Source organism: Tetrao urogallus, assembly GCF_951394365.1.
Source record: "Tetrao urogallus genome assembly, chromosome: 3".
NCBI lineage: Eukaryota > Metazoa > Chordata > Aves > Galliformes > Phasianidae > Tetrao > Tetrao urogallus.
The window spans coordinates 75488681-75632859 of NC_136815.1; the positions used below are offsets into that span (position 1 = coordinate 75488681).

Consider the following 144179-nt stretch of genomic DNA (forward strand, 5'->3'; position numbering starts at 1 on the left):
GCACAATATGGCAGGCAAATCTTACAGTGAAGTGTGACATTTATGAAGAATTAGCTATGACACAACATTTTACTGTTCATGAAATTTTACAAACTAATTTGCAATGTCGAAACTAGTAATTTTAGTATATCAACTTTGTGATAAGTAACAGGCATAGTACTCTTCAAAGGGTAACTGCAAAACTATTAGGGCATTACTTATATAAACAATGAGAATAACTCAAATCCCCTCAAATCAGTAGGAGCCTTCTGATTAATTTCAGTGTTTTTTTAATCAGGCCCATATTGTAGAAGATATAATTTTTGCTTCAATATTAGTTCACGAAGCTGCTTTTTTAATTCACAGAAACTAGTTTTAATCCATGATAAACTGTACCTTGAACTACTGATTTTCATATTATAATTTTACTTTTTAAATTTTATCTCTTTTGTACAAGTGACTGTGTTTAAAACTGATAACTTTTTGACTTTTCACACATCAAAACAATGTTCAAAAATTTCTTACTGGAAATAAGAGTGATTTGCAATGTTATGAACTCTTGGATTCAAGTTACATTCATGTTCTTATCAGTAACATTATAAAGATTTCTGGGTTCAAATCAGATCAGAATATATAAACAAAAATACATTCTCATTGTTCAAGTCAAGTATAGATTTAAGCTTTTATTTATTCTCTTGCCCCAAGTGCTGTAATGAGGAAACTACGAGAAGATATGTATCCTCCTAGAAGCTATGTTAAGGCACATACAAGACAAAGAGGTTATTTGAGACAGCCAGCATGGCTTCACCAAAGGCAGATCTTGCCTGACCAATCTGGTGGCCTTCTATGATAGAGCAACGGCTTTGGTGGATGTGGGAAGGGTGATGGATGTTATGTACCTGGAGCTCTGCAAAGTCTTTGATATGGTCCCTCACCACATTCTTCTCTCTGAATTGGAAAGGCATGGATTTGAAAGACGGACTGTTCAATGGATTAGGAATTGGTTGGCTGGATGCAGCCAAAGAGGAGGTTTAGGTTAGATATTAGGAGGAGGTTTTTCACACAGAGGGTGGTGATGCACTGGAACAGGTTATCCAAGGAGGTTGTGGATCCTCCATCCCTGGAGGCATTCAAGGCCAGGCTGGATGTGGCTCTGGGCAGCCTGGTATGGTTGTTGGTGACCCTGCCCATGGCAGGGGGGCTGAAACTAGATGATCATTGTGTCCCTTTCAACCTAGGCCATTTTATGATTCTATGAAACTAGGGAAGTATTCACGTGCTAGAATACAGGGCAAAAGTTAGGATGTGTGCTATCATAGTAATGCAAGATTTTGGTACACCTACCTATATATGAGATCAGAACAGACCACAGCCTGTACTAATATCACATATGCATTTTCCTTGCCAGAAAATATAATAAATAAAACCTTAGTGCCATGTCTCCCCTTCTTGTCTTTCTCCCTGTGAATAACCTTACACTGTTCCCTCCCTCTCTGTTCTATATTCCGCATTGTTGATAGTGCTTCAGATTTGCCTTGATTTTAGCTCAGCAGTTTTTTTTGGTTCCTGACTTCTGGGTGTTGGCTTTATTTGAAGACAGAGTATTTGAGTTAGGGATCAGCTTTTGCCATGCGTATATATCTAGTACAGTACAAGACATTTAATAACATGGTTCTTCCATGCCTTTTACATAAATTAAAATATAAATCTAAGGAACCATGAGGTGCTAGTTATATAGCTTGCAGTTTCCTTTATGGACAGAACAACTTTCTTGTGTGATGCACAATTCCAGAATTTACTTTAGCTCTCCCTTCTTTTGACCAGAGCATAATACACTTATTTTTACATCATGACAAATATACTCTGATATGTAGCCATGTAGTGACAATCTGGTAAAACAATGTTTATTTTAAAAGATGTTATCTTTTAGCTTGAACCTGAACAGATAAAAACAGTTGGCTTTTTTTTTTTTTTTTTACCTTATCATGCATATAATGTAGAAAAATATATACGTAATTTAAAAGATGTATGGGTTACTGCCTAAAAGAGACTTTATGTGGGCATTTCTAACCCAGCAGAGGACGGCACAGCTGAGAAATCTCTGCCAAAAACCTGCATGTCTAAAGAAATCTGCTAGAGTATGTACTGCTAGAGTATGGCATGGATTATTTAGATAAAGGTCATATTGTTTTTTTATTTGAAAGTATTTCTCTGAATGCTTTCCAGTCACTGTTGGTTTTGCTCAATCTGAAAAAAGACTTATTTTGTTCAATGCAGTCTGCAGAACAGCTCCGTATACATTGTTGATTCCTGTAAAGAAACATCACTGCTGTCAATAACATTTGGTTAGGTCATTGGCGCATACTATAATTCAGAGCCTCAACCTTTGTCGGTAAGGAAGAAACGTGAACAAGAATCTGTATTACAGTGAAACAATTAATAACCTTTACAGACAAAAGCAATATATTATTAAGAATTTGCAGTTCATTCTATATTTTTTTTTATATTAGGATTGAGGACATATATGAGAGCTAGGGTGGGAAAAAAAAAAAGAAGCTTGCATAGATTATTAGGTTACTTTGGAGATTTGTGAAATGCTTTTAACATTCTAGATTGTGGTTGTAAGTATGTATATATATATATACTTATATTGTATATATATTATACATGTATGTATAAGATCCTGTTTGGTTTTAGCAATGCTGAACATCCCATATATTATTTTTCCTATTAGGCTGGAGAAGACATTATGTTAAGGGAAGGTATAGGAAAAAGTTTTTTGTCCTTGTCTAATTTTAAACTGAATTGCATTTAGGATATCAAATGTATTTGGATTTTAGAATAAGATTATATTAATTATTATTTTATATTATAATATTATAGTTTTATACTCTACATCATTCCTGAAATTAAAATGTCTGTAGTGGTTTCTTTTTATTGTAAATCATCAAATCATTTCAAAGTTGGCTAATGAAACTGAGTAAATGAATGTTCTGAAATTTTAAAGGTAGCCATTTTGCTGAAAAATAAATGTTCAGCAGTACCAGCACTAATCACAGGCATGGAAAATATTACTGCACAATGTTGTTGAAGAAAAAAAAATTTCTTCTCCATGCTTTGATCTTTCCAACAAACTGATAATTCTTTGATATTTTACCCTTTCTACATAAAGACTCAGAAATTTGCCTTCTTAGGGAATCTGAGTGCATAACCTCTGCTTTCCAGGAAAAGTTTACTAAGCTCATATGACAAGGTATTCAGGATGAGGTATTCATGCCTACTTTGTTTCTTTTGCATGAATTGATATTGCTTCACAATCTGCAATGCAATATTCTATCCTCAAAATATTTTCTTAATTCTGAGGCTACAATTCCCTATCCTCACTCGAATGAAAGCACTGTAGGTAATACAGCTCCAGGTGAAGAGACTGATGGAGAATCCATTTTGAATACTCAAAGTCTATAAGATACCCTCATTGAAAATATTTTATTTGGGAAGAAAGTAGATTTTAAATATGGATAATCCATCATTGTTTCAGCTTGCAAACAAATTATAGAAAAAAGAAGTAGAAAATTGAAATTAAATTTGGCTTTGATTAATATTATTTTCACTGTTTGTAGATGCAGCAGCTAGACCAAAAACAGTAAGTCTATTACTTATGTAATTTTGAAGAAAACAAACAAACAAAACAAAACAACAGCTTCTCTTCTCTAGCTTTAGGCATTGTCTCCTTTTCTCTTCCTAAGAACTATCTAAAAATACTGAAGTGTGAAATGCTGCCTCCTTTTACCCATGATACAAATTCTTCCCTCATCCTGTTTTTACTCTCTGTATGAAAGATATATTATACAGTAATGTAGAGAAATATATATATATAATACTAATAAAATGGGATCGTGAATAGATACTATTTTCACTGAAGCACCTCTTCTTCATAAAAAAGCACTCTTGAACTTTATTATAATAAAAACCTAAACCATTATAGGAGCTAAATAACCTACTCCATTAGATGTTGTTGTGAAATAAATGCTTAAAACTCTTCAAATAATATAACACTGTAATAGAAAGGGGAAACTCTCAGGCATTTCAGGTGATGACCACCTTCATGTAAGCCTCAGAAGATAGTCAGAAAGAAGACACTGTCCTTCACCCTTTAGACAAAAGCTTTTCGGCACTATGGTATTGATAATGTCTCTAAAAACCATTACATGAAATAAATGAAAGCCTTGTCATCTACCAAAAAGCACAGAATTCAATATGCCAAACACACGACAAACTGAGTTTGACATTAGAAAAAATTGAGTGTGACAGCTGCAACAGTTACATCTCTTACAAAGATATGTGTGCTTGCAAAGACTTTACATCAGGTCTTGGTTGGTAGCTGGCATTTTCAAAGGTCATGAGGCTCCTTAGCACCATTCAATTACTGCACAAAGGGTACCACTGACAGTTTTAACACCGTGGTTAAATTAGCTGAGCACTAGTTGAGGTAAACTTTTGACAGGAATACATAGATACAATCCAGATATAACCAACATTTTCATATATAATAACTGTGTTGTCTCCTCATGATGTTATCTCCCCAGAATCATTATTTTTGAAAGACAAGGAAAATTACAAATATTTTGTAGCTTACAAAGTTATCAACATTTGTGTGACCACACTGAGCTTGGCAATTTTTGTTATTAATTTGCTCAGATATAAATATTGAGCGAGGGACAAAACAAAATCTTTGACATAACTGTACTGCTCAAAATACAAAAGGACCAACATTGTTCTAGTGCTTACAAATGTACCAATTTTGTTGTATCTTGTCCTGTAATTAGTTTAGATCAAATTATGATTCATCTGTAGTCTTTATAAGTATGATATTAGACTTAAAAGTAATTGAGTTATGACTTTGAAGAACCAATTATTAAGTTCCTTGCTCTGAAAGCCATCCTAGAATATTATAGATTTCAATAGGAATTGTATTAGAATTCCATAAACATGGTCAGGTAGAATATCTTAAAAATAAAAGTAAAAAATAAATGTATGGAACTGATGTAAAAAGCAAACAAAAAAAAAGTGATTTCTACTATATTTTATGATTTTATGAAGTGTGACACACAGGAATGTTCCCATTTGTAACAGATCTCTTGTGATGATATTTCATTGGTGTTGATATTACACTGTGCTCAGAGGATTTTTCTTAAAGAGCCTTTTCAAATTCATTTCTGTCTGTATACAGGTCTGTATTTTGTGGGTAAGAATACATCACTTTTACTGACATAAATGATAGTTCTTGTGCACATTTTCATTTTGGTCTTAAGCATTCTTTGTATGCATATCCATTCTTGCACCAAGCAATGAGGGAGGCCTAGATTAATCTTTTAAAGTAGATAATAAACATAAAAACTCTGATGTAATTACTGCTTCTGAGTATTCACACAATCACATATAGTCTAAAGTATATAATCTTTGGACAGTTCATTCTTACCAGAGTTAAATAATCTTACAAGTAACTAATATTTTAGGAGCTTTCTCGTAGTTCCTAGTTTCAACATGTATGTACATTCCCAACTGGATTAGGTATTACTTATCTTGGGCAGCAGAGAGAATTGTTGTTTTTAATTGTTGAAAACGAAGCAAACTTATGTTAAGAATTTTGGGTGTCCTGGGCCTAGCATTGAGACTGCTGTTCTCTGTACTGGATGTGAAAGGTGTACATATGTGAAAGGTGAAAAAGTACAATCAGTTTCCCTGTGTATTCAGCAAATGCTCAACACTGATATGAAAATATGCACTTGTACTCAGTAGTTGTTTTCCTGGAAGTCTGAAAATCCACTCTGCTAAACATTTGGAAAATTGCCTAGTTAGGAAAAAAAAAAAAAAAAGTCCAATAAGACTGTCTTTAGGGATGTGGAATTTGGTGATATATAAGAAATCTCATTATATGTGAAAAATGACAAGAGTAATGTTGGTCAAGGAGTCTTGAAGGACCTTCCACTTGGTGGGGGATTGGAGCTGATTCTATAAGCCACATTGTTTGGAGTATTTTAAGGTTTTTTTTACAGAGTTTCAGAGAGTTTCTTGGTTTTCACAGGATGTTTCTTCCCTATCCTTACCCCAACTTCTCAAAAAACAAACAAACAAACAAACAACAACAACAAAAAAGCAAAAACAAAAAAACCGCTGTGATTTATAGGAAAAAAAATTATATATATAATGACAAAACCATCAAAAATTACAGATATCAAAGATATTTTGTATGTTACCATAAACCATGTCACCACCTCAGTTTCACACTCACATGCTGTACATTCACCCTCAGCTCATCATCTCTGTTCTCAGAGAATCAAGTAGCCACAGACTAGTGATAACAGTTAAAAAGCATCTGTAACATGAAATCTCTACAGAAATTTAGGTAGTCTGAGGAATATAAATATTGCTCTGAAAGTAATGCCTCCTCTTTGTTTCCATGGAAACTACAACAGACAGCAAAGACAATAAGACAATTTGATAGAGCTAATTCTCAGCTACAAAACACACTATTTTTCACCACATTGCATTTTTGCCAGCAGCAAACAAAAGTCTGCACATTGCGCTTGTAAAAAATCTGCACCAGTGGAGGTTACCAGCTGTTGCTGTTGTCACTGCTGAAATACCACCCGCAGCCTCACTGTGCTCACATCCACTGCTTGGTATTTGTAAGCACTCAGCAAGTGTCAGTGAAAGTAAGTTGATGCCATTTTTTCTGCAAGGTGGAATTCAGTTACACACCTTTGCTTCATACACACTTCCATGTCAGACACCATGCTGTCCGTCTGCCCCTCTGCTGCCATCTGTCACAGGCAACAACATGTAACAGAATATTGTCTTGAAGGTTCACCTCTACTGCCATATCACGACCATCCACCTCTCATGATGTAGGCCTACACATAATAAAATAGGAGGTATTGTAAAATTTGAAAAGGTGTGTAGTATTTGTCATTCCCATATGTTATAAATAAATATAAACCAGATCTCAGTTAAAATAAACTGACAGATGCTTTTGGTTTTGGTGTTATATTTTTCTCCGTCACTCATTTTATTTCATTAAAAAAATAAAATACTGAATTTATATGATTTTTTTCATAAAACAATCACATTAAAATATTGATAAAATGAGCATGAACTGTTCTGTACTCTGTAAGGTTGAAGATCAAATATTTGTAATCAGATGTATTTGAAATTTCTTTGTAAGAAAAGTTGTTGATGACTAAATAGGCAGAAATCTCGTGTTATGTTCTGAGGTGATAAAAATAGTACTCTTCCAGATTTGGTCCTATGATGCAAATAACTACTGTAGTGTGTTCTAACTTCAAGCCATTGCCACATATTAAGTTTGGGAAACAAAAAGTATTAGAGTGCCTTGCAATGGGAGTGCCTCCTCCACTGGGACAACATGAGGGCTGCTTCAAAAGTAATGACCTCCTATTTTACCATGTTGGCCTACAACCTCAGAGGTGGTGGTTGGTGGTATGGCAGTAGAGGTTAAACATTTCCCCTGATATTTCACTAAATCTTGTTGTCATGTGACAAATGGCAGCAGAGGGAAAATCTGATAGGATGGCATCTGACATGGAAGTGAATATGAAGCAAAGGTGTGGAATTGAATTTCTTCCTTCTGTTCTTAATGCTTGCTGAATATCATCAGTAGTGATGACAGTGATCTGAAAGACAAGCCACATTTTGGATAGCCGTGTCAACTTTTACGAGTGTGGCATGCAGACTTTTGTTCACCACTGATGAAAATGCCTAGGAAACAATGGTGACTGTGTTAAAAAATGTTTTGTAGTTACGAATTTGCTCTATCAAATGATGTTATTGTTCCCTTCATGTCTATGGTAATTTCCATAGAAACAAATAGGAGGCATTATTTTCAGAGCAACTTATGCATTTGGGGATTGTATTTTTTTGCTGAAAATTTCCAAAGAAAATTGTTAATTATCGCTTAACATACTGTCCCTGCTAACAGTACTTTTTTCCCTGCTTCCAAATAGGTAGACTGAAGAAAAGAACAGCAAAACTATCACAATGTAACAAATGAATAAATAAATTATTCACTATTATCACAGAATCACAGAATCACAGAAACACGAAGGTTGAAAAAGACCTTCAAGATCATCTAGTCCAACCGTTCACCTATCACCAGTAATTCTCATTAAACCATGTCCTCCAACAACACATATAAATGTTCCTTGAACACCTCCGGAGACAGTGACTCTACCACCTTCCTGGGCAGCTCATTCCAGTGCCTGACCACTCTTTCAGAGAAGTAATATTTCCTAATGTCCAGACTCAATCTCCCCTGGCACAGCTTGAAGCCATTTCCTCTAGTCCTATCACAAATTACACAAAAGAAGAGGCCAACCCCCAGCTCACTACAAACTCCCTTCAGGTAGTTATAGAGAGCAATAAGGTCTCCTTTGAGCTTCCTCTTCTCCAGACTGAACAATCCCAGCTCCTTCAGCCACTCCTCTTATGACCTGTGTTCCAATCCCCTCACCAGCTTTGTTGCCCTTCTTTGAACCCATTCCATGGCCTCAATGTCTTTCTTGCAGTGAGGGACCCAAAACTGGATACAGTACTCGAGGTGCAGCCTCACCAATGTTGAGTACAGAGGGACAATCACTTCTCTGTTCCTGCTGGCAACACCATTCCTTATGGAAGCCAGGATGCCATTGTCCTTCTTGGCCACCTGGGCACATTGCTGGCTCATATTCAGCCAAGCATCAATCAATACCCCCAGATCCATTTCTTCTATACAGTCTTCCAGCCATTCTGCACCAAGCCTGTAGCATTTCCTGGGGTTGTTGTGGGCAAAGTATAGGAGTGCAGGACCCAGCATTCTGGGTCTTGTTGAACCTCATTGCGTTGGCTTCAGCTCAGCTATCCAGCCTGTCTGGATGCCTCAGTAGGGCCTCGCTACCCCCAGGCAGATCCACACTTCCAGCCAGCTTGGTGACATCTGCAAACTTACTGAGGGTGCACTCAATGCCCTCATCCAGGTCATCAATAAAGATATTGAAGAGGACAGGCCCCAGCACTGACCCCAGGGGAATACCACTCATGACAGGTCACCAGCTGGTTTTAACTCTATTCACTAAAACTCTCTGGACCCAGCCTTATCCAGACAAGAGTGCATCTGTCAAGCCATGGGCTGCCAGCTTCTGCAGGAGAGTACTGTGGGAGACAGTGTCAAAGGCTTTGATGAAGTCTAGATAAACAGCATCAACAGCCTTTCTTTTGTCTACCAGACGGGTCAGTAGATCGCAGAAGGAGATCAGGTTGGTCAAGCAGAACCTGCCCTTCATGAACCCATGCTGGCTAGGCCTGATCCCCTGGTTGTCCCACACATTCTGTGTGATCTACCTCAAGACAATCTACTCCATAATCTTCCCTGGCACTGAGGTCAGGCTAACAGGCCTGTAGTTCCCCAGATCCTCCTTACGACCCTTCTTGTAGATAGGAGTCACATTGGCAAGCCTCCAATCTTCTGGGACCTTGTCAGTCAACAAGGAGCACTGATAGATAATGGCAAGTGGCTCGGCTATCACCTCCTCCAGTTCCCTCAGCTCTCAGGTGAATCTCATCCAGCCCCATGGACTATCTTCTTTTCATTTCCCTTTTTATTTTTTCTCCAACATTTTGATTACATGTGCAGTCAGTAAAGGGGTAAAAAATTCCAGAAATGATTGACATCAAACATAACTCGGTGTTCAGTCAGTGGTATACCATGCATATTGTGTTAACATAGTTTGTAATTACTTTCCCACCAAATGCTATGCCAGATCTTTTCACTGAATAAATATGTGCTTGTGATGTGACATTATTCTATCACTGCCAATTTAACAGACATCTCCTTTAGAGAGAAGAAAAGGGAATGTATTTAACTAATTTCTTTGAACAGCTTTGTATTGTACAGCTCTGTTTGCTATGGAACACAACTTTTTCATTTAAAAATTGTGCAGAATTAACATCTAGATGATGTTGAATAGGAAGCAGAGAACAAGAATGAAAAACATGGCCCTGGGCTTCTCTGAGTGTACTGGGACATTCAAGTTCCTTCACTAGGAACAAAGAAGAAAAAAAGATCAACACAGTTGTGATGAGCTGTTTTTGTTCTCAACCTCAACCTATCCTTTTATTTGAAAAACAACAACAACAGTTTTTTGTCTCCACTCAGTAATCAATTTTTGCTATAGACCATTGCATATCCATTTTGTCTGGAGTCTGTACTCGGATGAGTATGCTATTTCACTGTATGCTCTTCCACTGTATGCTCTTCTTGTGAAATGATGTCCAGAAACTTGTAGATAAAATAATACTCTGATATTTGTTTGTATAAGCCCAGAGTTGACACAACACTGGTGTGCACTACTGCACATTAAAATATGTTGCATACACAGGTATTTAAAATGAACTGTATGATATGATAAGTGTGACTGTATGACAGAGCAGTAAGGGAGTGAAAACGAGCAAAGGCAGAATCATGTTAAGCCTGTTGATAATGTAGTATTAACTGGAAAAGAACACTACCAAGCCACAGTAGAGATCAAGAACTGTAGTAGGCTGTAAACTTTCTCAGTTTGACAGTTTTGAACCGCTAAAAAACCACACTCAGTTCTGATCCTTCTAACTAAGATTATGGGATAAATATAAGTTTTCTATGTTTGTGAGCTCACAAGTAAAGAATTCTGGGCAGGACAGGAATGTTCCAACTGAAAAGAAAGAAAATTAAATTAGCATTTTATGGAAAATAGTTTTTATTTAGCATGAAACAAGGCTAGCATAATTTATTTCAAGCCCTTTCAGGGCTTGAAGGAAAAGCAATGGATATGAAGAGTTCATCTGCATGAGAGCAGTGTCTGGATTTTACTTATTACTCTAGTATCTGGGAAACATGTTCAGGCTGTAGAAGGCATTTTTCATATCCATTCTCTTGGCTTAAATTAGAATGCCTTTGGATATTTTGGAGTTAAGATGTTTTCCATTTATTTTGTTGAAATTCTTTACTTACAAGAACACTTTACTGACTCTTTAAAGAAGGACAGTTAGATCTCCAGACAGGTAAATAGCTTATTCATTAGAATATAGAGCTTGATATTTGACAGAAATGTTTGTGTATTCCATAGAAATTGTAGAACTGTAATGAAAAAAAGGGAATGATAATGTCCCATACACCAAAATTCATTTGAGATTTACAATTTTGGGAAGAGGGAACTTGGATTCAGATCTTTGACAAATCCAATAATTTGAAGTAACTGCTTATTCACAACTGCTTACTTTGAGAAATAGTGCAATTAAAGAATCAAATTAGCAACTGGATAAGATTCATTCTTTGAGTGCATGTTAGTTTGCCCAGGGATCTTTTCTGCACTAAGTACTCCTTGAATGAAGCCAAAAAGAAAATTCTCAGAGAAATGTAAAACACGCAACACACAATATATAACAGCAATATATTAAAAAAAAAAAAAGAAAAAAATCCTAAAATAAACTTGTGATTAAGCTTAGAAGTTACTCCCCAATACTAAAATATCTTTTAGTAAGTCCTGAATGATTTGGTGTAATCATAAAATTTACATTGAGACCAAAGGTTCTTTTAGATCTCTGCTTTGTCTTGATGCTCAGCTATCAACTCAGATCTTCAGTATTTACTCAGATTGTCAATGGCTTTTTATTTATTTACTTACTTATTTTTGTCTGTGAAAGCCTTTAAGATTTCTGAACTCCTGGTAATTGATACAATTACAATCATTTCTATGCAAATGACTACAACATGTAAAAACTTAGGAAGAATTGTGAAGCTTGAGTAATTTTTCTTTTTGTGCTTCATATCAGTAAATGCCAATGGAAAAAAATTAAACTGCAGAACTGAGCAGTGTGACATTCAGGATTAAGGTTCAGCTATATCTAGAGAAAAAATGTGACTTTGAACATCCTTCTTTCCTTTGATGCAGCCTGGTATGTGAGAGAAAATAATCTGCAAAGCCTTTTACAGTTTTAAGTCAAAGTGAGGAAGATTTGTTTACTTCTGATGAAGAAGGATGAACTACAAGATTTTATTCTTGCTTCTTAATATTATTTTATTTTATTGCTGCTTCACTTGATTGTATTATGCAGTAAAATAGGATGTCAGTATTCCTCTCATACAGATGTCAGCCCACTCTTAAATTTGCTCTTGGTGTCCCTTCGCTGTTTCTTTATTTTGAGGGGTTTATTTAGTTTCATTGGATTCATTGTTTGAGTCCTATTTTTTTCAGAGGTATGAGAAGCTGAGTTTCCTATGTCTACATGGGACAGTTACACAGGCATAATAAAATGACACATCTGTTTTGGAGATTAGGGCTTTTTTAGATTCAGAGTAAAAGAAAATGTTTCTCAGGGATAGGTAAAAGAAGATGCATCTTGCTACTCATTTGGCACAAATTGAAAGAGTTGACTTTCAGTTCTTTCAAAAAATAGATTAATACATTAAGAATAAAAGAGCAGCTCATCAGGATATCACAGAAAGCAATACAATCTAATTTTGTAGTAAGCAAAGGCAACTGAAAGTTCAAACAGAAATAAACATGGCCTTGGGTTGTATCTCCCTGGTGTGCTTACCTCTGTAACATCAATCCACCAAAACTGGTTTCATGTGATAACTGTTTCAGAGCAAACACACAGCAGGTGAATACCAGTAAGGTTTGGAGTTGACTCTTAAACTGCCTCCCAAAGGAGAAACAAATCATGGCTTTGCTCTCTGTAGGTTTCTGGGATATGAGGAAGAAAGCACAAGATGTTTGTCTCAATTTCAGTTGTCTTAAGTAAGGTATATCCCTGAGTGCAATAACCTTTTCAGATACTGTGCATGCAAGATCTTTGGGGCATTAGCATTATCTAAGAGGAGATGGAAGCTGATATATAGGCTAAAACAACAACCTATAGATTAAGGGCGCTTCTTTAGTTCCTCAATAAAGTGCATTTTTTTCCTCCTTATCTGTCTTTCAAACTTATCCTTTGCCCTGTTAGTTTGTGCCTTTCTAGAATTAAATGCAATGAATTCAGAATAGAGATATCTTAATGTGCTTTGTTATGTTGAATGAATGTATACCTCAAATGAGTTATGCTGGACAGAAAGCTATATCACGTTCTCAGCCTTTTTCAGAATAAGCATCACTGATACCAAAGTAAAAAATCATGCTTAATCATAAAGATTTAAGTCTTTAGCACATGGTAGCATTCATATAAAATAGATGAGACAATACCAAAATTTTCATACAGATCTTTTCTCTGAGAAGAAATTTGAATTTTCTACTAAATTGTTTCCAGCAGAAAACATTTATTTTGTTAAAAGCTCTGGACGTTTTTGCAAAAAGAACTTGCTAAATGGGGAGAAGTTTTTGTTTTGTTTTGTTTTGTTTCTTACTTTTCAGATGCATTAATTATCTGTCTCAGTATCTTGCTGAAGAGCTGAACAGAGTAAGTCTCTGAGTCTGTGTCTTAAAATAGAGGGATTACTACAACTTTTAGTAGCTACAAAACTGTAAATTACTGGTAAAAATCTAAACTTTATTTGTCACCCAGGGGAAAGACAGATTAGTGTCATGAAAAGAGCACTAAAATCATCATGTCTTACATAGGAAGATAAGTGAGGTGCTACGTTTTGAATAACTTGCAGCTTTTCTGTGCTGCACTTATTCTTGAAAACAAAGAGTTTCAACAGCCATATCATGGGCCTCTTGGTGACATGCAGGTAGACAATCTGTTGCTGATCCCATGCAGTATTGCAGGGTAGAATTTAAAAAGATTACCTAGGATTATGAACTGATGAACAAAAGACAGCCTCCACTAACTAATGTCATTTTCCAATTCTTTTGTTCCTTCATACTTTGAGAAAAACTTTACCATCTTTTTATTTTTATTTGATTCTGTGTCATTCAGCAGGGTTTTAGGGCTAAATAGCCCAGAGTAGTTCCTGTGATAATTGTTGGTGATTGATACCCACATACAAAATCTTTTTGGTCTGCTTTTAATATCTCAAAAATTTCCATCTTCCCTGTCTTTTCTGTATGTTCCATTTACAAACTGAGGACTAAGGAAAAGAACAGAGGTGTATGAAAGATATGTGTGGTAAAGTAGAAATTAGATCTTTGGCTTAAGTAATATGTTTACATACATTTTTCACAAGAGTTGTGGAGCCTTGCAGATAAAACATCTCTTCAGAAAACTTTTGTTACAAAGATAATGGTTATATGTGTGAAGTTTCATTTCTTGTTTGGCATTCCATGGGCTTTGCTTTAAGCTTCCACCTACCTCCTTGTTCTTGATATTGTGGTAAGGCAGATAACTACTTTGCTAGAGAAGGATGCTTTTCAGTGGATGTAAAGACTTGAATCCTCTCCTATTCTGTCCTCTCCTATTCTGTCATATGGAGTTTGTCTGTGCCCTACCTTCCAAGCTGCAAAATGCTTTATTTCAGATTGCTGCTGTAAAGACACACAGATTAAAATCTGTGAGGTATTTACATTTTAATAGTAGTGAGGGTTCAGAAACCTATGGAAAGCTAAAACAAACAAATATATCTCCTTTCAAAGGTATGTCCTTTTCCTTTTATGATTTTCTTTTAATTTGAAAATAATTAATTGAAATGAAAATATATGATTATTCTCTCTGAAAAAGTTAGCAACCCTCACAGACAGCTGTTTGAGTACACAGGCAAGTAGAAAAAGAGGATCATTAAATATTAACCTCAGGTTGTGTGAACCTAAATTAAAGCAATCTCATATGAACTCTGGGACTTACAGAGATATCTTAATGACATGACATTACTTGCCAGTAAAAGCCATTAGCATCATGACAGTACTATGAGCTCTTTTATTTTAGGAAAAGCAATTTTAAACTCTGAGTGATTCCAGAAGGAGCTGACTATACAAATCACAGTCCAGTCTTACTTCATTAAAGTCCATCTTATTCAACGTAGTTTTTTGTTATATCAAAGAAGTTCTTTGTTGCAAAAATGTACAACATACTACAGATAGTGTTTTACTAATACAGCAAGACAAATAAATTTTAACATGCTATGTAAGATACTTCTCTTCTGGAGATCCTAAACTATATTGCTTGAGATAACTAATGATGTGACATAAAACACATAACTGCCTTACCTAGATAAGGTATATGTTCAGGCAGTTATAGGAAATTATGCTTTCATGACCACTATAAAAAAAAATAAACTTCTTGCCTTGCATTTGGAACAACGAAGAAAGAGAAATGCAGAAGTTTTTTTAATTTTTTTTTTTTCTATCTTGGGATTAGTACATGAGCTTAAATTGAGCTTAAATACGTCATGTTCACAATGCACCAGGCTCAAGCTTTACCACAGTGGTGAAGAGCTGAAGACCAAATGAGTAGAATTACATTCTGCAACATTCCTGGGAAGAGTGCCTTTCCGAAGTGACAGAAATTCACAGTTACTGTTGAAGTTAATAATATATAGATTACTTAATATAAATAAATATGTGAATATATAGTCTTTTATCATTGAGATTTTATAGTACAAATGGGAGAGAGAACTTTTTTCACTGAATATTTTGATTCACTGCATTTACTTGAAGCAACATGAGCAATTCAGGACTTTCCAGTGAGTATGAAAAAGTGCCTAAAGAAGAAGGAAAATAATTTTTAGAATATTTTTCTTCATTTTATTCTTTCTGAATTTTGAGATAGAAAAAGCACATGGTTTCCCAAAGGGGATACTTCTTCAGTGCCAAACCATTCATTTTCGTCTACCCTTTGGTTGCCACCTTCTGCTTGCTCTGGGTTAATTCATTTTACTTTGTGGATAAAATGTGGTGTTATGAGCTCAGGAGTGTCACAGACAACTTCCAGCATTCTCTGCTCTCTTTCTCTAGTGGGAATGATCCACACCCTTACCGTTTCACCTAGAGCAAAGGGATTGAGAGCTAAGGCAACTACAGATTTATTTGGTATAATTTTGTGTGGGAGTTTTGTTTGTCTGGTGATGTGTGAAAAACTGCATCAGAATCATTTTTATATTGTGTATAAAAAAAATAAAATACAAAGACATGCACGCACATATCTATGTTATATTCACTCATGAAATTTGAATGTCATCACAAGGAGAGTGCTAACTTTTTTACATCAGGTAGCGGGAGCTTTCATTTTAGTCTTGCATTTAATTTCCGAATGATTTTCTCTGAAGAAAGGTATTGCTCTGTATTTGTGCATTCTTTCTCAATTTCTGTTAATGCTGCTGCTGCATTCCGTGAATCTGCCCATCAGGTTTTTTATATACTGACTTGTTTTCAGTAATTTTGTTTCTAGACAGTATGGAACTACATATATTAAAATAGACATGCCATATTTATAGAATAAATTTTCATTATCTATAGCATATTTTGAATAATTCAAGGTATGTATATTAATATAAAATGAAATTTAAATTTCTTTACAAAATGTTCATAAAATTAGATGATGCCTATCATCTATACATCTATACATGTTCAAGATCTGATTACATGAGAACATGTTTTATCTTCTATCTTTATCAAGATGCCTGCAGTCAGCAAAAACTTGTAAGCTGTGCTTCAAAATGTCAAATTAATTTTTGTAAGGGGTATCTTCACTGTGTTACAGGCTAGCACTTTGGAAACAGAACCTGTAGCCTTCCAATATTACTTGTTCAAATTTATTTCTTCAGGGTTTTTCCTAACAGACCTTTCAGATTTTCTTGCTTAGACCTTTCAGGTTACTTGTATGTGCCTCCTTTGTATTTTCTTGCTATTTGCAAATGGAGCCTTTTAAACGTATAGTGTGGTTTTGATTCTTACTCAGTTACCTCTACATTCATTTTGGAAATTTGTTCAACTCTGTATACATGTATATATGTAAATAAAGATTTTCCTTAAAAGCACTACAACGCTATTGAGCTTCAGAAATAGTTTTCATTAGGATGAAATCAAGAATTCTCTGTTAAGAAAATATGGATAAAGTTAAGGCAGTAGATTTCATGCTTCTAAATGAAACTTATCTCTTCAGTGGATTTTGGTACTGTTGTGATGGAATCTTGTTAATCAAAGGATCATAATAACCCTGGCAGTATGAGAAGTAATACATTTTACTGAGTTCGATGAACCTGATAAAATCTATCCAGTGAGACAAATACTTCTAAGTTGTAATTCCAAACTAGTTGAGGGTTAGACCACATAGAGAAGTTGTATGTTAATGGCAGAGGTCACAAGCTTCCTGGAGGACTTCTTATGCGCATTTGACTGCTTTTGGAGGTGGGTGAAAACCTTAGCCTTGTTTTTGTCAGTTTTCCACATGAACAAAAACATTAATTCTCTTTGAAGAAATTTACTGTTTATTGTTTTCTCATAGTAGAATGAATGGAGGTGAGAGGGGCAAAGAGAGCATGTCAATCATGGAAATGTTTGGTTCATCTCCTGTTGTTCTGATATCCATCTCTGAGACAGCCACTGCCTCCTCCCTTGCTGTTGTCAAATGCTACAATACTTGGACCATTCTGTCTGAAAAACGCAATGAAAAATAGTCAAGGATTAGTTCTGCTGTTTGATTTCTTGCTAGCAGATTGATAACAAGTCAATGGTTCTGCCTTTTGAAGAAACTATTTCAATATTATATCTTTAACACCGCTGGCTTAAGGCCAGCATTGTTCTTGTTTCTATACCAGATTTTAATGAGTCTCATATTAAATTAGGCTTTGTAAAACAATAATGTGAAATTTTGCGTGGAGCATCATACTTCATTAGGAGAATGTAGTGATTCCATTTGTTGTTCATTTTGATATCACGAGATAATTTTACAGTGTTTTTGGTCTGAATTTTGCTGGCTTACAGACGTCAGCTATGTAAAAGATCATGTTTTTTAGGGTAGTCCTAAATGTTGTAACAACAGCAAAAATACTTCCACATAATCTGAAAATAATATATTTTTTATCAGTTTTTGTTTTGGTTTGTTTGTTTTTTGTTTGTTTGTTTGTTTGTTTTCTTCTTATATTGCATGCTCTTTTTCTAGGACTGCTAAATCATTATTGTATTTTTCAGGCAGCTTGTAAATGGAGAAGGCCTTTATCATGGGGGGAGAGCACAAGTCTATCAGTGATGAAAAATATAGTGCGATTGCCTATAAAAAACTGTGTTATAGTTTCTTTCATTTCACATGTAAACAGATATTTTAAAATAAATTATAATTTTTGCCTTACATGAAGAACAACGCTGCAAATGTTTAATTTTAATTCAGTCATGGAAGCTTGAATGCCAGCTCAATGACTATGCAAAGAAGTTGCAAGCTCTGAATTACTGTCCTTTGTGCTTACAACTGACTTCAGAATTGTTGAATTCATTGTTTTCGCAATAAATTTCCATTAGCAAAGAGTCTACAAAAAGACTTGTCACTCAAAATGGCATGGGGCATTTTGTCTTGATTAAGATGAGGAGTCAAGAAAACTGACCCAGCAATGAATCTGTTACAACCTATCTTTACAGGTTCTGAAAGTCCTGCGCAGATTAAGTCCTGTTGTAATATAAGCACCTGATTCTATAAGATTTTAAATATCTTAATTCATATTGATTTCTACAGACTTCCAATTTTACAATAAATTCCCCCAAAGAGGAGGTGACCCATCAAATTGCTGTACTGCTCATTCTTTGTTCAGCCTCACAGAATGCACATTGTATTGTTAGAAATTTGTTGACTTTGGCTGACTAAATATATGGCATCTTTTTCTCCATATTTTGCAGTGTCATATTTCCATAACCAGAGAGTTCTCAGAGTATTGGTCATTCTCCACATGATAAATAAGATGTTAATCTGTGAAAAAGTAACAATATATATTATTTATTTCTTCCTCCAAAAAAACAATCAAACAAGCAAACAAGTGTGCATGCACCAAAATTATAAATGGCTGTTGAATGATACATGACAACTTTTAAACTCTTGTGTTGGGTCCTGACTTATTCACTGAAAACGCTGCAAACAACATTGATGATACCTCGGAGGAAACAATTCTGCTAAATGAAGAAATCCCTTTATCAAATATTTCTATTAGTCATTCTTAATGACTACTTCCATTACAGTAAATTTGAAAAGTAGTCTATTTCACTATTGACTTGGAAGTAAGAGGGATATGATAAAAATACATAAGTAGAAAAACAGTCACTCCCTTCTTCCTTCCAAAATATATATATATGTATATATGTATATGCATATATACAAAATGTTTTTAAATAACTTCTTTCCCTCTACTTCCTTATTTTAAGGCTTTATTGTAGATTCTAATCATGTTTTGAAGCTTTTCATCTACAAATATATTATCTAGAAGCTTATTTTGGTTTTAAATAAAACTCTCTTGCAAACTCTTTTTCCAGACAGTGAGATGAGTTTTTAGATAGAACACAAATATTTTGAGTACGGTTTTCAGAATTGTTGGTACTGTAGTCAGGCTCAAATGTGGCCCTAAGCTTATGTCAAGTATGCAGCAAATATACAGCATACTCAAAATCAAAGAAGATAATTTCTCAATGCTCTTTGGTACTGAAGAATGAGAAGTGTTTTCTGTAAGTAATAGCAACATTGTTTCAAAAGCCACTTTTGGTAAAATAGAGGTGTTCCTTCCTTAGTTTCTATTTACTCTCCTCACTTCAGACCTACAATAAATCTAAGAAAGCAGCACATGTCTTTTCTGCTTGTAATTGAAAAGACAGTATAAGAATTTAGCCCCCCAAAAAGAATTACGGTTGTGTGAAACAGAAAAGAAGACAGAATGAGAAATTGTGTTATGAGTATCAAAGTCATCGTCTTATGAAAGTAAGATACTACTATTCTCTCTCTCTCTCTCTCTTTTTTTTTTTATAATTAACTTGAGCACATTTCAAATGCCCTGAAACTTCTGTATGAGTTAACTTTTTGACTCTGTGCCAAACAATTGCCTTTTAACTCTAACATTATCAGTTTCCTAGTTAAAGATGATCATAAACAGAAATATCACCATCTGTGGCAATGTCATTTATGATGAAGATATTGTCAGAAGAAAAGTGGAAAAATGCACTCAGAGTAATCCAGTAATATGGGGGCTAAATCATATATTGGGGTGGAAGGAAGAAGTTCTGCTATATTCAAAGTTTTAATTTCTGTTTGCCAATTCCCTAATGTATTTTGGGATTTAGGGTAGAAATCAAAAGTTTTCTCTTTTTCACTCTTTGTTTCTTTCTCCTTTCTTCCCAATAAAAACAAAACAAAAACAAAACAAACAAACAAAAAAAGTGAATACTGAATGAATGTCTTTGGTGTGTAGGGATGTTTTTGGTTTTGTTTGTTTGTGTGGTTTTCTCCTTTGTTGCAAGGGGAAAGATGGGATTTCTACTTGCAGATTATCCTTGAGAATGACTTTTTTGTTTTCAAGCTATTTGTGTTTTTGGTGTTTTTTTGTTTGTTTGTTTGTTTGTTTGTTTTTTGTTTGTTTGTTTTGTCTTGTAGAGCTTGTAGGAATAAGGAAAAATTGTAAAATATTTCTCATTTGACACTGAGATTGGGACATTTATATTAGTTTATTTTAAGGTTTCATTCCCCCAGATCATTCAGGCATGCATGCGTCCATTTTTTTTTATATGGTTTGTGCATGACTGACTTACTCTGAGCTCGCAGTAAATGCCTTTATATAATTTGTGGTCAGGTTTCCTAATACTCTGTACATCTCCAGTTTCCCCTCTGAACTTGCAATTGGGGTTGAGCTGCCCGTGGTTCTCAGTGATTACAGCATCTCAGCATGCAACACATCTGTTATTCTTATTTCTGTGCACTGGATTCACATTCAAACCTTGCATAACGAGCTGAAGGATGACAGTTCATCATCAGGGAGCAAGTGCAAAAGTATTCAGTTCAAAGGATGCTGTTAAACACAACTGTGTTTTCTTTTCAGTCTTATTAAAGCTGCTCTCTTTTTACTCCAGTTCAAGCTATGTCATATGAAGGATTAGCAGCTGTGTGGTATTGATTTGAAGTGTAATAATGTGCTTGAAGATTCACTTCTAAAGCTAAGATGAAAGCTGAATATTTTTCCCAGTGTCAGTGGTGGTAGTTATTTCATTGTCCATACGCTAAAGGTGAAAGGTTCATTTCTTTTTGTTGTTATTGCTGTTATTTTTCTTTTTTTCTTTCAAATCTCTATCAAAACTTTTATGTCAACTATGCAGACTCATGGTGTCCTTTCTCCTTTCACATGAGAAATACTGTTTAGTTTCTGCATTGTATGTGTACATATTCTGTGACATACCTTGGGAGAACAACTAGTCTGTGAAAATAAAGATGAAATGCTGCATTATATTTACAGTAAAGTCATTAAGTGTAGATGAATTTGAGAGTGTGTTCTATTTACACTGTGAAAGATTGCTTGGAAAGGTCATTGCAAAGTAGCATATGTTTCTCCCTGCTCTTCTCTAAACTTATTCTGTTTCAAGTACTACCATCCCCGAAAGAGTGGCTAATTATATTTTAGTTGGTCATTTTCAAAACTGAATTGTTACTGTACATAAGCAAGTGTTTGCTTATAAAGTGATGTACCTGTATTGTTGGGATGGAAAGTTCCACTGTTCTCCCAAGACACAACTACAGCCATCTGTATTGCTCTTGTATGAAGATTGAAATCCCACTTGCTCTTGCAGCAAATGAAGTTGGGAACATTACAGTAAGGGTTTCAGATTTCTTCTGTTTGATAATGATCACTTGAATGTGTAAGAAAAGTTGGAAAGTGTACACTGGATGCCTACCTAGTTGACAGGTAAGACAATGTATTTTAAAATGCAGCACATGCTTAAGGTGTTCTCTCTGTGTATTGATTCACATGGGTCTTACTCTTATGTTTCTGAGGACAGATAGCACAGGACTTAATATAAACTTTGACCTCATCTCTCCTGCAGTAGGCATTCAATTCAGATTTTGAGATTAACAGTTTCTAATTGGTTGGCTCTTCTGCAAATTTATCTGTCTGTACAGAGAGAATGGTGATGTTTTATTTTAAACAATCAATAATATTGGGTTTCATTATGTTCACATTCCAGCACTGCAGTATTTTGATAACCACAAATTAAATGCTTTGAAATTTACATTCCATGAGAAATTTTTCAGCAGCAGTGTTTAACTGTAATTCAAATAAATGTAAAAACAACTCACAAACACTTTAATCCTAGTCTTTCCTAGAGATGAAAATTCATTTTTCTTAGAGCAGTTCAGATAAGCAGAGGCATTAGTGCCATTTGTGGCCGATACATTCCTGATTGAAGAGCATTGTTATTTTGTACTTTGGAGGAGATCTGTGCACTTCTGTGCTGAATTTTGTTAGTGTAACCCCTTATATCCAAAAGGAATTTTAATTCTCAATCCTCTCACTATTTGGTCTCAGTAAGGTAATTTTTCTGCTTCATTAATGTAACTGATACAGGCCAACTCTCTTCTTCCAGAGGAAGATCTACTTCAGGACTGAGACAGGGAAAGTCTAATTGGCCCTGATATTACTGGAAGACCAGTTGAGGAATCTGAGAGCAAAGGTAGAACAGACCCCTTGCTTTGGCAGGGGATAGTGCTGTGTTGGAATGAGGCCACATCTTCCTGGCTTGGAAGAGTCTATTTCTCTGTTCTGCTTTGTTGATTCCTTTTCTCACATTTTTGTTCTAACTAATGTCTTGATGCAAAATGTCTTTTTTTCTTCTTTTCTTTCCCTTTTCCTTTTCTGTTCTCTTTTCCTTTCCCTTTTCCATTCTTTCTACTTTTGGTCAACTTGTAACATAGCACAGAACAGAATTTGATTGAAATGTTTGGCTCCTTTCCATTCTGTGAAACAGTCTCATGTAGATTAAAATCATGCTGTCTCAGTTTCCCAGTCTGTCAACTGGAGATGAGATTTACTGGAAGAAATTCAAAAAATCATTACAACGATATAACAATTAGAAGATGAACATTCAACGTTATAGGAACATGATAGAAGGTTTAGGAAGAGAAAGGGCAAGTTGTAAAGTTAATTACCATATAGCCTTAAGTACTCCCTATCTCTCACAGAGTGATTTGGATTATATTCCATAACCTTCTCACAGGTTTTGATCATTTTTTTTCTTACTTTTCTAGCTACCCTTAAAAAACCCATGTTCAAATTTCTATATGTCATAATGGACCTAATTATAAACTCTTAAGCATTTTACTTGTTTATTCTTTGCACATGCCAGTGTGATATATGTTACTGTTCATGTACATTTTAGTTTGGATGAAGATCACTTCAGCTGCACTGTACAATGTAAAGTCCTGTACATGTTGCTAATATTTTGTTCTGTTCTCTAACAGTGTTCAAGTTTGGCTTCCTAAGGCACTAAGTGCAGTTTACCTGACAGTAACTTTTGAACTCTGAATTGTAAACAATTTTTTCATGTGATTAGAAGATAGACTTTCCCACTTTGTGAGGAAAAGGCAAACAGAGGTAGAAAGCAATATTATTTTTTGCAGTCAACTGTTGGCAAATACTCAGCATCCCTGGCAAGCTGAGAAACAACACTGTTCTTCCCACAAAACATGATATGTCTGTCTGTGGCATGGCAGTGTTGTTCCTCATCCCTAGGGATAAAGAATTAAAGGTAAAGTGCCGGGAAATAAAAGTAAGTAAAAAGGAAAAAAACTTCATCTGTTGAATGGCTTATTTTTTTTTCCTTTATTGTCAAGTATTTTCACTCTCAACATCTTTCTTTGCTATAGATTCCAGAGAATTTCATTTGTTATTGATTCTAGAGACTTTCCTTCCTTTAGATCTTTATTTTTATATTATTTATTTCCAAAAGTCCTCTCTTCTCAACCCCAGTCTTTGCCAACTTTGCTTTATTAGAACTTTCAACCTCCCCTGGGAATTTTGAATTCAAAGGTTTTGAACAAGTCTGAAATTTTCTAAACCAAGACTAGAGCCAGCTGAATCCTTATTAAAAATTTCTGCCAGGCTTGCAAAGTATTTTCATGGACTTAGAAAACAGATCACAAGAGTATTCAGCATGACTCTCAAAGTATGCAAATGTTGCTTTTAAGGACCAGACACATGAAAAAAAGTAATTTGTTTTGCCATAAGAGAGTATTTCCTGTGTTTCATTGCTGGAATTCTTTTCATTTTCTCCCATTCTCCCACAGTAGGCTCAGATTTAATTTTCATTTTCTTTCTTCTGTCTTTTTTTTCCTTTTCTTTACACAGAACTATTCTCTGCTCCCTTATTACAAGCCACATCTGCTGAGGCAGAGAGAGGTATAAACAGTTTCAAATATTCAATTCTCACAGAAAAAGGCCACAAGGAAACATAGTCTGCTTCAGGAAATGTCCCAGAGAAATAACAAAATTAAGTCAACAGAAAATCCTTATACATTAATAAACATTTACTTAAATTAGTCACCCTTGTTTTCCATCACTAAATCTAAATCTAAAACTTCTTTTTTTTTTCTTTTTTAATTACTCCAACTAAAGTTATCTATCTCCCTCAGCCATGTGACCAACATAAACCAAAACACTTATTAGCAATTGTTGCAATTAAGGAACATAATGGGCCAGTTAGGAAGTTGTACTGGCATTTGAATTAAGTCATGAGGCTTTTCTTAGGTCTCACTTATTTTTAGTGTGAGTCTCTAAAACTACTGAGAAGAAAATAGATACCCTTGAGAGTTTAGCAGCAAAGAAGAAGCTCCTGTCTCTTTTTCTGTAGTGACAAATGCTAGTTGTCTTCTCAGCACAAAAGAGAAGAACTCTTTTAATAGGCAGAGCTCATGCTTCCAATTCTGCCAAAGCTGCCACGCTTGATAAAGAAAATCCAATCTCTTCCACTTTCCTTACTGTTAGTGTTGGTATGCCCTGTATGTAATGAAGTGATGGGTATATTATGAATCTCTGTGTACAGAGGTGACAAAACCAGGACTCCTCCTACAAAGGCAGGCAGCTATTTACAGTAGCTAAGTAATGGCACTAATAGGATAAAAAGTTCCAGCCATGTCCTGTGAAAAGAAGAAATGACTGTTACCCAGCATTCCTAGATGGTATCAGCATCAAAGCTTCCAAATTTATTAGTTCAGTGCAGATAATGAAGTTTAATACAAAAGCAAGGATCCTGGAGGGACTGGGTGAAGAATTAAAAAGGCAAGAAGTGTGAAGAGCGGCTGAGGTTGCTTTTAGGTAGTTCTGTGTGGAATTAGGAGTTTGACATTGTCTCGCTCCAATTTACAGGAGGGAGAGGAGGTTCTTTTATTATCTATATACCTGGTGTGAGATTAAGAAAAAATGGTTCAAATGTTGGTCTGACCTGTTTATTACATATCTTAATCAGGGAAATGGGGAAGGGGAGGACGGACACTATTATGAATTAGGGTAATGGGGAATGGAAGGAGGGCGATAGAAAAGATAGAAAAGAATAAGCAAGGAGTCCTTATAGGAAGCAAGAGGGAGATAGTCACCACTATGGATCCAGCGAGGTTCGTAGTTCAGTCTTTGATCTTCAGTAGTGGTGGGTTGTTGGGCATTGTTCTGTTGATGACCACAACAAGAACAACAACGGTGACTATGGCGATGATGGCCCCTTTTCAATAGTTTCAGAGTGATCGAGTCAGCTGTCTTTGGAGTGACAGCTCAAATCCAAAGTGGTTGAGTCAGCTCTCCTTGGAGTGGCAGCTTCTGGCTCTGGGATCTCAGCAGAAACTCCTTTGTTCCCATCTTCCGGACCTTGCCAGCAGATAAGAGGGAGCAGGAATGCCCATCTGCATCCTGTTTCTCACAGTACACGATGGTATCATTCCCCAATTTTCCCACACCTAGCTGGAGCTGTTTAGTCACAGGCCAGATCTTCCGCCAGTAAACACTCCTGAGCACTCTTGTCCGGATGCAAGCAGCTCTGGAGGAAGGGGCTTTCAAATGTCCACAAAGTGATATCAATTGTCACATGGTTAGCACCCATCACTTGCCTCCTCAACAAATCATTCAGAGTCTTATCACAAAAAAAAACCCAGGAAGCAAGCTTCGAGCCAAAAAACAAAGAAGGATTCTCACAGACATTATAATCCTTGTGGGTCCCTTCCAAGTCAGAATATGCTGTGATTCTTGGCAACTTTTCAAACAGGTGAAGAATGCAGGAATGTCTTTTAAATAATAAAAAAGTGAAAAAAATATCATAGGAATTGCCACATTGAGGCAAAATGATAACTTGTTTGGTTCATTATATTTTAAATCAGCATAAGTAACATGCTAACAGTGCTGGCAGAGCAGGGCAGCAGGACAAAGCAGAGATGACTCCTCTGGTTTCTCAGTGCAAGAACTGTATTGCTGAATAAACTGCACTCAGGGGTGATCCCATGATATGCATGGGATGAAGCTGCTGCTACAGGGCCAGCTGGTGCCCTCTGATGAGCATGAAGAGAAGATGGGGTAAAGCCATTTGCTCTCAGGGCAGTTGATCAGAAACATTTTTGCAAATTCCCATCATATTTGTGTCATAAATACTGACACAGTCTTGCAGTCTTGCAGACTGCTTGTGGCTTTTATTTAGGGTAGGCGAATTTAATAGAATCATAGAATGATTTGATGGGGGACCTTCAAGAACACCCAGTTTTAATCCCCTTGCCATTGGCAGGGCTGCCACCCATTGGATCAGGCTGCACAGAGCTTCATCCTACCTGGCCTTGAGTGCCTTAGGGAATGAAGCATCCACAACCTCTCCAGGCAACCTTTTCCAGTGTCTCACCACCCTCTGAGAAAAAATTTCCTCTTCTAATCTAAATCTCCCTTCTTTTGGTTTAAAACCACAACCTCCTGTCCTATCACTATCAGATTATGAAAAAGTCAGGCTCCTTTTTGATTGTAATCTCCCTTTCTCCCTTCATGTACTGGAAGACCACAGTGAGGTCTCTGTAGCTTTCTCTTTCCCAGGCTGAGCAAGCCCAGGTCCCTCAGCCCTTCCTCATAGAAGAGGTGCTCTAGCTTTCTAGTCATCTTACTTACTAATAAATTTAATAGCTAAAATGGCCATTGTGTAGATCTGGTGTTATGTGTAGTAAAATTGAATTTTAGCCTCTAGTTAATCTGGAGTTATTTTTAACATTGGAATAATAGTGGAATATTAGGGAATATAATGACTTGTAGGTTACTTAAAATGCAGTTTGGAGGAAGGATTCCGTGATAATGGAGAAGCACTATGTCAACCCCATCACTTCCTTTACCAATTATTCATGTTCACTGCTGAAGGCTTATGTTCCATTTACAAATATAAATGAATACCTTGTGCCGCTTTTTAATATTGAATTGCATTTATATATTAGCAGAATTTCTTATTTGTTTAAAAATGTATTACGACTTTCTCCTTGAGTGTGAGTACTTCAGACTCTCTTCTAGCCTCTTTTCCTCTGTGGCTTTCCAGTTTATTGCATAGATAAGACACTGTTCAGGAACTTGTTATTTTCATGGTTTGTCTTTGCTTTCTGCATGCTTCTACTAAATTACTAAATGACACTAATAGAACATAGTGATAGAAGTAATTCTATATCCTATAAATTTATAGAATTTATAGAAGAAATCAAACCTCCATACTCTTGTAAGAGTTGGATATCTTCATTACAAAGTATTTTTTTTCTAACATTATAATTCATTTTTTAAATCTACTATAGTAACATTCCCTTCTAATAAGATAATGAAATATAAAAGCATAGCACATGATTCCTGAAAGCTTCCACTGCTTCAGTTCATCTCAGATACCCTATGAAAATATACTGAGATGCATTACATTTGGTTTGACTCTCTGATCTAAATCAAAATATAAGAATGATACTGAAGAACACGACATCACTGAAACAAAATTGCCTATATTATGATCATCACAACTTTTGCTTATGTCTCTACAGAGCAGAGGAGTAAGATCATTATCCTGTTCCATGTGGCTTGTGAATTCCAGCCTGTGAACAATTGCTCGTATCAAATGCATGACTGATGTAGTTCTGAAGCATCATGACAAGTCTTTAATTAACGAATCTGCAGGAATTTTGAAAAATCTGTAATTGCCAATTCACTTTCCCCCTATTTTGTTGTTGTTGTTGTTGTTCTACCTTGCATATCAGAGAAAAAAGCAACCATCCTCTTTTCTTTTCTTTTCTTTTCTTTTCTTTTCTTTTTTTTTTTTTTTTCACATTTTAAGATGGTTCTTTTTAGTGGGACATGAATCCCTGTGAATATATGAATATACAGTTCTGTGTAACTAAAAGCACTTAGATAAATAGTTCCAACTGGAAAAGGTAGATAAATTAAGTGCAGGGCTATCACAATTACAATTATTCTTTGTAGCATTTTGTCTAAGCTTTTAGCACTTCTGGGAATTTTCTCAATTCCAGCTGCTCACTAATACCTTAAAAATGATTTTTTTTTTGTTGTTGTTGTTTGTTTGTTTGTTTTTGGGGGGGAGTAGGGGGAATGTTGTTTCTTGTTTGTTTTTTTTGTTTGTTTGTTTGTTTGTTTTGAAAAAGTAAAAAAAGGCCCTGTAGAACCATGTAACTGCTGTCATAAAAATAGGAACTACACACCCATTTCTTGATTATTTGTAAAATCAAAGTGGCAATCCATAGCAGAAGCATAGCTCCTATCAAGAAATATTCAAGGTATTCCTTACTAGCTGAATTTGTATGATTGCTTGTGCAGGGAGCCATGAAATTCCAGGAAGGTAACATAAAGAAAAAGGGCACTCAGCATGGTTTTCACAGCTTTCTTGAAGATAGACACAAGAGGATGGGCTGTGTGAATATTAAATTTTAAAAGCCCTTTATACTTTAGGAAGCCTTTAAAACTATAAAAAATTTAAAAGGGTTTATAAAAACTATATATATGCAGTCTTCAAAAGAGCTTGAAATATGTTTGGAAAGATCAAAGAAGAATATCTTACATTATCATATGATGGAGGAAGGAGAAGGGAAGGAGGAGAGAGAATAAGTGTGTGGTGTTTGGTGTTACAGGTGAAGAGCTGAAGTGAGGATAAAGGTATGCTTTTCACAGTCTTAGCTGACACACACTATTTGCCATCTTCACTTTTTTATCCATCTGAGTCCTACTTAGAAAACTGTAGGAGGTGAGGTGTGAAATATCTGAATAACCCATGATATTCTGTGGAAAAGAAATGTGCCAGTTTTAGTACTTGAATGACTCTAATTATCATATTGTGGGCGAGAGTGCTGAAAGCTTAACATTTCAGTGAAGCATGGTGGTATTATACAATGCAAGATGTTGATATGTACCTATAACTTGTATGTGAAGTAGTGTGACATTAAAAGCAAAGACAGAATGCCCTTTGCCTTTAGGCTAATACCATACATGAAATTTAGTCCTGTTCTAAAGTGCCCTTTATAAATCTTTCATCCAGCATGTTGCAAGAGGCTTGAAAAGTGGCACCTAACAGTTCAAAGAGTTCCTTTGGTTTTGCTACGGCAAGCAAGCTTTCAAATCTGAGATTGCAATACCCGCATGCACACACAAGCACACCGTTAAGAGGTGTTGTTGTGCTGCTGTCAGGTTAAATTTTGTTTTCAATTTAAATTTACAAAGCTTTTTCTAAAAAAATATACATGTAATGATATATAGTATTATTTAAGATATCATCATATATGATAATGTAAATATATGTTTACAAATGCATATACATAATTTTATATATACAGATATGTCATTGATGTGAAAGAAAGCAATGACCTTATAATTTTTCCTGAAATTCTTGTGTTTGCAACTGAAATATTATATTGTCTTTTCAGTGCTGGAAAAACAAACCGATAAAAAACCAATACAGTAGTCAAAATAAAAAAAATCCTCATTAATTGACCAAGCAGATAGATGTAACTAACTGTCCCCAGAAGTCATAGGCAGTTTCACGCTGTAAGCCATTTCTGTGTACTGTTTTCACTTCTGTTCCACAATTTTGGTGTTTTCATGTTTTTTCCATAACCAGAGGTGGTTTGTTCTCAGATAATTAACAGGACTTAAGTTTATCTTCTGCAGAGACAAATTCAGTTCTTAACCCCCCAAAATTTGTTCTACATTAAATGAAATTGGTGTCATTTAATACTTTCTCTTCTGCTAAGTCATTGGCATGCTAAAGCACACTATCATTCTTTCTTCTTTAGCACTTCCCATCTAGCCACAATAGACTTTTGTGTACTTGCATACAGCATTTTGATCAGACCACGGCTATTTTATGATTCTGTGATTAAAAAGCAACAGTACTATTTCAGCTGTTCCAGCCAGCCACACAGGACGTTGGTGGGGTGCCTCTTCTCCCTCTGCTTTATACAGATGCAACTGCCTGGTGTCTGTGTCATGTTTTTATGACTTTTGGTTATTGGTATTCCACATCATAACATCATGTAGTGCACTGGGAGTTAAAGTGTTAGTGCTCCAGTTCTGGGCACCTGTCCCAGAAGAGAAGAAGAACTACATTCCCCAGAAGACTGCTCGCTGTTTGTTATCATTTCTACTCAGAGGGAACATACATAAGGCCTTGGTAGGTCATCTGACCTGCTCTTCTTTGTCAGGCTCTACTCCTTGCTGCTCAACCAGACTGCACATTGCACCTCAGTGTTTTAGTGAGTCCTTTCCAATTTTTGGACACAGTTTCTCATTTTATTTGATTTATTAGCTTCAATTCTAATTATATTGTGAGCTAGAGGATTGTTTGCATAGTGTTTTCTTAATCAACATGAAATTGAAACAAAACATATAAGACACAGAAATCAGTTGTTTTCACTGTCTCGGTTTGCAGTACATATATGTAAAAATAAAATTATATTTAAGAACCATATTTTGAGGTTTTGATATTACCATAGCTAATATCCTCATAGGCAGGCAAATGAGTAACTGTGCTTGTTAAAGGTTTTCAGGACCTTACATATGTAACTGCTTTATCCTGTGATGTCCATGAGGCTTTCTATGATCTACTGAATTCTTCTAAGAGGGGTGCATTATTTTATGATGTTAAGACAATTTATTTATATGTAGTTCTGCTCCTTTATTTTCAACCTTATCTTACATCAAACTCATTATATTTGCCATGGTAGTTCCCAACATATTTTACGAATGATGTAGTAGTTATTGAATATTTTGAGTTTGTTTAAACTCACAGTAATCCTATTAAGTAGGGAATATGGGTACGTGTATGTAGAGGTTTATATTTCCATATGTGCTTTGAAGCACATAGAAGCAATGCACATCAAATTTATAAGCTCTATCTTGACTTCTTACTGAAACTAAGAATGCCATTGAAGCCATCAAGCATGTTATTTTCATAAGGAATGCAGACTCCTACTCAAAGTGAGCAATTTGTGTTACAGAGCAAGATAGGGATGCTGAGAGAATATTTTGAGTTGCTTGTGAAGTTTTGAATCTTCAAGCAATGGCATTTCTATAAGAAGAGATAAGCTCAATGAACAATAAAATAGTGTTTTGCTGCATAAACAAGTCTATTCACTTCTCAACATATACTTAAAAAAAAAAAAAAAAAAAAAAAAAAAAGATGATTTCACCAAAAAGAGAAAAAGGGGAAGAAAAGGCATGTTTTCTGTAAACAGATGAGCAAAACAAAGAAAGGAAAACATTATACACCCTGTCATGGTGTGGCTTCAGCTGCTCAGCTTGACTACTATTAGTTACGAAGGTTGCAAGCTAGTTGTGCTCTCTTGTGTTTGGGTTTGAGCAAGTGCTCTTCCTTGCTGAATGTCCTAATTACCAGCAGAGACTCCTTTCAAACCCAGCTTTGCCATTTGTCTGTTTGTTGTGTCCATGCAGGACTCTGGCCTAAATTTTCATTCAATTAGCTCACCTTGTAAAGTCGAAGATCAGTGCTAAACAAAAGCTATTGTAATACTTCTAATTCTGAAAGCAGTGTTGGCTTCACCAGATCAGAATGGTTAGTTGCCATAGCAACAACATCTTGGCGGGTGAGGAGAATTAAGTATCATTACAATCATTTTTGGAAAAGTATTGAATAGCTGCTCAGAGTTTCTCCTCTCAGCATATGGCAAATGGAAAGGTTCATAACATTGTTGCATAAAGAAGACAACCTGAATGCTTTTTTTTCTTTCCCTTCTCCCTCCAGGGGACAGCACATTAGCAGCTTTCCCTCCAACGTGAACTAAGGTAACAAACTCCTGTTCAGTGAAAGGTAGTCTAGTGGATAGGTAGGATAAGGAGACTTTGGCTTCAATTCATGAAGCACTTATCAAGCCAAATTTCTGCAAGTAGCATCCTTTATCTGCATATGGAGAGTGCAAGATAATGGAGAATGTTTGAAATCTATTAGCACAATAAATTGATGACAATTTGCAGAGTTATACAATGCCAGCTAGGGTTAATATCACACCAGTGTATGTTAATTGGTTAAATATATATATATAATCTCAGAAAACTTGTAAGGGGAAGTTTTGCCATCGCAAATCTTTTTCTTTGTTTCTAAAGAATACATGAACGAATCACAGATATTCACTACTTGAAGTGTATTATACTGAAGAAAAAACAAAAAAACAAACTATAAAATACTGTGAAGCTTGTAGTTCTACAGTCCTTCTAAATAAGGTAGGAATTAGGGTGAATCCAACATTTTTATTCATACAAAATTTCCATTTGTGTGCTAAGTTTCCTTTCCAAAGCATGATAAGATACCTCACATATTTCTTTGATGTATGTCTTGCCATAAAAATGCAAGAAAAACACTGTAGTTTTGCAGACAGAATCCTCTGATTATAATTTCAAACATTCAAATTTATAATTCTATTTTAATTACACTGTTTGACTGTTGGTCTCCACTTGTGTTTGCACCCTTCAGTACTCTTTACTCTGTATCCACCACTGAATATGGAAAAGGAATTAACATATATATTCCGAAAAAATAAAAAATCTCTTGCCTTATCTGGAATTGCCATCCAATACTAGATTTTTTTAATTACTTTTCCTCAACATTTCTAAAAGAAAATAATCAGTTAGGGCCCACAGTTCATGTCTACTCTTGGGGAAAAAAGTTGAAAAGCAATATCATGTGATTTGAATAATGGCAATCTTTACTTAATAGGCTCTATGAAGAGTAAGGAACTTTTTAACAGCTGGATTAGCTGTTCTTCTTCCCAGGTATTCAAAACCTCTGTATTAGACTTCGAGTAAGACTGCATCTGGTGAATGACTGAGACACATTCCTGTTAAATGTCACTGCTTTTAGGGATCTGATATTTGGGTTATTATCCCCGACCTTGACTGAGACATTGTCAACTTATTTATTTTGCTTTGAGTATGTCCTATTTCCCGTTTGGAACACTTTTCCAGAGGTAGAAAAAAAAATCCATGTTTCTTGAAAAACGGATTTTAAGCATCATGATGAATGAATGTTAAATGCCATGTTGCTTATAAATATAATATTTATATTTATATAATATATTATATATATATATACCTTAAATATATATATATAAAGCACTATTAGCTGTCTTTATATAAAAATATATATATTTACGGTAATGGAGAACTTTCCCAGGCTGCAAGTTGAGATCTCTGCTTCTGATAATTGCCAGTAATGAAACAAATTCATGTCTTTTACTTCCTGCTCTAACCACAAGAATCTAGCCAGTGTGGGAAGGGGAGGTGAAAAAGAGATGGAAAGCACAGGTAGAATGAAAATGTTGTAAGCTGAACGTCAGTAAATATTAAAAAAAAAAAAAAAAACCAGTCAAACAAACAACCAAAAAAAACCCAAAACCCTAGGTTTGCTGAGATGGAAAGAGTGCTCCAAAGTGAATATAATTCTGTAAGCTATTTTTTTAGAGCATCTGTTTGAAACAAAGGAATTACTGATTCATTTCTGTGCTCTCAAAACTTACCCCCCCCCCAAATCTTGTTTCAGATAATTCATGAAAAATAAACTTATGTTAAGAAAGGGATTTTATGATCATAGACTTTAACATCTTTGTAATCTGAAAGCCTTCTAAATTAGGTGGTAATGCTTAATATCTAAATTATTTTTCTTTTCAAGGATCATGACTTTGTACCCCTAAATGGATAAAACAATATGTAGTAACTACCTTCACAGAAATGTCATGTTGTAATGCATCTTTTTTCCAGTATACTCCACTGCTTATGCAAAGCTTTTTGGCAAGATCATTTCTACACTTAAGTAGACTGCAATTAGTATGCTACAGATAGAAAAGAGTGTAATATGTACAATATATCTTTTGTCTAATGTACCCTAAAGGATTGGTTCCTACTCTGGAAGAATTCTTGAATAAAAGTGTCTGATGGATGTGTCAGCTCTCTCTCATACAATTATTAGAGCTATGGAAAGAAAATTGATAACTCTATGTTCAGTGCTTTATCTGCAGAGTCTACAGTAAATAATTTATGTGACAAACATTAAGTAATGACGGTAGAGCAAAATGTAAAGTAACTCTTCTTTTATGACTAGAGTCATGCTGTGCATGGAATGGGGGGCTAGGGAAGGTCTTCTGGGGAAGGAGTAATTAAACAGCAATTAAAGACTGTATTATAATGCGTATACACTAGGGGATAAAAAAAGAGTTTTGCAGGCATACTTATTTTGAACATCTTCTATCTCTCTGGGAGCTTGACTTTCTTCCAGACTAATTAACAATTGTTGTAATCTGCTGACTTTCCAGTGTGATTTGTATTTCTGCTGTATATCGAGGGTATAAATAAAGAAAATCTTGTACTTATTTCTGTTAATATTACAATTTTACAAGTTTTAAGCAAAGGCAAATAAATACCGACTACTTGTGCTTTTGTGTTTCCTGTGATATCACCATAAAATAGATACAATAGTGCAGTGGGATCCAACCTACAAAAAACTGAGTCCAACTGCCTGACCACTTCAGAGTTCATCAAAAGTTACAGCATATTACCAAGGGCAATTTCCGAATGCCTTTTGAACACTGACAGGCATGGTTCATTGACCACCTCTCTAGGAAACTTGTTCCCATATTTGACCACTTCAAATGATGTTTTTTTCCTACTGTCCACCCTGATCTTCCCCGATGTACTTTTGTGCAGTTCCCATTCTGCTATTAGTGATGAGGAGCAGGACCCTGAAGGTCCCTCATCTTCCCTTCCTCAGGGAGCTGCAGGAAGATGAGGTCATGTCCAACCTTCTTCAGACTGGATAACCCCAAGACCTCTGCCAAAGGACAAACCATCTGGCTAATACCAGATTTGCTGCCGTCCTCCTTAACATCCTTTTTATATCAAGAAGCTTGGATCTGCCCAAGACTTGAACAGTGCTCTTGATGTCTCTTTCCTTCTTATAGCACACTGTAGTAGTAAGTTAGTGTCTTGACTTAGGTTATGATAAAATATCTGGAAATCATTGTGAACCATGAAGTGGACAGGCATGTGGGTAAAATGTTCTGTGGGCCCTTTGAATCAGGCATACATTGATTGGATTACAGGCTGGGTGTGGTTAATGACTCTAATGCCCCCACCCGTAATCTGTTCTCTTTTTTTCATCAAAAGATGGAAATTGAAATGCAAATTTGGGGAAAAAAGAACATGATGTAATTGATGAACAAACAAACCAAAGCTTGATAAGTGCTCAGAGAAGTTAGGTGTTGCAAAGCATTTTGTTAATTATATGATTATATGAGGTTTGGTGAGTTGCTTGTATATATTGAGTTAAAAAATTACATGCAAAGTTGAAGCTTCCACACAACTAATAGTCAGCATTAAGAGCACAGAATACTTAAACTGTGCAAAAACTGAGTTTGGAAAAAGGATGTATAGAAGGAGATGAAATTCAACTTTGAAGATCTTCACAAGTATAGAGCTTATTTAGATACATGTTTTCCTTTTCTATTCCTGAGTTTATTGTATTTGGTAAATAGGAAAAATATTTTAGTTCCATAGCTAAAATATACCAGAGGGGCTCAAATAACACAGAAATTGTTAAAAAAAATAATAATAATAATAAAAAATCCCTCCATCCAAATAGAAGATCCAAACCTTAAGACAGACGGAATGAATCAGAGAATCAGTAACTGTATGTGATGATACCAAAAGCAAAATTCACAAAAATACATAGATTGCTGATTATATGCTGATATTGTTTATGAAATGAAATTGCAGATATTACTGCCTGCATAGGATTTATTGGTTTACAGATTTCTGTGTCACTGTATGTTACAGAATATCATACATATTATTGAATAATCTGAAATAGTTTTATTTTTCACAGAATAGATTTGCCTTCATTTTATTAAAGTAATGGTGGAATAAAATGCTTCCAGTTAAATGGTAGCTATCTCTATTGTATTGTTCTCTTAAGTCAAAATGGTTGCAAGTAAAAGTTTTCTCTTTGTTTGTTTGTTTTTTAAATTTTCACAGTGCAGTGTATAAAGTTGCTACAGATGCCTGTAACATCTTGTTTTAGAACAGCTTCAGTATTATTTTAGAAAGTCTTCTGCTAAAAGCCAAAGAAATATCTGTGTTTTCTAGTTTTATAGTATATGTGTAATGGAAAAAGGAACTCAGCTCTCTGCAAAACATTTTGATGACTGCTGTTTAACAAAATAATTAATTTGGTTAAATGTCAGCAACAAATTTCTGTCAGATTAATGGTTTTAAACAAAGTCTGGGAGAATTTAATGTTCCCAGGGGCAATCAAAACAACGTATTGATCATGACTAAGTTGCTTTCCAGGTAATTATAGGTTTCTAAAAATCTTCAGATTTAACACTGTTTGAAATCTGAACCTTCTGTCTGTTCAATTTATTGGTGAAAGTATCTTTTTCATAAATATTAAAATTCTATCAAAAGTACATGGAAAATTTTTTCGTTCTATTATTAAAGCAGAGCAGTTAAATTCATGTAGAACACCTACAAATAAGGTATAAATTCAATATCTTCATCAAATTTCCCAGCTGTCTGCAATACTGATCATAGTTTAATAAAAAGTATCAGTAAAAACGCTGCCACTTAACAGAGTAGACCAGAAAATTAGATCATGTTTAACAGCGTATACTTATGATAGCCCTTTTTAATGTGTTATTTAGCAGAGAAGGCAACAAAAATGCAAGTCTTTTATCCATGGTTTCAGAAATGTAGCAGATTTTCTTTCATCTTTTTACTGTTCTTTTTCTTCTTCTAGCCAATAATATTAATGATAATGAAACAAAGCTTTGTACTGTGATTGATCTCAGCAAATACAAACTGTGCCTTTCAACTGCATAAAGTAATTTGAGTTTTCACAATATCTGAGAATATTCCCACAATGCTTCGCCAGTAATCCCACATTTTCTTTATGCTACTTCCTTAGTGAGTGCACAAAAGAACTCACTTGATTATGAAACTGAAAGCATTTTTGACATGTCAATTCTAAGTTTTCCTACCTTTTATAAAGTAAATATTAAATTGGACATGAAAATTGTGCAGCTTCACTAATAATGTATTTATTTTGCTTTCTTTTTGTTCTGTGTTATGCTTCAAAAATGAGTAATACTTATTTAATATATATGGCTTTTCTGACCTTTAGTTTTTGATTCTGCCATGAAAAGACTACCTTTGGAGAGCAGTGTGGGATGTTTTACCAGAATCTCCCACAGGTATACCCTATGAACTACAAAATCTAGTTTACAAGTCTTTGAAAATGAAAAAGGAATGAAACATCCTGTCTTCCTGCAACTGGTTTCTTCCCCTACCTTTCCTTCATAGATACTTCTTCCAAACATATAAAGAGCTTGCATCTTTTTACTTCCCCACCTTGCTTCTCCTTATCTCTTTTTCTCTTTCTTCCTATTTATTTATTTTTAGCTTAACAATGTCTTTGCTCCCCCACCGATACCTTTCCCAGAATGCGTACACTCGATTCTGGACAAGACAGGGGAGGTCAAGGAGAAAACAATGTAACATGGAAGTCAGATCTCTTACCCTTGCTTCAAGGTGCTCTAGCTGTCAGCTCTGTGTGCTCTAGTGCCATGAATCTCTCTAATGCTAAGCTCTAGTGTTTGTTTTTTTTGTGTGTGTGTGTTTTGTTGTTTTTTTCTTTCACAGGGGCATGAAACCTATCACTGCTCATCACATCTCTTAGAAGTGTTTTCTTACCCTGTAGCAATTTGCTTGTCCCGACTCAGTGTGGCTTCTGCAGTGGCTTCCATAGAAACTGCTTTCCCTGAAGTAGTTAGTGTCCTCTTACACTTTCCTAATGAAAGGTCCTCAACCACATTTCAGTACTTGACATTGTAGATAATCCCATCTTCTGAACTATTTCCATAGCAATCCTAGTTATCATGCAGTTAGCTTTCTACAAATATAACTCTCAATTTCAGTCTTTCAAATTTTGACTACTTCATGTTGATAAAGCTTCTACCTGTAAAATAACTATGTTAGAATCGTGATCTTCCATTTTCGACATTTATGTGTAGTCTCCCTGTTTCTTTGTCTACACTAAGTAGATTCCCAATATCATTTGAATATAATACGTTCTGTTACATGTTTTAAGGAGAGGAGTAGCAAGTTAAGGATTTAATTGCTGGCATTTAAATTATTATTCAAGCATGACTTCATGAAGTTTGGTATAATAGTGAATCTACAGATAATATAAAGTAACTACAATAAGACAGTTATTTAGGTTGTTTTGCTTTGTTTTTACAAATTGAAAGGAAAATAATGGTTTTAGCATAGCTGTCTTTAAATGGTGGTTGCAAACCAAAATGTGTTTTCTAATTACTTTTATTTTTTTTATCTAGATAAGCAGAATTGCTACAAAAGTATATCATTATTGGTAGCATGCTCTTTAGATTAAGCTCTATCTGCAGTAATATTTATGATAGTTCTGAGATAGTATTTTCAGTAGCTGAATGAAAAACTCTTGACAGTGGTACAAAATCACCACGGAGGCTGGAGGAATTATTGCTGAACTGATGAAGACTAAAAAAATTATTAGTGCATTCTTGCATCTATGGTCTTTTCCTGATGTACAGGGAGACACTGTCCTTTTCAATAGAGAAAAAAATTCAATTTACTATAATAGTAAAGCCAGTGTAAATCTATATTGAATAAGTATTTGGAAGATTTTGTCTTCTGATGCATAAGCAGAAGAATGTTGCTCTTTTTTAGAGATGAGCACTGAATGACTTCACAGAAAAATAGAAGCTGGAATCAGCCTTTACTTGAGAAATATAAACTTAATACATTCTTTCTTCACCTCTTCTCAAGTTACATAAGAGGCAACAAAGTATGCAGTATAATTAATTGTGGTTGAATTTTAATAAAATCTTTATTATTTAGAGAAGATTCAGAGCATGCCTATGTTTGACATATGTATATTTGCACTTCAATAACCAGTGACATTGCTTCTAATTTATTAGCTATTCTGTGAGCATAACTGATTAATTAGATGGAATTTTAATGACAAGGTTGAGCATATTTTAATACAGATAAATGAAATAGAAGGTACGATTAATAATGAAAATTTTGAAGTATAATCTCTCATTCAAAGCATGGACACACTTGATCTTTGAAATGAGAGAAAAAAATATTCATTTCAGATCTCTAAGCTGCCATAAACAAGCCATGTTTTCTGACATATCATTATCGGACTAAAGAAAAATCTTTTCAATGAAAGATGCTGAAACCTGTAATTCAAATGAATGCAGGATAAACTGCAATGTATTTTTACAAGCACAGCCTACAAAAGAATTTATTACATGTAGGATACTGTGAAAAGTTAAGTTCTCAGCATCTAAGCAATCCATGAATATTTAGTTGTGATAACCTTGTCATAAAACTGTGCTGCCTGCATGACAGAAAGTTTGAATGTCTTGTACTCCATGAATATAGACAGTCTGAATATCACATTCTTATCGAATTTCCACAAACTACTAACTTTAAAATCTTGTCTTGAACTGACCTGAGAATCCCAGAGCTAGGCAACAGGATTGAACTAACAATCTGAAAAATATAACCAAAACCTAAATTGACCAAGTATATTCTCATTGCCTATGTTGCATGGTGCTATGTAGTGGTTTCTTTGGCTTGTATCCTCGTGTTCACACAAGCAGCTCCAGGCAGACAGAACAGCCTTACCAGGTGCAACTACATCCTCCTCCATCAAGCTGGGGAGCTGGCAGCAGGAAAGGTCTTGTCCTGCCAATTGTCTCTGCAGAGCACAGCAGGCACAGTAGCTTCTGCAGAGTGTTTTTGAGGTTGCCTTCTTATCTGAATGCTGTCTCAGATGTGAAGCAGTACTGGGGTACAATATCATGGATTGTAGTATATCATGGATTGTAGTATGAAAGACTGGTATTAAGAGCATGCTGAAAAACATTACAAGAAATAATGGAAAAGGGAAGGAAAAGAGACAGGCTTGACTTGAAGTACATTTAAAACAGCAGCTCACTGAAATTGCATAAATACATCAGTCCAGTTCAGAGCTGGGGTCTGAAGCCTCTTGTGCTTTTCTGGGTGGCAGTTTCTTTGATATATTTGAAAATGGAAAGTTTGCAAGCATGTATTGCACAATTCAAGTCTTGTTTTTCTTTCAAGTTAACAGTATCTGTAGAAAGTGTGCAGTTGTTCAGTGGTATTTTCTGTAAAATAACTGCTCTAGCCTTTTCCTCTCAACCATCTAAATAATATTAAAAATCCTATACTGGTAAGGCTTAAATTTAGAAATACATAATATTATTGTAAAAACTTTGCTGCTTTTTTGAACAGCTGTTTACCAAGACATGTTAACAAAGCACAGTATTAAATTTTCATTAGCGTCTTCATTACACATAAGGATTTTTTTTTTAAAGAAGCATTTGGTCAGGCTTTATTTATGTAGTTTAGTTTAATTTTACATTCTATCATGTCAGTTTTGTTGAACTTCTATGTAAGCAGAATAAAATTTCTTTTGTTTAACTAGTAAATTTATTAGCCGCAACTATAAATTACACAAAATGCTAACTGACTTTAAATAAAACTATTTTCTTTTCTTGAAATATTCAGGTTTCCATGTAGGATAACTGCAACAAATTGTGTGTGATATCATCTTCAGAGCCTCTGGGGGTTGTATACTGCACTTTTTTCCCCTAGCTTTCAAAGTTGAATAATCCATCCACAGTGAAGAACTAACATATTCATGAGCACGCTTTCGTAAAACGCAGCTTTACGTTTTAGCAAACATAATATGATTCAGGGCACTTAAAGAACCCTGACTCTCTGTGTGCAGAAGTTCACCTGTGTTGCATATTGTGAGAGATGGCAGCTCTGCCTACGGTGTTGGGAGGAGGTGGAACAGAAGCAACAGAAGACAGAGAACCGTACTGCCTGCTGACACTTTCCTAGGAATGAATGAAGTATTCATGTGTCCCTTTTTGTTGATGTTGTTCTTGTTCATTTGTTTTTTAATTATTTTTAAAATTCTTCTATGTATATCCCACTTAAGAATGGAAATATATAAAATAAATTTCAGAGGCTTATTATTCAAAAACAAGAAAAAGTGAAGAAAAGGGCCACATGGGAATGCTAATATTTATATATGAACATGGCATACAAAATGTTCATATCCTACTGAGATTTAAATTTACATATCTGACATATTGATGATTTGTTTTTCTTTTATTACATCCTAAGAAACAGCACAGGAATGCGTGATGTTAACAGCTGATACATTGGATGTAATGTTTAATAATTTTCAAGTATATTCAAAATTTCAAAATATTTAATATTTTTCTTCTAATTTCTGCTGTATAACACTGAAATTAAGGCCAGTGGAGAAACTTTATTTTATTTTATTTTATTTTTAATATATTCCTCAGAAATGCAGGAGAACATATAAATGGCACATACTGGGCTGATTCAAGAATTTGCCTTTATTAGCATAAAAATTTCTTTTGAAAACACACACACAAAGATCACAGCAGAATTGTGAATTTAGCATTATCATGCCCTAAAAGATTTACACTTATATAGTTGTGCTAGGAAATTAGACCCTTCTTCCAAAAAATAGAACTTTGCCATATAAAGACAATTTGATCGGGGTATTCTGCAGCTATGCAAAGGTTTGGCAGTGGAGAAACTCTGGAGGAATAGGTTCTGCATCTTAATACTCTGTCATAAGAAAAGGAATGTATGTACAACTAATTAATATTGCAGATGTTAACATTGTAAAAGAGGAATATTGTCTTAGTAATTACCCCTTCATTCTCTTTCCATCCTTTATGATTCAGCAGAATGTTTTTCTGCTATATTAGTGTTTGTTCTTCCCTTAGTTAATTTAAATTGTATCAAGTAAATAAGCTTTCACATTTGTCCTGGGGAGATAATTCTCCTGTCTAACAGATATCAATGTTTGGATATTGAATTTTCTCATAGTATCCTTATTTTTAATTTTAAATTGCAGTCCTTCTCTTTTGAAGACAAACATGTTTTTGCCATAGCTAGTATTTAGATCTTCTCAAATCTATATGGTGTATCTCTACCATGGAAAACTTCTCGTTTTTAAGGGCATTTATTCATATGTGCTTAATTGCTTACTTTTTTGTTTGTTTGATTGGTTGTTGTTGTTCTGTATTGTTTTCAGTTTTCTTATGTAAAATATCCTGTAGCTCACAAACTGGCTGGTTACTTATATAATCTAAGCAATATCACAACAAGATTTAACCTTCAAGTTTTTGATACCATAAACTGTTCTTTCTGTTTCCCTTTTCCCTCCAGAAGTTCTAATTGCAAAGCTGGCTGATGCACGAGCAGGAAAGAAACACAGCTTGACTTCCTGCTTCCATGCTGCTTTTGAGCACTACTAAGAACTGAAAACAATATTTTTACCAAGAAACTGAGCAAATATGATCCTGATGTCACTGACTGTTAATACATTTGAAATCCTCATTTCTGCTACGCTAGTCACTGTGCTAGGACTTTGCTGTCTGTTAGTGACCATAACATGCATGTAAATTCACCTTTTAGAAACAGTACCTGAAATTACATTGAGAATGCTAAATTAGACTGAAAAAATAAACTCAAGCTTTGAAATTATGTATTTTTTGAATACAAGTGACATAGTAAATTAGAGTGTTTGTGGCTGAAAGAGGTTTGAAAGCCATCATTGCTGATATAGTGATTAAAAATAAACAGTAAAACTAAAAATCTACCAATGTAACTTTTTCCAGTTCTCTGAATCTTCCACTGCTGTAACTAATAGCATCATAGAGGCTCATAGACTTCTGTTTAACCAATTCTTGTTCACTGACTACATCTCTCTCTGGCCCTTTCTCAGTCTGGCCATGTTCTGTTATTTAAAATATGCTCAGAATTTTTTATTCTAATTTTTACTCCAAAAGTTCCATTCTCATTTGTCTGTTTAAACATGTAACCTATTTCATTTTATCATTCTGAAGTCTGTATATCTTTTTTCATGCTATTTTTTTCCCACATTCTAATCTGATCTATGGTTTATGTTAATCAGTGAAGAACCTGTGTGTAAACATTATCCGTTTTTCTCGCTCTTTGTAGAAGAGTCCATTCATTGTATGAAAGTAAAATAAATAAATAAATAAATAAATAAATGTATTTTCTATTAATGTTTCATTCTTAAGCAACTAGCTTCCACAAGGATACTTTATAGCCTATAATGAGCATATGTAGCTTTTCAGAAAATTGTAATATTACATTAATCTTTTATGGTTGAAATGGTAGGCTTCTGAACTTCAGTAAGTTGCCAGTGCCATTTAACCTCCATATTTTTTTTTTCAAAGTAATTATTCACAAGCATTCATAAACAGATATTCAAAAAACTTCAAAAAACACTTTAAGAATCTGTTCAGCTTGATCTCATAGATTCTTTAGAAAATCAGCTTAGATCATATCATAATTAAATAGAAGTTATTCAAGGTGCAAATGAAGTCTAAAGAGATTAAAAGCTATGTGGAAAGTACATATTAATGGCACAGGGCAGAATGGATATTGAATCAATACTAGTTTCCCAATATGAAAATCAACCTTAAAGAGCTGAATTATTGAAGGAATTTTTTAATGTCATGAGGAAGAGGAAAAAAAGTCAGTTTTCTTAGTCTGCTCTAATTGTAGAGAAAAAGAATGGCAAAAACAATTTTTTCTTAAACTTAGTAAGAGATGACAGTGTCGTTCACAACTGTTGATATGCAGAGTACACACATATTTATGCAGTATGTAATGATATAAATAGTGAACATTCCTTATCAAAGGAACTTTGTACAGAGTTGGCATAATACAATGCACTTGCAATATATGTTGTAAGGATGGGTATGATGCTATGGGACAGATGGCTAAATATTCTGTCCAAGCCCCAAATAATTTGCTCTGAAGAGATTGAGAATAAAATCTGGAGCAGCTAAGTATAATGTGATAATCACTTTACCATGCTCCTCTCAAACTGGAAACCGCTGAAGCTCTATCATTGAACTGTCATTTCCACATGTGTATTCACCCGTGTCTGCAAAGTCCTCACTGTCTGAGTTGTTTAGAACAATACCGTTACTAAATAGAACTGTAGGGATCCATAAAATCATTTAATCATAATTCCATGATGATACAGCAACCTGAGACTTTTGCATACACTAGTACTCCACATCTGATCTTTGCTGGAAAGGAAGGCTTGGATCAATACGACATTTACTGTATAAAAAATGTAACTGACTTTGGAAGAACAAAGGTTATATACTTGCTTTTGATTTTTTGCCATCCAGGGTTGCACCATCCTTGCAGGCACCTTTTTTCAACATTTTCTTCCCTTGCCTCCAATGTTTCCATCTTTGGCAAGGTAGTCAGAACATGGCAGGCTGCTTCCACAACATGACAGGTTCATTAATGTTGTGCAGTATGCTTTAAAGAACTGTATATTTTTTAAGATCCTCAGGATAAACTGATATTTAATTACACAGGAAAATATTTTCTGAGTATGTATTTATTACACACATAAAGCATCTACTACTGATTTTTGATTCAAACTAGTTCAAAATTCTATTCTTCTTTTCCTCCTTTGGGTATGGTGATGATTCTACACTACAAAACTCAAGCAATATCTTGCCCCATTGGCTGAAAAGTGGTATTGGAAGATTATTCTTTCATGAAGTGATTTATGTATATGTATGTAAAAGATGAATTGAATAGGGAAAAGTTCTAAATGGTGGGTAGTCCCAAATGTAGATATAAGGAATGTCAGCATGTATACATTGTGAATGTTATTTTTTGTTTTACTACTTTATGAAACACATTGTAGAATCAAAGTTATGTGAATGTTATTTTAAAATTTATTCAAACAGTCTTTCTGAATATTATAAATAGAATTCTGCTGCATTTCTATCTAAACCTTTAAAATTTATTTAAACCACTTTTTTTTTCCCAGCTTTTGAAGTGCATGCAACTATGTAGTTTGAAGCACTGAAAGAGATTATATCATTTGATGAGTAAACTTTGTCAGATTACAATATTTTTTTCTGCATCTGTTAGTATTAACAATGTAAATGTATTTTTCTTTCTTTGTTTGTTTTTTAAGGAGTTTTCGTAAAATCAAGATAAAGACCACAAACACAAGATTTTTGTTTCCTCTAACAAATTATAGTGTGTGATTTGTCATGGTACTTTGTAACTATTTTGGTGATGTGAAGAATAATAGCAAGTCAATGACCTGCAGAGGGTGAAATTTGGCCCATACTGGTAGTGCTGCACAAAAATTGGCTGTAAAACAGTACAGGGCTGGCCATGTATCAGTGACAATAAATATTCTGGCACCATCAGACAGGATGGCTGAAGGATCTCAGCCTTGGCACAGCTGAAATCATACTGCCTTTTCTTTGGAAAAGATCATGCTTCTCCCGTGGTCAGTAAGTTACAGATGGCAGCATATGTGTTAGCAGGTGGGGAAGCTGTTTACTCCCTTTGGCTCTCAGTACACATCCCTTAGATGGTGCCATGCTGCCTGGTGTCCATTCTGTATCCTAATTTGAGCATTAGCTGAAAAAGAGCCCTTCACTTCCACAAGGGATGTGGTTGTAGAGCCTCTTCATGCCTTGTTTTCTCTCTGCATCACTGTTGAGTGCTGGTCAAGCTTGTTCCTAAAAATCTGTCATTAAATTACAAACCTGACACTACTGTGGGAAAAGCAATTTTTATCAGCAATCAAAAGATAATGTCTCATCAAGAAATCAAATGGAAAATCATGGAAGGAATCCTTTGTAATAAATAATAATTAACTCTAAAGAAGTGAAGGCCAGCTGGTGTTCAGTACTACAACCTGGTATTCTTCCCCTTCTGTCCTACTGTCATCTGTTTTAGATTAAAGATTAACTTGTGGGTTAAAGCTGCTGCTTCTTTGCCAAATCTGACCAGGTCACTGTAGTTTTTAGAGAACAGCTTATTCTGCATTTCTTCATCTCTCCTTTCTTTCTTTCTCTTTCTTTCAAGAAGCAAGCCCTTGAAAGCACATCACTTTCTCTTGCAGCTATCTGAGATCTCCCTCAAAAACTCAAAAAAAGAGCAACCTTATCTTGGGAAATATTTGACTTGTGGGGTCCCATGGAAGGCCACTTTCATTTAAGATGTCTGAAGACTGTGTGGCTGTAAAAACTCTTTTAAAAGCAATATTTCTCATCAGTTTAAGCAGTGAGGATACAAAAATTATAACCTCCTGAATAGTAAGCTGTCCTCCTCGAGGTAGTGTGGCATGTGAAGAGCACGCTTCTGCTTCCACTACTGTCCTGCTGGGTGTCCTTAGGGAAACTGTTGCACAAATAAGTGCTTTTCCTACCTGTAAAATGGTGATAATGATATTGACCTTCTTTATAAAAAGCTTTAAAAACTAGGGATGAAAAGCATTATGTAAGAAGTAAGTATTATTATCGTTGCTCCTAGCAACAAGCAGTCTGTTTCCTGACAGCCACAAGAGCAATTCTCAAGTGCCAAAAATCCCAACCCTAATTTCCCTCTCCTCATTTCTACTTGTGAAACTTCAGCTTTCACCTCTTCTTCCAGTAGTAAGTGCCAGATATGTACTTTTGTGGTGCAGTATCTGAGTTTGGAGTGTGGTGTCCTGCTGCTTTGGGGAAAGGAAAGCTCCAACGCTCCTGATTTATATTTTAAAAATAAGATATTTTTTGGATCCTGTGCTGCTCCAAATATATTCTTTCACTATGCTAACAGATAATGAAACTGCTTCTTATGTGGTCCAAATGCCTGCCAGTAATTTGAAAGACAAACTGAAGGACAAAACTATAAGTAGTGAGCAGTGTTATTATTATTTTACTCACAAAAAAAAAAAAAAAAAAAAAATCTATTTTTGCAGGACTGCTTTGTACAGCTTGTCATTCCCCTGTGAGAAGTGATGGGAGAAAAGCTTGGCACACTCACTCTAAAAGCAAATGCTTTTTGAAATTATGGAGTTCAGTCCATAAAAGCTTGATGAAGGTATATTAATATGTGTTATGACAGAAACTGTGTCAGATTCCACAGTAAAATGAACAAAATCGGGAATATGCTCATACTTCAAGTCATAGGATTGCTATGAAAATGTATTTCTTGCTGTAACAGTGCACATGAGCAAGAGAAAAAAAAAACACACTGAAGCTGTGACAAGACTATCACTTCTTGAGCTTTTACTGGTGATCAGAAATTTGTTAAAAAGTATTCTAATTAATTTTGCTACAGCCGGTGAAGGTGTTGCAGAGTTTGCTTTGCTTCGGGTGGGAATGACAGGGGGAAGGGAATAAAGGCAGAAAAGTGAATGCTTCTGAATCTCTTCTGTTAGAATGCCCTGTGACAGCCAGTGGGTTGATTCCACATTTCCTTCTCCTGCAGAAATAACAGCAAAAGGATTTTTTCAGAAGGCAAGAGCAATGATATTCACAACCCACTTTTCTGCGTTTTTATTTATGTAAGATCTTAACAAAGATTCAAAATCCCAAATTTAAAGTAAATCTTTCAGTAGAGTTCAGGCCAAATCCCTTCTAGTTTGATTTAAGATTCATGAACTGAAATTCATGCATGAACTGAAGAGTAAAATATATCCTCTACTGTTGAATCAAATTATTTTATGTATTTTGGTGTGAAAACAGTAGAATTTGTCTTGTATTCTGACATGATTTTAATCTCTTCGGTGAATATCGCTAAGTGACATTTACAATGTCTATTGGTTAACTGTACAGATAATTAGTTTATATATAGATATGTACATACATATATATACATACACTAACACGCACACATACACACACCTGGGTCAATCTGAAAGTAATATCTCCTCTTTATTTCCATGGAAACCACAAAGATAGAAAGAGTACAATAACACAATCTGTTACAATAAATGCTCATCTACAACATTATTTTTCAACATAGTCACCACCAGTAGCTATGAATTTTGACCAGCGATGAGGAAGAGCATTTATGTCACGCTTGTAAAAATCTGCACGGCCATCCAGAAATGTCTTGTCTTTCATGTAGCTTCTGCTGAAACACTCACCACGGCACTGCTTTCATATCCAATGTTTGGTCTCCATAGGTGTTCAGCAAGCATCAATGAATGTCAGTGCATACCATCTTTTCCTCATGGAGGAGTACAGTGACACACTTTTACTTTGCACACACTCTCATGTCAGATGCCATTCTGTCGGACTGCCCCTTTGCTGCCATCTGTTGTATGTCAACAAAACTTAACAGAACATTCATGGGACAGGCCAACCTCTACTGTCATACCAGCAACATCTACCTTGGATGTCATGGGCCAGCATAATAATATATGATAATAAAATAGAAGACATTACTTTCTGAGCAGGCCTTGTATGTACACAGCCATGTGAGTACAAAGAAACAGCCATGTTATATTTCCTGAAAGCAGCTTCTACAATGCATTTCTTCCCCATACATCTTCCAGTAGGAGAGGCAAAAATGCTTCCCATTTCATTGTATTATTTTTTTTAATCTTTCTTTCTGGAACTCAAATTCATAAATAAATTATATTCTAAAGCATTAAGAATGTAACAACTCTCCAGTATGCAATGACCCAATGAGTTTTCTTTTCCGTCTTTCTACGTAGCGTAATTGAAGTGTAAATATGACTTTAAAATACAAGTTTCAGTGTGAAATAAACCATTAACTGTTGAAGTGTCCTCATTAGATATCATAGCAACTAAAAATTTTAGGCATGTTTACATCTGGTGGGAGTATAGTTTGGATATTTAACCCAATTTAATAAGGAGAAACTGTGTCAATATTTTGCTGAAAGTTATAACCTTCCATGGGAAATCATCTCCAGCAGTTATTTTTTTACTGATGAAACAACTTAACAGTTTATCAATTTATAAAATTCAAAATAAAAGTACAAAGAAAATATATATGCATTACAAAGCTAGACCATCATACATTCATCTTTTTTCAGCTTTTGAGATATTTGCTTGTATTGAGATAGATTTGCTTCTTTTTCTTGGAATATTCCTTCATTTAGACTTTTTTTTTTTTTTTTTTTTTTTTTTAATTTCACCTCCTCTCTCTCCCATCTGCTTTCATTCCTTTTCCTGAATGGAAGAAAAATTGATACTTGCTTACATTATCATCATAAAAATGATATTTCTCCTTCTTAATACTCTTTTAAAGTCTCACAGCCCTTAACTTGTTGGTGACACATGTATGAGATTTGAGGAAACCCCAAGAATCTGTAGCCTCACTAGATACGGTAGATTTCATATATGATGAAGGTGGCGAAGTGACCAGTACTTCTGTCTCTCACTTCCTTTGCAGATGCAGAATTTTCTGTAGAAATATTGCTAGAAGGAGTTCCTTCTTTTCATCCCTCCCTTCTGTTCCTGGTACCTAGTCAATATTGTATATCCCAAAGAATCAGAAATTCTGCCAAGGTTGGGACACATATTATATGCCTATTCAGAAGAAGATCAATCTTCTTCGGACCTTTTGTTCATTGCAACTATAAGTGTATCACCTTAGATTGCCAAAAGAAACCAATAGCTTCACAGGTATCAAGTAGAACCATTCAATAAATAAATAAATAAATAAATAAATAAATAAATAAATAAATAAATAAATAAATAAATAAATAAATAAATCTATGCTTGTCAGCTTCTTCTACTATGTTAAGGGTTGTGATAGACATGAACTCCTCCATGGAAGTACACTGGGAAGCAGTCTGGCTTATGACACCAGAAGATGTTCTTTGCATTGCATATGTATGTCATTTTAGTTCTACTATATTACATACAATCAAAAAGGCAAAAAACAATCTCAGTAGATGGGAACAGTTAAAAATGATACAGAACAAAATGGAAATATTACAATAATTTATACTGTGAATTCAAATGATTCTTTGATGACATAATGAGTATTTACTGTGTTACTTTATATAGAAGAGTAAGAATAGAAAAGGACATTTATAATAGAAAAAAATATTTTTGCAGCCCATTTGAATGCATAAACACACATAGTTACAATTAAGCATATCAGGTAGTATACTGACCAATCAGTTAACCATTTTAAGAATGCTTGAAATTTTTAGTAATTTCAAGAAATGCCTTGTTTTGCTACATCAGCTATGTGAAAATCTGTGAGCTGTAGATCTATGTAGGTCGTCCTCTCGACATATAATACTTTAAGTAGCACGGGGCTCACTGCTGAAGTAATGGGAAAGCATGGGAAAGTACAGTCTCATTCCCGTGCTGAAAACAAAGTCTAAAACTCTCCTTTTTGCTTTAGTAACAGTGACTCATGGAATGAGAAATCCAAGAATGAGAGAAGGAGAGTCTTGTGCCTTTTTTGTCTTTTAAGATCTCCTGGAGTTTATGCTCTTCCCAAAGTATTGCAGAGGTGCCATGATATATTGACATCAAGTATATGCCTGCATCAGAGACTTCTGTGAGCAGACTTTTGCAATGCTTCTTCCTCTATCTTCTTTCGGGCAGGGAAGGGGGGGGAAATGAATAGTAACAATACACAAATTAGATAATTTTCATATGGAAAATATGAATTATAAATTAAATGCATACATGTAATGAAGATTAATACCCTGGCACTCTGTTTCCTTCATTCTGCTTTCACCAGTAGCCTCTCTCAAATCAAACTGATAACATTTGATGCACTCTGTTCCAGCTCTTAGAATCTAAAAGCCTTATTCAACTCCACTGATATTTACCTTATCTCTATGCGGCCCTGCCTGGGGACAGACATATTCTCGTTTTCATCTCTCCTGACACTACATCATTGTCTAATATTCAGATTTCTGATGACAACTTACAAAACTGCTAAAAGCTTGCCTCTTAGTCCAGTATACTGTGTTTGTCACTGAAGTTTGTGTTAACAACTTCTTTGTTTCAAGGAAGTTCTTCCTACAGTCCTGTTCTGGTTTGGTTTGAATATTTTCTCCCAGCAGTTCCTCTGCTTACTGACAACACTGTTTAGGACATGCATTCTGAAAATCTGGTTTTCACCTCCAAAAGTCACAAAAAAGAAATATGCATTCGTATACCATCAAGCTTTAAGTAGATGCCTTGCTACTACAGCATCTGCAGGCTATTTTGACTTTTTGTCAGTTTTTTTTTTTTTTTTTTTAATTCAATATACTGTTGCAAACTTGACATGCAGCTCAAAGTGAGCTGTTTAGGTGCTAGCCTGCAACTCCTTGGCCCCCTGACCTCCCTCCAAGAACAAAGCTCAGAGATGCATTATTGGAACTAGCAGGGGAAAGCGTTACAGGGATAAAGTGAATAACAGTAAAGAGAAATTTTTTGAGAAACTTAGTAGAAAGGAAAATATTAGGCAGGACTGTGTTCCTATGCCTGACTGAAGTGACTTTGTATGTAAGCTCTCTATCAGATTTTTAGTAAGAGAAGAATGCCTCTGTAGGCACTTTATATCATCTTTTGTATATGAGGTAAAATTAGCTAATGCAGAGTCAACAAAATATGTATGAACACAAGCAATGAAAATGTTTTCAGATCCACTGTCTCAGATTTCAGTTAATTTTATGTGGGATCCTTTTATCAAAATCTGAGCTTCTGAGAAATAACAAATATCCTTTTAAATATAGAAGGTACTTGTTTCTGAAAAAATACAACTATTTTCCATTATTAAAAATTATGATAATGAACAAGAATTATATTCTTAAAATGTTTTGAGGGGCTTTCTGACAGAATTAATTTGAAGGTGCCGCTTAATTTTTTTTTCTGAAAAAAGAAATCTGAAAAATACCTAATTTATATAAATCTAGATTATGAAGTTTAATAATCTAGAGAAAATCTTAAAAACATGTTTTTTGGACATCCAAATGCACTTAATTTTCCCTAAAAATTGTATTGATACATATGGTATGCATCCTGTATTGTTAATTTATTTGGTTCTTTTAATGCTTCATTTTTTAAAGAAAAACTTTTTAACTCTCTGTCAGATCACAACTGATCCAGGTAAATTCTTCCTATCCTGTATTGGAAAGAAAAATGTGCATTGCATGAAAGGTGAGGCAGCAAACGTATTAGAAATGTAAATGTCAACTAGATAACTGTATTAACACTTTAAAATATATGCAAATGTAGATAGTTCTTTGAAAGAAGAGAACGCTAAAATATTTAATAAAATATTCAACATGAACAAAGTTGAATTTTATTTCTACTGCATGTCTTGCTTTAATTTAGAAAGGCACTATTAGTAAGAGAAGTCTAATTGTCCTAAAACCACAAAATAATATTAGAATACAATCTAATTCCCCTTTCTTATGTCTACCAAAATAAATCTTCAAGGTTCCTTAAATCCCCAGGCATGTATCTATTAAATCCAGTCTCTTGTTACCTGGTCACAAACGAAGATAAGTGTGGGTGTAGAGAAGTTTCACCAAAAAAAAAAAAAAAGAACAGTAATCTTATGCCATATAGTAATACACATTGCAACGCAGATGGCATTTATTTATAATTAAAATTTCAAAATCATTTATCTTTTTTCTATGCTACATTCCCAATACAAAGTACTCTCCATATTGTTCTTGCACAGCACATTTCAACTACTGATCCATTGCAAGATGCACCTGAAAATAAAGTTTTGCACGATACGCGTTTTTATATTGTTCAGAAAGACTGAACAGTTTTTTTGTGATTAACAAATTATGTTCATAAGTAGTTTTTTTATAAATACTAATTTATTTAATAAAAATACAAAAATATAAATATACATATATAAAAATATCATGATGAATCAACACACAGACATTCTTTAACTCAATAAATATGGCAGTAATATTAATATAATTTAAATATACTTTAGAGATTATATTACAGCGTGGGTTCACAATGTCCCAGCTAATAGGAAAGGTAAAGCAAAGTAATTAAAACAAAAAAAAATCCACCTCATTATTAAAGGCACAAAAAGCCTTTTATTGTGTTTTCATTGTAAATGAAAACCTTTTTTTCAGAATTTTCTAGGCAGAAAGGGTGAATTATAGACTTTTTTATCTAAATCATTCATAACAATTTACATTGACTTACTGATTAAGCAAACCCTTACTAAGACAGCAACTATTTTTAGTAAAAAAAAAAAAATAATCCCAAGTAAGAGAGAGTAGGCCACTTTATCTAGTAATATAGACATGAATTCCACTAACATTGACCAGGTCACAGATTACTTCCTCAGTCTCTATCACTTTCCTCTCCACCATACATATCTGCTAATTTTTTAAACCGAGGTCCCCAGTCACTGAGGTAATCATAGTCTTGGTTGCCATCTGTGGCGAGTGATTCCAGGCTGCTGAGTGAATTCGCTATGGAATCATTTCCTTCATAAGCATACGTTGCTAATGAATCATAAGGAGGGGCAGCTGGGTCTGAATCATTTTCCTTTAGTCTTCGATGAATAAAATCTTGAACATCAATGTTTTCCCAAAGTGGTGCAGTCCGTCTTATCTGAAATATAGTTTCTGGTAAGACATCTCTTCTCATCTTACTTTCCTCCCTTGCTTCTGGATTTCTCAGTGTGCCAATGTCAAAAGCCTGGGTGTCTTCTTCCCCACCCCCTTCATCATTGTATGTCACAATGTTGTCTCGAACATCATCCTTCGAGATGATCAAGGGTTCTTTCTTCCTCTGTCTCTTGAGGGCTGCAAACAAGACAACTAACACTGAAAAGAAACAAAAGACGAAGGAAGAAATGCAGAGTTAGAAATGAAATATATGAGAAAATATTTTCATTATCTGTTGTACTTGAAATGTCAAAAGATTTTTAGTAGGGAAATAGGTACAAAAGCTGAAGTTGAGGTTAATAAGTAAAAATATTATCATTTGTGCAGCAGCCAAATGTATATGTTCTTTTAAACCTATGGGAGCAATGGTTAAAATATTATGTATTCCATGTAGATAGATATACAAGTTACTATTAAGCTAATGTTTAAAACTGAAGAATGTATTAAAATAGATCATCCTATAGGCATTTGACTTCAGCTTTACTTTTGTGAAGTACTGCCTTCCTGGCAGTTACTAAGGGCAATGTTATAAAAAAAAATTAGTTGAATCTCCCAAACAAAAACAATTCACTCTCTTGAAAGCTAGTGATTTAGGTATTCCTAAGCGCATGATTCACTACTGAAAGCAGGATCTGCAAGTTCTCCTGAAATCAAGAACCTGAGAATCTTCAGCTATCAATATTATTGACAAAACTGTTTTTTTTTTTCTTCAGTGACTGCAGGAATTGAAATCTGATCTCTGCTACTGTTTCATCCAAAGCATGATTCTGGTAGTTTAAGAAATACTGGTTGAATAAGACTTTGTTTTGGAGAGGTAAGAATTGGCACTAAGCTGAGCCTCTACAGAGGTAGATGAGAAACTAAAGTCAAGCTTTGTAAATACATTCTGCTGGTTAAATGCTATTGATTTCAGTAGGAATTCAATACTTAAATGCATTTAAAAATCTGACCCTTGCTCCAGTATCTGAAGTAAATAGGAAAGGCCAACAAAATCATCTGTCAGTGAGGCGTAACAGCGGATGCCAAGCCACACTTAAAGGCATTAGAGCAGTATATTAAACCTTGGGAGCAAAGTTTTTTACTCTAAATGACTTGAGTGATGGTGAATAAAAAGAATGGACATACTGAGGCCTGAGGGGGGAACAAAGATCCTCTGCATGTCATAGTACAGTGCTGCAAATGTAAAGGGTCTTCTGTTTGTGATTTTGTGAGTGTACAGGAAGAATCTTTTTCAAATTTTTTTCTAGTACTAGACAAGGAGTAGTCTATTCATAAATTTAGTAACTTCATATAAAAGAGGGCAGCTGTAAGGGCAGAACACTAAAAAATTATTATGAAAAAGTACAGCTGGGTACTTAAAGCTTCTCCTGTGACAGGCACAGTCACGCCACTCTACTGTCTGAACATACTTCTTGGTGAATAGTATTTAAATAAAGTTACAAGAACTACATCAGCTGTAAGCTAAGAATTTTGTTTAGCTGAATTCCAGCCTTATTCTATTTCGGCTTCAGCTATGTCTGTAGTGTTAAGCAAAGGAGGGTCTCTGACCCTGGGTCCACAAGATTCAATCTGGTCACGCTTGTTTTGCACAGTGCAGGTCCCTGAGGCTGTTCTGTCTCATGTGGTGTTGCTATGGTTCTAAGGAGCAATGATGATCTTGATTTTTATTTTTAGTTCGATGTTTCTGTACTAACACACTGCAGCCTACTAGAGTGGTGTATTCATAGTGAGAGAGTATGTGTTTTGTGGTATATATTTCATGTTCTGTGTTATCACATGAGAGAGGGCTTTGAAGATACAGACACCATCGACATGGTGTTAAGAACTGTGCAATCTGGAGAGCCAGATCTAATTAGAGCTTGCATCAAGATTGATTGCTGGGAGGTGTGCCCTGCAAGTTCTGCTGCTCAGGCTGTGCTTGGACAATGTCCTGAGGAAGTAAATTTGGATCAGGCTGAAAACAGGAATGCAGTGATGCTCAAACCTGAACATTAGGAATAACTGTATTATCAGAGCTCAAGCAGTCTCCCTTCAGAGATACAGTTCCCAAATATGTAGTTCTGTCTCCTAACAGCCTCTGTGGTCATCTGAACATTTACTGGAGGTACCCAAATCCACTTGATCTTGCTAGCAATCCAAATACTGACAAAATTATATAACCTTACACCTGTTAACTTCTCACTCCTCCCTTGGCAATCTGCACTGGCTGAGATGGGTGGGAAGCAGATGAGATCTAACATAGAGATTGACTGGAAAGTGGAGACAATGGACCTCTTAAGGAGGCATTTTTGGCCAGCAAAACCAACAGGCTACAATTTCTGTGCTCTTAACAACATGTTATGAGCTACCATTTATTCTAATTCCTTCAGATATTCCCTATTTTTTCAAATGCTGCTGCTGTCCAGCTACCCATCTAACTTTTGTGCTCAAACTTTATTTAATCAGCTGTACTCACTACCACTTGCAAGCAATTGAACATTTCTCTTCTATGCTTTTGAGCTAAATATTTCCTGAGTATAAAAATTACAAATCATTCATGATTAAATAGCTGGTATAATTGATATTTTTCTAATCATGGAGAAGCATATCACTCATCTTCAGGAAGATGATTTTCAGAGTCCTGGATTAAAATTACATTCTGTTCATAACGTAAAATATTGCTCTGATGTGCACAGTATCTGCAACTGAACTTAGATTTTTAAATTTCTTTTCCCAAATAATACCAATAGTCTCATTGTTTCATTTTTATTCATTCTTACAAATTATGATGATGAATAACAGCCCACATTTGTTCCTTTTCCCCTCCAATCTCCTCTTCCATCTTAGAAAAGATTTCTTACAAAGGATAAAAGATTGCATTAGATATGAAATATTGCTCTGCAGTGTCATATGAATAAGGGGTTGCAGAATATCAGGGGTCTAGAAGCAATCAGTCCTTGTGTTGTCAATCATATGTCACCCCACAGGTACATACCCAGCAGGATGATGATGCAGAGGAGAATGGCAATCAGTGCCCCTGTGCTGAGGCCAGCAGGAAGGAGCAGGGCCTCTGTGTTGCAGGACTGCATGTTCCCTTGGCTGTCACAGGCACAGACTTGGATGGTTAGGGTGCCAGTGCTGCTCTGAACTGGGTAGTCATTGTCAAATATTACGATTGGAAGGTGATAGGTACTTGTCTTACTTCGACTGTATCCATTTCTTCTAGTTATAATTCCTGCTGTGTTGTCTACAATGAAAAAGCAGAATAAATGTTTGTTACAGGGTGAACACAGGATGGTATTGGGGCAGGGGTAATAGGGAAGCTGGCGCTGATCAGCAGTTACCTTTGTTGTCTATAATGGAGAAGTTTGGATGAACAGCAAATTCTGGCACCAACTCAAAGAAAAATTTGTGTCCTCGAGGAGGTTCATCTTTGTCAACTGCACTCACAGTCTGTATCAGCTATAAAGAAAACAGTATTTCATGCTTTTTTCTTTCTTAAGAGATTGTGTTCATTTTAAATGAACTCTCTGATACTCATGTCCAGTGAAAATCTGATGAATCTCTGTAAGTAGGCACAAACTGATGTCCTAAGCCAAATGTTCCCCACATAAACACAGGAGAGGTTCCAGTAAACAAGTTGTTGCTTTGTTGTTTAAACATATAGCAGAGAATGAAAAAAGGACAAGTCTTCACTGTGAGACTGCCATTTGCTTTGATTTGTACTCAGTATCTTGCAGTGGTACAGAAACAATTGCCCTTCTAAATAAGACATAAACCTCCTGTGGCCTCATATAGCAACAACACAGAGCAGTGTGTAAACCAATTGTTAAGTGGGTCTAATTCCCAGTCTACCTCATCTGCGCCTGGTGATAAATTGTAGTACTGCACTGGCAGGATGCTCAGCTCTCCTGAGGTAATAAAGGGAGATACTTTACTCTTTCCTAAATTGAAATCTCTGGCTGTGAAGTTTTACAGCTGTAAACAAGGGCACTCAAGCCTTCTGGGGGCAGTGGAAACAGCCCCAGCACAGCATCAGAGCAGAAAAGATTGAAAAAGAAGGGCCTCAACAGTGATTCCATGTTGCACAGGTTTTCCTGTTGCATAAAAATAAGTGCAATTATGTGAACCTGATTATATATAGACACATGCACACTAGTAATTTGTCTTTTTTTTTTTCTTTTCTCTACCTTGCTGCTACTGGAGGCTAAGGAATACAGCTGCAGAACTGCAGAAGTAGAAGCTACCTGAGAACATCCATGAGCAGAGCTATGACTTGCAGCAGTTAGTACTGTGTGTGAGCTGTGTAAGGAGTTGTAATGCAACAAACTGTTCAAATGATTGCTATGCCCCTTGCACTCTCCAGTGGATACCGTGGATACAGCTGGAGAATGGCCCATACTCCACCTTGAATTTCAAGGGTATGTTTGAGTTCAGAAGATGTCATCTGAAGATGACAAAGCTCATTGGTGTGAGAATGAGAGTAAGCTTCTTCCAAGGATGCTACAACTCAGTACAGCTGTGTTTCTGTAGCACCTAAACTTAGAGGCAGAAGGAGCTCAGCAGTCTGACTTGATTCTTTTAAAGCTATGAGGGAGCCAATGCCTGATTTGAGGTTTTCAAGAGTTTCCAGTGCATAGGGTGTCCTGAAATTCCGCAAACATCAAAGCCATTTGTTATCAAAGGCTTACTTCATGCCTTGTTTTTCTGATATTTCCAGGAAGAGTACAGCATGAGCCCTTCAAGAAATACAGTAATTGACAAGAAACACTGATAGGATTTTTAAGCTTAAGAAATAAAGTAAGGAGCAGCTTTTTTTCTTGCAGACTGCTACAGACATCACCTTGAGTGAGAGTTGAGCATAATGAAATTTGGATGAGTATTAGCATTTCTCGGGATGAAACTCTATTGGATGAACACAATTACAGGGCTGTAATATTCAGAAACTAGAAATCTCTACACAATGAGCATTCACCTATTTTTCTGGTAAACCTTGGGATACTTTAATTACATATAATTACAGTCAACTGTTACATAACAATTAAAAACAAAAAACAAAACAAACAACAACAGCAAAAACAATAGAGAAGGCCTGAGTTCGGGTAGTTCACTTCCTAGGACCTTCTTCTAAAATAATTAAAAGAGATTTTTTTATTTATTACTATTTTATTTCTATGTTCCTAGGTATCCTGTCATCAGAAATGGACTCGAAAGGGAACGTGCAAATATCAGCACTGTACAAGAGGAAAAGAATATGCTGAAGGTAGGATTATGCAGTTTATTTAAGCATGAATAAAATAATGACTATATACTAAGGTCTCTTCACTTCTAGAGCATTTGATGATCATTCATCACCTCACTTTGAGTGTTTTAGTTAGTTAGTTTGGTTTTTAATCAATTTCTCAAGATTAAACAAACTTTAGTTAAGGACATAGTATTCTGCCTATGTCTCTGATTCTGTCCCCTGTTTCCAATTTACAGTCTATTCCTTTTCTTCCTGTTACTATATGCTTCTGAGAGTGGCCACAGAGAGAGTAAGATGAAGACATTGCTTTGCTTTAAGTGAAAGTGGAATATTATTATAACAAAACACACTTTTGATAGATGTAGAATATCAAAATGAAAATATTTTTTCCCTCAAATTTTTATAAGTTTGAAAACACACACACAAAAGTGCTAGAGATGAGTTAGAATTAAAATATGTGGTAATATTTGTGCAATTACTTGATGAAAAACTCAAGGATAAAAAAAAATCCTCATGTAATAGCTGCCAGAAATTACTGTTGAGAATCTTGGAGTTTTTTGAGATGTAATCAGTGGGATGTTTATAGGATCTGGATTTTATTCCCTTCATGTGCAAATGACATGGGGGAGGACAATTATGCCAGGCATAGCGAAACCTAATTACACTGAAAACTTATTGTTGAGGATAAGGCTGAAGGAGAAAACAATAATAACAACAACAGCGGAAAAAAATCTTTTCATCTGCTCAAACTATTGGCTGCATAAATTGTGAACCAGCTGTTTTTTCATCACGAAAGATTTGAGAATAGAAAAATGAAAAAGGATGAATGCAGGTGATTTTTTTTTTTTTTAAAAGAAGGTAAAAGGAAATTAGAAATGTTATCTAATTAAGTTTTTGCTTGTTTGTTTGTTTGCAATACAACTGTAAATGAAATAGATGGATGTTAGTGAAAATCACTGCAGAAATTAAAAATATGAGCCTATTTTTATTGTGCATTAAATCAGTTATTTAAAAAAAGAAATAGTACTGATTTGTTTATATTTTGCAATTTTATGATGAAAATATATTCTTCTTCCATTTTAGGGCAATTGTTGAGTTATGATCACATGTCTGCAAGACCTCAGAGAAAGATCTTCAACATTGTAGGATTTATGAGGGAAGCCCTACTTCAGGAAATTTCCTTTTACTCAAATGAGTCAAGCTTATCAGCGTTAGAGGAGAAAAGAAGCATTCTCATTTTGTTTTTTCTTCCATTGTTTCCAGGAGAAAGAGCCTAATTTGGAAATACAGCATTATTGCCACTATTTTAATGTCAGTGTTGTGTGCACTTCTCTGCACTTAAAGAAATAGACATTTTTGTGTTACCTTTGAGGATATTAAAAATACAAACTTAGACACTAATAATTTCTCTTTTATATTTGGGACAAAATGGTTCTACTAACTTGACAATGTAAGATGAGTTGTGAATGATGAAATATTCTTACTGGGAGAATATATTGGAGAATTCTTTTCATGATGAGACCAGAGAATCTTTCTAAAATATTTGGGCCCATTTCCCACTGGAATCTATTTTTTAAATATGACAATGGTTTGGTTAGAATATTGCTTTCATTTTTTTTAATTCTTTTCTCCAGAATACTGTTTTTCAAAGATCATGACTGACACAACATTCAAAACTGTGACTAGTTTCTCTTCTGGCTATTTTATAGCCATTTGCATTAAGCTCTGGAAAAAGAGAGAAAAAAATGATCAGGAATGAATAGACTACCTCATAACAGATTCCACAGATGTAGTACATCCACAGACACTGACTGCTCTATAGTTTGATTCATGCTCCTTCAAATACAGGAAGAATATAAAAGCTAGGTGGGAGCATTCTGAAATAGTAAGAGTCCCTAATCACTTCAGAGATGTTCCTGAGGCTGCATCTGTAGACACGGATTTGAACAAGCAAGAGTGTTGGGTTATGGACTCACTCTTAGGACTGTCTTCAAAAGGAAAAGAAGAAACATTAAAGCAAATGTTAGGCTAAAAGTACATCTTCACCTATACAGATATTTTAATAAATAGCACCAGCTAGCCACCTTTTAGGTGAAGTTTTCAGCCTGAACTGGTTTGATACTTCGTCCATACAAAGCACAGTTGCAGCTTGGCTCCAGAGCCCATACTTCAACAATACAACACAATGCTTCAGGCATTATTAAAAAGTTAAATGAAGAAAGCTGAACAAGATGAGGTGAACAGATGAATTCACATTAACAATTTCTACCCAGAAAACAAAATTTGAGATAATTTGAGTGTCTACTGAATAATCTGCTGCTAATTATTTTTTTCGAACAGAAGCATACTGGTGATGACTGTCATGTTTGAAAATATGTATAAAATGTTTTAATTTTTTTTCAAATTTTTTTCTGTTAAAATTCACTTTAAACAAGACGGTGAAAAATAATGTCACTTGCAGAGGAGTTTAAAGATGCTCTGCTGTTTTAACCAGCACCTTTGTGAATTTTTAACAATCCATTTGTCGTATAGCATGAAATTTGTATCTCCAGTGACTGAGAAACAAGACCTCTGATGAATGACATTATTAGGAGAGAGACTTCACAGCAGGATCTGCTGAATTTTCTTTTATTTCTTTTGTGGGATTACAGACTGGCAGAGGAATAGGCCTTGAATCCGGTTGAAATGTTTGGGCTTATGTTCTTGTTACATTACATTCTTAGATAAACCTGGATATTGTACAACACTGAGAAATTTTTCAAATGCAATTTTTCTACTTTGGTGTGCTTCTGAAATAAGTTTTTAAAACATCACTAGACACTTGAGAAAGGGACATTTTGTTCTTTGTTTTTGTCTGACACTTTTTTTCTGAAGTGACTTAGGAGAGAACAGAATAAATCCTGCATCTTGGAGCACTGGCTTTGTCATTTCTTGAAACATATTAAACTTCTTTTGTGTAGCAAATAATTCTGTGGTGTTTGATCTCAACAATATATCTGCAATAAGCTATGAAAAATACATGAGAGTCTGTTTTTGAGAGATCAGAATGTAACAGTTTACACATACTGTAGTGAAATGATAGAAGAGCAAATCTGTGTCTCTCCCGTCCTTTCTCTTTCTTGTCCCTTTTTCTGCCTATGTGATCTGGTAGGAACAATCGAACTAACCTTGAATACACTGCTAATGCAGCACAGTGGGAAGTGATTGGGTTCAAGATCTTGCGGAAGATTAGAAAGCAGCCACATTTCTCCAGGACTAAAGTAATATTGTTCACAGAACGATAGATTCATAGAATCGCAAGGTTGGAAAGGACCTACAAGATCATCTAGTCCAACCGTCCTCCCACCAACATTACTACCACAAGCTACTAAACAGTATCTCATAGCTCTTCATTCAGACACCTCTTGAACACTGCCAGGGATAGCAACTCCACCATCTCCCTGAGCAGGCTGTTCCAATGCCTGACCACTCTGTGAGAGAAAAAGTTCTTCCATATGTCTAATCTAAATCTCCCCTGGCTCAACTTGCAGCTATTTCCTTGGGTCCTGTTTGTTGCCTTGCAGAAGAGGCCAAACCCCTCCTCACCACAACCTCCCTTAAGGAAGTTATAGAGTGCAATGGGGTCTCCCTTGAGCCTCCTCTTCTCTAGGCTCAACAATCCCAGCTCCCTCAGCCACTCTTCATAAGACTTGTGCTCCAGACCCCTCACCAGTTTCGTTGCCCTTCTCTGGACAAGTTCCAGGGCCTCAATGTCTTTCTAGTGGTGAGGGACCCATAACTGAACACAGTACTCAAGGTGCAGCCTCACCAGTGCTGAGTACAGGGAATTGATCTCCTCCCTGCTTCTGCTGGCCACACCATTTCTAATGCAGACCAGGATGGCACTGCCATTCATGTTCAGCCAAGCATCAACCAGTGCTTTAGGTTCCTTTCCTCTTCACAGTCATCCAGCCACTCAGCCCCACGCCTATAGTGTTGCATGGGGTTATTGTAGCCAAAGTGCAGGACCTAATTCTTGGCCTTGTTGAACCTCATCCTATTGACCTCAGTTCAGTGATCCACTTTATCTAGATCCCTCTGGAGGGCATCCCTACCCTCAGGCAGATCAACACTACCTCCCAGCTTGGTGTCATCTGCAAACTTAATGAGGGTATGCTTAATCCCCTCATCTAGATCATCAATAAAGATGTTCCACAAGATAGGCCCAGTACTGACCCCTGGTGGACACCACTTGTAGCAGATCGCCAGCTGGATTTAACTCAATTAACTACTACCTGTTGGGCACGGCCTTCTAGCCAGTTTCTTACCCAAAGAAGGGTATACCTGTGCAGGCCACGGGTAGCCGATTTCCCCAGCAGAATAATGTGAGAAACCATGTCTAAGACTTTGCTAAGTCTAGGTACACTACATCAACAGCCTTTCCCTCGTCTACCAGTCTGGTCACACAGTCGTAGAAGGAGTTGAGGTTGGTCAAGCACAACCTGCTTTTCATGAACCCATGCTGGCTGGGCCTGATCCCCTGGAAACCACGCACGTGCTTTGTGATCTTACCCAAGATGATTTGCTCCATAACTTTCCCTGGTACCGAGGTCAGGTTGACAGGCATATCATTCCCCAGATCCTCCTTACAGCCCTTTTAGTAGATAGGAGTCACATCGGCAAGCCTCCAATCCTTTGCGTCCTCGCCAGACAACCAGGAGCGCTGGTAGATGGTGGAGAGCAGCTCAGCAATCCCACTCCCCCCAGCTCCTTCATCACCCTAGGGTGGAGCTCGTCCATTCCCATGTACTTGTGACAGTCCAGATGGAGGAGGAGCTCTCTGTCTCCACCTGAATGATCAGGGGTGTATTCTGCATAGCATCCCAGGCTTCCAAATCAGGGCGTAAAGTGCCCTGACAATAACTGATCTGGCTATTAAAGGCAGATGTAAAGAAGGTGTTGAGGACCTCAGCCTTCTCCTTATCCTCAGTGGTCACATTCCCCTCTGCATCAAGTAAAGGATGGAACTTCTCCTTGGATCTCTTCTTACTGTTGATATATTTATAAAGGGATTTCTTATTCTCTTTTATTGCAGTGGGCAATCTGAGTTCAGGCTGGGCTTTTGCCTTTCTAACTTCCTCCCTGCATATCTTAACAACTTCCTTGCAATCTCCTCAAGTAGCCCATCTCTTCTTCCAGAGGACATAGACTCTCTTTTTCTTCCAGAGTCTCAACAGTAACTCCCAGTTCATCCACATCAGTCTTCTTCCCCTATGGCTCACCTTACAGCATTCAGGAACAGTATGTTCTTGTGCCTCTAAAGATTTCCATCTTGAGGAGCATCCAGGCTTCCTGGACCGCTTTACCCTTAGGGAGCAACTCCCAAGGTACCCCTGCCACAAGCATCCTGAACAGTCAAAGTCCTCCCTCTTGAAGTTCAAGGTAGTAGTTTTGATAGTCACCCTTCTGACACCTCCAAGAATAGAGAATTCTACAATTTCATGGTCACTCTGCCCAAGACAGTCCCCAGCCTTCACATCTCCCACCAGTCTTTCTCTGTTAGTGAAGAGCAGGTCTAGCAGGGCACCACCCCTTGTAGGCTCTCATACCAGCTGCGTAAGGAAGCTATCTTCCACACACTCTAGAAATCTCTTGGACTGCTTCCTCTGCGCTGCATTATATTTCCAACATATATCAGGGAAGTTCAAGTCTCCCACGAGAACAAGTGCTGGCGATTGTGCAAATTCCACAAGCTGCTCATAAACTGCTACATCTTTCTCTACATCCTGATTAGGCAGTCACCCACCAAGATATCATACCTATAGGCCTTCCATCTTATCCTTATCCATAGACATTCAATTTTGTCATTCCCAGTCCCAAGCTCTTCAACATCAAAACACTCTTCAATATAAACCACACCACCACCCTTCCTTCCTCGTCTATCCCTTCTGAAGAGCTTGTAGCCATCTATCACAGCACTCCAGTCATGGGAGTGGTCCCATCATGTTTCAGTAATAGCAACTATGTCATAGCTAGTCTGTTGCAAAATCACTTCCAGCTCCTTCTCCTTGTTGCCTATGCTGTGTGCATTAGTGTAGATGCACTTCAGCTGAGTCATTGGTCTCACTCCCAGCTCAAGCGTTTTTCCCCTAGCCTCATCTCTGGTGAGCCCTGTTTTGTCCCTTTCCCCCATCATAGCTAGTTTAAAGTTCTTTCAATCAGCCCTGCTATCTCCTGTGCTAGGATTCGTTTCCCCCTTTGAGATAGGTGGGTTCCATGCACTGACAAGAAGCCAGGGGCTGAGTAAACTGCCCCATGATCAAAGAACCCAAAGTTTCTGCCTCGACACCAGCTTCTGAGCCAATTATTCATTACTTGTGCTTTCCAAGCCTGCCCCATGTTCTTCACTACCCCTAAAGGTATAAAACAAAAGATCACTTGTGCTCCTGTACCTTGAACTCAATGCCCTAAACCCCTGAAATCTCTTTTCATATTTCATAGGCTTCTCTGAACAATTTCATCACTACCGACCTGAAGTATGAGTAATGGAAAGATATACCCCCAAAAGAATTATCAAATACCCCCAAAAGAATTATTTCAAAATCAGTGAAATCCTAAGTGGATGCCTAACTTGTCAACGTAGTGCTTGTGCAATCTCATGTGTTCAGGTAGTGCTCCAGCATGTGCATCACTACAGTGACACATGTGGGTAAGATTGAATAGACTTCTGATCCTGGCACATTATGTCTTCAGAAATGTTCTAAAATACCCACAATGTAATGAAGTTTCATGTTTGCTAAAGCAAAACAACTTTTACTCTTTGGCTCTGGGCCAACCATATGCTGACAGTTTTAATGCAGGGCTGAATTCTTTACAGAAGTTGGAAAGATTTTAATTAAACTACTGTTCTTATTTTAAAAGTGAGACAAATAGGGAATTTGTGCCTCTCATGAAATCAATAGGTTTCTACTTGGAGAAGAGAGGGACAACATACAGCTAGTTGTGACTGATAATTAGCAACAACCACATTAAAAATGCGTTATCTATCTTCTTCATCTTATAAAGGAAGCAGTGTATGGAGAGTAATGAAATGAAAAATCTGCCAGCTTTCCAAGAGAGAAAACAAATTCTTTCCCTGTTCTGATGCTTGAGAGCCCCTAAATGGCAGGAAAGAATATAGCATCAATGCTAAAAAGCAATTCAGGTAGTTTTCTTGAGTATTATCAGTAGATGTTGAAATTAACTGAATTGTTGTCACTAACTTGCTCAGTTTATTCAACCTCCTTTTCAAGTAAATCTTCCTAGTTTCCATGGAGAGGATTCATCCTCTAATCCAGCTACAAAGACACAATTAATTCCTGTGACAAGGGCATGAGAGAACTTGTACCAGAGCCTTCCCTACAGCAGTCCCTGGGGCTCCAGCACACCATTAGAGGATTAGGAGTTTTTAAATTCTGCAAGGGGAAGGCTGCATCATACTCCTCTATAGCTTGTGCATTAGGCAGTGGGACTCGCAAGGTGACAGATCTATTCCAGCCTTATCAATGCTATTGTTTATGCATCTCTAGTGACAATATTTCTCCCTAATCATACCACTGTTATCTGGAGACAAAACAGTGGCAGAGGAGGAGGAGACACCCTGTAGGATTTTCTTTCTGAAAACACAACAAATGGAGCCTCTAATATCAGCTGATGTAGAGAATGAGTAATGTTACTAGACAGTAGAGAACAATATTTGATCATTCTGACTGCTTCACTATGCAACTGGGATTTAGAGAGCATGGTGATTAATAGTTGGGCACAATTAAAAAAAATAATAATCTTTTAGAAATTAACTAAATACATTTATCTTCTCAGTCTGTCTCTTCTGTTATGGGCACCAGATGTCGAAGCACTGCTCTGATGTGTGAAGAAGCAATAATGACTCTAATAAGAAAGTATTTTTAGGTGATATTTAAAATAAAGTGTAGTACTAATTGAATGCATATTAATTATACTTACTGGGGGCTGCTAAACATGAGCTATCTGGAATTTAGCATCTATAACCCAAACATTCCAGTTTGCGTCTCTATATTCACTGTTATTTTTAGGTCCCAAACTAAAAGTATTCTCATGTATTAAAGTTTATTTGTTTTCTGAAACAGTTTCAAATACAGGTAAATATCCAGGTGTAAATTCAGATGCCTGCATGAGGAAAATAACTGTTAAAAAATAGAAGAAAGGTCTAGTTCTCCCATCCTTCTGCATCTACATTTGATGCGTACTCTCTTTCTAGTATCTGCAGATTTTTCCAATTAAGGAATATAATATCTGGAATTAAATTGATACAGTAGATGGACGGAAGATCTAAACAAGAAAACACGTAATTCACAGGCCTTCTCATTTTCTCATGGCTATTTTTAGAAAGGCACTGACTTCACTGGAAAAGTAAATGCAGTTTTCTATGTTATTGGGTAATTCATCAAGTATTCTAGACTATTTGGTGAAAGAAAACTGACAAGAGTTTTGACTGTATTGAACTAACTGATAATATTCTACATGATTAATTTCATTGAAATAGTACTACTAAGCTCTAAAGATTTCTTTGTGTTATTCAATTAAAGTATATGACCTACTTTGCTATCAGCCATTATACTAAGATTTTAAGATTTCTTTGTCTCAATTTCATCTTGTGCAAAGAAATTTTGTTGCACAGTCAGAATTTAGGTCATGTGCCAACCATTCAAATCAGTGACTAGAATTATCTGAATGTATTCAATCTGAAGAAAAAAATAAATAAATGAGATTGTAGATCATAAAAAAATATGAGGTTTCAATAATCAGAAGTTGAGAGAAAGGCTTTTCTCATTCTATAAGTATTGAACTATACACTTATATGACAATTAATGTTGTCGGCTATGACAGTATGTTCTGATCATAAGCTTCAGTTGTTTTGAAAGATGTATCTTGTTCATTTTTCTGATATTTTAATTTCCTCCACTGTTTTAATTAAATTCACCACTGCCTTTGATATGCATATTTATCTATGTACATCATTCGTATCAAGAACAAAATCATGGAATCATAGAATGGTTTGGGTTGAAACAGACTTTTAAGATCATCTATTTATTTCCAACCTCTCTATTATAGGTAGGGACACCTCTCAGTAGAGCAAGTTGCTCAAAGCCCCATCCAATCTGGCCTTGAATGCTTCCAGGGAGGAGGCATGGGGGGCAAATACAATGAATTTTCTTGAAAAAGAATTAAAATATGATCAAGTACCTCTCTGAAGCCAATCGATTTCACTCAGACTATCCTCTGTATTTAATAACCCATTTAACTAAGTTCCAGTAGTAGGGGCAATATTAACACATTAGTAGACTGAATGCAATTTGCACACCTTTCAGTTTACACACCTTTTTCTCTCTCTTTTCTATTTTTGTCTTTTTCCATTATATATATATATATATATATTTGTTTTCATCTCTTAAACCTGTTTTAAAACACCATTGCTTTGCATCTGGTAAACTGCATATTCTTGCCCTTTCTAGAGTTCTGCAAGCTCTGACATTCTAGATCAATCCCAAGTATCATTTATGCTATTTTCAGTACAGTCATCATGGCCTTGGTAAATACAAATAACTCTCGACAGAGAACAAAGTTAAAAATAATATATTTTCTGATGCATATCCATGTTGCTCAGTCCTATAAAGTCTTTGAGTTTTGTGTAGTTAGTATGCTCAAAAGACAGAAATAAAGATCTAGAATTCTGTCCTGGCCTCTACCTCAGCAGAAACAAACTCAGATTTCCTTTAGGGAAAATAATGATCTTAAGTCTTTTCATCCTCTCAAAGATGAGAGAGGAAATAAGACAGGATTCAAACGTGGACTTAAGCACATGCTAGAGTGACAATTTCAGGGTATATAATCTGATGCTGTATCCAGTTATTTGGTATCAACTCAGTAAGTACTTTCAGAATTAAAAATTAGCAAAACATTCTCTTCCTTCACAAAACTTAAGACAGAAAAGCTGACAGATGTAATCATAAATACACATTGTTTCTAATTTTCTTTCATAAATCTTATCATATTTTAGATAATTACAGAGTTTATCAAATAATTTTAAAAGGGATGTACATGAGTTTTGCTCACATTCAGCTCAATTCAGAATTTTATAAAACTTGCAAAGAAAACAGTTACATTAGCTTCATTTATTCATGTACTTATGCATTTTTTATTTAAAAGATTTTTTTACTCTACATCTCCTTTACTGGAGCATAGTAAAACATTTTCCTGTGTTTATGTACTTGAAGGTGTGGCTATGTCAACTAAGGCTTTGAAAAACTTCCCAAAGGAAATGGAGTTATGAGAGAGTACAAAGATATTTTGTAGCATTATGCATAAGTAGATCCGAAAAATATTTTCTGATATTAAGGATGAAAACACACCCTAAATAAACATTTCCTTATACTATCTGATATTATATTAACATAAAATCTTCCATCTTTATCTTTTAAAATCTTCTGGTAAACAACAGGTATCTACTGTAGTAGACAGGGACTAAAGAGGTTGTTGGTTTGATTTGCAGTTGTTGAAATGCAGACACCATGCAGTCTCTATAATGATATTCCTTAACAGTTTCACTAAAATTCTCAAAAACGTAAATATTCACTTACCTGTCCTGCTTTTGCGTTTTCGCAGACAAATGTTTCATAGTATTTGGCAAATTCTGGTGCGTGATCGTTTATGTCTAAAATCCGGATGAAGACAGGTATCTGGCTACTTTGTTTAGGATTATCTGAAACAAGAGCATGATTACAATGTACTATGTACAATGCGAAGTTTTGCACAGCACACAATTTGTGAAAAGACCTGTTTCGTTTTTTTTTCCTCTAATAGACACTGGAAATATTAAACTTCATAACATGAAAAAAATTATCCTTAACTTTCTACTCTTGTATTTTGCATAGGATTAAAAGCCCTAACAATATTTGAAATCTTCTTCTTCTATTGTACTACTTGAATTTTGAAATTATACAAACGAAGTCTGCTTAAAAGATTTGCATAATTGGCCACTGAGTTGTTACTGACATTTGACTTGTATTCCATACACTGGTGAAATAAATGATTCATTTTAAGGGCTGTTTCCCGATGCAGAGCTGTCAAGAATAATTTAGAGTCAACTAAAGAAAGAGAAAAAAAGTGTTGTCCCTTCTAAAACAGTAAAACCACAAAGTGGATCTGTGCAGATATTAAAAGCAGTTAGTATTGGCAAGCTTGACATCTGGCATCAGGCTATAGTCGGAGATGACTCATACATTACGTTTACTGAAAATGGAGGCAATATTTGACCTTACAGTGAAGGAGTGCTGTGTGAGGAAAAGGTAACAGTCTTTCTAAAAATTAGAAAATTTCCTTCTGATGCCTGTTATTGGTTGGCTGAGATACATTTCTTCTACAGTAAATGATTTGCAGGGAATTCTCAGGAAACCAGTTTTGTTCAGAATTCCAAATTATCTTTCCACAAATGGGCAAAGATAATCCTTAAGTAGATATATAAGCACATATAAAGATACTCCATGTATTGACAATATTCGAGGAAGGGCAGGCCTACATCATAAATACTGTAGTATTTCAGCCTTTCTCAGATCCAATGTGCTTCTTAGGCAAATCACTCCAACTTACTGATTTCAGTTGCTATGACAGTGATATTGTGCCAGGGAGTTTCTTCCCGGTCAAGTGGCTTTGAGATGAATAAGGATCCATTTCCTGAATAGATGTTGAAAATTCTATCCAGGTCAGTGTGTCGATCCACAGTGTATCTGTTAAGATATATTACAACTGAGCTTCATTGTTTCTTGACACAGTCTTCAGATTAGTTTACAGCCACCTATAAACATTTTGTGAGTTTCACTGTAGTTAATAGAGAATGTTTTCTAAACAGGTAGTCCTAAGCTTTTCTGTAACTGCCACAGGAATGCAGTGTGTTACAAACACAGAGAAAAGTCTTTTTTAAGACTGAGCGGAATGAAGGGCAAATTAATTATGTGTACTGTTTATTAGATTGTTATTCAAAATTATGTTTGAATTTGCAAAGTGAATGATGAAGTAAAACTGAATGTTCTTAGATAATATTTTGGCAGTGTAATTCTTGGAGAATTCAGCCATCAAAGGACATACATTTCAGGTGTAGTTGTCACTTTATAACTGCTTGCAATCACAAGTTCCCATAGATGTTTATCTGTTGAATGTTTCTCAGTGGCTCCTATGAGCTTAATTACATAAGTGCGCCACTGTCCTACTCCATCCTCATCATGCTTTGCGTGAGATGTAACCAATATTTAAAGCATTTAACAACGTGTAATGACTTACTTTATTGTATTTTTTGTTATATCTGGATCTCGGGCTACAACCTGCCCAATAATGCTTCCTTCCTTGGCATCTTCATCTACTTCTATTAAATATGAGGATCTGCTGAACACTGGAGGTTCGTCTATGTCTTCTACAGAAATTTTGACCAGAGCTGTGTCTTTAAATGGCCCCAGCTGAAGAAAACGAGGATCCAGATGAGTGTTCGTTGCTTCCACTCTTAAGGTGTATAATATCTTCTTTTCAAAATCCAGCTGCTAGGGAGCAAATAATATTAAGAAAATTGCATCATTTTATAAGAAATGTGAGTCAGCTTTACAATGATGAATTAAATATTTAAGCATTTTTCAGAGAAAAAAAAAGTCTCAAATTTGTAATGATCTTGGGGAAGATGGCATTTTCTAAGTATAAGAAAAAATGAGAATTATACAGGGAAGCAAGACAACTATGATCTCTTTGCCTACTACTTGTTCAGATTCATAGAAGCCCTGGATGATTTATCTGTATAAAAATAGAAAGAAACAGGCAAGATGTACTCCCTCCACAAGTAGGAAGTGCAAATGTCCTTATTTTCCTTATGGAACAAAAACACTTATGCCAGCTCTTTAAGTCACTCTGCCCTATTTCCATTCTCCTGTCTGCTCCCATATTATCACCTAGTCTTATTTATTCTGCATCAGTAGCAACCGTGATACAACTTATTCCTACACTCCATATTCCACAGTGAAAAGAAAAAATGCAAGATCTGATTTCCTGCCTATGTGTATATTTGTATGTATACATATATACACATAGATATGTGCATGCATGTGCACACAGAACTGAACACATATATACAGTTTCCATATATTTGTATTACGTATATATACAACAATATATATTTGTATTACGTATATATAAGAACAGAACTAAAAAGAGTGTTCATACTTCAACAATCTGAACCATAAAAAGCACCAAACCAATCTGTCAGAGATGGCATTTTGAGATAAATTCCTATCAATCCCTTTGCTCTTAAGACCTCAATTGACATAATATCGAAGAACTTAAGTTTCACTGAGGCTGAACTTAAACCGAAACAGATTTAAGGTTCTGAGTGTACTGGATTTTCAAAGAGATTACAGAGTAACAGGCTGTAAATGTAAGATCATCAAACAGGAGGTGAGCCTCCAACCTTTGTGAGTACTACTGCACCATTCAGCTGACAAACCCCACTGCAAACTGAACCCCTCCAGGTTCACAGAGCCCTAATTTGAAAGTACTGTGTGAGATTACATATATTGAGCAGACAGCTGCCACTGAAATATTGCTTTATGTGAAGTGACATGCCAGTAAATTTCCCTTGAGACTTGAAAATAACAGATATCTGCTGAAGAAAGAGAAGAACAAAACTAATAGAAGAACTCCTTGGCAGCTTTGACCCCTTGTGAGATCTACCCTCCCTTACCCTGGAAAAATAGCCATAATACCTGGAGAGCTAAGTACATATAAAAGAGAAGAAGAAAAAAATAAACCTTTTTGACAGTTATAATCCCTTCCTGTGTATCCTTGTCAGTGATGATATCAAACACATCTGATCCATCCCCATTGGAGATACTATACTCAATCTCTGCATTTTCACCCAGATCGGGGTCATTGGCTTTAATCCTACCAAGAGGAGTCCCAGGTGGTGCAGATTCAGGAGAGCTGAACTGGTAGGTGCCTGGAAGAGCAAAACCAAACTTTTTATTTTAAGAAACTTTGTTCTTCTGAAGAATAAACACCTTCAATTTCACCTCGATTTTTTAAAATTACACAAAGAAAAATGCCATTAGTCATTACACCAAACTTTTACTTATACAAAACAGGGCTTGGAGTTGATTGACAAACTGTCACAAAAATTTCAAATGATTCTTCAAAGCCATTTAGTACAGTGTTTTTTATGTTTTTAATACTGGAACAGAGAAGCTCAATAATATGGCAGTGATTCTAATGCTGATTCATTAACTATTCTTCTTCCTCAGTTCTCCAGACGTGTTGCCAGATATATTTGTAAGTAGCAGATTTTGTTTTGCTTCCTCAAGACAGAAGAGCAGTAGCAAAGCAGGAGACTAAGATAGAATAGGCTATACTTTTCCTCTTTTGATATTTGGAAATTTATATCCATTTCAGATGTTCTATCTAAAACAATTCATTTATCCATTATTGGTAATACATAATAAAGAGTCACAGTAAAGAGAATTTGGGTACATGTTCATGTTAATTGCTATAGTTAATTAAAATGCACATACTTTTAGATTTTCTTTAATTTACTCAGCACATACATATTGTGCTCCTTCAGTGATTGGTGTCATTTAATGTTTTTATAATCAGGTTGTGCTAGAAAAAAATCTGATTACACAGACAGAAATATTTCATCTAATACACAGATGAACTGTGAATCTATATGTATTTTCTGACAACATTCACCATAAAAATCTTAATATTAAGACATGCTATAGCATAAAAAGTATTAATCAGATGGTTTTCTTGACCACTAAGAACTAAACAATGAAGATTCTTCACCATTAGCAAGACATTTCTAAATCAATATTTTCTGTCATTTGCTAGAGAATATTTGACATATATACATATATGTGTATATATAGAGAGCATATTCCATGCAAATTTCCAGAATTTGAGGTTTTTTGAGCTATTTTCTGATGTAAATAAACATGAAATCACTATGCAAAATAATAATACTGGAAAAAATAGCTTAAATTTCTTGATCTGACTAACACTGGGAAAAATGCAAAAATATTTTTTGAACGATCTAAAAATTGTATTAACCTGAAGTACAGTACTAACAAGTATATTTCTTTTAAGTAGCCTATTGGCTGTTTCTTGTATTTACACATACTCTGCTTTCATTTAAGACCCTTGCAGAGTCCTAAAGGTTTATTTTATGCAAAAAGGGCCGTAGTAGACATCTGAGTGCTGAGGGAGTCTGTACCTCAAAATGTACGGAGTACAAAACATTGTCTCTGGAAATACCCTGTAATTATATAGATGTGTAACAACATGGAAGCTAATGCTTGATGCTAAATTTTATTTATTGTTACAAAATTGCTCAGCAATAGACTCTTTGACTGCAATCCACACAGACTAGAATAAACGTTATTCCCTTAAAGCTGAAAATTTGAAGAAAGTTAGGACTCTCGGCAGCTAAATATAAGTTTGAAGGCTTACTCAAATTCAAAGGATTGTCAGAAGTGCTGAGAATACTGTAAGAATAGATTTAATAATTCCACTTATCGCTTCTTCCATATATACATAAGTAATATAAATAAACAACTCCCTTAATTGTTTTTGCATCTGAAAACACTCCTTATTTTTGTTGTTCTGCCTGAGAACTATGTAATTTTGGGATGTGAGATGGCTAGTTTGATTTAGAGTACAATTGAATTTCAGTTTTGAATTTTCATTAGTGTGCCATATAAATTCAGCATTTAAATTTGCCTATGTTTTTCAAGTGTGAAGGACATTGAACATTTCAGGAAATAGAACAAAACATAAAATGTTTCTTCTTATTGCAATCCAAACATCCAGTACTTTACAGTGCTCTCCACCAATTTCATTCTTTTATCTACTTTAATAAATCAGTCTTCAGCTCTTCAGCAACATCACATTAACTCCTGTTGTGTCCACTTGCTATTGACCCTCTGCATTGGGTCACATTTGTACTTATTCTTGCCTCACATAAAAGAAAATGGAAAATAATTGCCTTTGGAAGGAGAAAACCTCCAAAATCATGTATTAATTTGAAGGGATGTTCTTATTTATCTTAGAATAAATTAAAATTTTCGGATGTGTCTATATACCTGGTTTCCCTAGAAATTTTGAAAATCACCCTGTTAAGGAGAAAGAAAATAGAAAGGGAGGGTCATCAAGAAAATGAAAGTTACTCCCCTGAAGACATCCCATAGCAATTCATGTATGGCCAATCTATGTTCTTTAGTGATATTCTATGTAGAAAGCTACATGGCATATTATATGAAGCATCAAATTGTGTGAATTTCTTTACAGTTATGTACCAGAACCAAAACTAATCATAATTATCAGAACTTCTATAGACTTCAGGCTTCAGCTAATCTTTCAAGATCATCATTAAGGAATGAAGGCTAAGGAGACTGAGTGAGAAACTAACATCATTTTGTAGTTCTGTGTATCCTTCATTTTATTGTTTTATATAATTTTGTTTTGTTTAATTTTATTTAATTTTATTCAGCAGCAAAGCTTGAAATGGGCTACACCACACTCTAATTTAGGTTCAGGAATTCCTGTTTGCCAAAGTACTGTAGGCTGTATCATGCTATAAAAGAGTATCCTCTCCTAAAATCAAGCAGAAAAATTGGTTGAAAACTGTACTGATTATGATTCAAATTATCTTTCTTTATAAGACCCACTGTACTTTCTCTCCCCTCTCTTTTTAGAACACAACCAAGTAGGAAGAATGAAAGCAAGCTTCAAAAATCCTCTCTCCCACTCTGAGTTTTCTAACATTTTAAAGAATCTGTTCTAGGCTGACGTGCTTATACTGCTTTGAGTGTACTTATCGCCATGGCGCTGAAGTACTTTTCAAGTTTCTTTAAGTGTGGGAGAGAGTTCAGCCTTGTTTGTTCATTCTTTGGTGAATTTGTAAAGAGAGACGGTCAGGTCTCTTATCAGTGCTAACAAGCAATTCAAATTTTATAACATGGACATTCTTCCAGCAGACACTGAACTGAGGCTGTAAATTTATTATATCTGTAGCCTGTCAAGCAGTTAGTAGACACTGATTGTAACAACAAGGAACTGGATTTAAACAAGTAGCCTAGGATGAAAGGATCTGTAGTATTTCATGAAGCTTACTATATTGTGCATTTTTCTATTGTTTTAATTTTAATTTTTAATTTAATTTTATAAATTTTGTCACGTTTATTAAACAGACATTTTTGAAAACCTCAGTTGTGCATCAGATACAGACTAGATTATACAAAGCAGACTTTATCAGGAATTAAGTACAGATTACAAGTACCTGAAGCAAATACTTAGACTTCCAGCAAAGCATATCTCCTGATCAACTCTGCCTGTGCAAGGTGGTATATAAGAAAATTTGGTGAACTACTTGGCTAAACATTAGGGGCATATAAACTCAATCCTAGATTTTGTTATTAAATTTCAGTAAAGGTTCTGAAAACCCTACAGTTACCCAAGTCTGCTGTTACGGTTAACATTCCTATGAGCAGAGTAAGAAGGTGAAGTAAGCTTATGTTGCAGAAAATACTTTGACATTTAAAAAAGAAGATTCACTTTGCCTTTATGTCACTGCAACAAAAAAACAAAAACAAAAACAAAAACAAAAAAAAAACAGACACAGCAGTGGGCTGGTATTTATAGTAAAACAATAAATAAATAAATAATAAAAGTGGAGAGAAAAAAAGATCGCAGAAGGTGACAGTGAAGCAACAGATTTAGAGAAATTCATTGGAAAGCAACAGAACTCTTAGTGTTCCATACTCTGAGGAAATCGAGGTGGATTGTCATTGACATCAGTCAGTGTGATGTTAACCGTGGTGGTCCCTGATAGTCCTCCCATCTGTCCTCCCATGTCTTTGGCCTGGATGACCACTTGATACTCTTCCCTGTTTTCTCTGCTCATGTCCGGTAGAGCAGTTTTGATTATGCCTTAGAGAAAAGAGAAAAAAAGAGACACAGAGTAGAAGGCACACTTTAACCTCCGATTTTTCAAATATATAGAAATAAAAGAAATATATTATTCATTGTTTCTAATATTCTAAATTAGTACTTCTTTCAGTGGCAAAATCATGTTTGTTGAACTAATAAACCTTTTTTCAGCTGCCATCCACAGCTATTATTTTAATGCAATATGAAATTTGCATCCCTGTAGAGGGTTTGATATTATGGCCTAATGATGAACTCTGTCATGTCCTGGTTTCATTATTTCAAACTTTAATAGATCCATAGATTTTAAAGACCAGGGAGTCAACCAGGACTATAGCTAATGAAGAATTGGAAAAGACTATAAAGCTAATGCTGGAAAACATTTTTACATAGCACACAAAAAACTCAGGTGATAAAATAAAAATAAAAATCTCCTACCCTGAAGAAAGATCAAATAAATCTTCTTGAGATCCAGAACACAAACAGTCTTTCCATTATGCATATTTTAGAATATAAGCAGAGTTGCTGGGTGGCGTTTTTTGTTGTTGCTGTTGTTTTTTGTTTTTTTTGTTTTGTTTTGTTTTTATTTAAAATATAGTGGTTCTGCAGGACTGAAGTGATGATTACTTTCTCTGTTGAAGTGGAAGAATTTAAATACAGTTTCTTTTTTTCCCTTGGGGGATTCAAATGCCTTCCTTTTCTTTTTCAGAGGAAGGCACTCATTACCATTACATGTATTTTTGTTTGTTTGTTTGTTTCTTAAATCTACAGAGTTCCCCCTCCCAAAAAGATAGTGAAACAAGGCAAAAAAACAAAAGCCAAAATTCTCTAGTATTGTTATGGCATTTATATCCGATTCAGAGTTACTGGGTTCTACCTACCATAACTCAGCATGTTAATGAGTGTAACATTAAAAAGAAAAATGGATAAAAATAAAGCTAATCCCAAAATCAAATATGAGCTCTCAGATATTCCCCAAACTGTCTACCTTCTTCAACACCTGCTAGCCTTGGTTAATGAATTATCATTGTCCTTTTCCCTTGCTCCTGTATAGTAAAGTTAAGAACATGTGGAGAAAAAGAAACAAACTTCATTCCACATTATTCTCTCTTATTATCCTATATATAATGGCTATAATGGCCTTGCTGAATTGCAAAAAGTAATTGTTTCAAAAGTAAATTAGCCATAATCTGAGCATGCCCATTAGACTAGGAACTTCATGGACTCTGGAAAAAATTTCACTTAAATTTTGGATACTTATACCAGAATGAATTTGATGATACGCAGAAACGTGGTAGTGCAATGCATGAAAAGTTTTATATGTGTTGATATGAACCGTTTCTTTTTGATTTCAGTAGCTTTTTTTTTGTTAATTTGATGTTTTATGGGGCCACAATTTTGTGGCCCATGGTAAAAGTACAGAAAAAATGTATGCCTTTGAAACCCAGTACTGCATTAGTATTCTTCTTGAAATTAAAGAAAATAAAAATAAAAATAAAAAAATTTAAAAAATTAAAGTCTGTTCTTTGTTGATAACCAAAGAACCAAAGTTATTAACCAAAGTTATTAACCAAAGTTCATATGAGTCTTTCTTCCTTTGCTTGACCATTTCTTATATAACAGTGAAAAGGATTTCTCCTTATGCTTTAAGGCCCTAAGTAATGTACTAATGGTTCTTATTCCAATTCTGCTGGAGTCAGAGTATAGCTTCAAAAAACTTTTTGACATAAAAATTGTAATTTAACAAGAATCTGTCACAAACTTTTATGGATAGTTTATTTACCTCTGGAGATACTTTTTTCATCTCATGGTCTGAAATTTTCCATGTGTGCATATGCATATGTATATCTACATATACACATATTTATATATATGCATACATTTAGAGATGAACCAGATAAAATCCAAGAAACTGGTGTAAAACAAACTTTTAAAACATGAATCTTTGAGCCCCTTCCAATAATCTACACTCTAAACGATTGACCTTAGAGTTAACAATTGTCTTCCATAAACCGTATTCATATCAAACAATGAAATTATTCTTCCAAACCAATTTTATTTTAACAGAAAAGTTATACTTTCATGGATTACAACTTCCATTTGTAAAAAGATTATCTGCTTTATGTCAAGTTATATCACACAATATTTAAATAAAAGTGAAAAATATCTTCATCCCTGTATTTACTCTCTGTCATTTCAAAAACCAGAACCTTGTGAGTTGCTAACCTGTTTCTGGATCCACTGAGAAATATGGCTGTCCCTGAAGAATACTGTACACCACTTTGGCACTATTTCCGTAGTTGGCATCATCAGCATCTGTGGCTGTCACTTGAATAACAGATGTACCTAAATGGGCACCAAACAAGGAATTAAAGAATTCTAAGAAGGCATGTATTTCTTAGAAATCATATGTAGTATTTTCAGAACTGGATTCAGTAAAAAGTCAACATCTGACAGATAAATCCGGTATTATCATCCTCAGGCAAAAAGCAAAATAAGTCATATCTTCCCTATGACTAAAACTAAAATCAGTATCACTTAAACTCCATGATTGGAGGTTGGTGGCCCTGCATGTGGCAGTGGGGTTGGAGATTCATGATCCTTGAGGTCCTTTTCAATCCTGTCCATTCTGTGATTCTGTGATTCAGATAAGCATTAGAAATTTACAGGGAATGGCACATCCTTTGAAAAACAGTAAAGCACTAATTTTTTTCTTGAAATTAAATAGTTTTTAAGGTGGCCTTTTGGTGTAACATGGCCTCAGTAGAGACTGTACACTTAAAAACTAGGAATCTACTATGTGAAAAATACTATAATGACTTTCAAGTTCGGCTTAAATAATACACTAACTTGATTTTCTGTTTAGAAGACAACCTCAAAATATCTGGTCAAACCTAAAAAAATTCTGTCTCAATCTAATTTTTAAAATTACTTTTTAAAAATTAGTTACATTTTGCAAAATCATATGATGCACTTTTTTCATCCTTATTAAAATTATCCAACTATCTGGCAAATAATTTCTGTTAAACCATAACTACAATTTTTTAAATAAATATTTATTTTGAATAAAAACTTTTTCCTGAGGTCCTCTGATCACAATGAGAGAATAGGATATATGAGATTAAAAAAAAAAAAAAAACAAAAAAAAACCAGAGACAATTCACTGTGTGTAATTCATGGTTTAGAAGCAAATGAAAGCTTTTATAAAGCCCTATACAACCCTATACAATAACTGTTAAAATATAATATTTTTAGAATATTACATACATATATATAAATCTTCTCAAGCTTTTATTTCTAAGCAATTTTCAAGACATCAGTATGCATTTTGCTAACCTAATCTAGAGCTGACAAATTTCTGCACATATGGAGGCAGTCTAACAACTGAAACTGTAAAGATCTTTAGCTTCTTATCAAGGGCTGATGGCTGACTGAGAAGAAGCTCTTTACTGTGCTTCTGGATAAGTATTGTTGGTATATCTCACTTTTCTTATTTAAAAAAAATAAAGGTCAAGTGAGTTCAGTCCACTTAAATGAAATCACTTCCTATCCTCTTTTTTTTAATTTACTCTTAGACACTTTAGATTGGAGTTCATTCCAATAACTTGTGGTCAGGTAGCCTTCCTGAACTATAAAATTGGTGTTCAGCTATAAAAGATGTTCAGTCATGTGAGATGTTGAAGTGCATGATTTCTACTTTGGCCATACCATATATATGAGGGACTAGGGTACGCAGAAACATGGGAGCATGTTAAGTCCTGTTATATGTATCTCTTTCCTCATAGTACGTAACAAGAGTTTGCACATAATTTTACCTACATAAGAGTAACTGTCCTTTCTATTTCAAGTTATCAAAATACAACAGTTAGTTATATTAGTTATTACTATTATATAGTTATTACTATTATTAGGTAGTTATAACAGAATAACTAGAGGAGAGGAATACTTCTTTCCCTGCAACATAGAATCAGTAGAATGAGGTTGAAAAAAGGCTTTGTCACAATGCATCAAACACTAAAGAAGCTTTTTGCAGTTAGCAATCTAGATTATTTTTGGCTAGTTATACAGAGGTTGCCTGCGTGCCAAGGCAAACTATGAAAATAATCCTGAAACAGTGAATATTTAGGGACAATTTTATCACTAATAGTGTTCAGCTGAACTGTTTATCTGGGTGTAAAATAAAAAGTATTCTTTGCAAAATTCCATAAGATCCATCTGCTTTAAAAAAAAAAAAAGCAATAGATAAATTAAAGCTCATGCCTATTCCCAGCCTTGGGACTGAGACAGAGTATGGTCATAAAAATTGAATGCACATTAACTTTTTTTTCCCCTACTTTCTTGTTCATCTGAAAAAAAAGAAAAAAGAAATAGAATACTGAAGACTGTTACAAGGATTATATTTTCTTTCAACAAAGGCATTCCACTGCTTTAGTCAGTTTTGTGGAAATTTCTGTCTTTCTCTCAGTGGACTGTACATTTTTGTTTGTTGAGTCTCAAATGCCATGTAGGAAGGCTGCTGAGAACACAAAAGCTATAACCCTATAGAAAATATAGAGGTCACTACCAAACAAATCAAGCATATCTGATGTAGATATCATTAAGTTTACAAAATATTTATGTTTTCTTTCATTTATTTGAATTCATGGAGTGACTAAACAATAGTGTTAAAACACCTACACCTTGCCAGTAAGCTAACAGTACCACTAAGGGACATGAATAACAGAAACATGTCCTCAGAAAACTTAGTATCAGCAAGCAGTTTGTTTTCTTCTCTACCAACACTATGCTGTGTTAGAAAAGAGAATATTCATGGACTGTAGGCAGTGCTTGCATAGCTATTTTTCTGAGGAGGAAATTTCTCTCAGTTTCTATGTTTAGAAATCCAAACAGAAAAGGAATATACTGAAGTAACTCAAAGCTATCAGCAAATAAATTGGCAAGGTTGTAAAAATGGTTCGGATGTTTTTTTGACCTAAATCAGTTATGACCTTTACTCACCCTCACCCAAATGATACCCACAGAATGTGGATTTTCAATTTTTTTTTTAATGTCCAGATTAATTCACACGAAGTCTTTTTCCTCATTGTTATATTAGGCTATATTAGGCTGCTATACTAGACATTTTTTGAGATGCTTCCACAGCTGCCAGCTTGAACACAGTGAGGAAGAAACAGAACAGAGAATGAAGGAATTAATCCTGGAGGGTAGGGAGTATTTTAGCTTTTGGTTTTGTTTCTCATCGTTCTACACCTTTTTAATTAGCAATAAATTAAATTACCCTTTCCTAAGGGCCTTTTGTTGTCTGTGATGGCAATTAGTGATTACTTTATTTTAACAAACAGTATTTTCCATTTTTCTTTTTTCCGTACCCTGTTGAGGAGTAGTGAGTAGTGAGTTGAGAGAGTAGTTGGGCTGGTGTCCAGAAGCTATCCAAGGTAAAACCCACCACACAGCAAAGATACTGGACAAAATGTGCAAATTGCTTCAATAGTCATCTAAGAAATAATAACAATAACAAATGTTCATGTGTGTTCTTATATCTGAGTGCATGCAAGAATGTGGAGTCCAAAAAAGAAATTTGAATTAGAGAGAGCATCACTCCATATCTAGGACAGTGCCTGAACAGAGTTCCATGGATGGCCAAAACTCATGAAGAATGAGATATAACTTTGAAAAAGCTGTTGAAATGAGAATGCTTTTCTGAATTATCCTTAATGTGTTTGGGGTCTATGTAGTCTTAGGTCCTCGAAAGATTTCCTGTTAAAGAAGGTCTCATAACATGACACCAGAATGTTTTATATGGTGTGTGTGCACATCCCACAAAGGATTGCTGTAGTCTAAGAGGTCTTCTATTGAATGAGATAGGTATAACTTCATTTTTATGTAAAATATTACTCTCCAATATGCCCTTGTTCCTTCTTGGCTCAGCTGATATGAATTAAAACAGCTTCTGACAATCAGAAGAATGTATCTGTGTCTATTTGAAAATGTTAATTAGTTGATAACTTCTTTGTGACCTTCATTTTGGACAAAGCAAATGAGCACATTATATTCTTAACACAGTGCATTTCAAGACTCCTCTATCAAAGCAGAATCCAAGTGACATACAGGGGTTTAAATATCATTCAGAACGAGGAAATCTCCTTTCCAAAAGGAATTCTGTAGCTTCAATGTGCATTTTCAATTTGATTCTTTGATTCTTTAATTCTTGACATTTTTGATAGAAATATGATTTCAGATCTATTCCAACTTTTGATTACAAGGAAAAAAATAGTGTTTGGTTTAGACTTTGATCTTCCAATATAAAGACTGCAAGAAGTCATTTCACATGAAAAAACCTGAAAATGCTGAAAAAGAATATTTTTACATTATCAGATGGTTCTGATTTTTACACATAATTTTTTTTTCTTTCTTTCTTTCTTTTTTTTTTTTTTTCTTTTTTTTTTTTTTCCGTAGCTATGTTCAAAAGAAAGCTCCACTCAAAGCAGAAAGACTGTTTCATTTTCAGAAATAGAAGGCCAGCTGGAGTAAGTGGAGAGGCAGGAAAGACTTTGTTTCTCTAAAGGAGAAGTTCTTGTGCACGCTTCCTGTTTTCAAGTACAATGACAGACTGCTCTTCATCAAGTTTATTCATGGAGATAAGATTTTGGAGGAGGAGGAGGACTGTCACAAGCTGAAAAGATTTGGGAAAGGCCTAGAAAATCTCTGCAGTCAAAAGTAAGAATTTTGTTTCATTAAAATCTTATAGAAGATTAGTGGATAGATAGCTTGCTCAGACAGCATGAATCCAGGTACTGTTTTCATCTGGACATGCAATAGAAATGCCACTACCGTAAGACATGAGTAAAATTTTTATTTTAAGTGAGCTACAGAAATACTAAAGTATAGTAAACAACTTTCAGTTTTGAGAGCAGGTTATTCTATTTGAATAGATAGAATCTCTGTGTAGGTAATATACTGGAAAAAATTATGAACTACAGGCAGTCATAAAGCAATGTCTAGGACTTAAAAAAATAAGGATCCACAGAATTTATCACCAAGATCTCATTAGATTATCAGTTGGAGTGGATCACATTCCTTTAGGAATAAACACAGCTGAGACCTAACCTTCGTGTTTGGTTGGAAGGCGAATACTACCTAGAAAGCTGAAAGAACATGGAATTGCAAGTGAACTTTGCTCTTTACTACATGACCCCAGTTTAGGAGAGATTCTGCTAGATTGCTTTTTCTTTGATACAGAAAGGGCAAAAAGGGTAGAAGCATGAAAGATTTGTTAAAGCAAGAGGAACGAAAGAGTATAAGCAGAAAAAGAGCGTCAACAGGAAAAAAATATAAAAGATCCGAAGTTAGAAGAGTAATAAATGGGCATAACTGAGAAAAACAAACAAAACTAACTAGAAGAAATAAGGAAACTGTGAAACTGTACCCAAAGGAACAACAGCAACAATAACATTACATGGAAAATTAAGAAAGAACTTAAAATGTGGTTCAGTAATACGTGATGAGCTAAAATATGTATTAAAAGCAAGGCAATAAAAACAGTAACAACAAACACACACAAAGAAGATGCAGACTTCTTTTTACCCAACTAATTATTTTTACTAGCCCAACAACAGACTTGAGGTGACATTTCATTACATTGAATATATGCTGTCCCATATTATCATGTAAATAATCTCACATAATGATTGATCCAGAAGTCAGCTGATGTGCTAACTCCAGTAGATGGGTACTCTACCTTTGATTTCACAGTCTACTGATCTTCTATGGACACAGTATCTGTGCTAGAGTCGCTGAAAGTAATTTCTGAGAGATGCAGGAAAACCAAGCTATGATAAGAAGAATAGCTTCCTTTCTCAGAATTATTTTCCTTTCGCTCTCCTTCCAGACCAGTAAGACAAATGGGCCTTACTACTCATTTCCAAAATATGAGATACTATTCTTAGACAGGTTCACTCTTGAAACAATCCCTTTTATTATATAAACATAAGAGGGATACTGTCATCATTTCTTGATGCTTTGGGATTTTGTTCTGTGCTCCCTTTTCTACAATAAAATCTATTTACATTTTACAGTGCATTATCAGGACTTGCATTAAAGTACGTGCTAAAGATTGTTTGACTGCACAGAAAGATGCAATGTTGCTAAACTACTCTGTCTAACCTTTTGAAATGCTGTGTGGGCTACAAGCTTTTGACAGTGAATACAAAACATATACCATTGCAAAATAATGTCTGAAATTGAGCTGGAAAGAATGGGAAAGCTGAGCAAAGCCTCTAGCCCTTGCCCTCCTGCTGTTCAATCTCTTCATAAAGTAACTTTAGTTTTTCTTTGCTAATAATTGTGACTGCAAAGTGCATCAGATGCTCTGCATGAGAATTTGAAAACTTTTATGGACAAAATAAGAAGTGGAAAATAGTAAAAAGAATGAGAAATAGTTTGAAGTATTGGTGGGTGAACAAGACTGGATGTTTACCCTTTGAGGAATTTATTCTTTTTTTCCTCTCACCATGAAGAAAATCATTTCTGAAACAATATTGATGTCATCAAATGACAGTAATGAGTAGTCAGACTCTTTCAAGTGTTAATGTTGATTTCCTCTTACACTGCATTTCCTAAAATAATGAGATAAAGTGATCTGTCACCCATAATTAATGAACTGCTTCTTAGAATTCTTTTACATTTGTTAGATATGCTTTATGTACTTACAATGAATTAGCAGACATTCAGGCAGAGCAAGTATCATCAGTCCAAGAAATGAAAACAAAAAAAAAACTCACACACACAAAAACAAACAAACAAACAACAAAAAAAAAAACAACAAATAAGGAAACAAATAAATAAACCCACAAATTCAATATTATCATTAAAATTTCTAATCAAAATGAAGATGAAACTCATCAGCTGTGTTTTTCTGGGCTTGGTGATGCTATGTATATTTCAAGTTTTCCAGTTATAATTAATTTCTAATGAAACTAATATGTGCAACAGGTAATACCATAATATGCCAAATAATTACCTCAATTATTTCTGTTTGTCTGGAATGCCTTTACAGAGTGTGTGAAAACACACCAGGTTTACCAACTAACAAGTGCCATTCATGGCAAGTCAAACAGCTATTCCATCACTTAAAAATTCCTTAAAGTCCTGTTTTTTTAAAAAGGTTAGAGTTGTGAATCTTGCCCATTTTGCCTCACCTTAGTTCCTGGAATACCCTAAAAGGGAGAAACAACTTTTTCAGCTGTTCATATGAGAAATTTGGAAAGAGCTGTCTCCCCCTTGATCCTGGCAGTAGAAGTTGTAGTTCAAAAATGATGCAATACCTTACCTATTTATTAAAAATCCTGATAATGAATTGCAGTCTCAATCCTGTATTCAAGGCTATTTATATTTTCTAAATTATAAAATAATAAAATAATCACAAGGATGATATTTCTTCTCTATTGTCAAGACCTTCTTCATGAAGCACAGACTAAAGAATGACCTTAATTTAATTATTCATGAAGAGCTTTCTGCTTTACTGGCTTTTTTTCCCCCTACAAAGAAGTTACCTGGGGACCTCCATTAAGTCTATAATTTAAGTCTTCACTTAAAACTCAACAGACAAAAGAAACAGGTTTCAAGATTTGTCACTTTTTAGGACTACATTTACAGTTTCCTCTGTATAAGCCCGTACATTTCTATATTTTACACTGTAGTGCAGAAGGATGTGTAACTTTTCAGGAAGAATCTATTTAGCTTCCATTTTATCTTTCATTTGCCCTCTCATTTTGAGCTTGGCTTTTGTATCTCTTTATTAGATTTTGCAGCTTCTTTACTGTAGATTTTTATTTAGAGGAAGAGAATCTCATGTGTATCTTCAAAATACTTCTGCAATACAAGTAGATAAAAATCTGAACAGTTTCTAGCCTTTTCCAGCTTCACAGACAAACATGATCAAAAACTGAGTGTTAATCTCTATTTTGACTGTGAAGGTAGTGCTGATGGGCCTGCCTGTGTCAGGGGGGTTGGAGCTTGATGATCTTTGATGTTCTTTCCAAACGAAGCCATTCTATGTTTCTATGATACTGTTTTTAGACAAAAACAAAACAATTCTAGAACCTGCATGATTCTATGTTAATGACTATAGATGTGAGTACAATGTGTGTGTGTGTGTGTACATGCAGATAAAAAGCCTCAAAATTAAAGTAAAATTTTAGGAGGTGCTAAGTCACAAGAATTTAATGTTATCATTTTCAGACATTTCATTTATTTTCAAAAGAGTTAAAATATCTACCAAATTATTCACATGCAGAAGTTTTCTTCTTTTTTTCAATGGTGTTAAGAGACAGGACAAGGAGTATTTGGGCACAGACTGGAACACAGGAAGCTCCTTTTGAATATGAGGAAAAAGCTTATTTACTTTGAGGGTAGCAGAGCAGTAAAACAAGCTGCCCAAAGAGGTTGTGGAGTCTTACATGTTCTGGAAATATTTAACAGTTCTTGAGAAGTCTCTTGAAAAAAAAAAAAAAAAAACTATCTTTGTGTTTTACTTTCAAAAGACAGTCACGTGTTAGCATTATTTCAAAAACTAAGCCTGACATTTTACACTCAGCTGCATAGCATTAGCAACTAAAATGCATACTCAAGCATCCAGAAAGCTGTCTTTGCTTCTAAAAAGGATTGAAAGCTTCTGTGTTCATGAGATTAGACTGAGTGAATATCCCAGAGGTTTACCCTTATGTTTTAAAAGAATAAAAAATGAAATAATACTTCTAAATACAGTTTGTAAATTTGTTTAATGGTGCATATAGACAATTCTCAAGCTGATTTAACTCTGACCTAGTCAACTCCAATTCTTGACTTATATCTCTTTGTCTATTTGAGAAATCTCATTCTCATAAATCATTTAAAGGAAGATATTTTTTGGGCACCTAGGATTACTTAATTAGCTTAACTGTATGATGTGAAAAAAAAAAAACAAGAAAACCTGTGGATTTGTGTGATGTAAATAGAAGTATTAATGCTGTCATTTCTGCTTAAAGAAACCTACGTTTAGACAACAGATTACTTCTCTACTCTTAACTTGCTTATTTTAATGTTTTCTGTGTTTTAGCTTCAATAAAGATTGTTGCACACCTGTGTTATATTTAATGTGTTGCTTCTGATAGAGGCATAGGTGTTCCTAATCTTATCCATTCTAATTCATCCTAGTTATGCCAATCCTTTGCACAAGCAGTTCAATTGCTGCAAACTCCAATATGGGTCATATAAATGACGTCTCATTGCACATGTTACACTGCAGCCTGTCTTAAAAGAAGCAAAATTATCTGTACATGTAACAGCAGATAAATGAGAAAATTTGGTGCCTGGAAACTGACATCAAGTATAGGATTTGGTATTTTTCATAGCTCTGAAAACAGATTGCACATGGCTGTGAATAGTAATTCATTTTTTTATTAAATGCTGTATAAAAGACATAAGTTTTTACATGTACTTGCTGAAGCAGCATGGCTGCTCCTTTCTGTTTTCAGAATGTCATTGAGATTTCTACATTTTACTTGTGGGGATGTGATAGGTGAAAGGACCTCATTTGAGCACCCTATCTAAAAGAAAACATCACTAGGTATGCAGAACATATCCTACTGTACTGTGTTGCAGTGCGAGAAGAAGCACTGATGTCAAGGATTCAGGCCCGTTAGGCTTTTGTTCAGAGATTGGAGTGTTACACTGAATAACTACGGAAGTAAATGGAAGTAAGATGGAAACATCAAACAATTTTTAGTGTGAGTATGATGCAAGCAATTTTAACACTAATTTCATTCTCTAGTCTTGAGCTTACTCTTTTTCTTTTTTTTTTTTTTAATGTACATAGATAATGGGAAATAATAAAATGGTTGCAATAAAGTAGCCAGGTGAATAGTATTGTACTGAATAATTTCAAAGAGAGATAAAAGGAAACTACATTTCTTTTGGAGCAGGACTGAAAATTCCCCTTGGCACAAAGACAGTCACTCTGAGAAATGTTCATTGCTGCAGCAGCAGATGAACTTATGTAGTCTTCCTTTGACTGGTGGGAAATTGAGACACCCAGAGATTAAAGTTTTCATTGCATCTTCCAAGCGTAGGCAAGGCAATTTACAAAGCCTAGAGCCCTATGAAGTACTTTAAAATTTGTCTATTCTACTAATTGCTGCATTAGAACTGCCCTCATCTTATCTCTTCCTATAAGAAATAACTTAGATCATGAAAAATGAGCAGGTAGATGCAAATAGGAGCTTAGGGAAGGTTAAAAAATTCACAGTGAGTTGGCAGCAGCTCAGTTTTCACAGAAAAGATATCTGAAAAGTATCTAAGCTTCACTGTGTTTAAAGCAAGAGCCAGTTACCTTTCCTTTCTGACAGCAGTTCTACAAAAGCCCCATTTCTAGCACCAAGACAGTTATTTTTGGTAGGGAGTTAGTAGATGGCTTTGGTTTTCCTCCTGCATTCCTTGCAAGGGATGACATAGTATCCCTGTTGTAGTATCATAAGGAATCACAATTAAAAAAAATGAAATAACGTAACAAAAACATGTCGAGAAGATCTAAGGATTTAGAAGACAAAGAAAATGGAATAGATAAAGAAATTTTTAGTTTATCTGTGAAGCAGTCTCTCCTGTTTTTCCTGCTTTATTTTGCACTTGCACACTCCTGTCACTTCATGAGCAGTTTCTGACACAAGTCTAACCTTACGTGAACTTATCTGGGGATCAAAATAGTGAAACTAGTAGTGAGGATGAATTCATTTATTTTTTCTTATGATTATCTGTTTAAGTTTTATTTTCTTAGTTTAGAGAGCAGTTGAGGCATAAGTCAAGAAAGTTAGGAGCAGAGATACAGTAAAAGAGTTGCTTCTTTTGTTTATATCTTGAAACTTCCTTATCTGTAATGTGAAAATGTTTTGTACATCTTAAGCTTGAGAATAATTTAAATTCTTCAGAGGCACTGATTTGAATCTTATTAACACTGATTTTTGTCCCTCATTTTTCTGAATATGCAGTGCTTCTCAGTTCTTTCAAATGAAACAGTAATATATTCTACATAAACTGTAAGGGAATAATGATTTATCTGGTGATTTACAAGGAAATTTTCCAAAATTTATAGAAGGTTTTATTTCAATTTTCTCTCCACCTTCATATACATACATACATATCCCAACAATTCCCATATGCTGTTCTACCCTTGTAAGATTTGTCTTCTTTATTACTTCTTATACGTATACTTATAAGGAAAAATACTCCTTTCAACAAAAGAAAGAGGAAAATATGAAATTAATGTTTCTTAAAATAAATAATAAGTATGTAGATTAGGATAAAATGTAAGCAAGAACATATTATTGCAGGTTAGTAAAATAGTTTTAGTCAGATTACAGCAAAATCAAGACCGTCATCCACACATTTATTTATAAACATCTGAAACCAGAAAAAAGATGCAGACAGAAAATATAACTGTTTCCTGCTGAAAAATGGAAGAAAAAAACTGCCTCCATTAAGTCATTTATACAGATCTATAGATTAATGCTTACTGACATGAGCAAATTCTAAAATAGAAAATAAGATGCTTGCTGTGTTTTGTTTAGTTTTTGTTGTTGTTATTGTTGATAGTTTTGTTTGTTTGTTCTGTTTTTCTTTAATAAACTATCAGCTCCATTTGGTCTTGTAAGGTATTCCAATATGAAATAGCAATCTGTGAGAAATGTGGTTTTATGATTATATGACACTGAACAAGCAATGAAACTAAAATAAATATCAGAATGTAGTCCTATTAAAAAATTCATTGGTAATTGTGATACTTAATATTATAAATAAACAATACAGAAAGGGTGAACGATGATACTGGAATTTCTAAAACAACCACTGTGTAACTGATGTTGCAGTATACAGAGTACAACACTAAAAATGACAGTATGATCCTGTGAGTTTTCTTTCATTTTGATCTGTCTTTCTCCATTTCTCTTTGCATTTATATATTATGAAAGTATCTTTAATTTAGAGTAGCTGTTAAAGGCATGCATAAGCTTGCTGTAATCCTGTATGCCTGAGTCTAAAAGGGTCATATCTCTATTTCATGTATAATATCCCACTATCAATCTTCACTATCCAGCATTTCAATAAAAGTAATTTCATGAGAAAATGTTCAATTTTAAGTTTAACCATTTAAAATGTGACCCTCCCTCCTCACAGATTATACAAGTCTTATCATACAGAATTTCTGAATAGGGAAGTGACTTTCCTCAGATCTATAAAATCCAGAAATTAGCAGTGGAGTTAAGTATGGAGAAATGAATGCTAAACTAAATTAGGCATTATCCCTTCCCTTAATAGGATCAATTGAAACACAAAATGTTTTGGAAAATACTCATCAGCCATAAGTTAAAGACCTTTAATGAGAAAAAAATTGTAAGCCTTACTCATTAATATAATCAGGGCAGGTACAGGAGAGCATAATAATTTTGACCCAGGAGTCAAAAGCGATTTTAATCCACAGAACATCACATTACTATCTTACATCTTAAAAATCAAGAACTTTTTATTTTCTGAGAAAAGTGGCTGTCATAGTGAAGTGTGGGGGGTTGTTTTATTTATTTATTTTTACTTGTTTCTTTCTTGTTGATATTCGGTCATTTGTATAGGCAATCACATTTTATTTAGACAAATACTTAGATCAAATTTTGTATTGGTGTAACATGTGTTTGGCCCTTCATAGACAGTCTTTGATGAAAGCCACAATTTGAAATCATTACATTTCAATCATGATCAGAACTATACTTTTTCATTTACATAAAGAGGGAATTAAGACATTATTCTCCAGACACATAACAAGTATTTGTGTTCTCAAAAGTTTCCATCTATCATATTTCTAAAACAGCCAATTCAGAATGCATCATGCTCAAAATCCACCTGCTCTTCATTGTGACCAAGATTTCGTCTTACAGTTTTTATGTTATATTAATTTTAAATGTTGAAATTCACACATCTTGTGTGAACATCCAGCTTTCCTATACTTTCTTTTTTTTTTTAATTAACCTTTATTGTTCTATTTTTCTCATTTTGAAATTATTTTTCGTTAAATCAATTCACCTCATCTTAACAATCTTGAATTCTTATGCTATTCTATTTACAAACATATCTACAGCAGTTATTAATCAACAGTTCTTCAGTATAGTAGCTGACTTTAATAAGAAAATCCACGCTACTGAGTTTTAGAATCTCTTAAACTTTCTGATTTATTTTTTTAAGTTAATATCACTGTGAGCATTTAGCATGATCATTTCCATAATAGCTATCTGAAATTAAACTGCAGTCAACTCACTTCACTAGTTTTGATTGCTTCTAGAACTAACTTTGCTACACAGCATTTTAGGTATACCCATAATGCTGCTGGGGATATGGCTGGATCAGATATAAGCATAGCCAAGTTAATTTAAATGCAGCTTGATGGCTGCAGTGCAGATACTGCAGCATAGGATCAGCATAAACTAATGCACAAATAAGTATTCATCCCTTCTGGGCTTGGATAGGCTATGCTGAAAATCCATGTTATATTCTCACTCTTCTTACTATCAAGCAAGTCAAACATGAGTGAGTTTTGCCTACTGGTATACTGAAAATCACACATTCTGTCAGAGGTGTTGGCTTATATTTTTCCCTTGTGTGCTCTAGATCTAACTATTCCAAGAAGCAGTCAGTAACACAGTGAGAAGTATGTAGTATGACATAGAATTTGAATAAGAGATACATAAGCATTCGGAAAATAGTTAATGGTGATTTCAGTTCAACTTCTCAATCACAAAGACATTTTTCTGAGTGTTCAGGAATATCTGCAGTCATTGTGGTTAACTTTACAAAAATACTATGGATTTAATATTTATATTTTAAAAAACTTTAGATATAAGACACAAAATTGATAGAAAGAAATCAACAGTAGTAAGAAAATGAAAAATGCCCCTGAAATTTTTTGCCTCATCATTGTGAGTGCATTTGTGTCTTAAGAGGTATAGTGTATTTCTGTAGTTCTTTCCAGTCAGAAAAACAATTTGATTAAGCATGCAAGGATCTGTTTATGCGTAGTTATAAAAAATAACAGTCATCATCTTGAGTATTTATAGCGTGTAACACAGTACTACACTGACTTTTTTATTCTACGTTCTCTGCTTGAGATTCTGGATTTTGTTTTACAGTTCTTATTCTCTTCATTTGTTATAGAGGGTCTTAAAGAGGCACTTAATTCTTTCTTCAAAAGTATGGGTGTCCAACCTTTTGGCTTGCCTGGGGTGCACTGAGTGAAGAGGAATTTTCTTGAGCCGCATACAAAATATATAATATATTAAACCTATACAAATAACAAAACCTCCTTTATTTTAAAATATTTTTATTAAAACATCAAAAATGTAACAACAGAAATTTAAGTGGGATTCTGTTTTTGTGAAACTAATGAATGCATTAAATTATTTTATGAAATAACACCAGCCAACTTAAACAAGAAAGCTAATATGTCTGCTTAATAAAAAAACCCACGTGTCTTCAGAGGCATTCACAGGTGTAAGTGGGTTGAAACTTAGTAATCACTGTTTTATTCACATTACCTCAATGTACACCATGCTGCTTAATTAACATTTTTATGACTGACTGCAGAAATACAAAATTTCTGCTCCTTGAATTCACTGATCTGGATTTAGGGCCTTCTTCTCTGCTGCTTTGATAAGTTACAAAATAACTTTTACTCACTCAAATTCAAATGCTAAAAATTGACATTCTGGTGTAAATTTATAGTTCCAAATACAAATAACATCAAAGCAGAGCAAAAAGCAACTCATATTCCTTTTTTGCCTCCACACTGAAAGCTACTTACCACTTAAAACCATTTTCTGTAGTGCTGTCTTCACAGTAAAACTCTTTACTGCATTTTTTTATTGACAGTTTCTCTATTGAAATACATAATTATCTTTTATCTTCTTCCTTATCGTTTATAGACATTTCATAAACTTAAAATTTCACAGACAATTCTAAGGCACTAGGTCCTATATCTTTCTATTATTCTTATGCTTTTCCACTGATTCTTAGGAGATTGGACTAAGCATTAAGATTTAACGTGGACATAATGTTGTTTACTTTATCTATTCCAACATAATACCTTACTGAAAAGAATATTTCAAGTTAAATATGACATGTGCACCTGACAACAATTTTACTTCACAAGTCATCAGGAAAGAAAATTCTCAATTGCAAAAGATTTTTCTGTTTGCATGCATCTTTGAAATAACTATTTTAGGACTCTTCACATTACACATAGTACTGTAGGAATTCCACTGTCATTATTATAAAAGTGTCAGGTTACATTATCATACGATCATAACATGGTTTGGGTTGGAAGGGACCTCAAGAATTATCAAGTTCCAAACTTTTGCTGAAGGCAGGGCTGCCAACCTCTAGATCAAATACTAGATCCGATTGCCCAGGGCTCAGGTCTTGAACACCTCCAAGGATGGGCATCCACAACCTCTCTGGGTGGCCTATTTCAGCACCTCACTACCCTCTCTGATTAGATATCCCCCCTGATATCTAATCTAAATCTCCCATCCTTCAGTTTAAAACCATTCGCTTTGTCCTATCAGTATTTGTCTGTGTAAAAAGTTGATTTTTCTCCTGTTTATAATCTCCCTCTAAGTACTGGAAAGCCGTAATGAGTTCTCCCCACAGCCTTCTCTTCTCCTGACTGAATAAGCCCAGCTCCCTCAAACTACCTTCATAAGAGAGGTACTCCAGCTGTCAGATTATCCCTGTGGTCTTCTTCTGGATCATTTCCAAAAGCTCCACATATTTTTTGTGCTGGGGGCCCAGACTTGAACATACAGTACTCTGCCCTGCTAGGGCAAAGAATAGGAGGACAGACACCTCCCTTGCCCTGCTGGCCACCCTTCTTTGAAGCCTAGAATATCATTGGCCTTCCAAGATCATGTGGACACTGTTGGCTCATATTACAGTTTTCAACCACCATATTACAGTTTTCAAAAACACCCAGGTCTTTCTTCACAGAGCTGCTCCCAGTGAGTTCTCCCAGCTTGTACACATATCTGGGATTACCTTGACCCAAGTGCAAAATCTTGCAGCTAGGTTTGTTGAACCTCATTATGTTCACAAGGGCCCACCTTTCAAGTTTATCAAGGTCATTCTGGATAACATTCCTTCATTCTATCATCTGCAATACCCATCTTGGTGTCATCAACGAACTTGCTGAGGATACACTCAACTCCATCATCTATGTCCCTGATAAAAATGTTAAAGTGCATTGGTCCTAATAAGAATGGACTTCTGGGGGACTCTGCTCATTACTGTTGGCCTCCACTGGAAGTAGATCCACTGACCACAACCCTTTGACAATGTCCTTCCAACCAATTCTTTATTCACCGAATAAGGAATAATTCACACTTCAAATTCATACATCTCCAATTTAGAGTTAGGGATGTGATACAGGACCATGTCAAAAAGCCTTGCACAAGACCAGGTAGATGACATCAGTTGCCTTTCCTTCGTCCACTCATGCCATCCATCACAGAAGGCCAATTACACTTGGTGATAATTATTAACTTCAGGAAATTATTTTTGCAAAGACATATTGGTTGCAAATATTCATAGGTGCTTTTTTTTTTCTGTCTGAGAAATGACATCATCCAGGGCCTATTTTGGAAACCATTATACTAATTATGATAAGTAAATAACTCTTGATATATTCCTTGTTATTTGTTCCCCATTGTCCCAGGTATTTCAGACTTAATCATCAGAGAGATTGTCTCTACTGTAAATGATTAAAATGCACAGATGATCATTATTAACTCTAATGAGTGTATGATTGTGAATACTATCTATGATGCTATTATTTCTACGAAGCTCAAAGATTTATTATTCTTTGAGGCTATATTTCTTACCCAACTACTAATGGAATTCCACATTTTTCAGCGCAGCTGTGAATTGCTTTAAGCTAGTTATTTTTTAAAAAAATTAAATTTATCTAACTAAATATCTTACTTATTTGGGAAAGATGTTCACATGTTTGGTATCCTAAAAAAAAAATATAATAAAATAATAATAATCATATTAATGTTGATAACAAAGATATAAAAGCAACAATCCAAAACAAAATCCTTCAGTATTTTAGCAAGATATTTTGCATCATTTTGATACATAAATTGATTTGAATACTTACTTCCTAAAAGTGGCTCATGTCTAAAGCTACAGAAAGGTTTGGAAGATTAAACATTGCAAATATAATGAAAATGTATGTTATAGAAACAACACTCCCAGGTGTGACAAAACTGATAAGACAATTGTATGTCTTACATTCCTTGCGGGTCCAGTGGGCTTAAAAGAGCAAAAGAGCAGCTTATAATGTAGAAAAAGGATTTAAATGTGGATGAAGATTAAACAAATAAATAAAAACATGAATCAATCATTGATGTTATCCTACTGACAAGAGAATTTTTTCCTTGGATGTTTACAGAAACTAAGTATCTCAGATAAGAAATTATTTGCAATTCCAAATCAGCACGAAAATGTTTGGAATCTACATAAGGATAATTTTTACCTACCAACTCCAGACATCTCCGGGATACTGGCGGTGTACAGATCCTTGGTGAATTTTGGTTCATTGTCATTGATATCGTGGATTTTAATGATAAATTCAGACTCTGGCTCCACTTGTCTTCCAGACTTTCTGTCTATAGCCTTGGCACGTAGCACATACAGGGACTTTTCTTCTCTGTCCAATTTCTTTGCAGCATGAATATCTCCTGTATTTTCATCTATAATGAACAGACTGCCAGCCCCATCTCCTGTTAATATGTATTTTAAATTTCCATCTCCTTTATCTTGGTCAGTGTGTAGCTTCAGGGAGGTAGAAAAGAAGAATTCTATAAATATATGTATTGTTATTACAGACCAAATCATTCAGCATATATGAATAAGTCTGTACAATCTTGACTGTAATTGGGGTCAGCAGTGGTTATCTTCTGTTTCACTGTTGAAAAAATTACAAATTTGTGACTCAGTAATACACAAAAAAATATTTCTAAACAAATCTGTAAAGACATGAGGAAATATAGAAGACGATGTAGTAATGTTCAAAATTAAACCTTAAAACAAAAGATAACACTTCTTTCAATAGTCTATCAAGAAAGTGATAGTAATCTCCTTATTGAAAACTTTAAAGATGAAAGGGAGTGTAAAATCCTCAAGTTTCTATTTGGAGAATAAATCTTGTTTTCCCATTTATTGACTGTTGATGATGCAGTCTTGCATTAGTATCTTGTAACAAGAAATAGATTTTAAGAATTACAGCTTTTGAACTTCCCCAAATCACCTATAAGTGCTTCGGTCTAAGCAACTTGTGTTTCTAACATATTTCTTTTGAAAGATCTTGCTTCAGTTAATTACTACCTTCCTTCTAGTCCTCTCCACATGGGTGAAATAATTCTCAAGAACACTAGGAGGTAAATTTTCAAAGCATTGAGTGGAATTTTACAGTTTTTTTCTTACTACACTTCTACATAAGAGTTCAAAACAGTATGCTTGTGAGCTTAGAGTTACCGATAGCTTGCTGTACAATACCATTGTGAAAAAGTGCTTCAAAACATCAGCCAAAGCAAGGCCTTGAGACTGTCTCAGATTTTAGAAATTCTGATACAATGCTCTTTTCTTGAATTCTACTCCTATAATTTCATTTACAGGGGTATACACTTGCTCTTTAAAATCATCTGCAGTACATGTCCCTCAGATATATGTTTACAGTCCCATTTGACCACAGCTCAGTAGCCTGAATGTTTTGGATATGGATAGAAAGAATCCAGCTTTTTTTTCTTTTCTCTGAATAGAATGTAATATGTCACCCACCTGAAAATATATTGTTTAGTATCAGTAAAGGTTTTAGTCTAGATTGTCAGTAAAGCCAGAAAAGTTATTTTTTGCCATTTTTTTTCCTCATTTCTCTATCTCGGTCTGTGTTTATCTCCATGTTTCATAGCTGAACCACTTCATCTTTCCATTACTCCACCTGTATAAAGGCTGATCGCGGAGGATTTTGTTAAAATTCCTTCACTTTGATTTTTTCCACTGATTTTACACTGTAATGTAACACTATTAACACATGTGAGCTGATTATTCTCTTGTTCTTTTAGAGGAAGGAATGGATGATATGACTATCCGAGCAATTTTATTACCTACTGTATTCAGTCTACCACTGTAATAAATCTCTATGAAAATTCTTAAGGATTAAATACAACATGTTTGAAGAATGTAATACAATATGCATATAGCACTCAGAAAAATCCTCAGTGGCAATTAGCCAGCTCTAAGGAGAATATAGAAAAAGTAAATTTAAAGACTACATCTTAGTACAGAATGTGGAGTATTATGTAATTAACAAACAGAGTTAATTAAAAGCATTTGAGTATGAAACCTGATCTTGTTTCCAGGGCAAAGAAAAAGAAATCAAAGTAGATTTATGTGTATCTCAAGTGCAAAATAGAATGTATTACTTTTGGTCAGATGATCTTGTCTTGTGTCATACAGCACAATTTCTGTGAACTAGGAAACATGAGGCCTGGGGATAGCGTTGTTGAGGTTGTGGCCTCGGTTAAGCTTACATCCTTATCCTTTCTTAATGTTACTTAAACTTATATATATATGTTCAAATGCAGTTATTAATATAAATTTCTATGACTTGTTATACAAATTAAACTGAATTCTGGCCTACAGGTAATATCTGCATAGCAGTCTGCCTCAAAAACTGCATGTGGAGGGACTTAACTATCAGGAGTCTTGGTCTTGAATTCTCAAGAATGTGATTTGTCCAGAGACACTGGAAATTTTCCACTTTTCAAAATAAGCAACCATTTCTGGAACAAAATATTACACAATTCTGAACAAGGAAATGAAAGAAAAAAAAAAAAACAGGGCAGGAAGTGAAATGAGATTTTTACTACTTTTTGTATTATTTAGAACAGAAAACCAAAATCTGTATTTAAATAAAAATGTAATATAAGTGTGGAATTATATCAGAAACCATAAATATATAAAATGCATTTTATTTTAATTAGAAATTGTACCTGGAATATTATTTTAATATAATTTTATTTGAAACTGTGGTAATGCTGTGGATTAACCTTGCATCCAGCTAACCACCACACAACCTCTCACTCTTCCAAACAGAATGAGGGGGAGAATTGGAAACAGTATAGAACTCATGGGTTGAGATAAAAGCTATTTACTAAGACAGGTAATAATGTAGTTCATATCTGAATAACTGTTAAATGCTTCTCTCAGGCATCTCTGCAACCTAAAGAATCTTTCAGAAAATATAAAAATGACTTTAAAAACAGTGTTTTTCATAATAAGAATCCAAATACAGCTATTCAAAGTTGTTTATTCCTACAAACTCTTTCTAGATCTAGAAATCTGTTCTTCTGCTGCAGACTGGTCCCTTGTACAAAAAAGAAGATACATGTAGATAGGTAGCAAAAATCCAGACTGTGATTGCAAATAGTGCTGGCTTGCCAAGCTCATTTTGATTGTTCATTTGAGCAATTCTTTTGGTAATCCAGAATCAATGACCTTTTGCAGTGGCACAATGATGAGCAAGTAGTGGGGACACTGATCTTTGTACATTAAAAAGTGATTTTGTAAAAAAAAAAAAAAAATCTATCCACCATCATTCCCTTATCCTGCCTAACTATACATAGATCCTAAGAAAATAGGTTAATTTATTTTATCTGGCATTCCAAACTGCTCACAAAGATGTTCGGTAGATCAAACTGTGATGGATGCTTTAAGGTTCCCCTGATTTCATGTTTCTACCAGATTTTAAGCAGAATTTTCAAGCACAGTAAATTTTGAAATAGAGTATGATTTCCAGGCAACATATTTCTTTACCCTATTGCCCACTTTCTATTAACAAGACCACTGAAGTACAAGGTACCACTTATTCCATACGTGTCAATTTCTAATTACCTTGAATGTTTTATTTTAACTTAGCATTTGATGAATTTTCATTAAGCTATGATTTAAGTTTGTAGCATTAGAGTTTGTGAAAAAATAGATTTATTTCCATATTAAAAATAAATAATAATAATTGCAAAAATCAAAACTTCTAATATGCATCTGATATGAACAAAATACTAGTTGTGTAGAATTAAACAATCAAACAATTCTCACTGTAATAAATGTATATAACTACCAAATATTATTTTCAATTTACAAAACAGAGAAACTCCAGATAAGATTGCATATATTTATGTAAAATAAATATAAGGTGAGATACAGTTATAAGAATGTGATGCAATTTAATTTTGACTGGTAGATATAGATATAGATATAGATGATATGGATAGATATAGATATAGATAAATAGATAGGTGTAGATATAGTCCATTCCATTCTATATCCAACATGGAGTCATTTGAAGTATTTTGAAATGAATTTAACATTGAAGATGTTCTGCTATTTATCTTAATTATCTTAATTTCTTATTATTCTTTCACACGTATTTATTTTGCTGTAGTCTCCCGTGTTGCTGCTTAAATGCACTGTCAACACAAACTCTCCTGAGGATCATCAGAGACAAAAATATCAGTAATGGTTATGGCAGTGACAATTAGCTTTCTCTGTAACAACGTATGTCTTAGGAATGAGCGTATTTTTAAATCTTCTCTCAATCTTCTTTCTTTATTTGCATATGAAAAATATGCATCTCAAATTACCCTTTCTATCCAGTTATGCAAAACTGATTTTTTGTTTGATGTGATAATCAAGATCATGATATTTTCCAAATAAATTTTGACATAAAAATACATGGGTTCATGTTACAATATGTAAATGAGTAGAAAGACAACAGATGATCTCAGAGATCTGTAGCATAATTTTATTTGCCCTAAGTTAATACCTTGCACCTTTGATGTCTTCAAGTACTACTCAATATTTATCAACAAAATGTAGTTATAACACATAACTTCTTGCTTTCAGGATTATTACAGTCCATAACTCCTCAAAAATTACTATCACTACACATGGTAGAAAGGAAGCCTATGTTGAAAGGAAAACAAATTTCATAAATAGTCAAGTTTAGGAATTGTTATGGAAAGAAATAAAAGTAGCAGAGGAAAAAAAATTGCCTGAAGAAGCCAAAATTTAAAAGTTCTTGACTGTTGCTTAACACTTCAATTTTAATTTATAAAGTCTTATGTAAACTGTGTGGCAGAAAGTAACAGTATCAGAAAGTAAATTTTTTCAAGTTAGGCAGCATATAATAAGTGGAAAAGAGAAGAATAAGCATTTAACAAATTATTTAGTAATATGAATACACTTTCCCCATTTAAAAAAAAAAGAAATCTTCAGACTTCATTTAGCATTCTAATTATAATTTATTTCTGTACAACAACTGTTGTAGAGGAAAAAGGAAGAAAAAAAAAAAAGAGAAAGGTGAGCAACTTATTACTATTGAGATGGACAAAGAGAGCGCAAATATTTATTTATCAAAATTCAGAAAGGTGGTATGTTCTCTCCTGTGGAGAGGAATGAGAAGAAATGAAGGACAAAGATGCCTCAAGAAGAGGATAGATCCATGTTTACATTGAGGTTTACACTTCTGTATGGTTTACAGTATGCCTCTGTATCGTGGTATCAAAAAAGGGCTATTACTGCAGATTTCTTATCTCCACTGTCTTCAAGCAGACATTAGAGCTGCCTGCTCTTTTGCTCTCTTCTATCTGCCACAGGCACAACAGTGAAAATGTGAAGTGTAAATGCTGCTGGTTAGTTTGTTTTGAGGCTAAGTCAGCAGAAGAAACTTGGAAGCCGTAACAGAACTTTTTTTTTTTCCCCATGAAACTGAAAGCTGTTACAAGAGTTATATATTGATATTATTTTTTTTATCAAATATATTTCTGTTTAAGGATTTGTTGAACCATCTGCAGCCGTCCAAACATTTTTCTGTTCATTTTGTATTTCATGTGCAATTTATGCCTCAGATGGAAAAAAAAATTCCCTCCAAACACTATTCTCAGCCTCTTAGTTTGCAGTACAGTTAAAGTTATTCCCATATGCCAGTCACAACTTTGTCTTCCCTAGAAGTCTATTCCTTGAGTTTAGCTTTCAATTATGGCATAAGGCAAAATTCTTAAGTAATGTATAATTTAGACTGAAAAGCTTTTCCATAATATTTACGTAACGCAGCATTATATTAATAGTTTAAGAGTTAGGAAATAGTAAGTTTTGGCTGTAACATATCCAGACTGATTCTGTAAAATATATAGGGAAACCTCAGTAGTCTGCACATGGTATACATGTTCAAGTGGCAAAGTGTTCTAAATGGTAAGATTTAGCATGATTCTTTCAAATATTCTTACACCTTCTGAAATGGGAAGCGTAAGTAATGGGAAGGGCAGAAAATTTTTTCAGGTGTGTCCAAAGTGTGAAGCAATGCAGTAATCCTTTTTTAACAAGAGGCAGAAAAGAATGTTTGTAAAGCTCCTCAGATATCTAGTAATAACAATCTGTAGCCAAGATTTCTGGGCTGAGGGAAGAAAGAGGAAAATCCAGTATACATTACTTACACAAAACCTCGTGCCTATTTGCATCAGATTTTTATTTAGATATATTACTAGAAGTCAGAAGAGTCATTCATATTCAGGTGAGAAAGAAGAGAGTAGTTGAAGAGGTGGATGGATGAGTATTGAAAATAAAATAAATGAAATTCACGTAAAAAATGCAAGAAGTGAACTTGAAATAAGAGTTTGTAGCACCGTATTCAATCCCAAAATCTCACATAAAATATGCTGAGTGCTAGTGACAAGTAGGATATTAACCAGTACCCTCATTACATGATTTCAGATTTACAGCAGCTGGAATATAGAAGCAACAGGAGCTCTTCCTTCATTAACATTTCAACTAATTAAAAACTCTAATGACATCTTAATAACTTCAGTGGTTCTTTAGTGTAAATTGCAGTAGCAGCATCTGCAATGCCTTAATTTTCTATTCATGTATGTTTAATCAAAAGTTTTATGTATGTCCTAAATGGCAATGTATTTACCTGACATGAATCTGTGACATCAGCACAAACTTCTTAATTAAACAACCTGACTTTGTGTGTGATGGTAACCTAAGTGACTGTATATTAAACAAGGCAAATGACATTTACTTTTCTTATCTTCTATTTTCCAGCATCTGGTTCTTATGTTCAGTTCTCTATTGTTACAAATTCTCTAGAGAATGATACTGTGAAAAACACCACTGACAACAGCTGCAGGTGCTGATTTTGGCTTAATGGTTAGAGGTAAATCTAGTTTTCAGTTAGGAGGTGCTAAGAAGAATTCTTAGCAGTATTTTGGTGCTGCTGATACCAAAACAATTAGGGAAAATTCATTTTCCCTATTTCATTCAGGTTCTCAGCCTGATTTAAAAAAATCAAAGTTTTGCTGCAGTTTGTCAAAGACTATAATTTTTCTGTTCCAGAATATGATATATAGGTTACTGTAAATGATTGTAGTCATCACTTATGTCCACAGATCAGAAATTATCACATCACAACTCAACATCAAACACTGTCACTTTAATCAATCCCTGGAGCAGTTGGTAAATCCATCATTATTTTAAAGACTTCATAACAAGACAGTACATATATTTTTCATAGATTTTTTTCTGTCCAGAAACTTCTGGGTAAAATCTTTCAGCATGTGTGATATCTTGCAGTTTGAGGGCTCAAAATTCCAAAAGATGAGCATAGAGATAGGCTGAAATAAAATCTCTGTCCATTGAAACAGTATTAAATTTTGAAATAGATAAATTTGGAGAAACATGGGGGAGAGGGATGTGAGCATGCAACTATGAGCTGCCTTTTTCATTCTCATTTTGTTCTATGAATCTAACGTCCTTGAACTTGTCTAGTTATCCTTTGTCCTAACTGCACAAGAGTTACACTGATTAAGTTCTGTTCTTTCCAGATGTGGATCATCCACAATGATCTGAAGATAGTGTCAATAACAGGAATTTTTTAAATAAATTTAATCACAAGCGTGTACATGAGTGTGTGTATGAGGGTGAAGCAGGAAGGGGGCAGTTTGTGTATCATACAGCATTATGCAAGAGAAATAGAATAAGACAATGAGATGTGAGTCTGTGTGATCAAATAGTCTTTTTTTGGTCTAAAATCTCTAAACAGCCTTCCATATTTGCAGTACCAAAAAAACAGGACCAGACTATAGGTCAACTAATTCAAAGGAAGCAAACCCAAGAACATGCATTTTTTCTAAGCTGTTCAAAGATCTATTTTTTCCAAAAATATTCAAAATATTTGAAGCTATTTACTGTCATTAAAAAGATTTATTCTTATGTGAATGCACACCATACCTGAAAGAGTGATGATTTTGAGTTCCATACTTATTGATTCTCAGTCAGTTATCTAAGAAAAAGTTTCAAACCACAGTTTTATATACATATATATATATATATTTTTTTTTCTTCCCCCCAGAAATTGTGATCTGCAGTTGACAAGCTAAATATTTTGTGGTTAGGACGCTGGATGCATCTCTCAAGAAGTTCAAGCCTCAATATTTATTCTAGAATATGACTGTTCAATTGTGACTCTTTAAAATCTTTAAATTTGAATCTGAATTTAAATTTTAAAACGAACAGTTGTGGAAGGTAGATAAGATCCTTTCTTGATTTTAATAATCCTTTGTTAATGTTTATTTCTTAGCAAAGGTAACCAAACAACACAAAAAGGGGATAAATTAGTTTAAGATATTATACTTATTATACTGTTTACTCTTCAAGTTGCTCTGGAATTGTAAACTTTCACACTCATCAAAGGACACTCAGTGAAAGTACACTGTAGAGGTATCATCCATCTTTTGTGCTCTTCAGTCTGAGTACCGTTCCCCATGCCCACCAATGCGCTAAGGCACAGTGTGTTGGTAAAATCTCAAAGGTGGATATATCAGTATAAGGTCTGAAATCAAGAAGGGCCAATAATAAGCACCAAGTCTTGAATATATTGTGATAATGTAGCTTCTTACCTGAAGCTAGTGCTAAAGGAAGAGTATGCTGGGAAAGAAAAAGATTTATTTCCAAGTAGTTTGGAAATAAATATTCATGAAAAGATAAAAAGAGTTTTTTTGCTATTCCTTTTTTTGTCATTGATCCAATACTTACTGAAATTAGCATTATGTACTTCTACAGTTTATTTAAATGTCATTTCAGATTACTGTCTTTGGAAGGTCACCATTATAGCAATGGCAAAGTCAGGATGGTAGCTGGAACATTTACCAAAATAACTTCATTATTTTCCTGGCACAAGAAAATCTGCAAAGTACAATACCATTTCATAAGAGCCTGAAAGAGGCTTTCAGGTTCAACCTAACCCACAGGCTGATTTTACCTGTTTGATTAAGCATGAGGACTGTTGCTTAGTGGAGAGCAAGGGTAAAGCTGCCTGGGGCTTCTAATGAAAACTGCACAAAGGACGAACAGCACATAGAGAAGCCAAAGCATAAGGCTGAAACCAAGCATGAAGCCCTGCAGATCAACAGTGCCACTTCAGCAAGGGTATGTTTAATTGCTGAATCTGCAAGCTGTAACAGATGAAATTAGATGAATATGGAAGATATGAATAATGCAAGAGTTAAATAAGAGTGAGGTCTAATGATTTTTTTGTTGTTCATTGGGTGGGTGGGTGGGTTTTATTGGTTTCTTTTCTTTTGCTCTTTAGAGTCTCAGAGCTAACATTAATGAAAAAGAAATCCATCAAAACCCATCAGGATGTGCAAAAAAAAATGAGTTAATATTAGTTTAACAGCATGAGTAGTCAAAGTGCTTGCATCTGCTTAAAGCACAGAAAAAACAAACTATTGGAGTGAATTTTGTATTAATTTGAAGGGAGAAGAGAAGGAAAAAAAAAAATTGGGGGGGAAATAGTCTTCAATGCTAACTGTAAAAATATCTCATCCTTTGTTGAATTACATTTTTGTCTTAGTATTTACTTAGTACTTTGGATAAGCACATAGAACATCAATTAAATTTGACGTTCTTGCTAATTATACTATGACTTTATCTGAAATAAAATATTGACCATTATCATGTTGAGTATGTGGAGACTTTAAGATGTGGAGATTTTAAGATAGAACTTCACAATCTGCTAATATTCAGAATGAAGGATTAAAAATGCTCCTTTCTCAAATATTTTTCAACCTTGTCATGTGCTATCATTTCTGCCTTGATTTTCTCCTCAAACATGTGAATGTGCCAATTGCTAATTGTTCACCTTTGCAGTGGTTATTCAATTCTCTAACTGTTGTCATTTGCTTCTGTAACTTTGGATAACTGTATTCTGATATTCTCTATTGATCTTCAAATTGACTATACATAGACCTTTCTCCAACAGAAAGGTTTTTCACAATACTACTGTCTGACACAGTCAAATTGGCCTTGTGAAGTAGTCACATATTGATTTGCTCTGATGGGGTTTTCTCTCTTTTTATTACTAGACTGGCAGATATCAGTAAATCACAACATAGTCAAAACAGTTCCCCCTTTCAGAATTGCTCCTGTAAAGTAATCCATGGAATAAATATGCAGAATCATGAAAAGTGTCTTGATAAAATCATTTTCTTCACCCTCCCACCTTTTCTGCAGAGTAAATGATTGCCTTATAACAGGTAATGATAGGTCTGCAGATTACTGCTAGTCTAAATTTCTCACCAGAAGTCTGGGAAATGCCAGCCTGTGAAGTTATAATAAGAAGCTAGGTCTATCTTGGCAGGTCCCAAGCCAGCTGGAGCTCTGAGGCACACCTGCATAGGTCTTTTAACATAAGGATCTTGCAAAGACCAAGAGGCTTTCAAGCTCAGAAAATTTATTTTTTTATTGAAATGAAAATGTTGTTTCATAGGGCAACTGAAAGTTACTAGCAGAGACAGGAGGAATTTCCATCCTACATGTCCACATGGCTTTACAGTCTTCTTTTTGTTGTGTTTTTTTTTTCTTCCAGCTTTCATTTTTGTTAGCTTATCACTCTCAATCCAAACAAAAGCTTTTTATAAAATGTTCTTTAAATCTCTGTTTTAAATAATAACTTTGACTTTGAGTTTTTTAATTGTCTGTGTTGCAAAGAAAGTCGCTTCATGCCAACACAAAGGTGACCAAGCCATAGAGTGCCATTTGTCTTAAGCAAACAGCTATGAACAACTGAGTGGATCAACCACTGTTACAAATGTTTCTCCTTGACCTAATTAAAAGAGTGCGAATGTTTCTCTGAGTGAACAAGACTCACATGAGGATATGAGTATATAGCACAGGACAACATAAGGTATAGAAACTAAACAAATTAAACAACTATCAAAAGAGTTTTTTTAGTGAACAAGCTTGACTTCAGCTCACATATTCCTTTAGAGAAACAGAAGATGACCTGCATCATAATGATGATTAAAAAAAAAATCATTTTGATATTCAATATTGCACTCTGTGCATAGAATATCTAAAAGAATGTGGCCAGAGAGTTTGGGACTCTTACGGTTTTGCAGCCCATGCTAGATGTAGCATTTTAAGAATGTTCACACTGAATTCTTTCCTCATGTGAATTATCCTTCTGAATGGTTATAAGTCAGTAACATATGATTTTTTTTCTTTAAAACATATCATACTGTTTAGTTAAAGGATGGTAAAGTAACATGCTGTTTTTAACAGCATTTAGGTGCTGGACTCAATGCAACAACTTTTGTAAAGAGAATGTTAGGATGCATCTATAATGAACTGAAGAACACATTTGGAAGACTTACAGTGTTTCTATATGTTTTCTCATGTAAGAATAGGTGACTTATCAAACTGATTATGTTGAAGGAAAATAACAAATGCTTTGAGTAAATCTTTATGAATTTATTGCATATGTCGATTAAAGACAAATAAAAAAACCAATTTTTTATATTCTAAAGGCAACATCAAGAGAAAATTCAATATATAGATAAAAAATATTTATACAATAAATCAAGAGCCAGCTCAATGGGTCACCTTTTCTGATCACAAGATCTTTTTTCCCAAACTTCCCAAGGCAGAAGCTAAGTATTGCCAAGTTCATCACAACATTGTTGAGAGGACATGAACTACAGTGGATGAGCTGATATAATAATGATGGAGTAAGGACTACATTCATTCAATTTTCTTTCTTTTAAATTACATTAAATAAGGAAAAGAAACAAAACAAAACAAAAAATATATATATAATGAGGTAATTGAATGAAACTGAATTTTTAAGTCTGATGAATGTGGTAGTGTAGCAAGACGTCCTGTATTTTATATGAAGTTCTTTTGATTTGCTCTCTCTTTTCCTGTAAATCAGACAACAGTAGTAGGAATCCCACTTGTAAGTGTCTGAATACTTGTAAAGTGCAGACTGCAATTAATAAATGATTGCATTCAAATAGATTCTGCAACCAGCTCACCAAAAGAAACATCCTCTGTATAACTATCTAATTTTTAATAAGACATGTAGGAAAATGTCATGAATCAAACTCATTTGTTAACTGGTAGAATAGAGATTTTTCATCAGTTTGCATCCAATTTAAATGGCTCTTATGACATGTAAAGCTCAGTTTGTTTATTTTTATAAAAGTTATTAAATGGGAGGTTACTCATGGAATAGTTAATTTCGAGCAATGTTAATTCTTTTTTATTTGTATTTCCCCCTTTAATATGAAAAATAAAAGTTCTGTTTCTTACAGGGGGTGTAAAAACTGTTATTGTTCCCTTTCTTTTAATTTTTGGGATAGATACACATTTTAAATGTTTGGTATTGTATAGTTTAACATTGCTCTCGCATAGTTTGCATGAAACTTCACAAATTATCTATCCTTCAACTACCTTTGATTAGTTAACTGCCTATTCTATGCAGAAAAAGGCTAGCTTTCATATGAAAACATAATTGAGCAGTTTAATAAAAGGAAAAAGAAATTCATCTCTTGAAATCTTGTACATATGTTTTTGCAAACCATAAAGAATTGTGTTTTCCAAAATTGTTGATTTTGACTAGGTCTGTTTCTTCCCACCTAGGGATATTTCATAATGACAACAGTTAAAGATGTGGAAAATCTGACATTTTGCACAACTGAAGCATTTTTACTGAGTGTCAGTTAAGTTATTTAGAAATAGGGGCTAACAAAATTCAGTATTAGCTTTGGAAAGTAAATCTAAGTATCCCTGAAGGGCTATCTGTTTTGAGACTCCAGTGCATTTTATTGGCTTTTCCTTTAATTAATGGACATCATCCCATCAACGTTTTAATATTCTTAAATTGCATGTCCATTTTCTTAAGTTTTTTCCTTAATATATTTGTTGAGGCAGTGAGTAAATTTTGATAGACTTTTATCTCACAGAACAGTGTTTAAGATTCTATTTCTTAGGTCCTTTCTGGGGCTTCAGCTGGGGTTTTCTACCTCATTAAATATAGTAGCAGCTGAAAAATCGAATCCATGATCTTTCCCAATGTGAAACGAAAGAATACCACATTGCAGTTTCTTTTTTGTTTCCTCAACCCCTTTAAATTTCATAAAATATTGACAAATTTCCTTTTTTGTTTAAAAATAAAAACCCCTCAAACATTAAATTTTGAGGATTATATTGTAGCCCTTTTTTTTTTTTTTTTCTTTTTCTGAATTCTTGGTAGGTAGTATGAGCTGTACCATTTCCCTCACTGTATCCCATGAAAAACTTCTCATGCTGATGTTTTCACTAAGTTGTTCAACATTCATACTAAGCAACAGGTATCTTGAAATAGCATGAAAGTTTTTATGTTTTAATTAAAGAAAAAATGGGGAAGACCATTTCGTTTTTGTTTTTGTTTTTAATCAGGACTGTGATATTGCATATGCTACCTTTCTATCTGACCAAATATTCCATTCACAAATTCTCCATGGCAAAATTTATCTTCCTCTGTGTTTTTTGTACATGTAGTAACCACTGTTTTCTCTAGATGCTTCCTTAAATTAATTTAAAATGAAGATGAATTAAAAGATGTCATAAAGAGTTCTTGAATTGTTTCAGATATGAATAAAAGGATGTATGAAATTTCAAGTCTTCCTAATCTCTCATCTTTTACATAGAGAAGCATCCAGCAGTTTGATACAAATGGATCGTTTGAAGAAGGAAAAGGGAAGAAAGATGCGTGACAGATATACGATAGGTTCTTATTACTCCTCTTTCTACAATATTCACAGGGTAATTGTTTTACATGCATGCATGACGGTCAATGATTCACCTCTGTCCTTTGAGTAATTTCCTTACTAAAGTTATTCTAGGCATCAAGTCTTTTGGCACCTGTTAAATGCTAATATCTTTTACTCACAAAGCAATATTTTCTATTTCACTAAATGCATTGGACGCACTTACTGGTGTCTATTTAATGTCACATGTCACCATTACCACTGCTTCTGTCCAAAAGCTATCTAGCAGTAACTGGGAACATAAGCTCTCCTCTAGCTGTTCAGAGTCCATTAAAACCATGCTACCTGCTTTAGTGGTCTCTGAGCTATCCTCCAGCTTTGCAAGGAGCTGGTTTTGTCGTCTACCTTCTTAGTAGACCTGACCTAATTTTGAGTTACTTCTTGTCATAAGGTGAAGCCTGTCTCCAAGCACCACTCAGATAAATGAGACCATTATTATATCTGTCAGCTTTAACCGCTTAGATGACTCTTGTATGTGCAAGAAAGTAACAAAAACAAACAAACAAACAAAAACAGGGATGATGGAGCTGTCAACTTTCCATTCTTGGAAGACATTTCAGAAGGAGACCGGAGGGTACAGTAACCCTGGTAACAATTACTATTCAATCTTAGATATGTGGAAAGATTGTTCTGAGCCTACTTGGCTTGTGAGGCATTTGGCTGCTCTCAATCTAATTTTAAAAGGCAGTAAGTAGTTAAGATGTTAGCACATGAGGCATGCAGGAATGGCTACCTCCCACCCTCCAGGGTTCTCTGAAACGTCAGAGACAGTCCAAGGTAGAAGTATCCACATTGAGCCCAGACTGTCAGAAGGATTTAGATAGTCAAGTGGTTGGAGGGAGTGTTCTGTTCCTTATGTTTGTCCCTGGTACTGGTCTAAACAGGGCTGGAGGACTGACTGATGGGATGGAGAGGTATTGGCTGTCACAGAATTACTCTCCATCTCCTCTCCATGGGTCGATGATGTTTAGTAAAGTGTATAATAATATGCCATTCTGAGAAATGTGTTATTTTGCTCCACTGCCAATAACAGAACACACAACAAAATGAAGCGTCAGTGAAATAACCTCACTAACAAAATGCAAGCAGTAACATAATGAAGTAAAATTATTTTAAAATTAAAATGTGAAGGGAAAACTAATTTATTACTACTATACCTATAATCCCTTAGATGTTCATTTTCTGATAATTTTTCTTAATTCATTTTATTTTATTTCTAGTGCAGCATTTATTATTCTGCCCTTGTAATCTATCTGCCTGTGTATATCCATATTAAAGAGGGACTGGATAAGAATTCTTACTACCAGATAGTCCCCATGGGTGGGAATAAAAGTGCTTTCTCTTCACACTTTTTTTTTGCTACTTGCCATCACTTCGAGCAGAAGAATATTAAACCTAACATTTAAGTCTTTTTTGGAGATAATCTTCAAAAATTTTGCTTTCTATAAACAGCAAATTTCTTAGTTGCTAATTCTAGCAGCTCTCTTTAGGAGCATGCCTCTCTTTAGGCATGCTGTGTATGCCACATGTAGTAGGGAAATTTTGGTCTAGCTCAAATATAAGGGCTGTGTTTTTATGCTACTGAGGACAGTCACAATCATTTTGTCATGTCATGAACTGTACTAAAGTTAACACAACCATATGGATTACACCACTGCAATCCAACACCCATCTTTTTGGAACACTGGATAGCATTTGTGGTGATTTATGTTAGAAAATCACTAATGCTGCTCCTCCCTCAGGGCCTCTGTATAAGATTTTGTGGTGAAATGTAAAAAATCTCAACACACTCTCTGAGTTGTAATAAATATATCATCTCAGGTACTTATACTGCTGCATGGGCATCTGTTTTCTTTCTTGAACTCAGCTTTGTCAATAAGGTCCAATGGTTTTTAATTAGTTTGGAATGATTGCAGAGTAAATTAACACCTGATACAATATACCATGTAGACTCATTACTGAGTAATTTTCTTTGTGTGAAGCAAACATATTGATAACAGTCTCTAGGTATGCTTAATTTATTTGAGATTTAGAATGCATAGATGGTCTGAAGTCCATTCATCTATAGTACTGTGTCCAGAAAAATAAATTCCTATATTTGCTACTTACTTGTCTCTATACAAACTTTATATTCTAACAGAAAATATTTCTTTAAGTTGAGGTAGAGCTTCTATGGAGATCTGTGCACTTTATTACATGCTTTCTTTGTAAGCTTCCAACCAGTTTTTTATTTTAGAAATTATGTAATTAGTTTACCTTTTATTGAAGGTCATTTCAATAAAGGTTGACTTATACCACATCTACCTATTTTTTACACTGATAAATAAATCTAGCAATAGGATTATTTGGAATTATCTTATTTCTGCTTACTACAACAGAATCATGTGAGTATAATCTTAGCATAAATGGGTTAGAATCAAGTTCATAGTTATAATTATAGTTGGTTTCTCTGGCATTTCTCTCATAATAAAGCTTGCTTTCCAGATGATCATACCTCACATGATTAGAGGTGTTAACAAATGTTCAAAAACAATTTGCAGTCTTTTAATTAAAAACGTCTCAATCCACATGGTAGTAAGGCACCAGAAAATAACAGCTACAGGACAACCCTTGCTAGTGAGAGCACTGTGAATGAATGACAGAAGTTGGAATTAACATTTATTACTGTTTTAAGATAAACATTTCCTTGGTTTGAGAGTCATTCTGGGTGGTTACTCTAAATTAATATCAAGACTGTACAATTACACCAGAACACAAGGCAGATCTGTAGATGGTGGACACCAGAGGACTGGAAATATGGAAACCCTTGAGTTGTGTGATATCAGAAAAGATAGAACTTTGGAGAGCTGGAATTCAGAAGTGCTGAATTCTTTCAAACCATTAAGTAAAGATCTCAGTTTGTCACAAAGATGATGAAAAATATTGTTTTTCTCTTCTCTTACACCTTGTCTGTGCTTACAATTGTGCAGAGGAAGAAATTTTATTGTTGATAAATAAGATTTTACATTTCACTTGAAGAAGCATACATCCCGGTAAGCTGGCAAGTGCCACAATGTAGATGAATGAAAGCACAGCTTTTCTATATCCTTATCTAATATTTACGTTTAACAGTTTAAAGCTGGAAATGATGAAGTGATGAAGTGTACATAGGCATATGTAATAACAAACTGTACCATGCTGGTCTGAACAGTTTCCTATTTTATTTACTAAGCTACTCCATTTCCTGAAAAACTTGGAGAAATCAAGAAAGACTCAAGTGACATGACAGGTGTTTTCTTTGCCTGATATGAAAAACTGGGAATGCTGCATCATAAAAAGCAAAGAGAGGGAGGGGAAATTCCAGGGTTGTCAGATGCATCACCTGTAAAGAATCCCTTACACGCAGAACTTACCTTACCCACGTATTGAGTATCTGGACCTGTGTACTCTTCCAGCAAGAAAAATTGATTCCACATCCATCCACGCTTGGTACGATGCAGAGTTTTTCTATCATTCTCTGACAGTCTTGTTATCCTTTCACTGTGTGAATACTTGCTAGTTCTTTTTTGTGATGGCATCATATGAATACCATGAAGCACAGAGCTCCAAAGCAAAACTGTCAAGAAGGAATAAACCCTCATCATTTACAGAGATGCTATTAGACTCCACTTCTGTAATAATTCACCAGACAAAATTTTCAAATGTTATATTCCTCTTGGAAATAGGACCTAGGGAATGGAGAAAAGTGTTTGAGTACATTGTAGTCTACCAATAGCCTAGTGATCAAGACAACGACCCATGCAAATTACATAAAACTGTATGAATAAATAACAGTTGTGTATTTGAAGCTTTTCTTGAGACAATTACATACAGGAATTAAATTTAAGTCCTTTGATGCTACATTCATCCTCTTCCATTATACATTCTCACAGCATAGATAGACAGTAATTTAAGACATTAATTGAGTAAAATGCCTTTGGTCAGAAAAGTTTAGCTAACAGTTTCTTGTTCAAACAATAAAAAAAGTCATGTAGTAAGAAAACTTGTAGTCTAACCTCTTCCATCTCAGTCCAATGGAATCTTCTATTATTATCTGCAAGTCTGAATATTCTCTTATTTTGTAAACAAGAAGACTCCCTATTGTCAAATATCCAGAGAATACATTTCAGTTTCTGCATAAAGGAGCTCATGATAGAAAATGAAATTTAAAGTATTATTGATGACTTTAACAAGTTTCTTTGCAAGAGTGAGTTAGGAAAGTTTTTTTTATCAGAATTCTGCTGAGATTTACAAAATTCTACTTTTGGGTCAGAATCGTGCATGTGCTGTGTATTTATTTTTTCAATATGGGAATTATATGAAATTGAATTGAAATAAATTTCAGTTTATTTTTCAACAAATGGGAAATTTCATTACATAGAATATTGTTATTATTGATTCTTACATAGATACTGATATTTTCTGTAGAAGTTAAGCTTCTTGTAGAAGAACACAGCTTATCCAAAATCTTTTTTTCATATTGTTTTGGCTTTTTTGTTCTTGTTTGAAAAGGAATAGTCTTAATTTGGCAATACAAGTGAGATTCCAAGTGTCTCAGTCTCTTTTATAACCTGGATTACCAGGAAAACGTGCTTTAGTTTTTGGATATTCTTATCTGAGCTGTGATGTGTATTACAGAAAATCTAGTTAAACAGTACAGCACCTAAAATATCAGGAAGCTAGTTCATGGACAGTGATAGTGACAAGAAAGCATGAGAAATTTTAGAATACTGAAATTCTAAAATTTGCCAAAATGTATATACCCATCTTACTTTCTCTCAAAACTCTACTTTAACAGAAGCTACCTTTACTTTTTAAAAATTATTTTATTTGGAGGATGGAGATGTCTTTTTCAATGGGAATTTATGGAAATAGGATTTTTTTAAAATGAAAGTTATCAATTAGTTGAGAGCCAAATTTATTTAAGAAAAAACATTCCATGAATAATATTCTAAATGCTTTAATGAGTTCATAGATAAAGTTGTGCCCTTGTGTGGAGTTCTCCTTAAAATTGTGATATTTTTTGTGGTCTCAGGATCTTAACTGTCAGTTTGAAAGAAAGATCAAAGTCTTAGCATTTTAGTAACTTCAAACAGTTTTATCTGAGCAAGAAGTGAGAGCATAGTATATTTATCACTCTCTAGTATGTTTAAAATCAAACAACAAAAAAATCAATTTAATAGGTGTCAAATTTATGCAGAAGATAATGGATATAATACAGGGAAACTTTTATTTTATTTTGCTTTATTTTAATTGAAGAATCAGAGCACAAAGTAAATTCAATTTACATAAAATCCTGCACATGCATCCTGTACGTACATCTTGGCACACATTAGTGGATGTGGTTTTTTGAATTCTGTAGGTACTCTCAAAATCTTATTTTCTATCTTTTAATGTCCAATATGATCCTGTTGAATGTGCAAGGACAAAAGGCAACTCTCCTGTGGCTAATTTAATGTCAGTAATTTTTGACATTGTGAAATAGTTCATGTTAGATACGTTATGTGATTGCCTTCTTCCATGCTTATTCCATAGAGATCAAAAGAGATTGATAAAATAAACCAACAAATAATAATTAAAAAAAGGACAATATTAAGTTCAATCTTTTGTGCTGATTTTAAATGTCTAAATTTAATTATTCTAATTCCCTGTAAAACATAGACAGAAGTATTTTTTATCATTGAATATAACTGTCTATCAGTGTAGCACATAAAACGTGGTTATCTGGACCACCAAATACATCACCATTCAGGGCCTATTCAGACTCTGCAAATATAATGCTTGAGGTATTATACAATAGCAGTAAAAAGAAACAGCAGCTACTTTTGAAAATATTCTATACAAAGAGCAGATCTCCTCATTTGTAAAATGACTCTCAAGGTTCCTGTCTTAACCTTGGAAACGTTGCTTGATTTGTCTTAAAACAGTGCTTTCTCTTTCAGGGCTGTGTTATATTATTTATTTGCTACATTGCAGTTCAAGGATTCATATTATATACATTCTGAAATAAAAAACGTGCAAATATATTGATCAAACTTTGGATTTGATTGCTTTTGCTTTGGATCTGAATGATATGCTGAAACTTAACTAAATGTTCTGGCTTCATGTACTTTTATGTACTTTTATGTATTTTAGATTGGTTTATTGTTATTTATATATTTAGAAACAGTACTGGGGGAAAAATTGTGACCGTCAATATATGAGGGCTGCTCTGAAAGTAATGCCTTCTATTTTATTACATTCGGTCACAACATCAGAGATGGATATTGGTGGTATGGCAGTAGAGGTTGAACCTCTCCACCATGTTTCCACTACATTTTATTGCTTTGTGACAGATAGCAGTAGAGGGGGATCTGACCTGGAAGCACATATGGAGCATAGATGTTACATAGACCTCCTTCTTGTGGAAATAAATGGCACCCACTGCCCTTCATCAACATTTACTAAATATTTATGTTTGTGGATGTGAACACAGCGATGTGGTAGGTGGCATGTTTCAACAGTGATGGCAGAGACAGTGGCTCACCTCCGCTGGTGCAGATTTTTACAGTTCTGAACCATGCAGACCCTTGCTCATCACTGGTGAATATGGCAGTGACTATGTTGAAAAATAAAGCATTTAGTGACTGAGAATTTTCAATATGAAATGCTGTTATTACACTCTTTGTATCTGTTGTACTTTTCATGGAAATAAATAAGAGGCACTATTTTCAGAATAGCTTGTATTTTCAGGTAGTCATTTGGAGATGTGTGAGTGTATGTTCAATTTTGTGATATCAAATGGAAGTAACATAGGAAAACTCAATTGTTTAATTTTTGCTATTTCAAAATGAAACATTTAATTTTCTCAAACTCTCCTTATTCCTTTCTGTCCAAAATCAGTGTGCCATACTCATTCAAATGCATTATATGCATTAGATGCATTACACTTTTCACTGTACTCAAAGAAATCTTGCAAAGTGGCTGTTGGTTTATGCGTCTTACAGTCAGCTCTTCAGGTAAGTCAGGATGAACACTTGGAAGGTTCAGAAGGCGTATTGTTACACTGAAAGAAAAGTTTTCTGGAGCAGTCTGGAAAAGCAAGAGTAGACGCCCAAGGGGCCACAATTTGCAGTGTGTAGGTGGTCTAGATACACTATACAGAATTATTTCTTTCAAATACCAGCCTTTTAAAAAGGGAAAACTCCTCGGAGTAATATCGGTTCCCGTATTTAATGTGGTTTTCTGTGTAGTGCTGCCCTCTACTGATTTCCTCGCTAATTAACAGAAGGACTTACTACTCATCAAGAACGATGAAAGCCTGATTTTGAAACGACTAACAAATACATAAATAAATAAAGCCCCTTCTTTCCCATGGTAGGATGTTCTAGCTGTAAAGAGAGATTTATTAGTCTAGATGATTCTGGATCTGCTAAACATTATAGCAATTAGATTTCTTCCAAGAGGAGAAAAGATGTTTCGTCTGAAACCAGAGAGCAGAATTTTAATGATTTTTGCTCTCAGTAACTGGTGTTGTTTTTTTTTTTTAATTATATTATATAATTATATTATATATATATATATATTATATAATATATATATATTATATTATTATATATTATATATATTTTTTTTAATTATATTCACAATCCTTACTGCTTCACTTCTGCTTCCAGTATTTACACAATAATAGAGTCAATTTATTTTTCTTGTTAAATAGTGAAAAATCTTTTTTTTTTTTTTTTTTAGGTACATTGGAAACTTCCTTAAGATGAGCTATTCCCATACTACGCAATTTAATGCCTTAAATTGTGGAGAATTTTGGTCTTTCCCCACTCAGCCAATCAGAGCATCTGAGTGGATTTGATTTTTACACTTTGAGGGATCCATGGTGGCTACCTGGAATCATTACAGTCTCACTTTGCAGGAAGGACTCTGACATCAGAGCCCTGCAACAGTTCCAGACAAATGAATTATGTCTATATAAAAGACATGATTCTCCTGAGCATTATAGCAACTAGGAAAAAAAAAAAAAGTATATTTTTAAAGTCCTTCTGAAAGTAAAATATTCTATTTAGATTCTTCAGGTGTAATGTGCAATAAGCCCTGCTGGGATCAATAGCAAGGATTTGTTAGCAATGATGCCAATTTAAATGTTTCTATAGCAATAGCCATGGCAATGTTTTTAATTAGTACAGCGGAGTCACTCACAAGCATGACATGAAGAAAGGCTAACCTTCAGCAACTTGATAATACATCCCACATCAGTTTGTTTCATTTGTTAATAGTGAAGTAAAAATTTGTTTTTAAAGACATGGGCTGCAGTGCTCATTTACATCTAAAAATAGCAGAGTAAACTGCAGCAGCAGCACTTCATATTGCTCTTACCAGGTTTTAAATAGAAAGGATGCAACTGTCTTCACAATGATCCATACAATCTGTAAAACTAAGATATGTATTTAAACAGTATATAACAAATGTAAATCTTCTGTAGCCTGTATGTGTTTCACTGACTTTGGCTATGTTTCTTCTGCAAACAAAATATCTGAACATGCATAGGTCGCTCTGAAAGTAATGCCTCGTATTTATTTCCATGCAAATTACAGCAGATACAAAGAGTATAATAGTACTATTTGATAAAGCAAATTCTCAGCTACAAAGCACTACTTTTCAACAGAGTCACCACCATTTTTTATATATTTTTGCCACTGATGAATAAGAACTTGCATGCCATACTTTTGTAAATTTGCATGGCTGTGAGGAACATGTCACTGTCATAGCTACTGAAATGCACACACCACTTACTATGCTCACATCCACTTTTTGGCCTCCATAGATGTTCAGCAAGCATCAGTGAATGCCAGTGGGTGCCATTTTTTCAGTGTAGAGGAATTCAGTGACACGCCTTTGCTTCATGAACATTGCTAAGTCAGACACCATTCTGTCAGACTGCCCCTCTACTGCCTGCCATCTGCCACACAACAATAAAATGTAACAGAATACTGTCAGGAAGGTTCAACCTTTGCTGCTATAACACCAGCATCTGCCTCTGATGCCATGGGCTGATATAATAAAGGAGGAAGTATTACTTTCAGAATAGCCCCTGCAGCTTTAATCTATGGAGTCTGAATTCCAAGAGCAATGACTAACATAGTATTAACATAGGCTACACTATAAACTTCACATGGTCACCAATAATATCAAGGCTTATGCTAGATCTGTGCCACTTTTGCTTCAGTCATATTTATTTCCTGACTACCTAAAGACAGACGAGGTATGTATGTACATGCCTCCTTCCAAATGCAGCTGACAATGAGTCCTGTTATCCTAGATAAATGAATAAACTCTGGATGCATCAGTGATAGCTGACTTTTTAAAAACGTATTCCTAATTTTTCTCTTCTTCATAAGTAAAGATAGGGTTGGGTACAACACTGGAGAGATGAAAAGAAAATGATGACTGTGCATCTTCACTATAACCACCTGTTGCTTAATCTGGGAGAATGAAGAAAGGTATCTTCATTTATTTCTAGAAGAATTGAAGTATATTATGAAGGATCTCAAACACAGAAGGGACAGATCCTGGAGTGATGAACGCTCATCTTTTCAACACTTATATCTCACTTGGAAATGACAGCAAAAATAAAAAACAAAAACAAAAACTTCACTCCCATTGCAAACCTTTGGAGCAGAATTTCAGAATAGCTTTCCAGCTGAAAATTTTTCCAGAGAACTACTGAAGATAGTACTGAGTGTACAGACACTACTGAGTGTTTCCTTAGCTATGTGTATCAGGAGGTCAGATGAACATAAATAAAGTCTTAGAGAATTTCAACTGATAACAATTTATATTGGAATAACTGAATTAATGCCTGCCGATTAATTAATCTATGTTTTATCCATGCGTCCCAAGAAACATTTATCTTCCTGTTCCCAGCCCCTTGGGATCATACCTTGGAGATTTTGGATCAAATTCAATCAGGGCTTGAGTCAACCTCTGTATCACACAGTGAGAAATGTTAGTCCCATGAGTGGATGGATGGCAGGAGAATGTGTAGATATGTGTTTGCACAATCCCCACTGGCAAAGTCTCATGCAGAGACAGCTGTGTGTTAGGCAACTCTCCCTGGGCAGTGAAATAATATCTGCCCTTCTCTTCTGGGATGGAAATAAAACACTGGCCTCTTTCTCCCCACCCATACTCCTGTCAGTAAGTGAATTGCTGCACTTCTGACCCATCCTGTATGAGGGTCTCTTACTTATAAGCAACGGTATTTAATCAGGCTGAAAAGAGACTTTAAAAACTTCTACTCCTGAGGAAGCAGCTCATTGGGATTTCAAAAGCAAAATATGAGTTTTCACATTAAAAAAAATAGAAGACCCTTTTTCTCCTATAATGATCCTTTCTACAGGATCTGCTTTTCATCAACACGAGGGAATCTAAGAAATATATTTCCAGTAAACCTTTTACACAAGGCCTTTTGAAGATCTTCCTTTGATTTTTAGTATCGATTTTTCTCCACAGGATACATATTTTCCTCTTAGCATATAATGAAATTGCATAATATGTTTTTATATCACACCTTATTTACAAATACAACACATTCATGGTTTTTAAAGGTTAGCCTTTAGAGACAGAAGAATAAATATATACTGTCATCAAAGCAAAACTCTTCTTTTTGCTTCCCCTTTGGAATTACCTATTTATTTGACATGACAAGTCCTTGCATTCAAAAACCAGTTGTCTGCACTTTAATATTGATACCCTGCACCATTTAAGGCATTTTTTTTCCATAAGCAGCTTAACCTTCTGTCTGCCTGTCACAAAATAAAGAGGTATCTGGAGATGCAAGCCCCTCTTTTCTAGACACATTGATTAAAATCAGACTTCCTACATTAAGCAGAGGAGATTTGCCTATGGTAGCACTGTTAATGATGGGACACACCAGTAATGCTGATAACTGGGACTATGTGCTTTTGTCAAATGCCTTTCTTGCAGCTTGTTACGCAGCTCTCTACTCCAGTCACACAGCTAAGTCCTAATGAAGCATTCTGAGATTCTATGTCAAATGCCTCCTACCACTTCTTATCTTCTCAGCATAGCATGTAGCAGGATAAGAACTTGCTACATTTTCCAAGTCTCTAGCTTGTATAATAGCCCAGCAGGCTGTAATAAGCCAGAATTTCTTGGAATGCAGATATTTTCAAGATAGTACCTCAAGTAATTTTTTTTTAAATACTAATCTTTTTTTAGTTCATGTATATTTGAGTCATTAGAAATCATTCATATAGGGAAGGATAGTGAAAAACAGATGCAGTTATTTCCTGCATCATATATATATATTCATTTATGTGAACTGGAAAAAAAAAACAAAAAAAAAAACAAAAAAAAACAAGTTGCTGACCAATTAAAGGTAGTTAGCAGATTTGGAGTGGTAATTGCAGCCTGTTGTTGTGTCTTCCTTCCTGAACAAATGAAGCAGCTGCTGAATGCTGTCATTTATCAGAGCTCAGCCCTCTTTGTACCCTTCTGCTGTCTCTAAGGGGAATGCAAAATCAAGAAAAGTTTCATCCTCTGATCTGAGAAAATCACAGGAATTTGTGCACAGAAATAATGCATAGATTTAACACCACTTTTGCCATTTATTATTTCAATGTGAAAGGATCCTGACACAGTTGAGATTTGAGACTGGATTTTCATAATAAATAGTCTGCAGTATCTACAAGTGTCATTTCTACCACTTAAACAAGTAAGAGTGATCTCAGAAATGTTAAGTATTATGATTTCCCTATGTCTGAATCTCATTCTTAAAAAGATTTTCCCCTATATTCCCAAAAAGAAGCAGAAGCACTTTTCCCTCACATCTCGTTTGACATCATTAATGAAAGAAAAATATAAAACATGAGTAAATTCTTAGCAGGTGTAATAATGTATTGCTAATTCTCTTAGCATTCTGATAGTCCAAGATCTTTTCAAGAAGTATGATAAACATCTATGATAGTATAAAAGCATGGAGAAATATATGATTATTTTTTCTCCATTTTCCTAGTCTCCAGATATTAGATATTTAGTAATTCCAATAGATAAACTTTATCACAACTTTCTGCTGCTCTGCTTTGCTTTGAACTCATGTAAGTTCCTAGGAGCCACAGCATTGTGCAGCAAGGAGAATAGCAGTTCAACAATCTACTGCGAGACCAACTCCTTTTTTTTTAACAAGGTATGTGAGGGCTTCATTATACAACTAGACCTATAGTTGTAAGCCAGGATGAATAGTCATTTGTTCTTCACTGTCTTTGCCACTGACAAATTTATCAACGTGTATCAAATTCTCCCTCAGCTGTCTCTTTTCCAAGATGAAAAGTTCTGGGACTGCTGGTTCAATCATTCCTTGTTTGGAAGCCATACCATACTTCTGATTGCACCTTTACCCTTCTCTGAATTTCTTTGTATTTTGTGTTAAGTTGTTTGAGATGGGAGAGTTTCATTTATTGCAATATTCAACATGCAGGAGCTTCATGAATGTAGAGACAGTCAATCACATTGTTTTTGTAGCACTGTTTGTTTCTTTCGATTGTTGAAGAAATCTGTTATTATGTATCTTTATATTTGGGCATTAATCCCATATGAGAATAGTCAGACTGTTATTTTAAGTGTGAAATCTGGAGGTTAGTATATGTATTGCTTTATGTAACTTCATAATTTTATTATAAATTCATCATCTGTTATTTTGACGACCAGTGTCTGTATTGCACAGACTGCAATTTTACTAAAAATCTACTGTAGTTATTAAACTGTTTTAAGGTAAGGACCAGATGATGTGGCAAAGCTGGAATGTTTACTTTGCCCATCTGTGTCATCTGTGAGAAACCAGTCTTAGTCCTCAAACAGAGCTGTGAATTTTCTCACAGCCTGTTGTTACAGCCTAAGTTGTTTTAGGGAGGGACTGTGATAACAGTGAAATGGCATGGACAATTGCATTACAAAAGTTGATTTTCTTGTCATGTGAAATATACTAGCATATACTGGCATATACATATACTGGTGTCATAGCTATAAAAATATTTTGTGAGCCTTTGCAAAGGCTGTTTAGCTTTATTACACTGAATGTTACTTGCAAAATTTTTTCACCTTGATATTTGAACCTGTTTTCAGTTTATTTACATGTTAAGTAATGCTGGCTCCAGTACAGATCCCCATGAAACAACACAGCAGACCTTATTTCAGTGTGAAAACCAATTATTTACTTCTTCCTGCTGGTTCTTGTTATTTAATCAATTACAGATATATGCAAGGGCCTTCACTTCCAGCTTGTGGATTCTTAAGAGCCTTTGGTGAGTGACTCTGTCAAAAGCTGACTAGGAGCAGAACGGGAACATATCAAAGAGGTCAGTTATCCATATACTTGATAACACTTTCAGAGAACTGCAATAGCTCTGAGAAGCCAGACTGCACTTTCCACTGACTTTTCAGCGCTACATCATGATCACTACTTTTATTCTTTATAAGAGTTGCTGTTAGTTTCTCCGTTAGACTTTGACATTATTTGTCCTTGATAGAACTTAAACTGCTTTTTAAAAATGGGCATTATATTTGACGTGCTGAAACCTTCAAGTGTCATGGAAGATGTGGTACAGGATTGTAGGGAATAATGATTAGTCAGTGGTTAGTCACAAGCAAGAAACTGCTGATAAAGGTTTTCCATGAAATTCCCAAGTATATTTCAGTTTTTAATTGTAGAAATTTTAAAAAGTATTTTCTAATGAAATTTTAAGTACGGCATTCTGCAGATATTTGGCAGTGGATGTTGGGTGCCTTTTTTTTTTTATTATAGTGGAGTCCCTTCCTGATATTTGTTTTGTAAAGCTTTGTGCATTTTCCAATGGTGGTGGTGGCAATGGTGATGAGGAGACGGTTGGACTAGATGATCTTATGGTCGTTTCCAACCTTGTGATTCTATGATTCTATGATTCTATTAAATCGTGGCCTAAATGTCCTCAACTAAATTTCTTCCTGTGCTTGATTCTTACAGACAGGTTCAAACAGCCCATCAAGAACTCTGATCAAAACTCACAGTTTGGCTTCCATTTTCAATTTAATAAGGCAATTTAGATTACTTCAAGTTATAAAGTCCTCTGAGGAAAAAAAATCTCTAAAATTAATCTACTAATCTCCTCCACTCCCCTCCTCTTCACTTCCCTTCCCTGGAAATTTTTTGTTTTTTTCCAGAATTTCAAGATTCTCTGTAGTATTTCTTGAATTTGATCATTTGTGCAAATTTGTACCACAATTTATATGTGATTTACTATTGCTATAATGATAGTCAATTCTAGAAGATTACATACTGATCTGGAAATGGGTCTAAAATGGGGGGAAATGTCATCTGCACATATATTTAATCACTTAATTGTTTTCTGATCAGACATCAGTTGTTATTGCAAATACCAACTGTTTTACTATTTATTCAGAGGCAGAAGTAGCTAGTCTATATCAGCTAGCTTTCAAATAATGTGATATGTTTCCTTTGGTAAATTTTGAACTATAATTGAGAGCTAAAAATTCTGTATCCTATTATGAATTTCCAGAAAGTGGAGATTTTCATGTGACTTATTTGGATTAATTCAAAACACACACAGTACTTTTCAGATAATATTGTAGAATTACTACCTACATCTTCCTGCCTTTTTCATTGAAACTTGGTATAATATAGAGGATGAAATATTGAATATGTTTCCAGTTTCTAAGAGGTAAAAAAAAAGTTGAAATATGTCTGAAAACAGCTGAAAAAGCAAAGCATATGAAAATGTAGAATTATGTCATCCATTCTAGTACAGATGGTTTGTCACAAATGTCAGGATATCAACAATCATTAAAATATATTTATCTCATAAACTTAAAATATTTACATCTTTCTCAGATTTCTAAAAGATGAAAGAAGAGAATATATGGGAGTATGAGCGAATTTATAGCCATGTACCATACTGTTATGACAACTCTAGCTTCATAGAAAAAATTAGCACAAACTTATATTAGGAAAAAAGTGCAGAGGTGACATTCAGGATGTGTAGATTGGGTCAGTTTTCTTTCTTATGAGTAGATACAATGCAAATAAAGTTATGTTGTCTACAAATGAGTTTTGTCCCATTCTTTTTACCTTTGTGATTTTGAAAACATCACAGCAGCAAATTTTGATGCCACTTCATAGTGGGATTGTTAGTGCAGAGCAGCCGCTAATGAAATATTTTCATTGCTATTCCCAATAAAGTTAAATTACTCTTTTGTTGGTGTTTTTATTCACTGAAAATAATGTACCTTCATCAAAAATCTATATTACAATGTTGATTTTTTAATAAAGAGTAACTGCTACTAATATATAAAATGAATAATAATGATCCTGTAGAGTGAAAAACAACTGTCCTACTGGTTATACAGCTCTTCGTGAAAGTTAGTTTTGGATACTGTGAAGGAAAATATGGCAATGGTATAATTAGGATGGTCATTGTAATATAAAAAAATGAAAATACTTCATATAAATCCAATTGTTTAGTTGTGTAGCCCAATATCCTAATGGATGTTCAGAAATTCCTATTTTAAGTAAAAGGAAGAGCCAAAAAAAAACCCTGAAGAATAATTAATTTATATAAACCTGCTTAAACATTTGTATTTTATATTAGGATAATAAGAAAGCAATAGGAAGGAATATGACTGGAAAAAAGTCTGCCTTCTTGCTGACACAGCAAGAAAGAAACAACTGTTAGAAAACAGTTGTGGAAAATTTTTTAAAAGCAAACCAATCATAGTTATATTTTTCACTGTCAGTTCCTAATGAAGTAGAAATAATGTAGGAATAAAATCTAATTCTTTTTGGTCTCTTCTCTGGAGAGTAAGCTAGCTGAAGTGCTTTTCTAGATATCTTTTGTTTATAGTTCTCCTTCATTTTGTATTAATAGCAAAACTGAAATAAGGATCAATCTGTGAAAGAATTTTATACTTCAGGTTTGTACATACTTGATGGACTAAAGCTTAACATCTTTCTAAAATATCTTAGTTACAGCCCTAACTGGGAAATGTGTGTCTATTTTTAGAATATACAGATTCTGTATCTATAATTGCATTTCACAAGAAATGTATAATATCTGGATTTATTCATTAAATTCATTGCTGTTAAGTAGGGAGGAAAAGTGAAAGACTTGTGTTTTGTTTTGTTTTGTTTTTAATATTAGGATATTATGAGTGTTCTTAGTACTGAATAGTAGATGTGTGCTATCCAAAAGAGGGAGCCATAGTATTATACTACATCTTTCTACTTTATGAGGTGATGAAACTGATTAGCTTCTTTTACTCCTTTTCCTTGGACTAGAAGATGCTGCTAGCTCCGAGATTTTTGTTGTTCTTTTTATGTGAAAAAACGATATAGGTCAGAACTAAATCATGCATCCTAATAATTTTATTTGAGCTGACTATAACAGTTGTAATAAAATCATATATGCTTAAACAACATAAAAGTATATTGTCATAGAGTCATGTCACTTGTTCTTTGTTCCACCAGACGCTTGCATACCAATTTTGATGAAGGAGTTTAATTTCTCTGAATTCATTTACTATCTTATAAAATGAAAAAAAAAATCTAAAATTATCAAAGAATAGTCTATGATGTAAGTTTTTCTGGTAAATAAAAAAAGTGAAAGACATTCACCTAGGAGGAGAGGAGAGAGGACAGAGGAGAGGATACAAACATTTGAGAATAAAAATCTGCAGGAAAGCAGTATGAATGTTCTTCAGAGGAGAATTGTTTAAAGTTAAGTGAACATACCATTCATAGCTCATATTTGGCAGATAAAGTTTGGTTGCCTTCTAGAATCTGTTTTATGTTACTCAGCTCAAGAGTCATAGATCTAATTCTTTTTCAGAGCTGATGAGTATTAGCAAGTTCAGAAATTAAAAAAGATTTGTAAATGCCCAGATTCTTCAAAAATTGTTGTTTTCCCAGGGTCAATTTTTTCATGTATTTTGAAATCCACATATCTTTTTTTGTCCTCAGATGTTTAATCATCAGGGATTTATATAATTGTAGTACTTTATGTGTTTTGAAAGTCTCTGCAACTTTCTGTAGAACTTCAGATAACAAGTTTGGGAATAAGTATTATTCCCCATATCTGAATTTACCACAGTGATGTCTGAAGTGCCTAATAGTATATGTTGCAATACATTATGTAGATTAGTTCTAGGAAAACTCCTACGAAGTACATAAGGACTGCAATTTTTTATTTTTATTTTTGTTAGGGAAGGCGATCATCTAAATCAAGCACAAGTAGAATAAACATTCCACCTTTTTATTCCACCTTTTTCCTTTCATTACTTAAAATTACTTTCATTACTCTGAAGTCCTTGTAAAAGAAATTCTTTAGTTGATATATTTTTAAATTTATTCTCTTCAGGTTTAGTATCAGTATTTCATGATCATCAGTTACACTGGTTCACAAAACATAAACGCTTTCCACTTCATTTCTATTGTGACACATTATGCTTTATTAGTTAATGTGAAACAAATAAAAACACTTTGATTTAATTACTGAAAGCTTTGTTATATAATCCAAAATAAAACACTCTGCCTTAATTTCCAAATTGAACTCTTCTCCCAGTTCTGTTATAATGAAATTTTGTAATTTTTCACAGAATTTTAGTTAATCAAATTAAAGTTTTAATCCGCTGCCATTAAGTCATCTCAAAAGAAAAGATGAACTAGAGTTTAAGCCTGTTTCTTGAACTCTAGCTTTCCCTTCTGGTCTTGATGAATATACATAATAAAATACACCTACTAACACTAGCTTGTGATTTTTGAAATTCTAACAGATAATGCATTGAAAATGTATGTGAAATTTATTTGAATGTGAGCCCTTTTATTGTAATTATAAGTTCTATATATACAAGTTCTTACTTCAGTCTTATTTTTATTTTCTGTTTTCCCTGCTGGCATTTCAAAATGTGCTTATTTTTTTTCTCATTTATATTCACTGAAGTTATTTCATGTGCCATCAGGCTTACTTTGAATATTCTATTTCCAAACCAAAAACATTTGTAATACTTTTAATCTATTTTTATTTCAATCATGCTAGTCCTTTGCAATACAGGCTATGCGGCAAATTACTTAATTACAGTCTGTTTTAATCTGCATCTATATAAATAAAAAGTGTTCTTAAAAAGAGTTACTTTGTAGCTGGAATTCTGAATTTCTAATGACTTCACTAGGACACGTGCTTCTATTGTTTTCTTTTTCCGTACGGAATCCACAAAATTCTAGATTTTTCAATGTGTTTATTTCAGTGAGTATTTGAAGGTTAAATGTAACAATGGACTCTTTATTTCCATTCTTCTTCCCTCCATCATTTACACTGAATATTATTTCAGTAAATGATTAATTTATGTAGAGGTGATTTTCCTTTCTCTTTCTTGAATGTACTGTATTTGCCACACAGGTGTATGTAGCATTATTTCTAATTTTCCTACTTTTAACTCTTCTAGTCTTTGCAAGAAATTTTACAACTTAATTCCAAGTCAGTAAAAAGTTTCTGCTAAATTCTGTGTCATTTCTGTACTTTTCCACCATTTTATCTGCCATTAGCCGAAGTCTCTGTATTTCAATGAAATTTTCATTAATGATATACACATATTAATGTCTTCTAAAGCAATTGCTTCTTAAACAGATGTATACATTTGTGTTTTATTATGTTTAAATGGAATATTTATTAGCCCTGCATATAATTTTAAAATCTGTATTGTGTATTATTTATTGTCCTATCTTTTGGTATGCAGTTACAACTATTTATGTTATCTCATAAAATCACTGATTAATTTGAGCAATACTTTCAAAATCCTGTATTTGTCCCATTTAAAGCTATACTGAAATTATATTTGAATCTGATTTTGAAGGCTGAACAAGCTGTAATTTCTCTTTCTCTCCCTGTTCAGAAAGAAGTACTTTCAAACTACCTAGATTTTCTGATAAATTTACACTTCAGTGTATAAAAAATCAGTACTTGGTGACATTTTTCAGTATTTTCATCTGACACCTATCCTTCAAGGAGTATGGAATTATTCTATTCATTTGTTTAGTTCCGCTCATTTAAAAAAAAATATATTTTATGTAGGTAGGTTGCTCCAACAGTTATGCTTTCTGTTTCTTTCCACAGAAACTACAAGAGATACAAAGAACACTGCTTGATAGAGCAAATTCTCAGCTATAAAATGCTATTTTTCAAAATAGTCACCACCATTAACCACATTTTTTTGCTGATGATGAACAAGAGCCTTAGTGTTACTCATAAAAATCTGCACCAGTGATGGTGACTGAATGTTTCACAGCTGCTATGATGGTGACATCATTGCTATGAAAATGTTGCCCAGTAAGTCCATTTTTCATTGGCCCAACAGATGGAAGTTGTAAGGCACTAAATCCAGATGTGGGGTGGGTGTGATAGGACAGTGAAGCCAAAATAGGCAATGTTCTCCAACATGAGCACTAGTTGCAAAAAAAGGTTGTCTTCTGCTCTGGTCTGACTCTGAAATGCAGTGATCAGAACTGGTGGTTTCTCTGGGTTCCAGTGAAACCAGACGGACCCTCATCTTTCTACCCCGCCCTCAAAAAAAAAAAAAAAAAAAAAAAAAAAAAAAAAAAAAAAAATCCAAGACAGTGATATCATTTGACCCTCTGAGGGCTGTGTCTTGAATTTTTTCTTCAATGAAGAATTATAATGTCACCATTCCACAGGCCGCTGTTTTGATTCCAGTTCATAGTGGTGACACCATATCTCATCACTGATAATGATTCAATCCAGGAAACTGTCACCTTTAGTGTAGTCTTGCTTCAATAGATCCTGAGAAACTTGTATATGGTTTTCCTTCTTTTCTTCTAAGTGAGCACTTAAGGGACCCACCTTCCACAAACTTTGTGATTTCCAGTACTGCTACCATTTCCAATGTGTTGAAGCTGACAATCAGCTCTGCATACAGTTCCCTGGTCTTTATCCATTGATTCACATGGATGAGCTGATCAAGATGCTCTTTGTTTTGTGTTGTGATAGCTATGCATGGCCACCCAGAATGTGGGTTCTCTCTCACATTGCTGTCACCACTGCTAAAATCTGCTATCCACTGCCTCACCATGTATGCATCCATTGTTTGGTCTCCATAAATGTTCAGCAAGCATTGATGAATGTCAGTGAGTGCAATTTTTTCTGCATGGAGTAATTCAATGATACACCTTTGCTTCATACACACTTTCATGTCATTTTGTCATACTGTCCTTCTGATGTCATCTGTCGCTCAGCAACAAAATGTAAGAGAAAGGAAGGTTGAAACTCTATTGCCATATCACCAACATCCTCCTCTAACACTGAGGGCCAAGATAGTAAAAGAGGAGGCATTATTTTTAGAGCAGACCTCAGATCACACATGCACTCTTCCATATATTCTGTATCTATGCGTAACTATCCAAATACACATTATACATATTAACATGGATTGGTGATCAGCCATGTGGAAAATTCTGCCTCTCCTTTTCCTCTACATCTGTCAAATCCTTCTCTATTCACTGACGATCATTATTTTATATCTTCCTTTTATAAAGGGTGAGTTTAAATGTTACTGATGTCATTGAGAATAGTCATACCGTGCTCTAGACTGTGCTAATCTTTCCATCAGATCTTACCTATGGGTTATACACGGCTGTTTTCACCAAACGCTTTGAAATGCTTTGCAGTAATTTCTGAGTGGTGATTGGAATTTTTGGAGGGGAATCACATGAATCCCAATTTACTTGATCTCTAATATGACATCGACTTTTCAGTTTAGTCCTAGTAAGATGGAACCATGTAATTATGAAGATATTACATACAATGCTGAAATATTACTTATTTATTCATAGCATTTTCTCAGTTCTTAGTATCTCTTCAAGACTTAATTTCAATATTTGATTCTGTGCCCTGTGAGAAAATCTATTTGAGTTAGAAGGGTGATACTTTCTAATGAGCAGTAAGCTAAGACTTTAATATTTTCCTGTTGTACCTGTAATTTAAGAGATCTTCAAATTCAATAATAAAATTATTTATGCATATCTTAGCTGAAACTAGATATAAAATTTGAACTGTTCTGAAATCAAATGTAAAATGTGAACTTTAACTTGATATATAGAATTGTATTTATAGAAGTTTCTGAACATCTTTGCATTAAAATTAGAATGTTTAAAAGTTCTCATTTCTAATAATGTGCTGTCCCTGCCATCCTATCTATTTTCTTGTCCTTCAGATTTTCAGATTTTTTAATCCATTTTGATTAACGATATAGAAATCACAGTCTTGAATGAATTCTCCATTCTCACGTCCTTTCACAACCATTTGTTTGCTTTTCATGTTTCAACACGTTTACTGAGGCTATATGGTTTATTGTTGTTTTTTCTTAATAAACCTAATATTTGTTAAAAATGCAGCAGGCAAATTTTACAGGCATAACAGACATAAACATGTTCTATCAGGAAAGTGGGATTCTGTAGGACAGATTTGAACTTGCTTGCAATAGGTTTTTTTCATTTGTTTGTCTGTTTTATCTTACATTTTTTTTAATGCGTTTCTGAGAAAAATCTGCAGACTCAGTAGGTAAAATCTACCCACACTTTATTTCCAGTCAGCTGTTTAGTGTTGTGCTATTCTCTGAACTGAGAATAGCACTGAGAACTGAGTTCAGTTTCTTTAATTTGCAGATTGACCTTCTCTTAAAGAATAGGCGGTATTTTCCACATTAGAAGAATGTAGAAATATTAATAAAAGGTCTATTAGTTAACTAATTACATAATTAATTCTGCTAGGAAGTCACTATTGATGGACATAAATGTGATTGAAAAATATATTACAGGGCAGGTGGGCTGGACAATGTCTGCCCTAGTAGAATGACAAGCTATGGGATGAGTAGTAAACTTACGCTGGATTGAACCTTAGGCTTTCATCTCTTTCCTAGTCTTTCTCAGAGATCTCTTTAAGATGGAGCACAAACATTAGTGGTTGTTAAGACATGAATCTTTGATCACTTAAATATCCATAAAGTATAAAGATAATGATGGTGGCATCTGTTTGTTTTTTTGTTTTTGTTTTTTTTTGGACAAGTGCTCAGTATGATTTAGAATGCAAGAAAGGATCTTTCTCTACACTTACTAAGTCAGTTCTGTCTCCAGAGCAGTGGGGACAGAGGTTTTCACTGTCACATGTCACATGGCATAGGATGTCACCCTTTTTTCTCACTTCCCTCAGAATGGCTTACCATTCAGAACCCTCTGCTCTCTCCATTGTCCACTGATTTCTTCAAACCTACCACAAACATCAATAGTCAAATTACAGCAATGCACAAGAAAGGCAAGTGCTAATGAAGGCAGTGAAGCCAGGCCCTCTACCTTGCAAACTATGAGAAAAGATTAATATTGAAAAATATTTTGACAATGCCGTAATTCTGACAGATAACAATTATTTGTAATGAGCATCAGACAGATTAAGACTGCTGGGCACCTGGGTTACTTCTGCTCACTAGTAGATGAAATCATAATGTATCTAACTCTTACTATTAAATCAACTTCCACTTATAAATTACATATTTATTTTCACTGATGCAGATTTTTACGAGTGAGACATGCAGACAGTAGTTCATTGCTGATGAAAATGTATAGCTAATGTTGGTGACTATATTGAAAAATAGCTTTTTGTAGCTGAGAATTTGCTCTATTAAATACTATTATTGTGCTCTTTGTTGTTGTTGCAGCTTTCATGGAAATAAATATGAAACATTATTTTCAAAGCGACCTATGCATATACATACATATACATAATAAATTATATATATGTTCTTGCATTTAAATAATGAATATTTTTATTCTATGTTTGAATTTTTTTCAAAGGGAATTTCATGCAAGTGCAGACAATAAACCAAACAAACACTGAAAAATACTTCTTAAATTCTATCTGATATAAATGGCAAGTTTTAATCTCTGTTCCTAGCATTAATGAATATAGTTGGTAAAGTATTAAGACTGATTAATTATCAAACACAGTAGTTTAACGTATTATATGAAAAAATTCAATTTATCCTAGAAAAAATCCAGAGATTAACACCACTGTATATATATAGTAAGTAACACTTCTTCATCTCTTGACTGGGCTATGCACTGGTTTGCTACCACATCTGAGGAATAAATTGCTTGTAAATAAAGGTTGTAATTGCACACAATGACAAACTTTTTTATCTAAAGCTTAACACCTACAGTTTTCTAATTTATCATTAGGATAATAACTGTTGGATTCAATTTCACTTAGTATACCTCAGAAATTACCATGATAGACTAAAAGGAATAGTGAGAGAGCATACTTATATTTTCCTTGTTCCCTTCAGATAACCAATATCGGTGTGGAAAATTCTATATAAAAGAATCATCACTTGATTTGTCAATTAGCTAAACTTCAGAAATAAATAATTGAACAAGAGAGAAGAAGTCAACTTTATGTTTGCATTGTGGAGGGGCATTTAAAAAAGAGATGATTTTTTTCCTATCTTGCATCTGATCATTTAGATGATGAGGCAGGTAAGGCTGAAGTTATTATGAAAACTGCACTGTAGCAATAACATCCCTGGTTTCCCAAATGACTACACCTTGAGAAACGGAGAGACAAGATGAAAATCTCATCTTGAACTATTTGTTTAAACTTTCTGTAGATAGGAGTTTTATAATATGTGTTACATGTAGAAATTGTAAGGGTGTTAGAGTAAGAACAGATGCTTCACTGAATGCCATCAGTAAATGCTACACTATTGTATTTATGTGATTTAGACTTCATTTCTCTTTCCACAGAATTCTGGCCTCAATATGGATTAATTGACTGACATTCTTTATTCTTTCAAGATTTTCCTTCTGCATTGATAGTGCAGGCAGAACAGCAGTTTCACTGTGATTTCCTCTGATATTTACCAGTCTGGTGTGTTTGTTGTCAAAGGATGTGCTGTCAAAGGACATAAATTTGAAACTGCCTGCAAATCTCTTACCAACCCACTGAATATAAGCTTCTTACCTAATATTGGCTAAAATATAAACCACCTTACAAGGCAAGTATATGCATGGATTTCCTAATACTGATGCTGTCCATAGAATATAAATGTATGTAATATGTGCAATGTCCGTATATACTATGTTCCTATCTATATACCTAAGCTGAGATGGATACTTTTATCATGGTAGGTATAGATAGATATCTACATAGTTATGTAGATATATAGAAACGTAGAACATATACATGTATATTTCTATTGATATCAGTAGATACATAATTACATAGATACATGAGTATATGTATGCATATGTGTATGTGTTGTCACAAGCAGTAAAAATTTATTTATTTTTTTATTGTCTACTAAATTCACAGACTGACTAGCATAAAATTTAATGCATACTAATTAACCTGAGGTAGAGGAAACTGAAAATTAATTTGACTCATTTATTTTCTGTTCTAGAGCAATGTCCCCCCCTTCTTATGTTCCTTAAAAGCATGTATTTGCAGACTTCAGCTCTCATTCTGTACAAATTAATTATTTTGATGCTACAGGCTCAGAAATCACATAGAAAACTACAGTAACCAACAATAGTTAATTTTAATCCCACCTGTGGTTCAGTAATTCATATTTAAAAAAAAAAAAAAGTAACCCTAGACATTATGCTGATTTACACAAATCTTTTTACTGCTCCACATTCATAAATTCACTGATGGAACTTTAGAAAGGAAGCATTCCTTCCATCTTTCTCCAGAGAATGAATGACACCACATTGTAGGGTGCAGTCAACACACCAGAGGAATGGAATGCCATCCAGAGGAACCTAGATAAGCATGAGCAATGGGCTCACGCGAACCTCATGAGTTTCAACCAATTCAAGTACAAGGTCTTGCACTTGGGTCAAGTATGTTACCAATACCAGCTGGGGGATGAAAGGATTGAGTGCAGCCCTGCTGAAAATGACCTAGGTGAACTGGTGGATGTGAAGCTGAACATGAGCCAGCAATGTGCCCTCACAACCCAGAAAGTCAACTGTATCCTGGGCTGCATCAAAAGAATAGTGGTCAGCAGGTCAAGGGAGGTGAGCCTTCTTCTCTACTTAGTGTGGGTGAAGCCTCACCTGGAGTACTGCATTTTAGAGCTGGAGTGCATTCAGAGGAGGGCCGTAAAAATGATCCAAGGGATGCAGTACCTCTCCTATGAGAACAGGCTGAGAGAGCTGGAGCTCTTCAGCCTGGAGAACAGAAGGCTGCAATATGATCTGATAGTAGCCTTTCAGTATCAAAGGGGACCTACTAGAAAAAAGTGGATAGACTCTTTAGCAGAGTCCGTTGTGATAGAACAAGGCGAAATGGTTTCAAGCTTAAAGAGGGTAGATTTTGGTTAGATATAAGGAAGAAGTTTTTTACAATAAGAGTGGTGAGGCACTGGAACAGGTTACCCGGAGACGCTGTGGATGCCCTATCCTTGGATGCACAAATTGGAAATAGTCATTTGCTGATAGTGATCTGCTGATTATCCATGGAATGCAGATAATTGCAAGGAAGGAAGAGTCTACATGGATTTTAAAATATATTTCCGTTTTTCAACAAGTCTGAACTCTCATTAGAGATGAAATTTCACATTTGGAAAGTTAATGTAAGGATTACTGCACATCTTACAGGAAATGAGAAAATATTTTATGTAATACAGCATTCTTATTTTTACTCTGAGAAAAATATATTTTTTAATCAGATAAAATCATCATAAAAACACAGTTTCAGCATTCATTCTCACTCTGAGTAAGGGAAATGCACAAAAGTAATTTAATGACTTCAGTGGGACTAGTCTTAATACAAAATGTTACTTATTCTGTAAGGACTCCAGAACTTGGCACAAGCACAAGCAGTTCTTTAAAATAGTTTAAGAAACTAAAAACATTCTTTTTGAAATGCCTATATTTGCCTGATATTTTCTCAGTTCCTACAAAGGCAGAATTATTTCCTTGAGATTTGCCACAGGCTGCTCCTATTCCTTAAAATCAGAAGAGAAAAAAAGAATGTTTATTTAACAGTTTCCCGCTTTGTATCTGAATACATTATTATAAAGGATTGCGATAAAGAATAACGTAAGTCACATGAAAGTATTCTAATAAAAAATAATGAACACAAGCAACAAAATTCAGCCAAAAATTTTCACTCAAAACTTAAGCAAAGTCATTTTAATCTACTCTCAGAATTTTCCTGAGTTATGTTTAGGTTAATATACATGTATACATACATGTTGTATGGGAACTGCTGAGTCACGGCCTGAACCTCTGATTGATCACCTGAGACGAGCAACGAGTCAGCCAGAGGAGCACAGGTGAAGGCAATTCACCTGTGCTGCCGGAAGGGGTGGAGCCAGGCTCCAGCCCTCCTAGACCTATTTAAGGGCTGGCTACCAGTGAGGAAGGATCTCTTCTGGAGATCACCTCTCTTGGTGTTTTGTGGTGAGTTCAGCTGAAGGGTAAGCTCTTCCACCTATTCTCTTTTTGTGATCGTTGTCTACTTTGCCTAACTCTCTTGATTGTATTGTGATTATAACATCTTGATATCCATTGATTATACGCATGTGTAAACATATGTAAGTATTCTGCTCATGAACTGGGGTTACTCTGCTTTTTTTAAATTCATAAATAAGCAGTTTACAAATGAAATCTTGTATGATCTATAACTTTTGGGTATTAAAATGTAGGCACATTATAAAATAAAACTTACATTTTCTTTCAAAACAGAGCTTGTGGGATTAATGTCCCCCTTCTTAGCTCACACTGTTTTTGCTTTACCTCCTTTGCATCTTCTCAGGAGCAAATATTGAAAGACAGAGAATATAAAGATCAACTATTTTAGTAAGATCTGAAGATGAGAATTGAAGATCATCCCACATTTCAAATTTCCTTTATTGAACTATCTTGTATAATTTCATGTTTTATTGAATTCTTTTTTAAGATGTTCAAAAAATAAATGTCAAGCTCTTCATTTCTGATTATCAATCTAATTGATCATTATTTTCAGAAATTAATAGATAAATATAATAATGTTTGTATATATTGCTAGATGTATTGCTTGTACTCATGATTAATTGCTTTCAATTCAATGATTAAAGAATAAGCAAATTGACACCACCTTCTCATGAGAAATGTTGTGTAGTTTGTTTCATGCTGATGAAAAGGCCTGATGTTCTCATCTCCGAATAGAAAAGCATTATCTACAATTTTCTCTGTTTCACTGAATCTTTTGTTAGGTATCATTTATAAAGAGCATGTTTTGATTTTGGACAAACAATTTAGGATAACTTTCTCAACATACTATATGCAGTGAAAAATGCTTTCAGCGTTTCTTGAAAAAATGGAATTTCTGAGTGATGATGTGCATGGCCCAATGCTCTAATATTTTCTCAGGCAGAATTTCCATGAAGCTGGAGGTTATTTCCCTTGGCTAGGATTTGTGAGGTCAAAGAAACCTGAGTAATATTTAATGCCTAGAAATTTGTACCTATACAAACATCCCTGATATTTGCATTTTCATTTCAGAAGATTTTAATATCAAATTTACATTTATGTGAGACAGGAAAAACAATCTAATCTGAAGCTGTCTTTGTGTTGTTGTTGCTCTTACTACTAAAAAGTGTGAAATTCGAATATAAATACTTTCACTTAACTGGCAAAGAAATATACTGGCCATCAATTGAGGCACACCATTTTGCAGTTGCAGAAAATTTTGTGAAATAAATATTAAAAACTGTGGTATTTTTTTTAGGTACTCAAAACATATTTATTTTCATGCACATGGTTAAAGTCACACGGAGAAGTTTGAGACTGGGAAAGCAGAGGCACACCCACAAAGCTGCTGAGAGCTCATCACCTGAACACTCTGTGCAGTAGTCTCTGTGGGATGAAGACAACCTCATCAGCCTCCATTTCTGAAGATGTAGAATTAAGGTTAAAAATAATACACTTGACTTTCTATCTTCACTTCTTTATAAGCTACAGCATATGCACAGCATTGTCCTGTTTTCCCTGAAGTTACTAACAAGATTTTCCTTCAAGTAAATCACACCCAGTTTTGCTAGAATTTTCTGGTGTAAACACATACTGAGATCTGATCAGGAGTGGTTCCTCCTGTTAAGTCATGCCAGGCAGGTAAGCCTCGGTGCCACTGGAGGCTTTAACATGATCAGTCACTGGATGTCAGAACAGTAACTTGTCTTTTGCCACTCAGTGATTTAATATTTGTTTGAGAGTCAAAAGGAGAAAGTTATTAAAATGACGCTTGACTGCTTTTATGAGAATTCTTTTTGTTCGTAGCTGAAAGTCATTTCCTCTTGTATTATTTTCCTTTCCCTCCCACTCCCTTTTAGCAAAATTTAGGATCTATTTCCACAAATGACTTTTCATAAACTCTCACTCACACACAGAATGCAGTTAGCTTTCACTCAGACATCCCTATTCATGTTCAAATATTTGTGCTTCTGTGGATAACATTTGCATGTAACACCTGCTGCAAGCCTTAGAAATTCAGAAGGCTTTCTGAAATGAGTGGGAGATGCATTTTTTGTCTATGCTTTTGCTTCAGTTGCCTTCTACAGTTAAATAGCCCTTACTGAATGAAAGAAACTTATAAAATAATATATCTGATATGGTCTGATATATCCAGGTCTGTGTAACCCAGTTTTGCTGTAAGAACAAGATTTGTGCAGGAACTGGGAGGTTTTTTTTAAGTGTTCAGTGATGAGTTTTTATTTCCAGGAAGGTCTTTTTGCATCTCCACAAGATTTTCCAGAAATGAAAGGAGCTGAGAGAGAAGGAGCAGAAAAGGAGAACAGTGCTAGATTTCTGTTTATCCCTAAAAAAATAGGTAAAAGATTGTGTGTGCATGTGTGATTTACTCTACCCTACACTAAAACTCTTAAGTAGTATTTGTTCTTTTGTGTGTCTTGTTATCATCAAGATTTGGTCAGCATCAGGAGACATCCATCTAACTTAGTTTATCTCCTGAACAAACTCATCCTCAAAGGAAATTGTGAGTCCTGTTACTTTTGACCTCTACCTCTCATGCTTCTGCCAGTAGCTTCCCTGCAAGCCATCTTGTTGTGCTACAGAAACAATTTCCTGACACCAGGGCAAAAGCAAACATCAGAATTAAGTTGTGTAGTGCTTTCCACAACACTGTCAGTAATATAACTTAAACCAGTTGATTTTGATTGGCAGGCATAGGGAATTAAATCATCCCCATTGGCTGATCCAATGATTGGAGTGCATCCCTGCCAACCTAACACAAACTACACTGAGTGCAGCATCCTAGTGGAGCAGAAGCCAGACAAGGAGAGAGTGCACATCCTCCCAAATGAGCTTCTGTCTGGAGAGTCGGACATTTCTTGAATGGTCACTTCTTCAAACAAGTGTGAAAATTGAGACTGTGAATCTGTGCAAGGCATATGGCAGCACTATTTCACAATGCCGTTTCTCTCCAAATTGCATTTTCAAAACTGCTTTCTGAGTTTTGGTGATATTTATGTAACACAATTATTTTATTTTTTTTTCTGAAATAATGACTGTAATGTAGCCTCTGGAAGTGAAATACACAGATAACATGTTTATTAAAGATCTTGATGAGGGGATTAAGTGCACCCTCAGTAAGTTTGCAGATGACACCAACCTGGGAGGGTATGTTGATGTGCCAGATGGGAGAAAGGCACTACAGAGGGACCTGGATAGACTGGATCAGTGAACCAAGGTTGATTGTGTGAGTTTCAATAGGGCCAAGTGTCAGGTCCTGCATTTTGGTCACAACAGTCCCAGGCAACTCTATTGTCTTGGGGAGGAGTGGGTGGAAAACTGCCTGATGGAAAGGGACCTTGGTGTACTGACAGACAGTCAGCTGAATATGAGCCAGCAGCGTACCCAGGTGGTAAATAAGGCCAATGGCATCCTGGCTTGTATAAGGAATGGTGTAGTGAGCAGAACTAGGGAAGTCATCCTGCCCCTGTACTTGGCACTTGTGAGGTCCCACTTTGAATACTGAGCTCAGTTTTGAGCAGCTCAGTACAAAAAGGACATTGAGGTGCTGGAGCAAGTCCAAAGAAGGACAACAAGGCTTGATAAGGGCTTGGAGAATATGCCCTATGAGGAGAGACTGAAGGAACTGTGGCAGTTTAGTCTGCGGAAAAAGAGGCTGAGGTTAGAGGCCTTATTGCTCTCTTCCAAAATCTGAAAGGTACTTACAGTGAGAGCAGGGTTTGTCTCTTCTCACTGATGACAGGTGACAGGATGAGGAGAAATGGTATTAAGTTGCACCAGGGTAAGTTTAGGTTGGATATCAGGAAAAGCTTCTTAATGGAAAGGGTTGTTAAGCACTGGAATAGGCTCCCCAGAGAGGCGGTTGAGTCACCATCTCTGACTGTATTTAGAAATGGTTCAGATGTTGTGCTCAGGGACATCATTTAGGGGAGGGTTGTTAGAGTTAGGGTACTATGGTTATGTTGTGTTTGGACTCAATGATCTTTAAGGTCTTTCCCAACCTGAGAAATTCTATGATGATTCTATGATTCTAAGCAAACAAAAAATTTCACTATTGAAATCTCTCCCTCAGAACTAAAAAGACTTGACAACTATTTTAGGTACAACTTTAGTATATCACAATAAACATACATATTTCATGATTTTAAAACAAGCTTGTTTATCTAACATTAATATATATATGTATTTCCATACACATTTGATTAGATAATATGATCATGCAAAAGTTTTACATCTGTACTAACAGAAAATGTCATTAGCTGTCAACATATTTAATCTTTAGTTCTTATTATTACATAGCAAAGGACAAACGACAGGACAATGCACTTTATCTGCAAAATTCACATATAGTTAGCAATATGCCTATAAAACTAACATAATCTTATGGAATTCAGAGTAACCATAGAAAAAAAAAATGTAATGAGACACCTAAATATTTAATTAGTCTGTTCTCGCTTTTTGAGAGAAATTTTTAGCTATGCAAAATGACTTGGAACCAGTGATCTTTGTAGAGACATCATTAGCAAGTCTTATCACCAATATTATTTATTAAAAAAGGCATTTGATCCCATTAGCAAAACTGTTACAAGTATTACGTTTGCCTTTTTACCCATATTTTCTCTTATCACAATGAACTAGTTTAGTACTCAACAATGGAGCATGAGCTTGCTGTGATTAAAGTAAAATATTAGGTTTGTCACAGACTTAATCAGAGTGAGACTGATACGTTGATTAAAAATCTTACTCCTGCATATGGAAAGTACCCTCACCAAACTATCATTTTACTGCTCTCACCTGCTACTTAAACCTGTCTGTGAGATGGCAAGTGGGTACAACTGTATGCACATTACCATGAATTTCAGGGGGATATGGAGTTCTTTATGGTTCTTAAGCATCATTCTTTGTTTGAAGCTAATCTGTCAGTGAAATTGAATGGATGTGACTGCGTGTCTCTTGCATGTGGAAAGTAAAAGTAAAATGCCATTCACTGGGCAGTTTCTCTCTGCTGATTACTTCAAAATCAAATGGTCAGTTTGGCCTTTTAAGCTTTCTGCCTTGTTTTTTCTCTTAGTCTCTGTTTATAAACACTGAACTGGTATTGTTGGTAGTGCTTCTGGAAAACAGCCTTACGCTTTAAGCCTGTTGACTCTGACTTACTGCTCTGAACATTCAGAGGAACATCTGCCTCAGATCTCAGTCATTCTGAACGCTGAGCTTTTAGTCACCCATCATGTAAAGAAAAATAATTTCATTACCGCAGCTAAAGAAAAATAAAGCATCGTTACTTCATTCCTGTTGGTACTAAAATCCTCTTCATTTTCCATTCTTCTTAACTGAGTTTGTTATAATTAGATGTTTTCAGTACAAACAAAGATGACAGACACTAAAGGGTTATACTTTCTATCCAGGCAGTTGAAAGAGTATTCTGCACAAAAGTTAGATTACATTGTTACTGTTATATTGCTGTAAAAATCAGAATGAGAGTAATACTGTTTAACAGTACCACCAGATAGCATACACATTGCTAGATTTCTCATACACACAAGGAATTGTCATATATACAACAGCAGAAGTTTATATTTCAGCAATTATTTTAATTTCTCACTCAAAAGTGCTCTTCTGACTCTTCCCCCACCCCCTCTCTAAAAGAGATCTGCAAGGAATCTTTAACATTTTAGCCATTTTAAAGAAAGCGTCTACTTTTTTGTGTTATAGACATTTCTGTGCTACAGAAAGTTAATCTACTCACCGTGCCTGGCAGCTTGAGCCCGGCTCTGCCCATCCAGCGCTGCTTCTCTACCTGCTTCCTCCCTTCTGCCTAGCACGGTATCTCCAGCGCTGTGTGCTTACATCTAACTAAGGCAGCCTCTCTCCCAGTATCGCTTTTAACTCAGGCAGGCAGGGAGATGAAGCCAAAGGGACTCTCTATCTGATTGGTTTCCATTCAGTGGTCCTGATTAATAAGAAACGTCCCCCACTGAGAGAGATGTTGCTGCCGATAGAGCCGCAGTGCTCAGATGAGGAGGTCTGGGGCTGGGGGGACGCCGACTTTGCCAGCTATACAGTGATTTGCAAGTGAATGCAGTGGGAGGGTTCAGAGAGGAGGGCTTTGTTAAGGACCCTCTTATTAACTGAGACTTAAATACAGAGACTCATGCTACCAGCTCAGTTTGATCTGTTTTCAGTTTTAATATAAAGGGAATGGTATGCCCATAACCTTTGAATTATCTGGAGAAAAGATCTACCCTAATTATCTACACTGGCAGTTCAGTACCATTTGTGTGTACATACTGATTAAAGAAAGTAAAATTACCCAGTACCATTGTGGTGAAAAATTATTTTAAGTTGAAGAAAGGTCAGTGTACAAGATTTCTCTATCTACTAAATGGGTTTACAGCAGCAGTAACACTGACAGATATTGATAATTATGGACTTGTCATTGCATCTGGAGGAGAACATAATGTAAAGTTGCAAAGGATATTTCAGGAGTTATGGTTAATAATGTTCAGGTCATTCACAAAAACATATGGTTTTGCAAGCAACACAAATGAAATTTTATGCTTCCTGATACATTTTTTTTTTTTTTTTTTTGGGGGGGGGGGGGAGAGTAACCATTGCTTCCCACTGTGCTACCAGTGTGAACTATTGCAGAACATCATCATTTGTTTGAAACAGCATCTTTGATCAAATAATAAGACATTACTTATCAAAATAGAAAAACTGAAGTGCTGTAAGTCCTGTGCATTTTTTTGTGAGCTTCTGATTGCTAATAACTATTTCAGTCACTGACATAACTTAAGAATTTGCAACAGGACTGCTAGGAACAGTGACTTTGCAGTCACTTTCTATACCAAGAAATTTTGGGAATAACCTTCACTGGATGTTGTAAGCATGAATAGAATAGCATAGAATGCTGTGAAGTGTAATGTAATGTAATTAATTTAATGCCAGCATTTCCTTCTTAGAAAGATGGATCATGATGCCAGTTTCTAATTAGGAAATATCATTAGGTAAATAACTAGTGGAAGGAGAAATTTTTTTACTCTCATGGAGGAACCTTACTGTAA

The 144179-nt window shown here is 34.8% G+C and overlaps 1 protein-coding gene across 1 annotated transcript; it reads right to left on the reverse strand.

Annotated features, from left to right (window-relative positions):
- Window positions 1-53664: 53664 nt before the first annotated feature.
- On the reverse strand, window positions 53665-114121 carry CDH9 (cadherin 9; the record flags this gene model as incomplete). Its single annotated transcript, XM_079533712.1, has 11 exons — window positions 53665-54152; window positions 56968-57219; window positions 57317-57434; window positions 69852-69973; window positions 70861-70997; window positions 71548-71801; window positions 73056-73243; window positions 77059-77226; window positions 79450-79569; window positions 96828-97122; window positions 113891-114121. The coding sequence occupies 11 exons, from the start codon at window positions 114119-114121 to the stop codon at window positions 53665-53667; spliced, it is 2373 nt and encodes a 790-aa protein (XP_079389838.1).
- Window positions 114122-144179: the final 30058 nt, after the last annotated feature.